Source organism: Mauremys reevesii, linkage group 2, assembly GCF_016161935.1.
Source record: "Mauremys reevesii isolate NIE-2019 linkage group 2, ASM1616193v1, whole genome shotgun sequence".
NCBI classification, from domain to species: domain Eukaryota; kingdom Metazoa; phylum Chordata; order Testudines; family Geoemydidae; genus Mauremys; species Mauremys reevesii.
The window spans coordinates 250,050,330-250,169,224 of NC_052624.1; the positions used below are offsets into that span (position 1 = coordinate 250,050,330).

The window sequence follows — 118,895 nt, forward strand, 5'->3', positions numbered from 1 at the left end:
TCATATTTCAGTTGCAATTGAATACAGGTCATCAGAAGACACACACTGTGCTCTCTCATGGAGAATTTGCTTTTATTTCCTCTTGCTCTCTTAATCTAGGAAGGTACTAAAGATCATTTGGATGGAATGTATCTTTCTGGTGTTTGTGTATGGAGAAACTTAACACTTCCTTCCTTCCCATCTCCTTTCTCATGCCTTCTCCTTTTCTATTGCCTGTGGAAAGACCATCGGAGGGTGGTACTATGACATAACAAGTAGCTCCTACTCTTTTTCCCACTTCTTTTCTCCTTCCCTATCTCTTTCCCTACCCCAGTATTAATTGTCATTTTGAGTGTTATGATGATTAAATATTTAGATAGAGCTGCAAATCTAAAGAGTGTTTGATAAGCATAGGTTAGATATGGTCTGACACCTGTTAAACAAGATAACCACAATAAGAGATATAGGACAGGAAGAGAAGGTAGTGGAGAGGTTATTGGGGAGAAGGTGATAGGAGGAATACCTGAAGGAAGTAGGTCTTAAGAAGGGGTTTGAAGGGGGAAAGACAGGATGCCCAGCAGACAAGTGATAGGAGGCTGCTCCAGCCAGAGGGGCAGCATGATATAAGGCACAAATCCAAGAGGCAAAGGGAGGAGTAAAGCAGGAGGACTTGGGAGGAAAATAGAACTTGAGTCAGGGGGAGTAGGAGGATGTGTAATAAAAATGTAGGTGGAGGTGTGATTAAACTGCTTCAAAGGTGAGTAGGCTGAGGTAACACCTCCTCTCCCCATCATCATCCCTTCCGACATCCCCCTCCACCACCGTTGCCTTAGGAAGAGCCATTCTTGAGTGGTGGATTTGTAATAACCCCCCACCCCTTGTCTTTCTTTTCTATCCTTCCTCTTATCTTCTTCTTCCAGAAGTTAAAAAAAATTGGTATCTGGACAGCTACAGGAAAAGGTGATTCAAAATACCCCACTCTCATCCAGATCAGATTAGAACTGTAAAAGTAGTTCACTGCACATAGAAACCAGTCTACAGAATACACTGACTTGTGTGTGAGCATGTCTCCCTCTAGTGGCTAGCCTCAGTGAAGATAAGAGTTGGTTCTTGGGTTATTCTGTTAGCTCAAATGAAATCTGGTTGTACTTTTGGTGTTAAAGCAAGTTTGATCCTGCTGGAGATCATGGTATACATATGTAGACTGCCAAAATTCATAATACCTGTAGGAGAGGATTTTCAAAAGCATTAAGTGACTGAGGAACACAAGTCTCATTGAAACAAGTGAATATTTATGGGTATGATATTATACAGGTAAAGAACACTTACCTTACAGAAACTGTGGTTCTTTGAGCTGTATTGTCCATATGGATTCCATGTGCCCCATACCTATGAGATTGGATTCTCTTAGCCAACAATGTCCACTACACCACTGTAGGCTACACCTACACTCTAAATGTCATCAGATCCCCCTCCCATCCCAGGGCATAAAAAGCACAGCGGGCCCAACTGTTCCTCTGTTAAGAACATAAGAACAGCCATACTGGATCAGATCAAAGGTCCATCTAGTCCAGTATCCTGTCTTCCAACAGTCGCCAATGCCAGGAATGAATAGAACAGGTAATCATCAAGTGATCCATCCCCTGTCACCCATTCCCAGTTTCTGGCAAACAGAGGCTAGGGACACCATTCCCGCCCATCCTGGCTAATAGCCATTGGTGGATTTATCCTCCATGAATTTATCTAGTTCTTTTTTTAACCCTTTTATAGTCTTGGCCAGGTGGTTTAGGACTCTAGTAGCAGGGAAAGAAGGACGACAATACATCTCGAAGAACCACTGTTACTGTAAGGTAAGTAACTGTTCTTTCTTCTTTGAGTGACTGCCCACATGTATTCCACACTGGAAACTAGCCATCAGGAATTCAGAAAATGTTTGAATGTCTCTGAATTTGCATTTTTCACTGAAAAAGAATTTTAGTCAAAAAATTTCACCTCACTCTACCCTATGTTCTTGAGGAAGTTTCTCAATAAACTGCAATACCCTGTTCCATTTAAGGTAATCATACTTTGACAAGAGCACCTGGTAATTTGCAATGTGCATCTGCAAACTTGATAAATAATTTTTCTTGCCAAATAAATCTAAGTTTTTGGATCCTGGTCTCTTTGAGTCATTTTTGGGGGTGCATGCTGTCTGGACCTTTCATACATTGCCACCACTTCCAGAGACCCAGGAAAAGGGTGCTGGTAAAAATATTCAAACCCATTTGAAGGGATTGAAACCACCAACCTTGCCTTTTTAGACATAGGTGCTACTGATGCTGGTGTCTGCCATAACATTTTTATTGGTTCCAACAGTCCTTCATTTATTGGCACAGCAAGATTTCCAGGCATGGAGGAGTGCAGAATGTCCAGTAGCTTGTACAATCTCCACAGGGATTTCTATTGTGTCTGCCATGTGACCCAGACATTCCTGAATTGTTTTGAACTCCTTTGGCTGAGTGGAAATGGAGGGCACTACTACCTTTTCTGGTGAGGCAGAAGAGATCACCACTGGGACTGAGTGCTCTTTTGTCTGCAAGTATTCTTCCTCACATTCCTGTTCTTCCTGGCATATAGTGTGAGTCTATGCTTGATATCTCTCTTCAGCAAATCAACAACGTTTTATGGGGAGGGAGATTAACTCTGGGGCAGTAGTAGAAAGGTAGGTTTCCTCTCCTGTTTCATACCCCAAGGGGATTAGTGGGGTCAAGATTGCTGAGGTAAGAGACTGGGGGCCAGTGCGGTGGATACCAAGGTGATTGTTCTCCCTGAGATCCCATAGGTCTCTGCCTACAGTGACAATAGCTAGATTCCCTTTCAGACCAATACGGGTCATATGAATGAAAATAAGGTGAGGGAGTGCGGACTCCTCCCTATTGTGCTCTGAAGGTGAGGAAGAAAATGAGTATTTCTCCTCTAATAGTGGGGTTACCTTAATATCTGGAATTCTAGGGTGAATTTGAGTGTCCCATACCAGTATAACTGAAGAGCTGACTGGTACCATAACAGTATTGGTAGTCAGTACCAAAGTAAAGGGTATTCTTAACAGCTGAAGATAGTAGTGATTCAGGCTGTGCTATCATCATAAGATTGCTTGGTACCAAAAATAACTTAGGTGCTGAGAAAGTTGGTGCTGGGAGCAGCTGCACAGCAAATGTTGGCACTGGAGTCATGGGCATGTGGGTCACAGGCACCAATGTCAGTACTGATAGGTTGGTACCAGATGAAGTGCAAACTGCTGCCTGGGTGTCAGAGGGACCAATTCTGAGCCATGAACTGCCCTCTGACTGAGTAGTCTGGGACCTATGACTCCTTTTACTAGGGCTGAGGGAGGGTGATCTTGGTCTTTGCTCGCTATGGGAAAGATATTCCTTCCTACCCCTTTCAGACCACTGGGTGGAGGAGAATTTAGCTGCTCTGCCAGTCTCAGTGGATGATGCTTTTGATGTCTTAGAAGAGCGTGCCTGGGAGCTCAGAACTGAGCTGCAGTTCACAGGAACATTAACTTAGAACTTACAGAATGTTCGGGGCCAGTAGACTGTTTTGTCTCCAGTTCTGAGGAACCTCTCATTAAGCACACCAAGAGAAAAAGAAATTAAACAGACCTTTCTCTCCTTCTGTGTTCTCTTGGAGAAGAAGTGACAGATTGAGCATTATGAGGGATATGTTCCTCCTCAAGATAAAAAGACATTTCAAGTGCCTGTCATTAAGCAGACTAGCTGCAACACAAAAGGGGCAAGTTTTGAACTCCTGGGACCTTGTTTCAGCCATAGCAACTAAATCCCAGGACTTAGGACATCTCTAATACTAATACAAGTGAGATATACAAACACACACATATATACAGACAACAAGTGTGACAAGAAGGGAAAAAAACCTACATTGACTATACTATACTATCCCTCCACTATACTAACTCTACTAATATTGCTAACTGTATATGTACAAAATTAGTAAAATCATACAGTGCACAGAGAAGCAGACACTGCAGGGGTTCTGTCTCACAGCCACAGATGGTAAGAAGAAACTGAAGGATGGTTGGGCCCACTCTGCCCTGTATAACCTTGGGTGGGGGAGGCACACAAGGGCATCCATGGCACAGGCACTACCTCTACAGACACTGCTGGCCACAAAAATCAGATAATCCAGAGGATAGCTATGCACCAGAAGTGGAATACATGTGGACAGTCATTCAAATAACTGAACTACAAGAATATCAAGGGGTTCTGGTGACCTTAAAACTAGAAGAGTGAAGTTTGTGTAGTTTGCAATGGCATAATAAATGTGTGTACCGCCATAACCACATATTTCTTGTGTTGTTTTACAAATCTGAAAGAAATTACAAGTTTGTGTGACGAGTCATAAAGACAAATGCACAAAAGGCCCAGACCTGCAATCATTCTGTGCATGGAACTCTCATCAAAGTCAGTGAGAGTTTTGCCTATGGACAGAAGGGATCTGGTTTTAAAAAGCTGTACTATTAGTAAAGGAGGTACAAGGGAACATGAAAAAGAGCTTTAATGAGTTCATAAAAAGCAAAAGGATAGCAAAGAAAGTGCAAGTTACGGTACCTACTTAACAGAGAAAGAGAACCAATATCCAAAAACAAAGGGAAGGCTAAGATACATAACTATTTTGCTTTAGTCTTGATTAAAAAGGATAATGTAGTTTTAACAAAATATCTAATCCAGTAAAAACTAATAAAGAAAGAGAGGGGTCTCAAAACAGATTCAGGATGAAATAATTTCAATAACAGTTCAAGAATTCTTAGCTAACTGGAATAGCAGAATGAGTATCAGAAGCACAGGCCATTATGGTTAAGAACTCCTGGATGAAGTCTTTCAGAGTAGCAGCCGTGTTAGTCTGTATCCGCAAAAAAAAAAAAAAAACAGGAGTACTTGTGGCACCTTAAAGACTAACAAATTTATTTTAGCATGAGCTTTTGTGAGCTAAAGCTCACTTCTTCGGATGCATAGAATGGAACACACAGACAGGAGATATTTATACATACAGAGAACATGAAAAGGTGGAAGTATGCATACCAACAGGCAGAGTCTAATCAATTGAGATGAGCTATCGTTAGCAGGAGGAAAAAAAACTTTTTGAAGTGATAATTAAGATGGCCCATAGAAGGTGTGAGGAGAACTTAACATAGGGAAATAGATTCAATTGGATGAAGTCTGTTGTGATAAGTGGGCCTATAAATTTACTCTAATTGTGAGCCCAACTATAACTAGTATGTAAAGGTTCCAAAAATGTTACAATAAACTGTAATAACAAATGTTGATTGGAAAGGGTACGAAAATGAGACAGACTGAATTAGCTTAAACAAAAAGAGTTGCCAGCACGGTTCAAGGACTCTGTTAAAATCATGCTTGGTAAAAATAGGGTGTGGAATCAGAAATTAATGAACCAAAATTGGTATGTTGGATAATAGGCCTAAATGGTGGACAAAATAAGGGGGGAATGGGCTATTCCACCTATCACTCCTTTTTTGGATCCTTAAAGAAAGAGACTTGTAGGGAAAATAGAAAAGAACAGATGGAGACTACAGAAATAAGCTTCACCTTTATGGCTACCACCTCCACAATCTCCTGGAACCCTGTGCCTTTGGCCTGGTCTACACTACACGTTTATACCGAATTTAGCAGTGCTAAACTGAATTAACCCTGCACCCATCCACACAACGAAGCCCTTTATTTCGATATAAAGGGCTCTTAGTATCGATATCTGTACTCCTCCCCGACGAGGGGAGTAGCACTCAAATCAGTATTGCCATTTTGGATTAGGGTTAGTGTGGCCGCAATTCGACGGTATTGGCCTCCGGGAGCTATCCCACAGTGCACCATTGTGACCGCTCTGGACAGCAATCTGGAGTCAGATGCACTGGCCAGGTAGACAGGAAAAGCCCCGCAAACTTTTGAATTTCATTTCCTGTTTGCCCAGCGTGGAGCGCTGATCAGCACGGACTGTACGGGAGATACTGGATCTGATCGCTTTATGGGGAGACAAATCTGTTCTATCAGAGCTCCGTTCCAGAAGACGAAATACCAAAGCATTTGAAAAAATCTCCAGACAGAGGCCACAGCAGGGATTCAACACAGTGCTGCGTGACAAGTGTAACGGAAAGCCAAAGAATCAAATGGACGCTCATGGAGGGAAGGAGGGGGGACTGAGGACTCCAGCTATCCCACAGTCCCCACAGCCTCTGAAAAGCATTTGCATTCTTGGCTGAGCTCCCAATGCCTGAAGGGTCAAAGCATTGTCCCGGGTGGTTCAGGGTATATGTCGTCATTTTACCCCCCACGCTCCCCCGTGAAAGAAAAGGGAAACAAATCGTTTCTCGCCTTTTTTCAATGTCACTGTATGTCTACTGCATGCTGCTGGTAGACGTGCTGCGGCGCTGAACAGCAGCATCCCCTCCACTTCCTTTCCTGATGGCAGATGGTACAAAAGGCTTGGAAACCATCCTCATCATCCCATGAGTGCTCCTGGCTGGCCTCAGTGAGGTTGGCCAGGGGCGCCTGGGCAAAAATGGGAATGACTCCCGGTCATTCCCGGCAGACGGTGCAAAAGGATTGAAAACCATCCTCATAGTAGCAACTGGAGGCTGAGCTCCTCACCCCCACTCCCTTTCATGTCTAATGAAGATTCTGTACTGCCTGGACTATCATAGCAGCAGGAGGCTGTCTCCCCCTCATTTTATCTCACTAAAAAGTCAGTGTTTCTTATTCCTGCATTCTTTATTACTTCATCACACAAATGGGGGGATAACTGTCACGGTAGCCCAAGAGGGGTGTGGGAGGAGGGAAGCAACGGGTGGGGTTGTTGCAGGGGCACCCCCTAGAATGGCATGCAGCTCATCATTTCTGCAGGATATTTGGGGCTCTGACCCGGAGCGGCTATGCTCTCTGGTTCTCTAGTAGACTTGCCCCATATTCTAGGCAGGACTGACTCTATTTTTAGACAAAACATAAAGACGGGAATGACCTGGGGAGTCATTCCCATTTTTGTCCAGGTGCCCCTGGCCAACCTCAGCGAGGCCAGCCAGGAGCACCCATGACAGCAGTAGACAGTACAAAAGGATTGATAACCGTCATTGCCAATTTCCAATTGCAGACAGTGATATAGGGCTGGTAACTGTCTCTGCTACCTTGCAAAGGCAAATGAATGCTGCTGTGTAGCACTGCAGTACCGCATCTGTCAGCAGCATCCAGTACACATACGGTGACGGTGACAGTGACAGAAGGCTAAACAAGCTCCATGGTTGCCATGCTATGGCGTCTGCCAGGGCAATCCAGGGAAAAAGGGCGCGAAATGATTGTCTGCCGTTGCTTTCACGGAGGAAGGATTGAGTGATGACATTTACCCAGAATCACCCGCGACACTGTTTTGGCCCCATCATGCATTGGGATCTCAACCCAGAATTCCAATGGGTGGGGGAGACTGCGGGAACTATGGGATAGCTATGGGATAGCTACCCACAGTGCCACACTCCGGAAATCGATGCTAGCCTCGGTACATGGACACACACCGACGAATTAATGTGCTTAGTGTGGCCGCGTGCACTCGACTTTATACAATCTGTTTTAAAAAACCGGTTTCTGTATGTAACCCTTCTGCCGGGCCGAAACGATAGCAGCAAGGGCCGGGTTCAATACATAGGGGTCCCTTCCCCACAACATAATGCAAAACCAGCTCGAGCCCCCACCCAGTGACCTGGGAAAATCTTACACTCACCCCTGGGCACCTCGAAGAGGCAATACTTCCCCTCTCGCAAGCACAGAGTCTTGGTGTAGCAGAAAAGGTTTAATTATATGACAAACAACAAGCATTAAACTGGGAAAATACCTCAGCTAGAGTTCATAGGTCAAACCGTGAGCAAAGACCCACTCCAGCAAATTGGGCCATGTCCTTCTCTCGGGGCCCTTGAGTCCAGCAACCCCCAAATCACCCACAGTCCCAAAAGTCCCACAATCCAAAAGTCTCTGTCCCGGGTCAGTGCAGCCCCAGAGCTCAAGAGTCTCTCTGCAGAGGTCCCTCTCCCCAGCCTGGGTAGAAAAGGGGCACCTTACGTGGTTTCGGGGCCAACTGCCCTGCCTCTTCGTGGGGTTCTGCTTCCGCTAGTCATCTCCGCAAACAGCTCAGCTCCGCTTGCTCTGTGGGCTGCTCCGCTCTGCCAGCTGCTCTGGTCCACCAGCTGTCCTGTGAGCCACTCCAGCCGTCCTCACGAGCTGCTTGGCTCCACTCTGCTCTGCCAGCTGCTCTGCTCCATGGTATGGCTTCAGGCTCCCCCACTCATTAGCACAGTACTCAGTGCTCTCAGCTCAGCAAGTCCAGCTCTTCAGTGATTCCAGCTCTTAGTAGGGGAGCCCCAGTACCAGTGAATTCAGCTCAATAACCTGCATTTAGACTCTTAAGGGAATCAAAAATTAACTCTGACATTCCACAGTGGAGAGAGGCACACGTGGAACTGGTGCTTCTGGCTCACACAAAGAGCCTGCACCACCAAGTACAGATCTCTGTCCCCAGCCTCTCTCTTTCAAATGGGTTTTGGAACCCATGTGCCCCATCTAGCAAGCGCTATCCAACTGACAATGAAACCCCCCATCACAAGACAATTTTGTAGTTCCCCATTTACCCAATCAGGGTGACAACATTTCATTCCTTCTGCCCCAATAACAACGAAATTGGGGCTCCCACAGCTGCGAAAATAACCATCCCATGCTGCTTTGCAGTACGCTAAGTGGGGTGGGAGTGCCCATGCAAATAACCGAAATACCAATGGAACACTTTCCGCACTCCCCATAATTTACCACCAGATGTCAGGGTGGGGCTCATCCTGACTCTGCTTACATGTAAAATCAGAATAATCCCGTAGTGTAGACATACCCTTTGTCATCCTAATCCTGAGAGATGTTCTGATCAGACCAGACCAGAGGGAGAGACCCAGAAAACATCGCCACCTCTACTGACCTGAATGCCAAATGCCACCTGGGATAAAATGGGATTTAACAACAGCTCCAGCCATAGGCACCAACTCTGTGGGTGCTCCGGGGCTGGACCTCCCATGGAAGAAAATTGGTGGGTGCTCTGCACCCACTGGCAGCTCCCCTCCCTCCCCAGCTCACCTCTGCCTCTACTCCACCTCTGTCTCCTCCCCTGAGCGTGCCATGTCCCCGCTTCTCCCCGTAGCTCCCAGTGCTTCCTGCCACAAAACAGCTGTTTCACAGCGGCAAGCGCCGGAGGGAAGTGGGAGGAGGGGGAACGCGGTGCGCTCAGGGGAGAGGTGGGGCCGGGACGGGGATTTGGGGATGGAGTCCAATAGGGGCAGGGAGTGGGTGGAGTTGGGGCGGGGACTTTGGGGAAGGGGTTGGAATGGGGGCAGGGCAGAGGTGGGAGGGGGCAGGGCAGGGGTGGAGTCAGAGCAAGGGGGGCCGAGCACCCACCAGTGGTGGGAAAAGTTGGCACCAGTGACTCCAGCCCATCTCAACTAACTTCTCTTTTCCTCAGAAAAACTCTCTCCAGCTAAAGGAAAAAAAGAATGAAAGAACAGATGGAGGCTACTGGTGTGAGCTTCACCATCATGGCTGCCACCCCCACCACTTCCTCAGACTGTGGGGCTTTGTCATCCTGACCCTGGGAGATGCACTGACTGGGCCAGAGAGAGGGATCCAACTGACATCACAGACTATCGGGGGGGTTCCTTCTAAAACTCTCTCCAGCTAACGGGAAAGGGAACAAAAGTTGTTGTTAAAATGAAAACCTTACTTAATACTTTACATTTCAAATGCTTTAACTGTTGTTTCTTCTCTGTATCTTTAATAAAATGTTTAAAGGATTTTAATGGTGTGTTTGTCATGGTACTAAGCAGGCTGAGGGCTCTGTATACCAAACCCCAGACCTTGTTTAACACTGTTTAATGTTGGACAGTGACTGGGCTATGTTAACACCTTTAGCTCATATATTACATCTAAATCAATACAACAGGTCCCAAATGAATGAAAAGGACAAACACAATGCTTATTTTTAGATGGGGGAAAAAGGTTAATTAATGGAATTATAAAAGTATAAATTACGTTTTAATATCTAGAAAATTGGTAGAAATAATAAAGAAGTTAATTTGTAACCACCTAGAGGGAGATAAAGTCATACACATAGTGTTAGGCAATAATGATTTATCAAAAACAAATCATAACTATAAATTTATCTCTTTGATATAACAACAAGCTTACAGGGAAGAATAAACAGTTATTTCTCAATAGGATATATGTCAGCTATAATAAGCCTTGTGATATCATTTCATAAAAAATTCTTACGGGGAAACTGGAAAAATGTGTATTAGATGAAACTCTAATCATACTGATACACAAATTATTTTAAAAATCAAACTCACTGAACACTGAAAGCTTGATTATGTTCCCAGTTATACCTATTGGTTTTACACCAGTGTAAATCGACTGACTTTAATGGATTTAATCCTGACTTATCCCAATATAAGAACAGAATTGGGCCTAAAGAATATGCAATAAGATACAGTAGGAGTAAGTTCTGGGTCCAATTATATTAAATATTGTATTGGTATCTTAAGAGAGTTGAATAGTATTGTAATCAACTTCACAGATGAACTTTGAAAGGAATCACTAATACTTTGGTGCAAAGGATGAAACCTCAGTGAGATCTTGGTGGTTTGGAGAAATGAGTTAAAAATAATAAAATGAAATTCTGTGGAGACAAATATGAAGTGTAGAAAGGAGTTACCAAATTTACAAAGGTAAATCAGTACAACACAAAAAGACCATGAGTCAGCAATGAAATAATTACAGCAAGGTGTGTGTAGATAGATAGATGATTCTTTTAACAGAAATATTGACTTTCTTGTCAGTGGTCAAGCTGCAGTTGGAGTATCATTGATTTCAATGGGAACTGAGGTCACTCAGCACCTTACAGGATTGGGTGCACAATAGAGAGATAATGAACTATGATGTAGTCTTACTTTCTGCACTCTTGCTGTCAGAGTTGAGATATGTTGGTGGGACAGTGTACAGAAGCTTGCACTGTTACTGCCTGTGATGAACCTATCTTGTGTGTTAACAGAGGACTTTAGTCCCTAGGACTGGCTAGCACCTTTCACAATCACTAAGTGGGCATGGTCCCAGACACTTACTTTTTTGAATTTTTGTTGTTGTTGTTAACATGTTTAATACCAACCCCCGCCCTTGGAATTCCTCAATCTCTGATAAAGGTGGGGTGGAGTAGAGTGTTGATACATCCAGTATTTGCAACATAGGAGTGTCAATAGAGCCCCACTGGAGTTCATAAACATCTAGTTAAGATTTTGTTTTAGAGTAAGGAGAAGTGGGAGATGAACACATTAGTTTCCCAAATTCTAACCCAATTTTAACCCCATCTAATAAGATAACATTAAAGGGACACACCATCTTGATATCTAATCTGTTTTTTAAAAAATGAACTAAGAAAATAGTTTCAGGTACTACACATGCTCCTAGGTCCCCCTCCTACTTTTTTTTCTTTACAACTACATTTTCCTATCTTAAAAAAATGTTTTTCTCTGCCCTGTTGCTATGTGGAAGACCCAAATAAACAATAGGCAAAATTACTGTATGCAAAATACTGAAATGTATACACTGAAAAAAACATTTCCCCCTAATCTCCTTCAGTTATGGTAACTTTGTGCATTGCTTATAAATTAACAGGAGTACGTAAATATAGAGATTTTTTAATATTAATAAGCCATTTTCTCCAAATTTAGCAAATATCAGAGCATTAAGCTGCTACAGTATAAAATGTTTTTAATATTAAATTAATTTGCCAGTCGTAATGCAAGTAAGGAAAATAATTACAAGTACTAAACAGTTTTCTTTCTTTCACAAATCTTTGGTGTCCCCTAGTGGTAAAACCTTCTAAACACACTCTCTGCTGCTCAATAGGCAACATCTAATTAATTTCAAATTAAGGGCAAAGTTCGGGAAGAAAACACCTTTTGAAACATCACAATGTGAGGATATCTAAATGATTAACTGAGCAATCTTCTGTGACCTGTGTCCTTCCTTTCCTCCTTTCCCTGTTGTATGGTATAGCCTCAATTATCTGTTACATCCATCAGACCGTAAACTCTTCAGCATAGAGACCTGTCTTCTGTGTGAAATTACTAGCACACTTGTGAATGCTATCTAATAACTAAAGTAATTAATCTAGTCCTTATTCATACAAACTTCATAATTTAATCAATACACCTCTATTCTAATCCAGTCTATCCAGAAAAAAAATGAGATAAAGAGGATGGGTAAATATTTTCAAAAGTGCCTAAATTATTTAGGAGACTAAGTCTCATTGAAAGTCAGACTTAAGGACTTATTTTTAAAGGTATTTAGCCACCTAGACATGCAAAATCTGGCCATTAGGCTCCTAATTCACTTTTGAGAATGGAACTTACACTCCTAGCTACTTAGGCACTTTTGAAAAAAATACCCATAATTTTAAGTTGGAAGAACTATTAAATTAAGTAGAAGTTTTTCAGTGAAATGCAACCTCAAAAAGGAGAGGTCTTAAACTAACAGGTATAACAGATTAAAAGATGATTCTTCTTCTGTACTGCATTTTTTGAAAATATTCTTCCAGTTCACGTAATGACTGATCCAATCCCACTAAAATTAATGGAAAGATTCTCCTTGATTACAATGGGTATTGGATTCAGCCCTCAAAACAAATTGCTTATTTTGGGAGATTAGTGACAAATATAAGTGTGGTCTTGTAGTTAAGACACTGAACTGTGGCTCAGAAGATCCAATTTCAATTCCCTTTTCTGCCATAGACTCCATGTGACCTATAGCCCTAGTTTCTCATCTGTAAAATGAGGATATTGCTACTTTCCCACCCTTTGTCTTTCTCAATAAGTTAGACTGTAAACTAGTTGGGAAGGGGTGTTCTATCTCTTTACTATGTGTACATCCAACACATAGAACAATGTGGCCCTGATCCCAGTTGAGGCCTCTAGGATCTACCCCAACATAAATAATAATAAGAGATGGTGTTGCAAGCCTCTAAGGAGAGTTAATACAATGAGATTTAAGGAAATGCACTAAAGTGTTATAATCTGCATTTTATAAATGAAAATTTAGTTCAGTGCATATTTCTATGGTGAATGTTCCGACTAACCAGGCTGTGAAATACAGTTAGTACTTTCTCATTCTCTGAAGTTAGAATGTGAATGTTACACACTGCTTTTTTTTCTTTTTAAATACATTCTATTCTATATAGATATTATTATATCACAGTCGTGACCATCCTATCTGAATGCCTTCCAATAGTGCATTAAGCAACATACCCACACATCTGTCACTTGTTGCTTGTTCTCTCATCCTCTTCCCAGGAGAGACTAACATCAGAGGGCCTGGAAAACTCATTGCATTTCATAGTATTTGCAAAGTTAAAGGAAAATACATTCTGTGATAGCTTCATTGATGTGCTTTAGGTACAAGGTTGCATTTTGCCTTTTATATTGAGTACCAGCCAGTATGGTGACACTACACACGGATGGGCAACAGAATTCGGTTTCCAGGCAGCCATGGTAAGCCTTTTGGTATTCAGGTTTGGCTTCTTACACCTTCATAACATGTGGGAATGTTTTCAAAACTGCAACGCCCTCCTTTCCCAGAGCAAGCAATGGGTTGGGTTTCACATTTAAAAGGAGGGGCTGCGGTTTTCGGGTGGCTGTGCAGCAGACACCTATCCCCACCCCACCGTAAGGCTATTCTCTGGGATGATCCCTTTTAGCCAAGCACAAACAGCCCAGCATGAACGGGTTCCTTTTACTTTTCCCTTGCAAAAATTCCCCTATTTCAACCAGGTGACCATGAATGATATCACTCTACTGAGGCTAACACAGAAAGATATAGACCAAATGTTGCTTGAATGCGACCGAAACCCAGGACCATTCGCCAGGGCTGGCTCCATGGTTTTTGCCACCCCAAGCAGCAAAAGGAAAAAAAAAGCCGCGATCACAATCTGCAGATCTACTGCCATCGCTTCAGTCTTTGGCAGCAATTCGGCAGCTGGTCCTTCGCTCCGAGAGGGAGTGAGGGACCCAACGCCAAATTGCCACCGAAGACCCGGACGTGCTGCCCCTCACCATTGGCTGCTCCAAGCAGCTGCTTGCTGGGCTGGTGCCTGGAGCCGGCCCTGCCATTTGCTGCCATGCTGTGTGCTACAATGATTCCAGAATACTTGCTACTGGCTTGGCGTGGTAAAATATCCTACTGTGGAGGACAAAATAAGACAGCCCTCCCCAGAAACCTTCTGCAAAGGCTTTCAAAGTACCTCCAGGAGAGCTTCATGGAGATGTTCCTGGAGGATTCCCACTCCATCCCCAGACATGTGAACAGACTTTTCCAGTAGCTGTATTGGCCACGAATGCATCCCAATTCTTCAGGGCAAATCAAACATTAAACACTATTGCGTTTAAACCCTGTTCTGTAGTTACAAATGTGTACTCACCAGAGGTGCCTTCTCCGGCTTCAGGGTCAGGGATCCTGCCTTGGGAGGGTATTGGCTCCAGGGTGATGAAAAGGTCCTGGCTGCCGGGGAGAATGGATTCACCTCTTGCCTGCTATGCATTCTCCTCCTCCTCCTCTTCCTCATCCACAAAATCCTCCTCCTTGTTGCATGAGACTCCCCCCTTGCAGGTGTCCATGAACAGTGGTGGGATAGTGGTAGGTCCCCCGCTAGAATGCCATGCAGCTGATCATAGAAGCGGCATGTATGGGGCTCTGACCCAGAGCGACCGTTTGCCTCCTTTGTCTTTTGGTAGGCTTGCCAGAGCTCCTTAACTTTCATGCGGCACTGCTGTGTGTCCTTGTTGTAGCCTCTATCCACCATGCCCTGTGCAATTTTGGCATATATATTAGCATTTTTTCTTTTTGATCAGAGTTCGGCCTTCACAGATGCTTCTCCTCATACAGAAATCAGATCCAGTGCTTCCCTTTCAGTCCACGCTAGAGCTCGTTTGCAATTCTGGGGGAACTGCATGGTCACCTGTGCTGCTGAGTTCGCCACGCTGACCAAACAAGAAATGAAATTCAAAAGTTACCAGGTCTTTTCCTGTGTACCTGGCTAGTATATCGGAGTTGAAAGTGCTGTCCAGAATGGTCACAATGGAGCACTCTGGGATAGCTCCCGGAGGCCAATACCATCGATTTGAGTCCGCATGACCCCAAATTCGACCCAGCAAGGTTGATTTTAGCACTACTCCCCTCGTCAGGGAGGAGTACAGGAGTTGATTTTAAGAGCCCTTTAGGTCGACGGAACAGGGTTGGTTGTGTGGACGCAGTCATTTTTAAATCAACTTAATGTGGCTAAATTCAACCTAACCCCATAGTGTAGACTAGGCCTTTGAGTTCCAGTATGTAGTGAAGTATGTGGTGGATCTCCAGCTATTTAATTACACCCATTTCAGTCTTTCTGAACAGGCTAATTTGTCATGTTGGAACCATGTAGGAGCCATGCTTTGAGGTGAAGTTTCTCCGGATCTGGGTGGAGAGTACAGTCTTTGTTCTGTGAGAAGAGATCCCTCGCAAGGGGAGCGCTCATGGAGCACACACTGCTAAGCGCATCAGGGAACCAAGTCTGTCTGGGCCACGTTGGAACAATCAGTATGATATGGGCCCTGTCGGCCTGTATCTTGTGAATGACTCATGGGATTAGAGGTATTGGTGGGAATGCATACATGAGTGCTGTGTCCCACGTGATGAGGAAGGCATCCTCTAGGGACTGGGGTGCTAGTCCTGTCCTGGAGCAAAAAGGTGGGCACTTGTGGTTCATTGCTGACACAAACAGGTCTACAGATGGAAAGTCCCATTTCTGGAATATCGATTGGCGGACACTGTCGTGTATTTCCCATTTGTGTTCCTGGGAGAAATGTCTGCTTAGTATGTCTGCTGTCATATTCTGGAACCCCAGGAGGTAAAATGCTGAGATGGTTATGTTGTGTTGAATGCACCAGTTCCACAATTTCATGGCCTCGGTGCAGAGTGAATGGGAGCAAGCTCCTCCTTGACAATTGAAATAGAATATGCATGCTATGTTGTTGGTCAGTATGCATATTAATTCGTTCCGCATGATCAGGAGGAAGTGCCTGCGCACATTGTATACCGCTCAGAGCTCCAGGAGATTGATGTAGAGCTGAGTTTCTGTCGCTGACCACTTGTCTTTTATGGTGTGCTGGTCCAAGTGAGTGCCCCAGCCTATCAACGACATGTTGGTCATGATTATTAGCGATGGTGGATCCTGTTAGAAAGGGGTCCCTATGCAGATGTTTTCCGGTTTCGTCCACCACTGTAGTGATGCAATGACCTTTGGAGGTAATATCACTCTTTTGTTTAAACTGTGTTTGCTGGGAGTGTACGTTGTGCTCACCCAGCCCTGTAGGCAACACGTATGCAGGCTCACGTGTCTCATGACGAACGTCATAGCCGCCATATGACTTAATAATTATAGGCAGGTTCTGGCAGATGTTTGAGGACTGCTGGTGACCATCAAGATGAGGTTGATTATTGTTTTGAACCTGTGACCAGGCAACAGTGCTCTGGCGTGTGTGGAATCGAGGTAAGCCCCAATTAATTCCAGTTGTTGCACTGGGGTCAGTGCAAATTGCTGTATGTATATTTGCAATCCCAGCACGAAGGTGGTCTGCACCATGTTTGTCGCTTCTTCCTGTGTTGTACTTTCAGCAGACAGTCATCCAGATACAGGAAGATCATCACTCCCTTTCTTCGTAAGTGGGCCACCTTTACTGTGAGGGTTTAGGAAAAAATTCGATGGGCAGTGGAAAGGCCAAAAGGTAGTACTCTTTACTGATAATGATTGAGGCCCACCGTGAATCTTAGAAATCATCTGGAAGCCGGGTGTATGATCATATGAAAATAAGCATCTTGGAGGTCAAGGGCTGAAAACCAGTCCCCCTTGTCTAGTGCTGGAATAATTGTGGCCAGTGTGACCATTTTGAATCTGTGATTCCACACAACTCTGTTGAGCTTCTGAAGAGTCTCCCATCCACCGTTTTTCTTTTTAGTGAGAAAACAATAGGAATAAAAACCTTTCCCCTTGTATTGAGTTGGAACTTGCTCCATGGCACCCAATTGTAGAAGATGATTCACTTCCAGTTATAAAAGGTGCTTGTGAGAAGGGTCCCTGAACGGGGACGGGAAAGGGGGTAGAATAGGGGGAAGGAAGAGGAAAGGGATGGCATAACCCAATCTTATAATCTCCAGTACCCATTGGTCCATTGTTATTGCCACCCAGGCATGATAGAATGGGCACAGGCTGTGGCCAAAATGTGGGGGAAGTCGTTCAGACCCTCGACCAAGACTTGAAAACTGTGGCTTGGTGGTAGATGCTTGTGAAGACGAGGACTGAGTTTGAGGAGCCCTACATCTCTGTGAGCGTTGCTTATTTCTGTTCCGGTCAAAGTGCCGCTGTTGAGGGCAGTGGAAAGAGGTGTCTCTGCCTTTTTGGTATGGTTGGTATCGATGTCGTTTGTTTGGTGGTGTATATATGTTTTAAGTGCACAGAGTGGCCCGAGAGTCCTTCATCAAGTGAAGAATGTTGTCTGTTTTTGTGGAGAAAGGTTTCTCCCAGTCAAAAGCGTTTGGTCCTGCTTGTTGGGTTTGGTCCTGCTTTGAGCAGGGGGTTGGACTAGATGACCTCCTAAGGTCCCTTCCAACCCTGAGATTCTATGATTCTATGATTCTATGAAAAGGTAGATCCTCCACCTTAAGTTGGAGCTCCTTTGGGATACCGGACGACTGCAACCATGAGGCCCTGCACATTACAACAGCTGTGGCCATCACTTTCGCAGCAGTGTCCGCTACATCCATTGAGGCCTGTAGGGTTATATGGGCAATTAATTGTCCCTCTGTCATGATGGCATTTAATTGGGGACATTTTTCCTCAGGTAAGGCCTCAAGGAATTCTTGCAGCTTATTGTAGTTATCGAAATTGTACTTGGCTAGAAGGGCTGAGCAATTGGCTATCCGGAATTGGAGTGTAACTGATGAGTATACCTTTCTACCGAAAAAGTCTAATGGTTTGTGTTCTTTGTCTTGTGGACTGGAATTCAGGTTGTTTGCTGAGATGATTGGCAGCTTCCACAACTAGGGAATTGGGTTGTGGATGAGAGAAGAGAAAGTCCATCCCCTTAGCTGGGACGAAATACTTTCTGTCAGCTCATTTGCTGGTAGGTAGTATCATGGCGGGAGTCTGCCAAATATTCTATGCCGGTTCCATTATGGCATTGTTTATGGGTAATGCAATCTTGGATGAAGTGGTTGTGCTGGTTTTCTTGCACCTCTTCTAGGGGAATGTCTTGGCTGGAGGCTACTCTTTTTAAAAGTTCCTGAAATTGTTTCAGGTCATCCACTGTGGTTGGAGGAGGTGGTATGACTGCCTTGTCAGGGGAGGAAGATTAGTTGTGGGCCAGTGAAATGGCTTCATGGTCTGTGTCATCTTCATCCTCATCTGTGATGCCCTCAGGTGCCTTCGAGGTATCCCTGCTTGGGGATGGAGGAGGAGAGCAAATTTCTCCTCAGGCTGGAGTTGAGGCACTAATGTAGTGGGCCCTATATACCGCACAGGGATGCCAAGAGGGCCATTGCATAGGAAAGGGCATCAGTGGACAAATCCAAGGTTGTCCGTACCATTGTTGCATCTTGCAAGACTGGTGAGACTTGGTCTTAACAGCATCCCATGGTGGTCTACGCTCCGTGGGTGAGGAGTGTTAGGAGGAGAAATGACTCCCCTGTACATCCTCTTCTTCATCACTGGATATGGGTTGGGGAGCAGGTGAAGCTGGTAGCTGCTCTGCTATTTGAGCCGGAGGTACCTTGGTGCTGAGCAGAGGTGACTGTGGCACAGAAGAGATTGCTATGTCCTTGTGCTGAAGAAACTGTTGCGGAGCCGTCTGTTTCTGTGCCAGCTGTTGAAGATAAGGACATTGCAGAGACCATTTTGCGGGTAGCCTTGGTTGAAACAGTCAGTGCCATTCTTGGTCTGTCCATTGGTGGTGACAACTGAGTTGGTGCAGGTACTGGAGGCATTGCCAGTGGTATCAGTCTCGGTGCCGCCTCCTGCACTGGGGGGGGGGGTGTCATGGAGGAGGAGCGCCTCGACTCCGTGTCGGTGAGGTAGGGCTTGGCAGAGGTCCACAGAGGGATGGTACCAGAGGTTCCTGGAGCCTCAAAGATGCTCATTCCAGTCGAGCTTGGCATCTTGCAGGGGATCTCTTCTTTTTCTGAGTGTCCCTATAAGGAGAGGTTGTGGCTCATTCCTGGAAGTTTTGGAAGATGGAGCACTCCCATTAGCAGCCGTTTTACTTGGGGAAGCAGCTGCTGGTGTTGGTTTTGGTCCCTGAGGGGTAGGCTGAAGGGACTTCTCCACTAAAATCATCTTGAGGCAGACATCTCTGTAACATCATGCCCTAGTTTTCAGGTTACAACAGTGGGCACATTTTTGAGAGATATGAGTCTCCCCTAAGCAACGGACACATGACGAGTGGCCATCAGAGACTGGCATTGCCTCATGGCAAGAGTCACAGCATTTAAACTCGGGCAAGCCGGGCATCACAGCTGATAAAAGTTTCCCAAATAAAGAGGGGAAAATTGCGGGGGGAGGGGAAAGTATGTCTAACTAACTAACTAACTGAGACTTACTAAACTATAACTAATCTAATAATTTCTCTATAGAAAAAACAAAGAGGCAGCACTGCCATTGAGCTCTGTCTGCAGCCAAGGATGGTTGAAAAAGAACTGAAGGGTTGGTTTGCACGTGCGCTACCGACCGGTGCCAACGGCACTGTGAGACGACTACTGTGCACATGCACCCCAACCGAGCACTGCTAATGAAAATCTCCGATCTGCAGTGCAGGGACACACCGACACCAAAAATTAAGCACCCAAAGGGACACTACTCAAATAAAAACTAAAAAGTTTTGGGCTCCAAAAGAAATCTTGGGCAAGTGATCTTGGAGAAGGCAGATGTATTTGAGAGTGGCAGCCATTAACGCCCAGGATTTGTAAGATACCCTATAAAGTCATGATGGACTCAGCCCAAATCCAGTCAGGATGCTTGCTAGAGGCAGGAAGGCAGAAGCACATTTCTATTTAGGTACTTTCCAACACAGTACTTCGAGGGCTGAAATTTGTCATCAATATCCTAATCAAGGATGGTTCAGAAAGGGAAAGCAGGAAACAAATACATTTCCTATTGCTCTGTATTCAGAGCAAGTGCAGCTGTGCTACACACAAAGAGCAGAGATCTTGTTATTGATTCATACAGAGAAGAATTGAACTGCAATTGCTGATTTTTTACAGTTTTGCCTTCTTCATTATGCATGTTGTTTCTATGAAAACAGAAATGAAAAGGAAGGGAGTTAGGCTGCTGAAACAATCACCATGGTTTTTCAGGTAGAAAACAAATCTGTGTGAATGACTAATAAATGGACTATGACAAAAGATTGATCTAGATACTTACAAGTCCCTCCTGATGGATGCTGGTGAGGTGTTTAAGTAAATCAAACTTAAAGACAGAATAAATTTTGATGCTATTACTGTTTTCAGATATTTGGAGTTACAAATATGAGTTAATGAAAAGTTTATATGCTAGAGACAAATCAGAAAATTTATTACACAGATTTCTGTGATCTCTTCTGGTCCTGTCAGTGAAAAAAGAATAATCAGAGACACTGAAGCCATTTCATTTTCCCTCATCTAAGTCACTTGAGGCTTACAACTGGGCTTCACAAGAAGAATGCCAAAGCATTGGGAAAAAAATTATGAAGTATGCTTGATATCACACAAAAGGTACATGACTCAAAAGTAGAAATACATGGAGAATACTTAGTTTTGGCGAAAGAGTAAGAGAAAAATCATTAAATAGCCAAAATAAATAACATAGAAATGTTTCATAAATTATGAAGCATTTTAATGATTTTTCCTTCTTTTTCAAGCTGTAGTTTTCCTTATGAAAGGGATAGACCTCATACAGCCTTTTCATGGTTCATCTATTCTTAAGTGTTCTTATGTATTCAAGTGGTCTCCTTTATCTAAATGAGTCCATCTTCATCTCTCGCCCTATATTAAGTGCTATTAGGTATTTTCCTTAAGCAGGGAGCTGAAAGATTACTTAGTAGCAACCATGGCTCTTAAGAGTAAATTGTCTATGTAGCTTGCTTCTTCAAGGGGCATCCACATTCCAGAAGCAGCCTATCTATACTGAGAACTACTGTTTAAATTGTCAATACATAAGCTGTTCATTGAATCAGCAAGGGCTGGGGCTATAACATGGTGCATCAAGGTCCTGATCTAACTCCCATTAAAGTCAATGGAAAGACTCCCATTGATTATAAGGGAATTGTATTGAGCCCCAAATGCACACTTTTCAGGAGACTTCACAACACACACTTTTAAAAAAAAAAAAGGTGAAATGCAATGTAGGACCCAGTGTGTTACCCTGAAAATTAGATTTTGAGACACTGCTATAACCACCTGCCTATCTCCCCCTCAGTCTGTTCTTCCCAAGGTATAAATTCCTGGGGTTAAGGAAACACTAAAGGACATGGATATAACCCCCCACCCCAATAAAGTAATTGATGCAGGCAGCATTCTTTCCAAAACAAAAGTATTTTTATTAATGTAAGTAATAATCCCTACTACAATATGATCTAAAAATCCTAAAAAAGGCACAAAATCCTGGACACCAATCCCTTATTCCAAGTTAAAGAACATTCAAATTACAATAGCATATAATTCAAATGATTCTAAGTGAAGTGATTTGTTACAAGTGTCCAGTTTACAACAAATTGCTGACAGCAATTCTTAAATATACTTTAAGTTTTACATAAATAAAATACAATTAACACACACATTCCAAGCATACACATATTAAATACTATGCTAAACTATACTATTCTAAACATTATATCAAAATCTGGCAAGCTGACTTTATAAATCCATTGGTATTCCTTTAAAATTACTGTGGCTGCTTTTAAAATCCTTAATCATTGTCTTTGTTCAGCTCTTGGTCAGTCAGCTTTGCTCTGCCCGTTTTCTTCTCTCTTTCTCTGCAGCAGCTTTTCTGACTTCTTTACAGCAGCTCTCTTTTTTCTGGCTTCCAGTTCCCCATCATCTTCCTATCAAATTCTTTCTCTTTCTCCAGTCCAGACCTTCTTCTCTCCCCATTAACTGACTGCTATGCTTTGTGTCTGGCCTTTTACACTTTAAGGACTTCCTTAAATACCCTTAAGCAATTACTCCATTCGCACAGTACCAACCATTACCTCAGAATTATGATTGACAGCTCTGACCTTTAAAACAAGTTGTGACCAGTATGAGTGGGCTATGACCAGCTAGCTGATAAATTAACTGACCTCTCTGTCACTCCTTACTCAATAGCCATGCTTAATAGCCACCCAAGCTCAGTAGTCACCAATCTTGCACATGCTCACTGTTGTCATTTACCTCAGAGTTGTGATTCTGCCCATCCACGTACACACATACCTGGCTCTTTGCCAGGGCACCATTTTAGAAATCCTAGGTTTTCACTAAGCAGGCCAGGGTCCGCAGCATCCATTTCAGGGTGGAGCGATTTTTGCTTATTCAGAATAGAGATCAGAAATACAAAGTAGAGACTGGAGAATTTCCCTAGGAATAAGTGGACTGAATGGTATGATAACATGATGCTTGATTCTGCGTTGCAGTTACTACTATGCCCCTGTATCATATTTGCTTGTAGGGCAAACATTGCTGATATTACTATTTGCTGCATTCATTTTAGAGTAATGAAGGAATTTGGATGAATAAAACTGGTAATTGTGTAGAGATGGGCTTTCCAACTGGGATCTTCTCTGAAACCTAGTAATGGTACCAGCACACTATAGTAACCTAATGTTAAACAGCAACTATTAACATTAAACATTTTTAAATCTGCAGGACCAGATAACACCCAAGAGTATTAAACTAACTTACTATTAATGTTGATTTTTAAACAAATCCTGGAACACTGGGGAACTTCCCGAGGACTGGGGGGAAATCTAATGTTGTGCCAATTTTTAATAAAGAGAAAACTGGATGACCCAGGTAACTGTAGTCTGACATTGATTCTGAGCAAAATCATGGAAAGGCTGATATGGGATGCAATCAGTCGAGAATTAGGGGATGGTGGCATAATTAATACCAATCAACAAGGTTTTATGGAAGATAGGTCTTGTCAAAAAATGTCTTTTCTTTTTTTTTATGAGATCATAAGTTTGGTTAATAAAGGAAACTGTTCACATAACATACTTAGACTTCTTAAGACATTTGACTTAGTCACAAATGACATTGAAAAAAAATTAAGATTATACAATGTAGCCCATATTAAATAGATTAAGAACTAGTTAACTGATAGATTGTAAAAACTGTAAATGTGAAATTCACATCTAAAGGGGGTGTTTTCTAGTGGGGTCCCACAGGGATTGTTCTTGACCCAATTCTATTAAATATTTTTATCAATTGTCTGGAAGAAAATATAAAATTATTAGTAAAATTTGCAGATGACACAAAAATGGTGGAATTTTAAATGATGGGAACAAGTGAGTATTACAGACCAAGCTGGGTCACTTGGTAAAATAGGTTTTTTTTCAGCAACATGCATTTTAATACAGCCAAATGTAAAGTCATACATTTATGAACAGAGAACGTAGATCACACAGGATGGGGGACTGCATCCTGGAATGTAGCAACACTGAAGACAAGTTAGGAGTCATGTTGTACCTAAGCAATGAGTGCAATGCCATAGCTAAGAGGGCAAATGAGATCCTGGGATGTAGAAGCAGGGAAATATCAAGTAAGAATAGGGAGATGTTATTACACGCCATATATGACATTAGTGTGACCATTACTGGAATATTGTGACTCAGTTCTGGTACCCACACTTCAAAAACGAAAGTTGAAAGACTGAAAAGGATTCAGAGAAGAGCTACAAGAGTGATTCAAGGTCTGGAAAGCAAGTTTTATAGCAAGAGACTCAAGCTCAATCCATTTAGTTTATCCAAGAGAAGGTTAAGAGGTGACTTGCTTGATCACAGTCTGCAGTTACCTACATTGAAAGACATTTCTGATAGATGTGACAGATATTGCAACAGCACACAGTATTGTGGGGACCATATTGTTTTAAGTTTATGAATGGTTTCTGTGTGTCACTGTGAGCCAGGGATTGTGTGCAGCTCCAGTGGGACAGGGTTATCACTGCTTCTCCAGGAAATAAGAAGAGTGAGTGTGGGGGTGATTAAGATGAAGAATGCAGGCTGTGAACACCTCTAGTGAGGTACCATGCCCTGAGGAGGTTTGCACAGAGTGGTTCAAACTGGGTTTTCCAGAGACTGACAGAGAAAGGGCTTTTGGTATAAAAAGGCTGAGTTTAAACTGGGCACAGGGCCTTCTTTTGATTCAGCAAATGAACAGCAACTTTTACCCAATAGGGGGCCCTCAGACCCTTGCAGAAGGATTTTGGTCTACTAGGGCCCTATAAAACTGATGGGTGAGCTCTAGTAAGCTTTTAATGTGTGTACAGGAACTTTAATTGGTTTTATAAGTTATCTCTGCAATACTGTTACCACAAGAATAAATGTAATTTTTTGTTTAGAAAAATGTAGAAATGTAGAGCTGAAAGGGACCTCAAGGAGTCATCAAGTTAAGTCCCCTACAATGAGGAAAGACAAAGTCAACCTAGATCATTGACAGGTGTTTGTCCAACCTGTTCTTAAAAGCCTCTAATGGAGATTCCACAACCTCCCTTGGAAATCTATTCCAAAACATTACCTCTCGAATTAGAAAGTTTTTCCTATTATTTAACCCAGGGTTTTGCAAACAGGGATTGCCGATTGTGTAGGGAAAGCCTCTGGCAGGCCGGGCCAGTATATTTACCTGCCCTGGCTGCAGGTCTGGCCAATCTCGGCTCCCACAGGCCGCGGATCTCTGCTCCGGGCCAATGGGAGCTGCTGGAAGCAGCGGCCAGTAAGTCCCTTGGCCAACGCCGCTTCCAGCAGCTCCCATTGGCCCAGAGCAGCGATCTGCAGCCAGTGGGAGCCACGATCGGCCAGACCTGCGGCCGGGGCAGGTAAACACACTGGCCCGACCCACCAGGGGCTTTCCCTACACAAGCAGCGACCCCTGTTTGAGAAACCCTGATCTAACTTATACGTAAGTTGCTGCAGATTGAGCCCATTACTTCTTGTTCTATCTCCAGTGGACATGGTGAACAATTGATCCCTGTCCTCTTCATAAGAGCCCTTAATGTATTTGAAGACTGGTATCAAGTCCCCCTCAGTCTTGTTTGCTCAAAGCTAAACATGACCAATATTTTAATTTTTCCTAAGCCTTGTATCATTTTTGTTGCTCTCCTCTGGACTCTCTCCAATTTATCCACATCTTTCCTAAAGTGTGGCACCCAGAATTGGATACACACTTTACTCCGGGTGAGGTTTCACCATGGCAGAGTAAAGTGGAAAAACTGTCTCATGTGTCTTATGTACAAAACTCTTGTTAATATGCCCCAGAGGTATATTAGCTTTTTTCACAACTGCATCAGAATGGACTCATTCAATTTGTGATTGACCATAACCCCCACATTCTTTTCAGCAGTAATGCCACTTCGCCAGTTATTCTCCGTTGTGTAGTTGTGCATTTGATTTTTCCTTTTATGTGAAGTACTTTGCACTCACCATTATTGAATTTCATCTTGTTAAATTCAGACCAATTCTCCAATTTGTCAAGATCATTTTGAATTCTAAGCTTGTCCTCCAAAGTGCTTGCAACCCCTCCCAGCTTAGTATATTCTGCAAATTGGATAAGCATACTCTCTTCACTTAATTATCTAAGTCATTAATGAAAATATTGACTAGTATCAGACCCAGGACCAACCCCTGCAGGACCTCATTAGATACGCCCTCCCACTTTGACAGCAAACCATTGATAACCACTCTTTGAGTTCAGTCTTTCAACTAGTTTTGCACTCGTCTGATTGTAATTTCATCTAGGCCACATTTCCCTAGTTTGCTTATGAGACTGTCACATGGGATTGTGTCAAAAGCCTTACTAAAATCAAGATATAGCACATCTACCCCTTCCCACTGATCCACTAGGTCAGTAACCCAGTCAAAGGAGGAAATTAGGTTGATTTAGCATGATTCGTTCTTGATGAATAGATGGCAGCTATTCCTTATAACCCTATTCTCGTGTAGATCCTTACAAATTGATTATTTCTTTTTTCCAGCATCTTTCCAGGTATTGAAGTTAGAGAATTATAAACAAAATCAATTTATGTCCGTTTTGTACCCTTTAATTATTTAAAAAAAAAAAAAAAAAAAAAAGGAGAGAGGCAAATATAGTACCATTCTCCAGTCCTCTGGGACCCTATCCAACCTCCATGAGTTCTCAGAGATAATTGCTAACGGTTCTGAGATTGCCTCAACTAGTTCTTTAAGCACCCTAGGATGAATTTAAATCAGGCCCTGCCAACCTGAATACACCTAACTTATCTAAATATTCTTTAGCCTGTTTTTTTTCCTGTTTTGGCTTGCATTCCTTCCTTCTTGTGGTTAATATTAATTGTGATGAGTTTCTGGTCACCATTAACCTTTTTAGTGAAGACTGAAGCAAAATAGGCACTAAGTACCTCAGCCTTGTTGATGTCATCAATTATTAGCTTTCCTTCCCCACTAAGTAGAGGACCTATGCTTTCCTTTGTCTGTCTCTTGCTCCCAGTGTATTTAAAGAAGACTGGTTAGTAACTGGTATACACTGTTGCAACCCTTAGAGCAGGGGTAGGCAACCTATGGCATGGGTGCCGAAGGCGGCATGCAAGCTGATTTTCAGTGGCACTCACACTGCCTGGGTCCTGGCCACCAGTCCGGGGGGGCTCTGCATTTTAATTTAATTTTACATGAAGCTTCTTAAACATTTTAAAAGCCTTATTTACTTTACATACAATAATAGTTTAGTTATATATTATAGACTTATAGAAAGAGACCTTCTAAAAACGTTACAATGTATTACTGGCACGCAAAACCTTAAATTAGAGTGAATAAATGAAGATTCAGCACACCACTTCTGAAAGGGTGCCGATCCCTGCCCTAGAGAAAAGTTAACCACAGGTGCTGGTTCCCAGTCAGACCTGCTGGGGAAATCACAGTGAGGTGCAGAAGTGGGACTGCAAGAACTGCAAGCCTAAATGCCCAGTCTTGAGGGAGAGAGATGCAAGTCTCTGTCCAACAGAGATGACAGCTAGGAGCCTGAAACCTTAAGTGGGTGCCCTTGAGGAAGACTAGAGGCAAGAGATGGGCAAGGTACAGCTAATCCTGAAACTGTGACAGATGGCTCATTAGCAGAAAAAGGCATAAAGTCCAATGTATGGAAGCTGATTTTAGACAAATTCAGACTAGAAATAAGGTGCATATTTTTAAAACAACAACAGTAATTACCCTCCATAACAACTACATAGGTGGATGTGGTCAATTCTCCATCACCAGAAATCTTTAAATCCAGACTAGATATCTTTCTAAAAAAAAAGATATGCTATAGCTCAACCAGGAATTATGGGCTTGATGCAGAAGTTACTGGGTGAGGTTCTTCAGCCTGTGTAATACAGGAGATAAAACTAAATCATCATAATGGTCCCATCTAGCTTTTAAAAAAAATAATTAAATAGTCTATCTTAGCAGCATTGTCTATTGACTAGGTGGTAGTATTTCCTCTGAGTCAGTGCTTATCTAATGCTTCATCGCAGCATGTTTTTAAAAACTGTAGTTTTAAAAGTGTCTCATAACAAAACCTATAGAAAAGAAAGTTTTAATGATTCATTCTCTTTAATTTGCCATTGAGACAAGAATCACAACTTTAAATTTTCAAGTGATGTAAAATAGATATTTTAGAAGACTATATTGAAAGTACTTTATTGAAAAATTAAGATGTTGGAAGTGTCTGGCTACATGACGGGTAAAACAAGACATTAAAAGTTTAAAATTTTTTTCACTTTTTTCAAAAAAAACTTACCAAAATACACTAAGTTAATTTAAGATATGTACATGAGAAATCATCAGCTTAATTATTGGGCAAAATGACAATATTACTTTCAAAATATGCATAATTAATAAAAAAATATAGACAAGATCAAAAATTGAGAGAGAGCAGGGAAACCTATGTTCCTGATAAATTTAGAGTCGTTTTAAATTTCTCTTGCTTTGGGCACTTCCTGGAAGAGCATCTTTTTTATGTCGCTGCTTTGCAGATGAACTACTGCATTCTTTTGATCCGTGGAAGGTGCACAAACACAAAATACAAAAGTCAAATGCACAGGCTTCTCGGCTACATAGTCCCCTTTTCTTTAAGGGCTGATACTTAGCTGGGCACTGACATCTTGGACAAGGTTTTAAAGCTTCATCAATAAAAAGGGTTTTGGCAATCTGTGTCAAGAGGGGAGAAAACAACATTTAATGCCTGCAGTTCTTGACTGTACATCTTAAGAAGTCTAAGATTCGTCTTAAGAAATCTTTATTTTCAATGCTAACACCTGGCTACATTGCTTACCTTAAGGTACTCTTCCTGTTTACTAGTTGACTGGGGAACAGAGCTGCATCCTGTAGGTGTTAAAAGCTCATTGCAAGAAGGTGGTGTTTGTGACACAACAGTTTTAGCTTGAGCTTGAACAGGTCTTAGAGCAGATCTACTTAGAATATTAAGTCTTGTGGCAGCATCTTCAACATGCAAGAGACATCCCTGTTACAGATGATGATTATAAGAAGAGAAATCAGCTTAAATGAGTATCAAGATAACCAGGGCTTTGTTTAATATAGCTTTGTTTGTTTTTGTTTAAGAACTATTTTTATTTTTCACAATAAAGAGGTACAAAATGTGTAAATTTCTTCAAGTACAAGTTTAGTATTTAATGGACAGGTGGACAAAACAGGAGGAAATATTGTGGTCTATAAATATCAGTTCAGGGTGACCAAATAGATTCTCCTTTACCACTTAGAAGACCTCATCTCTCCCTGCAACTCTCTCTGATATCTTTCCTACTTCAGAAATCTGAATAGGAAACACTTACAACTGCTTATAGGATAGTCACTTCACATCAGGTCACTTCAAGGAATCCCTACCCTAGAGGTAAGTTAAGCCACAAAGAAAAAAAACAAATCAAACAATTGGGAAGGAGTCACAATTTTAGTCCTACTGGACCTGCAAGCTGGGATTAAAATGGAATAAGAAAAAAAGGAGGTGTTGAAATGGGGCATATGAGAGATTAAGAGGAAGGGACAAGATTTTAAACCCAAAACCTGGTTCGCTTTAAATTTGTTATAATTTGAGAAAAATCCTATTGATTCCAAGCACTACATGTTTTAAACATTCTCCTTGAAGCGTGGCTAGAGTAAAAAGACTAAAAATGACATTTTTTACTCAGAATAGGTCTCTGCGTGTATTCTGAGTCATACCTACTGGGTAAAGATTTTACAACTCTCATAGTCAGCTGGGAGATTTCTGCAGTTTGCTAGGATCTTTACATTCTTCCCCTCTCCCCAAATCTTTCCAACACGCCCTATATTTAGAAAAATACTCCCTTTGGGAGATACATTACCCCAGCTTCCGCCTTCAGCTGTTTTATGTACAGCTTTCTCCTGAGATATGCATTTTTGTCTTGTATAACAATTTCACGCCAGTTCTTGCTTACTTTCCAAATACTGAAACAAAACAAAAAAATATCATCCACCTTTTAAATCTTGCTTAAGTTTTTACAAGTGGTATAGTTTAAGATCCTAATACTAAAAATTAACTCCTTTGATTTTATCATGACTTAAAATGAATCAATCATTTTGCAGAATGTTGCAATATACTGTAACAAACTCCACTTTACAGACTTGACTTGAAACATAACATTGCCTCACATATTCTTCTCCATCACCATGTGGAATTAAATACAGGAGATGGGGTAAGGGAGGGCTCATCTCCTGAGACAGAACACAAGGTAAAAAATCATTGACTGCTTTGCATGAGGTAGGAGAGTGAGGCGGATTGAGAGCTGAGGGGAAAAGGGTTAGAGAAGAACTAGGGGGCTGGATCAGAGCTGCTGAGCGTGGTGGGGGGAGGGCTGGAGGTGACCAAGGTGGGAGGATTGCATCAGGCCTGGGGGAGCTATGGCTGGACTGAAGGAGGTAGAAGCTGAGGGAGAAGCTAGGTATCTGGATAGGCAGGGAGCTGAAGAGGAGCTAGGTGACAGGGTGAGGGGGCTAGATTGAGGCTGGGGCGGGGGAAGGACTGAAGGGAGGCGAATTTTGGAACTGGGAAGGGGGCCCCTAACCTATTATAACACTAGAAGTCTCTGGGGTCTTGTTATGCTACTGATATTTCTTACTAAACTAATATTTTAGACTTACAACAAACTATTGCACCATCATAAACTGATGCGCTGGGAAATGAGCTGAGCTTAACATTTATTAATATTTTCACTGATTACCAAAAAAAATGGGAATCAATACCCTAAGTCTTTATTATTAGATAGAACTTAATTACAAGTGACATTTTTCATCTCTTTGTTACTTCAAACACATCAGTAATAAATTAATGTTATTTTTGTTACATGGGAGTAATACTGTTCAGGCCACTGTTCCAGCTCCCCAACTCATTAGCAGGGGAAAAAAACTTATTTTCAAAATTTTGAAAAAAAGAGTATATAGTTGTATTTCTTACCTGCATAGGCTTTCCACAGTCAAAGCACCTAAAACTATAGCAAGAATATGCTTTAAATCTCTGTATTTTAATTCTGTTAAAATATCTAATTTTTCAAGGCCCATTTTCTTGCCTATGAGTCCAGCAAGAATATATTCTAATACAGACATTTCAGCTCTTTCAGTGTTCTCCAAGAGTCCATTTCGCTCTGGTATTTTTCTTTTGCTTCGCATGAAGATTTCATGGACTACTTGTAAAGCAGGTGTTCTTGATAAATCCCCAAGATTTAGAATCAAATCTCCACTATTCTCCTCATTAAAAACCAATCCACTGTCTTCACTGGCAGGGTCTCTTGCTACTTTTAATTTATATTCTGAATTAATTAGCTTAGCATCATAGTCTTCCTCTGTCTCTGACTGTGAACCCCGTTCCCGAAGGGTGGATAACCTCCTCACTCGGTCTAGTTTTCTTAACTTTCTTTTAGCATCCAGAAGTTTGGAAACTTCCTTCTGTTTTTGAAGGAGTTCTTGGAAAGATCCTTCATGATCTGAAGAGGAATCTTCTGATTTATCTAAGCCAAGGGAATTAAACCCACTGTCTTCAGGCACCGAAAGGTCCAAGTCACTTACCACATGAGTAGGGGGAGTATTTGTGTCAAGTAAATCAAAGTTAAAATCTGCTATTAGGTTGCTGACTGGAGTCAGAAATTTATCCTCATTTGTCTCAGACAACATACAACACATAGGGGTTCTAAGCAATTCCAGGTAGGTGCTTTCATCATTAATGCTTGTAAGGGCACTATCACTGAACTCATTAGGAGTCTTGTCAATAATAGTATCCTTAGAATTATTATGGTGAATTGGAGATAAACATTCAGGTTCTGACAACAAATTGTTTTTACATTTGGAATCATCTACTGTAGAAGTCCTTTGCTGTGAAAAGGCAAGCCTCAATTTTTGGCAAGCAGGACTAAACTCCTCAGTTTTTAAAGTGCTAGTAGCTAAAGGTTTATATGTGTTATCTCTTGGAGAATATGAAGAACTTTTTGAAAGTCTTTCTTCAAAACTGAGAACATGAGATAATGTTTTTCTCCTACTGCAATCCGAAGAATTGGCTTGTCTTTCAAAGCATCCTACAGTGCCTCCCAAAGCAGTTTTAGACAGAAGCAGTCTCCTACGCAGTGATGAGTCTTTTTTACTTACTTTAGGAGTTTCAAAAAAATCTGTAGCTACATTTGCCTCTTTTCTTTCAGATAAGGAGATAGAATTCTTTCCATTTTCGATGGGAGACAACACTGGAATTACTAAATTAGGGTGTGAATGTTCAGAATACTCATGCAGTAATGATAGATGTCTTGCACTCAGTTCATCTTTATGTTCTGCATCAGTATGATCAAAGCTAGGGTCTTTTAATGATACATTATATCCACTATCATGAAATATGGAGGTGGAACAAGAGTCTTTAAAGCTGGAGTATTTCACATTGTTGCTGGGAGAAGTCAACCTGCCTCTTTTAAGAATAGACAGCACTGAGCGACTTTCTGACATCTTTCACTTGGAATTTCTCTGATTCTGTAAAAAGTGAAGACAGCATTTTATCTCTAGAATGAGCCATAAAGAACTTATTTTAAATACAGTTACCAATGGATATCAAATTATATCTAAGATGATTTCTTTTCATTTAAATATTTTCACCATCAAAATAGTAACCATAGTGAAAAATATTTTTATTGCATCTCTGTGGAAAGAGCACTCACACTCTAGCATGATGGATGCACTATTGATATTTTAAAAAAGATAAATAGATAGTAAATATTTTACTGATGTAAAATAATGGGGATGAACATCTTAAAAAACATGGCATAAGAGAAACAAAGTAAGTGAAAAAACACATCTGATCAGATAGCTGATCTACCAATCATCATCCATGGAGAATGGGTTCAGTCTGATCATAGACAATGGGCAAAATTTTGGCCCCATTGAGGTGAATAGCAAAACTCCTACTGACTTCAATAGGGTCAGAATTTCACCCTTCATGTACATAGAGTCCCTCTACTTTCTGCCAGTTCAGTTCCTCAGAGCCAACAGGGGATTGAAACTCATGAATTAATCTATTTTATTAGTGCTGATGGAAAGATGGGGGAAAAAGAAAAACTGCCACAAAAGCTTTTGGTTTGTTTAAAGAAAGAGGGAGCCCTGGTGGCTGATAATCCTAACTAATTGTCTAGAGTGTCAGCAAGCTTTCATAAATTTATTCAGATCCTTCAGTCCTTCAACACTGGAAACAGTTGAGTTCCAGTTACACAAAAGGGACAGTCTAGTGTTGGTCACTACACTGCTTCAAGACATTTTCTTTACAACTTTGAACAGAAATCACCAAGAATTTCTGCTCAGTCTCTTGGTGATCTGGGGTAATTAGCTCCTACCTTGTGGTTATACAATTTATGGGCACTGGAGAACTAATTAGCCTTCTCCCCATGTATGTGGGAAGAAAAAGATACTCTGCCCTATGGTAATAAGCTTTTTGCACAGTCAGAAAGGACACATTCTTTTCAAGGGAACAACAGAAGCTCTTAGGTACTTATGTGATTTCTCTCTGAAGGATGTGATTACCTGAGGCATTGATTGCTATTTCTATAACGATATAAAAAAGTATTCCCTCTCCTTCCCAGGTCAGACTGGCAAGGACATAGACCAGGTTACTATTTTGCAAGCCCAGGACACAGCTGACATGGTTACATTATTCAAAATATTCTTATAAGGACAAAGATCTCATGAGCCACCAAAGCTAGCAAAAAGTTACACATCTTTTAATTCCAAGCTTTGTGTTGGTGTATAATAGTTTCTAACTCTAGTAAATTGGGAAATATACCTAGAGATTGTCACTGGTCTCTCATACCAGACAAAAATATATCTTCATGGGCCATTTACCAGAGTGGGATGTCTTCAGTGTACCAAGAACCCTGAGCCAATTGGGCCTCCCACTACTAGAAAAAAAAGTAGTTGTGCCACCCTGTTATGCAGAATTATCCTTTGATGGATTTGGGGCATTGAATTACCCAATATCCCAAAGATGAAAGGTTATTTTTTGTGTTTTTTTTTTAAATTCCATTTGCTAGTGGTGGATGTGTAAAGGGGAGAGTTTTATTTTGTAGTAACAAGGCCACAGCACACAGCGTTTGGGGAACTAACGCTTAGGTAAAGGGCAAGGATAAGGCAGACACAGAGTACTGGCTGGTGATGAGGCAAAAGACTGAACAGTAACATGGAAGATAGGGTTTTGCCAGTAGGATAATAAATGCTTGTAAGTGTAGGTTAGGGTAAAGAGGAGATGATATATGACCAGGCTTGTATTGGGACCAACAGAGGCGGAGGACCACATGCAAGAGGTCCAAACACCTCCAGAGTAAGCGGATCAGAACAGGACACAGGGATTCGGTAGACCTAGATGAACATTTTGGGAGTGCTCAGAGCAGAGCCCCTACAGACTACACAACAGAAACATGCTGAGGGAAGCAATATGAATCAGCCAGATGCATTGAAAGGCACTCTGCCTGCAAAAAGATGCAGAAAACCTTCTAGAAGGGAAGGAATCAAAGCTGTTTTAGACTTAATTGCTAAATAGTTTTAAATAGCTTTTAAAATAGCCATTCAAGGCTCCAATATTGCAAAAACATAGATACTGTACATACTTACCTTTAAACACATTTATAGTTCCATTGCATTTAATGAGACTATGCATGCACTCAAAGTGAAGCATGTGCATAAGTGTTTGCAGGATCTGGGCCTTGCTTTCCAATACAGTCAAAATACAGCGGGAAAGGTGGAGGGGTGGGTGGGGAGGACAATATTTACTGTTAGCTCTAACATTACAAATAACTGAAAGCAGAGGATATCAAAAGCTGTAATTAGGATGCTATACTTTTAAAAGAAGTAAAAGTTGATCATTTCTCTTTGTCTCAAAAGGAACAGAAGGTATAAAAAGGGCGGGGGGAAGAACTCATGTAACACTGTTACAGAGATCTGAACTGGCAGAGAGATAAGGCAAAAATTATTTTTGCCACATTAAAATAATATCCCAAAGCACTACAAACTTAACCAAAAAAATGTGGGGGGTGGGAGGAAAAGGGGGGGCCAAGAGAAGAGCACTTCTGAGCTTCTTATACACTTTCTTGGATTGACAACACTATATATTCTTAAAATTGTAGGAGAGAAACACTGCAATAGAGCAGACAAACAGAACATGATCCATAATCATTCTTGGTAACACTTCCTAACCCGCACCCCAATCTTGCAAACCTTTATGCACATATTTGATTTTTATTTCAGTGGGAATACTTACAGTAGTAAAGTTCAGCTTGTGCATAAGATTTTGCAGGATTGAGGGCATAATGTTGCAAATCCAACATTAAAAGGGGAAAAAAACTTTTCAAAACGTACTAATATACATTTATGCATCAAATTCATACAAAGCAAGTCTCATTTCATTTGAGGATTGATATCTCCCACTGGAGTGAAATATTTTTTCTTTGTAATTCAGTGAGACAGTTAAAACCTCCCTTAGTAAAACTTCCCTTTTTCAAAATTTTCTTTATTCAAGTTGTTCTAGATTTGGTGTTTTCATAAGAGAGTTTTCTCTTTTAACAAAAGGAAACATGGTTAAATCCAATAATTTACTAGCCTAATGATACTTAGATGGTACATTTCACTTTTCAACCATAGATCTCAGAGTACTTTTTAAAAGGAAGTGTCATTATCCCCATTTCACATGTGAGAAAACTGAGGCATGGTGAACCAGTGGCAGATTAGCCACTGGGCCAACAGGGCTGTGCCCATTGGTCCCAGCGTATTGGGGGGGGGGGCTGGCCAATTGGGGCCCCATGCCCCAACCCACTCAGCACTCCTGCAGGGAAGCTGGGTCAGGGCACTGAGATTTACCCTGCTTCAAGCACCTTCCTGCTGGGGCGGGGAGCAAGCCCCCATGCCCTGACCCCACTCCCTGGCAGGAGCACCAGTGGCTCTCAAACACAGTGGCTCTCAAATGGTGGTTAATGGACCACCAATAAGCCACAGAGTGCTTCCTGACAGTCTACAGAAAGAAATATTTAGAGAACCAAGATATGGGAGGATTAGGATGTCTAGAGAGGAGGTGTTCCATGTGAAGATCCCTCTTATGAAGTGGCTCAAGGATGTAATGATTACTGGGAAACAAAAGAGCATAGTGGCTATAACAAAGAACTACCAGTCAGAGGACTGGGTTCTGAACTGCCACAAGCTTCTTTTAGATTAGTAATATAAAAGGTGTACATTACCGGCATCACCAAACTTATTTCTGTCCTCCTTTCTCAGTGCACCTGCTATTTTCAACAAAGGGATGGAGAAGCATTCTTGGTACAGAGATGAATAGTCTTTTCCAGTATTTAAATTGTCTAGTCTCTGCAGCAAACAAACTTTACCTGAAGATGCTCCTACATTCATCAAGCTGTGCAAGTATCCCAATCTAATGGACCCCAAATGAGTCATTACAACCCAACAATATTAATTACTCTGGAGGATGCTGTAGCTAATCCCCCCTGCACAATGGGTATGCTACTTACCCAGCTTTGGGAAGCAATTTGAGATCCTGGGCTGACGAAGTACTGTCTGATGCGAACAGCGTTCCAGAATAAGGCAAAGGCAGGAGCAAAAACAAATCAATGCATTCCAAAGGCATTAGGCAGCTCAGAGGCAAAATATGTTCAAGTCACAAAACAATTTAACCAATTAGTCTATGTATTTATTAGCTGTAACCTCCGCAGTTAGTGCCCGTAACAGCAGCAACAAGGCTAATTGACTAGACCAACCACCCAAGGAATAACACCTGTAGGACACTCAGTCACCTTGAATGATGGGCCCCAGGAAGGCAGGAGCTTCACCCCCGTATCCTTCTCCGGCAACTCAGTGGGCAAAGGGAAATTTCTGCCCCACAATCATGGGGCTTCTCCGAGGGGGTCAATGGGGCTGAGCGATAGGGACTGAAGTTAACAACATGCTGCAAGCGGGACTGGGAGCAGTGAGGGGCACCGACCCTGCGGTCCCCGCGGGGCGCTGCTCTCTGCTTCTTCCCGAGGCAGCGCCGAGCCTCTCTGGCCCCCAGCCCCACCGCGTTGCCCTGGTGAGGAGCCGCCGCCTCTAGCCAGCACTAGTTCCCCGCATGCGGCTGCTGTTGGTTTCCCTCGCTTGGATTTGAACTGCCCGCCCTTATCAACCGATGTAGCTTTCCCTCCTCCCCCTCAGTGCTGCCTGCTGGCACGGGGGCCAGAGCAAAGAAGGGCCCAGGAGCAAACCCAGTAAAGGGGGCGTGGGGGAGGGAGACTACCTCTGTAATTCCCCTCCACCCCCCAGTAGTCAGTCAGGAAATATACAGTGCGTGTGACGGGGGCATCTGAGGGAGCTCTGTTGCACAGACCGACCCCCATTCTCCCCACCCTCAATACTTCCAGGGCTGTGTCCATCCCCACTGCACCTTCGGAGGCTTTTTGCCTCCTCGTTCCCTCCCCTCGGCTAGGCTCGTTTTCCTACTTCTTCCCACTTGTGTAGGGCTGCTGCTTCTCTTTCCCGCACTTTTATATGGCTATGTCTCTCCCTTCTCCCCCCCCCCCCCCGCACCTCTAGTCACCCCAAGGGGGTACTGCTTCTAGACAGCCTGTCTGAGGTGACGAGGCTTCACCCTAGTGTGAAACCTTTAGGAGCCTAGCTTCGAGCATGGCCAAACAAAATGTTTTTAAAGGAGCTAAACCCTGTCTGCACGACCAATATAGCTATACTATAGAAATTAACTTGAGTTGGATGATTGCCAATTAACTCAAATTAGCCTACACATTTGTAACTGATAGTCCCGCAACAAACATTTGTAGAGTATCCAGACTAGAACTGAACATGACATATCAGGGTGATTTAGACTAACAACATATTCACCTCAAAACAAAAAATATCTCATAAAAGGGAGGAAATAATCAGCTTTCGGGGGAAAAAAGCAACAGTTTTTTTTAACTTTTATATGCTGAATATTTAAAATAAATTAAGCAGTGAGCATGTTTAACCTTACTCTTCACACACCCCTCCCACCTTCTTCTTTTACAGATCCAAACCACGTGTTTTTGGCACTTAAACTACACCAAAGGGAATGTCCCAGATAATTACACGTCAGGGGGCTTTTTCAAACCCCAAGTTCTCTCAAGGGAACAAGTTAGATAATTAATCAATTTATTGCTTAATTTATTAAACCTCATTTTCAATCAAATTATATGGTTAAAGTGACTTTTCTTAAGGTTGGATTATGAATAAATTACCTTGACAATATGAATGGACCCTGAAGGAGCAATACTGGTGGGGGACAATTTATGAGTTTGTAAAAAACTCTAGTTTAATGCACTTAAAGTGTACTGGAAAGAAATAATGACTGAGTTAATTGGAAGAGGCTGAATGGACACTGCTGATACTGGTTAAGGACACTTACAGAGATTGGCTGGGTAAATCACCACTTTTTATTGTTAGTGTGTGACTGCAAGAGTGCACTTTAAATTTTTTTCCTCTATCAAAAATTTTGGATTATTTTAAGATTTGAAGTTTTGGTGGGGAGAGAATTTTGGTGCTATGGTAAAAATAAATATTATACTAATAATGGAAAAGTTGTTATACATGTGAGTTGTGTGATTCTTAGCTCTGTTTTTACAGTACATTTCTTACTCCTTTAACAATATTTTTAAGATTAATTCAAATGTAGAAAACATTTTAAAAATTTTGATAATTTAATCAGACAAAACTAAATTTCTTTCAGCATTTGGGAATGCTGGTAGAATTCTTAATGGCAGTGCTGAATGTACACTGAATGTTCTACAATATTTATTTAGTATTTTGTAGGGGAAATTTTAATTATTGTGGCATTGAGATACCATGGCTAAACCTATATAATGACCATCATATACACAAGATTTAGCCTAAAATTTGTGTTGAGCTTGTGAATAAGAGAGCAGTTGGCATTTTTTTTCACATTTTAGTTTGTGACTGCTGATGTATGCACTGAAACTTTTGAAAACGGATTTGGTAACAAAATCCTATTCTATTACATTGAAAATATATTTGTATTTTAGCTTGAAAGTTTGTCTTAATTAATGTGGGAGAATATGGTAAGACCCACACAATATATATCTATATTTTCATTTACCTTGATCTTTCTCTCTGGAGCTTAAGTGATATATTTCTGAATATAAAAAGGAGCTTCAGGCAAAGTCCAGCCCTCCTTGAGTTAAAATTTTGCAGTCATGTGATCATGTCTGAGTCACATGTTTGCTTTCCACAAGCTATATAGACCAGCTCAGGTACAGTCAAATATATTCTACTGAGGCCAGTAGACTTCAAATTCATTGTAACTTCTTTGCATTTGCTTATGAAATCCATGTAGTTATTTATATGCAAGTTTATATTTCATTTTTTCCAAAATGAAAAATGGTGATACCTCAGCATCAGTTGCCTCAATTTCCCTCCGTGTTATGTGCTCAGTAAGCCAGATTCACTCCTGGTGTGGATCGAAGGGTGATGGTGGCTTGTGTTCCCCATTGCAGGGGACTGGCCTAGCCCCCTTGCACAGGTTAGGGCAGCCCTTAATTTGCATCCCTGCTGCAATAGCCCTTATGAGCTGTTGTGCAGTATTGCATATTACTCAAAGCATTGGTTTGCCCTTGCCATGGCAAGCCTATCTCCACCAGTCCCTGAAGTATCCTTCAGAATGATCACTGCACTGGGGAGCTCCTGCAAGAGAAAGGTGACACTGCTATGCCATCTCTGTGACTTCTTGAAAGGTCCCTTAGTTCTAGGGTGGTGGTGGGAAATTCATGGCTGCAGTACACCTGATATTCCCTACAATATTCTTTTTCTTGTTCAGGAGACTGATAGTATAATTGCACTAGCATATTTGTATTCTTATGGTTTGTGATTTTCATCCACACAGATTCATCTTTATTCTCCTCTCCACTCAGAAATTTTATCTGATTACATTCTGAGGAATCTATAAACTTAAATGCACATATGTATCATGATCATAAAACAAAACGTGATTGTAATGCATATGTATAAATCAAGAGAGTTGAGAGGGTTGCTGTCAAATCCTTAACTTTGCTTTTCCTACTTTTATATAATTAAAATCACAACCTTGGTTTAATGCATAGTTATATTTGCATTTAACCGTGGAAGCTTTGTCAAATTCTCTGTTACATCACCTCAAGCAGATTGTTATAATAGTTTTGGAGTTGTAGATAGTACAGAATTGTCAACATTCAAAACACATTAATCAGGCCACCAAAATCACAAGTGACTTAAAAATCAGGGGATTTAAAATGTTATAATAAATGTGAGGCTCTTTTTATTTGCTTTCTGGTTTCTGAGCCTTTAGGGTGTACTTGCTTCCTATTTTCAAACTTTTCTCCACAACCATGAATACTAAAAAGCTACTTACCAAAGTCAATTAATTAATAATAATAAAGCTGAGATTCTCATGAAATCTCTTGATTTCAGCAGCTGAGCCGTAGAGAAAATCATCAAATATCACAAGACTATTGATAAAAGCATGAGAGTCGGCAACACGTATTGGTATTTGCTGACCCTTTTGCTTCGTGAAGGAGCTACGCGAGGAGTCACTATAAAGGTGAAGGGGGTTGAGAGACAGGAACAACCTACGGGAGAGGAGCTGCTCAGGAGCAGTCACACCCCCAGGGGCAGGAGGAGCTAGGGCGAGACGAGAGAGTGTAGTGGGGCTGATAGATTGCAGGGCACAGCACCAGGTAGGAAGCGGTCTTCGGATGGGGATACAGACAGCCCCTGCACCAGGGGGCTGCGGCTAGAATAACGCCGCCCCGCAGCAGCTGGAGCAATAGCGCCTCCCCCATGACCACCCGAGCTCGACTCCTCCTCGTCCTACGTCAGGGCAGCTTGGGGTGGAGCTGGCCCCGATTGCTGCGTCTGCGCGTTTCGGGAGGAGGCCTCGCGACTCGTGTGTCCTCGCAGGGGTCTGTCGCGTACCCAGTCTGGGCCCGAGCGGAGCGCAGCCCGCACCGGACAGGTACGGAGCAGTTTGGGTGTCTCTTCTCCTCCCCCATCCCCGTTTCCTCCTCGAAGCCGGGCTCCTCCCGAATCCCCCCATCCCGTCCCCTGTGGCCCTGCTGCTATCTAGGTCTCGCCGGCTACTGTCCCCGTCTTCCCCAGCGGCGGTGCTCTAACCCCCCCCTTCCCTCCCCGTGCCGGGGTTGGGGGGCGCCCCTCCTCGCGAGTGAGGCTAGAGGTGTCTCTGTGCGTGCGGCAGGGGCGAGCGGCGGCATCCTGCCCCCACCCGCTCTGGTGGGCACAGTCTGCGCGTTTATTCAGCAACGCATTGATTGTCCCCTGTGCCGCGCTCCTGCCGCCGGGAGAGGGTGCGGAGCAGAGACCCACGCCCCAGGGGCAGACGCTGTTCTGCTGGCAGGCCGGGTTCTGAACACGTGGTGAAGCTGCTGGGGTTCCTCAGCTCTGCACGGGGAGGGTGCTCCGCAGAGGAGCGTGGTGGAAGTGATGCAGGGTCCCGGGTCTGGCCCTGTGAAGACACAGGCCACCCAACCGTAGGCACATAGGATCTGCACAGGGGTCAAGCCAATTTGTGATACAGTACTTTCACCGGAGTCTCACCCATGCGGCAAGCATAACACAATCGTGCCACCATGCTGTGTGTATGAGCTTATCACCTTGGCTAACTACGTTCATATCAGTGTATTCTTGGGCAGCTACTGACGGGGGTGGCTTGCCTACAGAACATACATTGACAAGATGCTGCTATAACGTTTAACAGTCTGTAACCGATTAGTGAAATGTCTGACTTTAAACTTGGTTTGTATCCACACAGTGTGGTTAATGTTTGGTAAATAATGGCAGCTCTTGCTAGTGTGTTCAGTTGGCACATGGCTGTCTACCATTACTAAGTATGTTATTTTGCTGTAGGGATAGGATCTCTTGTGTAACTGAGTTAATTGGTCCTCTTTCCAGATCTTAGTAACCATGGTTATAGACACAACTGTGTTTAGACCCAATGATGCAACTAATTGTTACAAACTCTGTTAAAAATCTGTGGAGTAGATAGGACCTAGATCCTCTGTGCAAAAATATCTTATTCTGGCATTGTGAGGGCAGACTTTGTCAAAAATGAGTTCAACCTGATTCAGTATAATTAGGTGTTAATGATTATTTAACAGTTCCTGTTAACTATTGATTGGTTTGGCAGTCAGATCCAGTTACCCTAGGATTGGGAGGCAAAGTACTACTACTTTTCTGCCTGATTCTCACCCCTGGTTTCTGTCCAGCATGTCCATCAAAGGTAGTGCAGGATTAGTCAGTGTTTTAAGTGGGTGGAATGGTATGGTTGGGTTTATCCTGTATATACAAGTAGTGATGTTGTCCATTCCCAAAATGACAATGTTAGTGTATTGAGACTTGAGTGATATATAGTTGATTATATTTTTATAGTTGTAGCAAAATCTTTGATTAGTGGGAGAGACTAATGCTCCCCAAGCTTTATCCAAAGAAGGATATCTAGCATATTGAATGACGATGGGGCTGGTGTTAGGGCTGTCTTCAGAGGTCTTTGTCTCCCTCTCTAATCAAGAGCATGGATTTTTATTTTTTTTTTTATTGACAGAATATGGATTCCCAAAAGGAAGTTCAGCCTCCAAAGCAACAGCCAATGATTTACATTTGTGGAGGTAGGTTTTATTCTTAACATTTAATAATATTTGCTGATCCCCAGCTTGGTCCTGCTAACTCTTGTATAACATTGTTGCAAGTCTTTGCTTTAGAGGCTATTTTCTGGAGGTGTTCCCGAAAGATGAGTGTATTGGTCAGGAATGACATTGAGGTATATTGGCTTTGGTTCATAATGCAAGTTTCACAACCAGACTTGACAGTGATTCAGTTGTCAAGGTGGAAAAAAGTAGAGACTAATGATTTTGGTCTCAGCTGCCACTTTTGAAAGGACTCCTCCATGATCTTCTAGTCAGATGTAAGGGTCACTTCAGGTTCTTTAAAGTTATGGGTTTTAGTTGGAAGTGCACTGCCCTGATGCTACAAACATCGGCCTTGACCCTAGTGTATCTAGTTGCAGAGTACTGTGCATTGATGTGGACAAGAAGCTGCCATACCCCATTGGTGGGTAGGCAGTTGAATCAGACCATGCGAATCATCATGGGGACTTTAAAATCAATGCTTCTACCATAGCTTTCTGTATTAGCAAACATTGAACCTCTAGCTATCCATCAAGATATAGCTTGACAATCAGAACATAAACGTGCTGAAGACTACCCAGAACTTCCCATCTGGCAGGCTATGGACAGCATCCCCCAACGATGCCTGAAATTGTGAAAACTGTGGACCACACATGTCTCTGGATCTGGCCAGGGAATGGCAAAGTATCTGGACCTCATCTACAGTTCCAAACAAGCACATTATCACTGACCCAATAAGCCACTGTCCCCGCCTGCAGACTGGACCATGCTGAATCTCATCTGAACAAAAATCAGACATCCCTTCCTGTGACTGTGGTGAGAACATGCAAACCATTGAACACATCGTAACACAGCGCACCAAATATGGATTCAAAGGTGAATTTGATATCCACAACTTCAGAGAGAGAGCCTTGAAATAGCTTGTGGATCTACAACGGCATCTGTAGAATGCTGCTATGTAGATGCCGTGTGTGTGGGAGAGAAATAATATCTGCTGAACCTAACATCACTATTAGTAGTAAGTTGTGGTATTTGCTCAGGGTGGCATGCCATCTAACTGCAAATGGTGCAGAATAATTATACTAATATGATGGATTTTTGCTTCATGGAGTGATGATAATGTGGAAATAGCTCTTTAGAACTTCTGTCATTGGGCACAGGTCACACATTGCCATTCTTTCCAAGTACCTTTATAATCTGTTCTGTTTGTAATGTGGTGCAATGTTTATAGAGTAAATAAGAATAAAACTACCATCACATCTCAGAGAAAAGCCCATGTGGTCACTTACTTTTAGCCAAAATTGTTATGGCAGGGTTCAAATGCAATAACTTGTAAAGGGATTACAATACTGTTAGTCTTCTGGGGGCATTTTTTTTGAAATACTGTACCTTCCATTTCAAGCAATCAAAGGCAAAATAATTTTGTCCTTCAGAAATATCTTTGATCCAAGGAGAAGCCATCCCTGCCGATGGTTTAGCACAAGGGTGGGCAAACTCTTTGGCCCAAGGGCCACATCTGGATATGGAAATTGCACGGCGGGCCATGAATGTTCACTAAATTGAGGTTGGGGTGCAGGAGGAAATGAGGGCTCTGGCTGGAGGTGTGGGCTCTGGGATGGGGCTGGGGATGAGGGGTTTTGGGTGCAGGAAGGTGCTCCGGACAGGGACTGAGGGGTTCGGAGGATGAGAGGGGGAATCAGGGCTGGGGCAGAAGGTTGGGGCATGGGAGGGGGTCAGGAGTGCAGGCTCCGGGTGGCACTTGCCTCAAGCAGCTCCTGGAAGCAGCAGCGTGTCCCTTCTTTGGCTCCTACGTGGAGACACAGCCAGGCAGTTCTGCACGCTTCCTTGTCCGCAGGTGCCGCCCCAGCAGCTCCCATTGGCTGCAGTTCCCAGTCAATGGGAGCTGCTGGGGCGGCGCCTGTGGATGGGGCAGCGCACAGAACCTCCTGGCTGCCCCTAAACATAGGAGTCGGAGCGGGGACATGCCGCTGCTTCTGGTAGCTGTGGCATGTACGCTCGGAGTGGCACCCAACCATGGGCGGCAGGTTATATACATTTGTGGTGCTTGAGCACCAGGAATATTCAGGGCTGGGTGCCCTGCTCCAGCAATATTTGGAGCCGGGTCTCTGCCCCGGCCCTGCCTGGATCGGGCCCCGGTCCCCGCGGGTCTCCTCCCCGTGTCCCTGCCTGGAGCAGGTCCCAGCCCCAGCCAGAACCCTCATCCCCCTCACACCTTAATCTCTGCCCCAGCCCTGAGCCCCCCTGCAGCATGAACCCCTCATCCCCAGCCCCAACCGTCATCCCCCTGCACCCTGATCCTCTGCCTCAGCCCTGAGCCCTCCGCATCATGAACCCTCATCCTCAGCCCCACAGCCCTCACCCCAACCCTACCAAAATTTCTACAAGCTTGCCACCCATGCACCCAACCCCGCTCCCTGGCTGGAGTGCAGGAGCAGGGCAAGCCCCAGACCCTGCTCCCCAGCGGGAGATCAAGGGCCAGATTAAATCGGTTGGCTGGCCGGCCAGACGTGGCCCGGGGGCCATAGTTTGCCCACCCCTGGTTTAGCAGCAACCAGAGAGAGGGGTTGTACTCCACAAAACATAATCTTTCTTAGTGCCTCCAACCTTTTAGAGCGAGTAATGGTTGTTAGCACCACAGGCCCTGCTGCACAGACAGTCACTTTGGTCAGCTATATAATATTTTTGGATTGCACTATGTTAATACCACTCAGCTGCTAGTATAGTATGGGCAATTATTTGTGAGCACATTTTTGTAATATGTCCATAGATTTATTCTAGGTAATTTGAATACCACATACTTTATCATCACTAAAGGTAATAGAACGAACATTGTAACTTTACAGGTTAGCTAAAAGTGTTTACCCTGAAGAGAAATCAAGTACTTGATTTTAGCAGTAATATTAATTCACTAAAGTTGTTTTGTTTGCCACAAATGCAAATCTTTAATTTTGTTACCTTTTCCAAAAGTAAATTATAACATCTTGCATTTTGTATTTCTCGTTATAGTGGTCTAATAAGATTTTTTTTTTCTCCCCAGAATGTCACACAGAAAATGAAATAAAAGCAAGAGATCCTATCAGGTGTCGAGAATGTGGGTACAGAATAATGTACAAGAAAAGAACAAAAAGATGTATCCTTTCGCACATGCCTATTAAATTGTTTGAGTGGGCAGAGGAAGACAGTGGCTATAAATAAAATAAAAAATTGGGATAGTACTGAAGAATTGGTCCAGTATCAAAAAAGTCTTACAACCTAGTACTTATGCGAGGAAGAACATATAACATCTTAATTATTTTCAGTGATGATCTTGTTAATTAAAGCACAATACAATAAACTTATTGTATTATTACTTATTCACATAATATAAGAACTAGGGGTCACCAAATGAAATTAATAGGCAGCAGGTTTAAAACAAATAAAAGAAAGTTCTTCTTCACGCAGCGCACAGTCAACTTGTGGAACTCCTTACCTGAGGAGGTTGTGAAGGCTAGGACTATAACAATGTTTAAAAGGGGACTGGATAAATTCATGGTGGCTAAGTCCATAAATGGCTATTAGCCAGGATGGGTAAGAATGGTGTCCCTAGCCTCTGTTCGTCAGAGGATGGAGATGGATGGCAGGAGAGAGATCATTTGATCATTGCCTGTTAGGTTCACTCCCTCAGGGGCACCTGGCATTGGCCACTGTCGGTAGACAGATACTGGGCTAGATGGACCTTTGGTCTGACCCGGTACGGCCTTTCTTATGTTCTTATGTTATGTAACTTTTGTAGTCTTATATTGCGGTGCAAACAGGTAAAAAGTACACTGGATAGAAGATACTATCATGCATGCAAAATATATTCCATTTTTCAAAAGCATACAAACAAATGCTAACTATGGCGATAACTGGAAAAATGAGCCTCGATGCATTTTGCATGACTGATTTGTGATTTGTATTTTTTTAAATTTTGTTTTCCCCTGTCATTTTCTTTAACTCTAACTATTACAGTGGTTGTCTTTGATGCTCGGTAATGGGAATTCAAGATGTAGCTGTTTTGGCCTGGTTCGTTTTAGTATACTGATAACTTTGGTTTGTATACACATCTGTTGTGGAGAAATATATACTTTTCATTCTGATATCAGTTGTAAATTATTCAAGTAGTTAAATAAAGTTTTTAATATCAAATATTCAGTTTCACTTTTGAATTCAGTGGAGTTATGCTTGCTTACACCAGAGCTAAACTTGGCCCAATATGTCCAAGTTCCCTGATTTTTCTATTCCCATCTCAGAACCTCACTAAGACACCATTCCCGTAGAGACTTTAAACATGTTTAACTTTATATACTGAGTAGTCCCATAAACTTCAGAGAGATTACTTGCTGCATAAAGTCAAACGTGCATAAATCTTTGTAGGCTTGAGGGCTAAATCTAGGCAAAACGGCTGTAGAACAACAAATAGTGTCAATGTATGATGTATTCTTTATAGGCTGCTGATTAATTGCAATTAACTCAAAAATTAATCACATTGTTAAACAATAAAATACCAATTGAAAATGTAGAAAAAATCAAACAATATTTAATAAATTTCAAATATATTGCTTTCTATTACAACATAGAATACAAAGTGTGTACAGTGCTCACTTTATATTATTTTGATTACAGATATTTGCACTATAAAATGATAAAAGAAATTGTATTTTTTCAATTTGTCTCATACTAGTACTGTAGTGCAATCTCTATCATGAAAATGCAATTTACAAATGTAGATTTTTTTTTTTGTTACATAACTGCACTCAAAAACAAAACAATGTAAAACTTTAGAGTCTACAAATCCACTCAGTCGTACTTCTTGTTGAGCCATTGCTAAGACAAACAAGTTTGTTTACATTTACAGGAGATAATGCTGATCACTTCTTAATTAAAATGTCACCTGAAAGTGAGAACAGGCATTCGCATGGCAGTGTTGTAAATGGCGTCACAAGATATTTACGTGCCAGATGCACTAAAGAGTCATACGCCTCTTCATGCTTCAACCAGCATTCCAGAGGACATGCTTCCATGCTGATGATGCTCGTTAAAAAAATAATTTAAATTGATACATTTGAAAATGTAGAAAACATCCAAAAATATTTAATAAATTTCAGTTGGTATTGTATTGTTTAACAGTGCAATTAATTTTCTTAATCATGCAATTAATTGTGATTTTTTTTTTTAATCGCTTGACAGCCCTAGTTCTTTATCATCTGAAGACATCACTTCTCTGGGGAGAAGAAAAAAACTTACTAATTAAGTACCCAGTGCTCAAGAAATTCAGAGTTGAGTTTGAATAATCTGAGAATTAGTTGGGCACTTAAGTCCTAATTTTAGGCTCCACTATGATCCACAAAACTTCCCTCACAGCCTGTAGATACCTAAACTGACTTGGGGCTTGGCTACACTTACAAATTCGCAGCGCTGCAGCAGGGTGTGAAAACACACCCTCTGCAGCGCTGCAAATTGCGGCGCTACAAAGCGCCAGTGTAGTCAAAGCCCCAGCGCTGGGAGTGGCGCTCCCAGCGCTGTCCGTTATTCCCCACAGGGAGGTGGAGTACGGACAGCGCTGGGAGAGTTTTCTCCCAGCGCTGGCGCTTTGACTACACTTAGCGCTTCAAAGCGCTGCCGCGGCAGCGCTTTGAAGTTTAAGTGTAGCCATAGCCTTGTGTCTGATTTCAGGACAAAAGTTCCCTTTGTGTCTAAGTTTCTGCCTCTGGGCATGTGCATTTCAGGCTCAATCTAGGGAACTGGGTGCCTAGCTCCCACGTAAGAACATAAAACCAACCATACTTGGTCAGACCAAAATTCCATCTAGCCCAGTGTTCTATAGCTGAGTGTTTACAGCACTGCCTTTGTGGGGTATGGGAGACTCTTGTTCAAATTCTTTCTTACAGAGAGTGTGGAATTGAACCTTGGTCTCCTACATCCCAGGTGAGTGCTCTAACCACTGGGCTTAAAACTATAAGGTAGTTAACACTTAACTCATTGAGCTTTTTTGTGTGGAATGAGGCAGGCACCTAATTCATTTTCACAAGAAATACCTTAGGCCTCTATGTGGCCTGACTGCAGCGAGAGAGAGGGGCGGGGCCTGCCTATGACCCCAGGCTTAGATGCGTATCTCCATGAAAGGGGCAGCGCTTATAACAGCTAGTATTATAAGGAGAGAGCAATTGGACACAGGTACCAGGAATTGGGGAATTGCATTCTAAAGCAATTATCTTCCCCATTCATTGTATAGGGAGCCGAAGCACCTAACTCAGACTTTGTGAATGCTAGTGTTCCTATGATTTTCTAGGCACCAAAGTTAGGTATTAGGTGTTGTGACACTGAGCATCATAAGTCTCTTTGTGGATTTGTGCCAATGTCCTTAACTGTTTCATTTTCTTTCTTTTAAAAACTTGAATTTTGTAAATGATGCATTTTCACTAATCAACTTTTGGTTTTTTTAAGGGAAACAATATTTCTAGGAGCTCTTGTGCAGCTTCCTAATGGTATTTTATTTTCCACTTTTGTTGTTTTTGCTAAATAAAGATACCCTTTAATTTTTTTTTAATGGGACAGTATATTTCATCACCTTGCTAAATTAAGGGAGTGAGAATTGCTGCCCCACTCTGCTCCTTCAGGGCTGGCATTCTGTCCCCTGCTCAGTTTCTTTCAAAATACACCTGCCAAAATTCATTCCATTGAGAAGGACAGGCTCGAGTAATGATGGCTGCTGTGGAGGTTTGCTTTTTCTCCTTAAACACCAGGCTTTTCCCTGACTTTGACTGGGAGATCCTGGGCTAGGATGCCCAGAACATGCAGCTGATGCCCCGACATCCGTGCATCAGTTCCCTCACTTTTCTCCCAGGCTCGAGGGGAGGACAGGGCACCCTGCTCAGCCCCGCCTCAGCGGCAGGCTCTGGCTACCCATGTAAAGCAGGCCGAGGCACGCCTCGCCTCGCCCCGCTGCTCGCAGCAGAGGGAGCTGGGCAAGTTGCCGCGATTCCAGCAGCGCCTGGCTGCGGGGAGACAGGCAGACACCCGGCCCAGCCCCTAGCTCTGGGGGCGGGGGGCGCGCGCAGCCCCGCGACTCCAACGGTCGCGCTGCCGGGCCGACCCCGTGCGCATGTGCCGAGTGGGCGGGGGAGGGTCCTGCGCCCGGTTGCCCTCTCCGGACGCAGGTCGAGAGCGAAGTTGCCGACTGTCCTGCGGAGTAGTGGGGGCACCTGGGCAGGTGGGTCGGCCTGGGCTGCCGCCCCGCTCCTTCAGGGCTGGTGTCCCGTCCCCAGCGCGACTCCTGAGCCCCCCGCCCGCCGTTCTCCGCTGGAGCCGGGCCTGGGGTGCATGCGGGCGGCTGTGGTGCGTGGGGTGCACGGGCCTGGAGAGTGGGGTGTGCGTGTGGAGGGGGCAGGGAGGCTGTGATGGGAGGGGGTGCGCTGGAGCTGCGGGCCCGCGGCCCAAAGCCCTCGCCTCGGGGGGGGGGGCGTGCTTCCCGCACAGCGTGTAGCCCCCTCCCGAGGGGATGGATCCGCGTGGCAGCTAGTGCCCTGCTGGCTGTTTCGCTGTGTGTGAAAGGGGGGCAGGGCAGCGTGACTCCTGGTGCTTCCCGATCCTCTGTGGAAGGGGCCAAGCTGCAGAGTTTATGTATTATCTCCCCTGCCACGACCTGGCTGGGTGGTGAGGTTTGGTCCTTACGCCGTGCTACTGGACTCGCCAGAAGCCATGCTGTACATAGAAACAGTTGCTAGGCTAGGGCGGGCTTTGCAGGTCTATAGTCTCCTGCTACGGAGAGAATTTTGCTGGGATTATTCCCTTTGTTGTGAGAGTTGCAAAGATTACCAGAAACACACGTTTGAGCTCAATTCTGCTGATGTTACATGATAACACTCCTACTGACTGGCATTGCACCTGTGCTACTTAAGGGGAAGAATGTGGCTCTTTGTCTTTATTATAATAAAAGATAGAACTATGAAAAGTCTGATTGTAAAAACACAAGAAGGTTGCACAAATACATAGGTGTGAGAAGAATGAATTTTGAATATTCAACCTGTATGTATCACCCAGTGCAAAAGAAGAGTAAACATTATTTGTGTTACTGGAGTGCTTAGGAGCCTGTCATGGACCAGGACTCCATTGTGCTGGGTGCTGTACAAAAGATCAGAAAGAATCCCTGCCCTAAAGAGTTTACAGTCTAAATAAGATAAGAAACAACAGATGGATACAGACAGATAGATGGGGAGTACCAGGAAACCATGAGACAATATTGGTCATGATAGGTGGTGGTATTAGTGCACAGTGGTCTAACCATTGTCAACAGTTTTGAAGGCATCATGGCAAGGGAGAGGTTTAAGATAGGATTTGAAAGAGGATAATGAGAGTTGGTGAGGGGAGTGCTGGATATGCCTCTTTTGTATTGTACAAACTTAATTTGTTTGGTGAGTCTTAAGCTGCCACTGGGAATTTCCACATTTTATAATTTAGATGTTTCCTATTAAAATAGCATGCCATTTGGATTTTTTTTAAAGATCACAAGAAATATGGCTGAAGTACAGCAATATTGACTCAAATTAACATTTGTAGACATTTTCACATCTATCAGCAGCAACTCCATTTAAAAATGCATGGCAGTCCCTCAAAACTCCTCCAAGTTATTCTCGTCTATGCCTGTGGAACGTAAATTAGTTACCTCAACTTGCTAGTAGTTTTAAGATTATTTTTCTTCAATACATTTCCTTTTCTTTATGAGGGACAAAATAAATTAGCAATATTCATTTAACAGGTATATTACCTTGCATGAGAGGAACAGAAGCCAAAAGGTTTTCCAAAGGAGAAACTTGAATATGTAGTCTATGACGTTTCTAATTTTGCTTACATTATTATAATTATTATTTCTGCGATGCTATATGCGTTTGTGGCACCTTGTGGTCACAATAGAAGAGAATGGTTTTTTGCCTCAAAGAGTTTACAATCTGTCATATCAGTCCTGCAAGCTGATAGATCCTTGTGCCCACCCAGACCCTCAGTGAAGTTAGTTGGGCTCTGGACAGGTGGAGTAGTTTGCAAGACCAGAGCCTCAAATTGGCAACTCCTTCATCATGCCAATGGGACTATATGCATGAGTAAGGATTAAGTGTGAATTAAGGGCTGGACTATTTCTTAAAATCAGATTTGCCTCAAAATATATCTGAGTACCACTTCAGGCAGCAGAATAATTAGTTTTATCTTAAAAAAATTTTAAGGAATGAGTGACCAGCCAGTTTCATCTTTGTGGGATCAGGGAACAACAAAGACATATCAAATTCCTATTAATCATCTGGACTACAAATTCATTGAAAAGTGCTCAGATGTTAAACACCTGGAAAAAATTCTCAGGATATTGAGGTAAACATTTAAAATTCTATCTTCATTATTATTTACATTACTGCTTTTTTAATTTTGTTTTTGGTTAATAGTTTATCTATTTGTAAGATTCTGAGGATTTGGCCCAAGAGTACTGGGCTCAGTACTTGACTTATCTTAAAAGTGTTGGTGACTTAACATAAGTTAAATCTCTAAATTAAAATAAAAAAGGAAACTAATCTTGTGAAAGGTTCCTTATTGACAGCACTGAAAATAGAAGTGCTATGTTAAATCCACAGAACAGGTACAGCTTGAGTAGCAGCAGTGGCAGAGTCTTCTAATTGTTCCACCACTGTACCTCATTTGTGGCAAGGATGGAGTTGTGAGGGGGTGTGTTTATTTCAGACACTGTGCTGATTTAATCCTTGCAATTTTTGGTGAGAATATCAAGAATATTTGTATGTACAGTGTTCTTGTAGCCGTGTTGGTCCTCTAAGAATATTTACAGTTAGTACTAATTGCAGTGTTTTTTGTCATGTGAACATTTGCCCATTAGACACTGGACCAAGGCCACCAACTCAATTTACAGTTGTCATCAAACTTCTGTAAGATGGTAATAACAACTTCTAATCAAAGAAAAAAAGTCTTCTGTAGTCAGTACTGTATCATTCATATATATAATATATATGAGAAGAATGCAATATTGTTTATTTGTTTTGCTTAGTTTTTAAATGATGTGACATCGTTTTACCTTTAAGGTCTGGTGAGGAAGGATATTACCCCGATCTTACATTATTCTGTGAAAAACGCATTGAATGTTTAGCTCCAGGGAGCAGAGCCCTGCGAAAAGATAAACCTCCAGCCTCTGCATCTGACTTTACAATTGAAGAATGGGAAAAAATTAATGATGAAATGAAGGTAAAGTATAATTTTAATTTAATATGGTACGGCAATGTAAATATATTAAAGTAATTAATTAGTGATCAGATTTTTTGGTAGTAAACCTGTTTAGAATTTGATTGTCTCTGTTGTTCTCAGACTGGTTACTGATTACATATCAGTAATTCAGCAATTTGCAGTTGCTAATAGTTCACATGGCCTTGCACATTAGGACCTGTTTCATTAAGTGTGGAAATATTGACCAGAACTCTCTTAGTTATCCTTTTTATTTGAATAGGACCCCTGAATCTTTAACTTCCATCTAACAGCCACAACAAATAATGACACATGTATACACCACCTTTGATTCAGAAGAATCACAAAGTATTTACAAACTATATTCAGGGAAATGCATCACTCTTAACTGAAAAAATGTAGCATCTGATTATGTTGGGGCACATCAACACTGCATCACATGTTAGGACAGGAATTGAAGAATTTCATATCTAGCTGAAAATGTAGAGGGAACTTAGGTGGAAGAGCCTTTAGCGTTAATGTTTCATCTTAAGGACATCAGTTCTAATAGTTTGGCATCTCAGCAGTCACAACTGGATGCAAGGCCAAGTCCTAATGTGAAATATGAACCTGTGATTTTCTGGACTGGAGTTGAGTATGCTACTGAGTCATACTGGCGTTGATCCTGAGAGGTATCAAGCACTTGTGGAATTTTTTGAATTTAATAATATGACCCCTTTGAGCTCTCCTATTTTTGGTTAGAGATTTAATGAAATTTTGAGGTTTAACATGTGAGAGATGGTTTGGAAAGGGATTCCTTACAATAATGATGTATGGGTTGATATTTTGTGTTGTTACTGGATTTTTTTTATCACAAGTCATGTATATATTAGTCTAATGTGTCCTAATCACATTTACACTGTTTCTGGTTTTGATTAATTATTGCCATTTTCCCCAAAGAGGATCCGCTAAACTCTTGTCAAAAACATTTTTTTTAAAAATGATTTGTTCCTTCCACTACTCTCCCAAATCCCAGCTTATGATGACTATCATAGCAACAGAGAAGTGCTAGACATGACTCCAACTGGAATTCATCGATATCATTCTTTGAGTTGGGTATATACAGGGCAATATATTATATTAGATCATCAGGAGGTCTGCATTTACTATTTTGAGGTGCAGTGATATCTGTTTCTTTTCAGAGCTGGGTGACAGAAATGAAGGAAGATGATTATAAAATACAATTTCCTGTAACAGAAACACTTCATGAGAGACTAGACAATTTGCCAGCAGTTCGTGGTTCAAATAGCTGCCTTCATGGTGGCCAGGTAGCTCTTTTCTTAAAAATATGTGTAACAAATGCATTTTAATTTTTTATTTCTGAGATATGTATGCCTTTATACATAAATAATGTGTTAATTGATCCTTTCTTGACTGTTTATTGTAACCAGCGGAGTATCAGTGAGCTTAATACGGATCCCTAGAAAGCATAGGTGTAGTTTGACTTCTATGTATGGGGAGGCAGAGCCCTGCCATGCAGGTCAGCTCTGCATGGCAGGGCCCAGGGAGGGAGCACCACCTTCATGCCCTGACTCACCTCAGCAGGCCATGCAGCCTGTCTGGGTTGGGGGATGACCAAAAATTATAATGCAAAGGGGGGGAGGGAGGGGTCAGCTCATAAACTTTGAAAACTGCTCAGGGTGCAGGGAGGGATGTAGCTAGGAGCTGTTCCTCTGTGCCCCACTAGGGGGCCCTAGCTAGCGTGGTGGGACTTGGGAAGGTAGCAGTGCCAAATGGAAGGCAGAAATCTGCCACCCTCCCGCCCACCCCAGTGTTGCCCGAGGTTGCAGTTTCGGGAGGCAATGCCCATGCTTGAAAGTGACCAAAATTAAAACAAACTATCTCTTTAATACAGTACTCTACCTCTTCACTTTGTATACCCTGAGTTATTTCCAGTGCCTTGTTAGAGACCATCACCGTCCTAATATAATTATAAGACATATTTAATAAATCTTCACAAAACATACACAATAAGTAATATTTTAAATATTTCCCTACAAAGTGCAATACTGTAGAATGGATTGAGAGAAAAATATAAGTTGCCAATGAGATGTTTGAATCCTGGGGTGGTGTTATAAATGATCCTATCTAATTCCCATCCAGCATGCAGATTTTTGGAGCACTGATAGACCCAACTGACTCTAAACTCTTATATGTTAACAGTATTTAAATTTCTGATTTGTGTCTTTTATATAAAAGTGTTCTTTAAGTGATTGCTAGATTGATTAATTGTCTGAGAATGCATCTGCATTAGCAAATTAGTTAATAATTACATGTAAATAAATACATACAGATCACATATACTTTTAAATGTCAGTTCATTTAATGGAAACTTTTCATGGAAATGAACCAATTTTGAGGCAATTTTAGTAGGAAAGATTTTTTAGGTTGAGGGTGGAATTTCTGATCAAAATGAGAGACAGACTGACAAAGTGACTAACGAGTAGCCCAGTGGTTATGGTATGTACCTGGGACATGGGAAAGCCAGGTTTAAGTCTCTGCTCTGTCTAGTTCCAGGCCAGGTCTCTCTCTCTTTTGTTGTGAAAAACTTTGAAAGGTCTCAGATTTGTCCCAAAGCAGAAAGGGGAAATTTCTGAAATTTCAAAAATGTTCATGGGAAAGGAAAACTGTTTCCTGCCCAGTTCAAGTAGGGTATGTACAGGACAGTGATTCTGAATTGTTTCCCCTATGTTCAGTGTAATTACGAGAAGAAAATTAATGTGAAGGTAGGTTTTGGGGTATCAGCAGCTGAGGTGTCCCTGTTATTTTGTTTCTATTGAGGCAGCAATTCTGGATGTGAGAACTAGGTTCCCAAGAGCATGAGGGCCTGGCTGTTGAGGGCTCTTAGGTTTTTGGGGTTGGATCACTGGTTCATTCCACAAGAGGGCAAACCCTGTTTCCACCTTCTCATGTTAGAACAATATGGGGATAAGTGCACAAGTGAAACCTCACTGAGTTTTCTTCCTTTGGGTTTCACCGTGTGATTTGGGGTGCTTTGTCCTTAAGTTTTAAGTTTAAGACTTCCAGGTTGATGATTGATACATGAGTGAGTGTATAGTGTTGGAATCATGTGTATCAAACACCTCACTGATTTCCCTTAAAACAAAAGTCAAAACTAGGAAAGTCTTGAAAACTAGTGAAGTTTTGAAAACAGCTATATGCTGGAGACCAATCATGAATAGTGTTGACCCCAGATGAGAATAACTATGGGACCAAAAAGCGAAACTGACAGTCAGGGAATTTGTTAAACAATGAATTCTCAGTCTCTTTCTTTTCCTTTTAGAACAAAGAAAATAAACAAAGAAAGAAGAAAAATATTCCACGAGATTACAGGGAATGGGACAAGTATGTTAAATCGTCTTCTTTTAATTTTGTATTGAACTTCTTTGTTTTTGCAATAGAACTGTACTAGGTACTAATTTAGATTTTTTTAAAAAGAGAAACCTGTTTCATGCACCTAATAATATATTGCATGAAATTATAAGAATACAGGTGAGACATGTTTTTATTTAATACACTTCTACCCTGATATAATGCTGTCCTCGGGAGCCAAAAAATCTTACTGCATTATAGGTGAAACCACGTTATATTGAACTTGCTTTGATCTGTCGGAGTGTGCAGCCCCACCCCCTTGGAGCTCTGCTTTACCCCATTATATCCGAATTCGTGTTATATCGAGTCGTGTTATATCGAGGTAGAGGTGTATAAACATTCCCTTTACATATAAACAGTGTAGCATGGAGCCAGTACTTGAGAACAAAAAGTGAAGCTGCAAAGTCTTATTTGTTCAGGCTAGATATGTAGACCAGAAAGTAAACAGACAACATAAATAATAAGTAATTTAATTTTTCAAATTTCATTTTTAATCATCAAGACTTTAAAGTCTAAGGAAATATTAATAAAACAAGTAAGGACATTTAACGTGATTTTTTTTAACCCTAACTTTAAAAACAAAACAGGCGATACTTATTTTATGTTCCTCAATGTAGTATTTGTGTGCGTTAAGTCCTATTTCTGCATTAGGACACCAAGCAGGGGGATTTCCTGCTCCTGCACTGAGCTCCATTAACCTCATAGACTTGGACTTGGTGCAGGCACAACAGTTTGCCCTCAAACTGTCAGTTGCAGGAGCAGGGCCTTAACGGTATCTGACCATTGTATAAGGCTCTAATCTTACAAAATGTACTTATGTGCATAATGTTTACAAAAACAGGGCCTTAGTGTTTACAAGTGGTCTAGAAAATATATTGCCAAAAGATAATTTTGACAAAATTCACTCTTGTCATGTGCCCTCTAATGGGTGGCAAAATGATTTGTCAATCAATTTAAGTTTCAAATAACCTGTGACAGAATAACCTGCGTAAGAATAAATGGAGCAGGTGATTTTTGTTTTCCTTGTTCACCTACACACTAGAAAGGAGCTGCTATATTTATTGTTGTGAAAAATACAAGATGTATTATAATACTTTAGTGTAATATCTCTTATATTTATGGCAGTTTTACTTATCTGTTCTGTCTTCCAATCCTTGAATTTAATTGGGTCTACAGAAAATAATTAAATTTATTGCTGGTTGGAAATTTTTAAACAAAAATTTTTTTTCTCAAAAAAATGCCAGTTCGTAGAAATAAAAAATGTTCATGGAAAGAGACAGTTTTGATGAATTTCTCATTCTGAAAACATTTGAAAAATAATAGATTCAAATGGTCAAAATCTCATTTTGACATTTTCTAAATTAAAAAGTTCCATTTTTCAGTTTGAAAGGACTTTTCACTTTGAAATTTAAGTGAATTTAAGGTAAAACTCTTTTAAAAGGTCAATGTCAAAATGAAACATTTTGATTGACCTGATTTGAATTTTCTAAATGTTTGGTTCAAAAAAATTGTCAAGATTGACTTGATTTGGGTCAGGAATAAGTTTTGAAATCTTGAAAATTCTTGCAAGGTGGAAAAATTTGTTTCCCGTCCAGTTATAATTAGAATGGTCTTCATTGTTTGTAGGTAGTGGATGACTTGGTTCTGACACAGAACCATCTGCCTTTTCTTCCCAAGTTAGTCTCTTAGTTTCATTCGAGCCAGGACATTTACTTACCGGTCTTCTTTCTGAAGCCACATAAGTCAGAGGAGGAGGAGTGTAGGCTACACGCCCTAGACGTCACGAGGGCTCTGGCCTTTTACATTACGGAATGGCTTGGTCCCGTCAAGTTGACATAGTTATTCGTCTCTGTGGCCAACAGCATGAAAGGTTGCCTTGTATCCTCTTGAAGAATTTCTTCTTGGATCACTGCCTGCATTCGCTTCTGCTATGACCAAGTGAAGGTGCCACTCCCAGCGATCATTACCGCTCACTCTACAAGGGTGCAGGCCTCTTTGGCAGCCTTTCTGGCTTATGTGCCTATCCAGAACATCTGTAAAATGGCCACTTATTTGTCTGGCCGTACCTTTCCGTCCCACTATGCACTGACCCAGCAGGCCCAGGACGATGCTGGCTTTGGTAGGGCAGTACTGCAAGCTGCTAAGCTGTGAACTCCGAGCCCACCTCTGTGGATTCTGCTTGTGAGTCACCTACAATGAAATCAACATGAGCAAGCACTCGAATTAAAAATGGTTACCTACCTTTTCATAACTGTTTTTCTTCAAGATGTGTTGCTCATGTCTATAACATTTCCCGCCCTCCTACCCCTCTGTCGGAGTTGCCGGCAAGAAGGAACTGAGAGGGTGCAGGGCCAGCGGTGCCTAATATGCTGCCACATGGGAGCGCCATTCCAGAGGACACCACAGCTGGCTATACGGATACTACTAAGGCAGAAATCGCCAACAACATGGGCGTGTGCACACCTAAAATGGAATGGACATGAACAACACATCTTGAAGAACAACAGTTACAAAAAGGTAGGTTTTTTCCCTTTGGTCTTCCACTTACAATATTTAATCACTTTGTCTGTTCCTGAGAAGTGAAAAGTACCTGCAACTCCAGTTGTCTTCAGTGGGAGTTAAAAGTGCTCAGTATCTTTTAGGGTTGGCCCTTTAAAACACTGTTTCTTGAATTTTGCCTGATTCTTAGAATGCTGTACTGGGTTTGAAGTGGACAGCATGGAAGAAAACACACACAAAGGAAATATAAATTGTTTAAAAAATTGTGTGTTTTCCCTGAATAATTTTGGATTGTTGAACAGATTGACAGAATCTTTGTACCTAATTTAGTTTATATCTGAAATATAGTATGTTGTTCTGTGGGTAAAGAAATCTTGTTTTGCTGCATTTTACTGTGTGTATGTAATTTATTTTTTTTTACTTTAAGGTTTGATGTGGAAAAGGAGTGTTCAAAAGTTGATGAGGTCTATGAAGAAAATAATTCAAAAGCATGCTTCAATATTAGTTCAAATTTACCTGTAATTGAAAAGAAAATAGACACAACAGGTAAATGATGACTTAGTATCAAAATTGTCTTTTCTTTGATTAGATATAGAATTAACATTGGTCAGTAGAATGTTCATGCAAATTGAAGAAACATTATAGAGGAAAAATGTGCTTTTGCTATATATCTCTTCCTCACAGAAAATAAAAATAAACCATGTTCTTAGTAAGTCATCCCAGAAAATGGCCATTTTGCAGAAATTGTGATACGCCTTCTAATAATGCTTATTAAAAAAGATTTGCTTTAAATATAAGCATGAAATTGGGGCTGGAGATGCTGAAGATAAATACGTCATCAAGATTGTTTTGTCCCATTTGTAAACAAAACATAAAGCGTATCAGGGCATAATTATGATATTCTCGTAGAGTTTAGAATCACTTTCCTCTTACTGTTTATAAAAAAACAAATCAGTGGAAGCTTGAAACAGATTTTTATTTTTCTTCTATAATGCTGATACTACTTGGTTGTTATAGCATTGCTCATGCATATTGGTATGCTGTGTGTGTAGTTTAAAGGTATTTAAGGGTGCTTTCAAAGAGTATTGAAACCACAGTTGTCTTTAAATTATCTGAATAAAAATAATTGGGGACAGTACATACATGCTGGCTTATTGCCTACCATGCAATAATGAGAAAATCTAGTTCTGCTTACTGTCTATTAATGGTTGCAAGTTAATCTGAAGCTTAAGACTTGCTTGGATCAACCCTGAATTGGTCTGCTGAGAACTTTATTCACCTTCTTAACCATCCAGCTTCCTTCCTCTGATGACTTGGCTTCCCATCACCTTTCAACATGTTGACCCATTTCCTCAGATGGCCAGATAATAGAAGCTTGTCCTAGCAAAGTGGAAAACAGGTTTTAGCCCAAACAAATGATCCTTCTGGAGTGTTAATGGTAGTTATTCCAAACATGCTAGCTTTTACTACAAATGCAGAAGGATCAATTATTCATCTGAAAACATTTTTCTACATAGTTCTTATCAAAGTGAAAGCACATAGTCTTCTCTACCAAAAGAGAATTTGAAATAGAAATAGCTTAAAGATCAGTTTAATGTTTTGTATACATTATACTGTGTGTTTAATAATTCATAATGGAAGAAAATTGCAAAGATACTAAGCCCATTGTTTCCTGCTTGTTGTATATAATGTATATACAGAGAGAAGTTGTTATAGGGCATCCCAGTGCTCACTTTATTTACTTATTTAAACTCTAAGATTTTATTGGTGGCATGGAGGATGGCAAAGGTCTTAAGTCTTAAGCCAAGAGGCACAGATTTTTCAAGTATTTCCTTTCTAATGCATACTCAATTTTGTCTGCCCTTGGACTCTGTTCATCCTAGAAACTTTCAGTACAATTTTTCCACTGAAAAGAGTCTTGAAAAATGTGTTAAAGTCACTTGAACGTTGCTGAATACAAAATATCCATATACAATCTTTTATCCTAAAATATAAACATACTGATAAAGTTTCCTTTTTTTGTTTCACTTTAGGAGTTTTCACACTTTTTTAAATAACATGGATCATGTCTTAATAGAGAGGTTGTCTTGTAGTCTACTCTCTATAACTTTTAAAACCAATGTACACAATATAATTAAATTAAAATACTTCTATGTTAAAATGTCATATTTTGCATCTGTTAACTTTTAGATATAAAAACAGCTAACTATTATGTTCTAGGTATGACTAAGAAAGAGAGAAATTTTATTGCTAGTCGTGAAAAAGAAAAAGGTAATGAAGCCTTTGCCATTGGGGATTATAAAGAAGCAGTGACATATTACACTCGGTGAGTTAATGTCATGTGAACCATTATTTAAAACTTGTAATTATTAATTAATAATATGTATATGTTAATCTAGTTCAGGGTCTTTCTTGTTGAAGCAACATAATGATCAACTTTCTAAAATGGCAAAAGATTTTACATTGGGGTATCTCAAGATTCTGCATGTTGATTAATGATGTATAAGCAACGAGGAAAAATGGGTGAAGAGTGAGGTGGCAAAATTTGCAGATGACACAAAACTATTTAGGTTATTTAAGACTAGAGGAGACTCTAGAGGGACCTCACAAAAGTACCGTGTATACTCGTTCATTAGCCTGTTCGTTTATAAGCCACCCCCCCAAGATGGTTAGGTAAAAATAGCAAAAACTTTATGATCCTTTCATAAGCCGACCCTATATTTCAGGGGTTGGCAAACTTTGGCTCCTGGCCCGTTATGGTAAGCTGCTGGCGGGTCGGGACTTCTTGTTTACTTGGAGCATCTGCAGGCATGGAGCCCCTCAGCTACCAGTGTCCATGGTTTGCCGTTCCCAGCCAATGGGATATTTAAAACAAGTAACTTAGAACAATATGAGACTTTAAAAAGTCTTAAAATCCTTCAAAGTCTGAATCAGTCTCTGATTCACGAAACAGTTCATTAAACTCGGCTTCAGTCACAGCTGCACCTGCATTGTCATTGTAGATGTCGGCAATGTCGTCTTCAGACTCAGATTCCTTCTCATCATCAGCCTCTGTTGTGTCATCAAATATGGCATCTTCTGACCCGTCGAGTACATTGCTGATACAGCTTTTCCTAAATGATTTTTCTATCATTTCCGAGGGAATAGACACCTACGCGTTCTTGATCCACTGGGCGACCAGATTGATTTCGGGCTTCATAAGATTCCCGCCTTTTGTCAACTTCACTATGCCTGAGCACATCCATTCAGACCACATTTTGTGTAGCCTGTCTTTAAAGGGTTTGTTCAGGCAGACCTCAAGCCGTTGTAGCCTCCAGGTACTACAGCTGAAGCAGTTTTCATATTTTTGGCCACGTTTTTCACCTCATCAGTCTTGTGTGCCCTAAACATGTCTCAAACGAGCATAGCAGGTTTCTTGAAAAGTGCTCCTGGTCTCTTATTCCACACTTTTTCCAGCCATTCATTAGTCCCACTTTCATCCATCTGTCCCTTTTCGTGTGCACGTACGATGACACCAGCAGGAAATTCCATGTTTTTAGACAAGGTTTTTTTTTTAAAAATAACAGGAGGGAGCTTTGATCCATTTTCCAAACACGATAAAACCACTGTAAAATGGATTTTTTCATGGCCAGTGGTTTTAATTAAAACTGTTTTTGAACCAACACCGGTTGCCGTTCTGTTGCTTGGGAGATCGAATGTCATTGATGTTTTGTCCATATTTCCTATTTGTGACAGTTCAAATGCATATTCCTTTCGATATTTTATGATAAACCTTTGGAAAGATTAGATTTTTTTCTTCCAGATATCTTGGCAGCTTTTGCGCTATCTTTGTTCGCTGACGAAGACAGAGACCATGACGGTTCATGAAGCGAGTACACCAACCCGCTGATGCGACTAGTATTGATGGCTTTACTGACTTGTATTTGTTGTCTTTCGACATTTGCAGAGCACGCAGACAAATTCCAGTTCTAGTGACAATGTACCCATTTTGTTGACGTTCAACAACCCAATTATTGAGATCTTTCTCTAGCTCACGAAATGAAGTGCACCTCGTTGGACATTTTGTCTTGCTTCTTGGCATGTCTTTTAGTGTTTTATTTTTTCGCCATTCTCTTACTTGCTTCTCATTGATACAGAATTCATGAGCAGCGGCACAATTATTGTTTGCTTCTGCATATTCAACAACTTTAAGTTTGAACGCTGCATGATAAGCAGACTTTTCTTTTGATTTCATTGTTCATTTTAAATACTAGTATGAAAATAGATTATTATTATTGTAGTTATAGATTTTGTAGGACTTTATATAGAAATGTCACCTGCTTTATCACTGTCAAATTATTATTGTTCTTTGTTTATTTCAAAGCAGCCCTGTAGATTGGCATGTCTGTGGGGATAACAGGCTATTTCAATTTTATTAGAGATTCCATCGATTCTGCATGTTATATTTTCATATTGGCTCGAGACTTATGAGGTCCATTGGTAGAAATGCATTAAGAGATCAAATTACACAGTGGTGGATTGACACCAGTGCTATAATACTATCATTCATTGTATTTTTCTGATTGGTTTGTAAAGCATAGCATTTTGTAAAATGCATTGGTCAAATGTCATGCAGATCTGCAGCACTGCTCTTTTTAGTATTCCTTTCAAGCCAATCTAGTCCACTAAACAAAGCCTTTGCAACTTTAAAAGGCTGCAGTATTGACATCAGAAAATGGGTCAGCAAACTTTGACTCCCAGCCTGTCAGGGTAAGCTGCTGGAGGGACATTTTGTTTACTCGGAGAATCTGCAGGCATGGAGCTCCTCGGCTCCCTGAGGCCGTGGTTCGCCATTCCCAGCCAATAGGAGCTGCGGGAAGTGGCGCATCACTTCTCTCGGCTCCCATTAGCTGGGAACAGCGAACCACGTCCACAGGGAGCCGAGGAGCTCTATGCCTGCAAACGCTCCAGGTAAACAAAATAACAATGTATTAGATATTCAATTCAATGATTGCATAGAGTTTAAAATCATCAAATTTTGGTGTAGACCCGTTTATAAGCCAACCCCTGCTCTTTGATATGTCACTTTTTTACCAAAAATATTCGGCTTACGAACAGGTTTATACAGTAGATGAGCTGCATAGTGCCAAATGAAAGTCATTGTTGATAAATGCAACATATTATGTATTGGTAGGAATAATTTCAAGTAGTAATACACACTGTTGGGTTCTAATGTAAGTATTAACTACTTAGGAAAATGACGGCGCATTATTGTGGACAGCTTCATTAGATCATCCTCTAAGTCAGGGGTCTCAAACTCAAATGACCATGAGGACCACATGAGGACTAGTACATTGGTCTGAGGGCCGCATTACTGACACCTCCCCGCTGCCGCCCTCGGCCCTGCCCCCCACTCCACCCCTTCCATGAGGCCCCGCCTCTTCCCACCCCTTCCCTGCCCCCATTCCAACCCCTTCCCTGAAATCTCCACCCCAACTCCGCCTCCTCCCTGCCCCCAGGGGGTGCAGGAGGGGTGTGGGGTGCGGCAGGGGATCAGGGCAGTGGATTGGGATGTGGGATGCAGGAGGGGTGAGGGGTGTGGCAGGGGGCTCAGGGCAGTGGGTTGGGGTGCAGGAGGGGTGCGGCAGGAGGTTCAGGGCAGGGGGTCAGGTGCAAGGTGTGGCAGGCGGCTCAGGGAAGGGGGTTGGGGTGCAGGAGGGGTGCGGTGCAGCAGGGGGTCAGGGTGCAGGGTACGGCAGGGGGTCGGGGTGTAGCAGGGGGCTCAGGGCAGTGGGTTGGGGTGCAGGAGGGGTGTGGCAGGGGGTCGGGGTGCAGGGTGCGGCAAGGGGCTTAGGGCAGGGGGTTCGACTGCAGGAGGAGTTTGGGGGACGCGCACTGGGGGCAGGGAAGGCTGCCTGCCTGCCCTGCCCCTGCGCCGCTCCGGGAAGCAGCTGGAACGTGGGGGAGCAAGGGCACAGGGATGTGTGTGGCTGTTGCTTCAGGTACCGCCCCCAGCATCTTCCATTGGCCAGGAACGGGGAACCGCGGCCAATGGGAGCTGCTGGGGGCGGTGCCTGAAGCAACATCAACACACACCCCTGCGCCTCTCCTCCCCCAGGTTCTGTCCGCTTCCCGGAGCGGCGCGGGGGTAGGGCAGGCAGGCAGGGATCTTGCTCTGCCCCCGGTGCACGTCGGGCTGGAGCCGCTCTAGGTAAACGCTGGCAGAGGGTGGGGGGGGCCATGAGGAGCTCGCGGGCCACAGAAAATAACCTCGTGGACTGCATGTTTGAGACCCCTGCTCTAAGTGATCTGTACTGGTCAAGAATGCAAAAATATTAAGATTGGGATACAAAATAATGCTGGGTTTCCACAGGATCTCTTCCTCCTTAAGAGCACAGGGTAGACTATGCTCTGAAAATGAATCCTGTTGTGTAGTTGTGAATGTGAATGAAGTTGTTGTTGTTTGTGGGCCTCCTGCCTCATTTGTTACAAAAGTTGGAAGATGTGTGGCGGGGAACTGCAGGAAGATAAAGTGTAGTCTTGTGGTTAAGACAGTTGAATGGTACTCTGAAGTTGGATTCTCTCCTTGCCTCTGCCACAAATTTCATGTGTGATGTTGAGCAAGTCTGTAAACCAAAATTTTCACAGGTGGCCACTGTGTGTTCCTCATTTTGTGGTTATGCAACTTGCAACACCTAGTCTGATTTGTGGAAGTGCTGAGCACTCACTGCTGCAACTGAAGTCAGTGGGAATTCTGCTCTGAACATATAATTGCTTACCATTTATTAGCACATTTAAAAAAAAGTCAGGCCCTAGGCTTCTTAAATTGGACATCAAAAATTTTGGACATTTTGGTCTTAGTTTCTGTACCTCAGTTCCCTATGTGTAAAATTTGGATAATAATACTACCTCCTCTCACAAGGGCATTGTGAGGATAAATCCGTTAATGTATGTAAAGCAGTAAGATGCTATGATCTCACAGAAAAGCCTATGAGGAAATTAATTCTGTATTCAGTGTAGAATGGTGTGCAATAAATAAAGTGTGGGGCTACACATGAAGTGATGAGTATAAAAATAAATATTGACTAGACACCCATTCGGTGAGCATCATTCATCCTTTGCACTGAATGAGGCAAAAATAGTATGTGATCACATAATTAAAGTAGTTATCATAATGCGTATACAGGCAACCTTAATTCTGGTGTTTTCTGCCTTTTGAGTGCTTGACTTTGGAACCTTAATGTTATTTTACTGTAGTTTTTTGGGGTATAATATGGATATCAAGAACATCCACAGTTGCATTATGTAAGATATTTATTTGTTTGTTTATTAGAAGGAACATAAGCTCTCATTCTTCAGGGCCTGAGCTAACCGCTAATTTGCAGGGTTAGAAGAAACTTCCACACATTTGACCACAATGGTTTGTTTAGTTTTTATTTTTTTCCACCTTCATCTGAAACATCTTTCATTGGTCAAAGACAAGATACTGATTGGACTACTGGTCTGATCCAATATGGCAATTATTATTTACTTAAGTTTATAAATTCATAAAATTTGAATAAAATGTGTTTTAGAGTGAATTGATAGCAATTTTAAGTGACTACAATCCTATCTAGTGTACAGTCATATAGAATAAGGTCATTATAACCTGATTATTCTATACTGCATGTCCATCTTTTTTCCTCCTATATACCATCTACCCAGCCCTACCACTCCAAATTGAAAATAAAAAGTAGGTTTTGTTTTAGTCACCATCATTTACAAGAAAGATTTAATAAGAGATGAGGAGCCTCAAAGTTCTCTAAATTGTTTTAAGAGATGCATCACTTTTGTACAGAGCATGCTCTGGTGCAGTTCTATGTTGCCATGATTTTAAAATAAATTGATCTTGCATACTGTTTCACAGTCCTCTAGTTGAAATTGCATTGCTTAGTGATTTAAATTTTATTATAGCTCTTTATAATTTAAAACTGACTTTAATTAAGTTTTTGTATACTTTTGTTTTCTTTCTAGCATACAGCTCACTTTGTCCTGTCTTTTGCAGGAGCATATCAGTATTGCCCACTGTGGCAGCATATAATAACAGAGCTCAAGCAGAAATCAAACTTCAAAACTGGCATAATGCTTTTCAGGATTGTGAGAAAGTGTTAGATTTGGAGCCTGGCAACCTAAAAGGTGAGATGTAAACTTGCATTTCTCAGAATTTTATTTCTAGAGAAAAGTCTTTTTTCAGGGTGCAGGGCTGGAGGGGAAACACAGGCCTGGTTTATCATCCATTGAAATCAGTGGGAGATCTTTCCTTTGACTTCAGTTGTCAGACCTCAGATGTGGGGAAAACTAGTCCCAGATTAGCTCTGCCTATGCTACTTTAAATGGCAGTTTGGGGATTTGTGCAGTTTTGTCCTGCCTATCTTTGATCCAAGATTCTAAGATTGGACTGAAGTGACAATAGGATGATGGTGTGTGGTCAGATCATGATTTCAAAATGATGATTGTTAGCCACATCGTATTGGTGACATGCACTGTCTCCTAATATTCACAGAAAAGCACCTTTTAACAGGCTTAACAACTGCATTAAAACAGCAGTGAAAGGTGCTCGGTGCATGCTTTCTTACTAAGGTAAGTATTTGTAAATAGCTAACTTAACTTATATGGAGAGAGTGGGACAAATTGGAAAATTATTAAGAGGAATGATAGTTCATGTATCACCATATAAATGTAGGGTATGTCACATCAAATTATGTGATTACAAAAAATCGGTAACTTAATACATAGCCGTTATGAAGTGGATGCAAGGCTTTATGAAATGTAATGCAGAGTTGTTTTGTACTTCACATTGTACTTTCTCTGATTAAATGTGAATTAATTGTAGTCTGCAGTATAATTTAGAACAATACAATATAAATAGTATGTTCTTTGTTAATTTGTAGCTCTTATGCGCCGTGCCACTGTACACAAACATCTACAGAATTACCAGGCAGCTATAGAGGATTTGGCCAAAGTATTACATGTTGAACCAGAAAATGCCATAGCTAAGGTAAAGACAAGTAACTGTGTATTTCGAGAATGAAGGTGTGTTTATAGAACAAGATGCATGTGGCTTGTATTATGTGTTTGATGTAAGATAAAAGTGATATACTATAGTATAATAATGGATGTATATCTAGTCACTTTTTATTCAGGCAAATATCACTGAAAAGTTCTGTTTCGCTTACTGACTTCACTTTACTGAATGAATTTACTTTATGTTGAAGTCTGGGCTTCTACTTTTTTATAATGGCAAATTTGAGATATGAACCATAAAAGATTCTATCTTAAAATACTTGTTAAAATATTAATATATAATACGTATTTTATGAGACTATTTTAAAAAAAAGGACCTAAACAATATAATCCTATTTGTGACTACAGATGAGATGGTAATTATAATAAAAATGTATGACTGATTTATGTGCCTATTCTTAAAGTTCAGTGGGTCTCAAACTTTTTTTTTCCGCGAACCACTTGAAAATTGCTGAGCGTCTTGGCGGACCACTTAATGATCTTTCCAAATGTTGTTTGTACCATTAGCTAACTATTGTAAAGTGCTTTGGATAAAGGTGCTATATAAAAAAAACCCTTAATAATAATTAATGGGTTTTTTTTGCTCTACAAATAAAAGCACACAAGTCGCATTTTAATATCAGTAGTCTTATCTTTCTAATGCAATGGATGTGCCATCTCTCCCCCGCCGCGGTAGCCCCTGAGCTGGGGCTGGGAAGAAGGGGGGTCTCTCCTCGGCAGCTGCAGCCCTGGAGCTGGGGAAAGTTGCCTCTTTTTCTCTGGCCACTGCAGCCCTTCACATCCCAAATTCCCCCCACCCCCTCTTCTCTCCCCACTGCCCCCTCCCACTTACCCCCTAATCCCCCCAAGGTCACCACCTCACATGTGCGTCTTCATTCTAGTAGAGCCACGCCTGCAGAGCACCACTAATTAGGTGGGTGGCCCCTCATTCTCTCATGTGTGGCCGCCCAGGTGTGGACCTCAGAGGGAACTGTCCGAGGACCACCTGAATGGAGCGTGGTCCACAGACCACAGTTTGAGAACCTCTGATATAGTCAGTTGTAGAGGAGGCATTGCTGAATCATTTCTGAGAGTTCTTTCCAAAAACTAAAGCTTCTTCTTCGAGTGATTGCTCCTATGCATTCCAGTTAGGTGTGTGCGCGCCGCGCGTGCACGGCTCTTCGGAAGACTTTTACCCTAGCAACTCCGGCGGGCCGGCTGGGTGCCCCCTGGAGTGGCGCCGCTATAGCGCAGGATATATACCCCAGCCGGCCCGTCCGCTCCTCAGTTCCTTCTTTCCGCCCGTGACGGCCGTTAGAACAGTGGAGCGCAGCTTAGCTGACCTCCACCTCCCTAGCTACTCGTAGTTTCTCTCGTTTAGTGTATAGTTTATAGTTGTAGTTAACTTTATTTGTTTGTAGTATAGGATTTATTTTCAGGGGTTCGGGGTTTATCCCCTTCCCCTCACCCGGTGCCGGGTCCGATGCCCGGTCCACAGGGTTTTACAATGCTCGGCCGGCCACAAGCCATTGCCGACAAGAGATCCTCTCCTAAGTGCCTCGAGGATTCTCAACTGACAGATAAGTGCCGCATTCGCGGGGCCTTTGATCCTAGAACAAAGGAGAGCGGGACTTTCGTCTCAAACAGCTCCTGAGGGAGGCAGCTCTTGCTCCTCCGCTCTCGGCGCCGAGCGCTGGTTAGTCTTCAAGGAGCGCTCCCTCGGCACCGGTTCCCTGGTGCCGCCAAGGCCTCCCGGCACTGGCCCTCGCTGACTCCGACGTCCACTCGGCTTGGTTCCCTCTCCTGGAGGCTGAAGAGGCACAATATACTTGCTGCGTCCGAGCCGTCTGCTCCGCAGCCGAGCGCTATGCTCAGTCGGATCGCCCGGCACCGATGTCTGCCGCGGCACCGACAATATCCGCACCATTAACTCCGGCCAGGCAAGAGCCGTCGAGTCCGGTGCCGGAAAGCTCCCCGGTACGGACCGTGGTCGAGCTCGCTATGACGCTGCGTCCGAGCCGTCTGCTCCGCAGCCGAGCGCTATGCACAGTCGGATCGCCCGGCACCGAGGTCGGCCGCGGCACCAACAATATCCGCACCATTAACTCCGGCCAGGCAAGACCCGTCGAGTCCGGTGCTGGAAAGCTCCCCGGTACGGACCGTGGTCGAGCTCGCTAAGACGCTGCGTCCGAGCCGCCTGCTCCGCAGCCGAGCGCTACGCTCAGTCGGTTCGCCGGCACCGATGTCTGCCGCGGCACCGACAATATCCGCGCCGTTAACTCCGGCCAGGCAAGAGCCGTCGAGTCCGGTGCTGGAGAGCTCCCCGGTACGGACCGTGGTCGAGCTCGTTATGAAGCTGCGTCAGCGCCGCCTGCTCCGCAGCCGAGCGCTATGCTCGGTCGGATCGCCCGGCACCAATGTCTGCCGCGGCACCGACAGTATCCACACCGTTAACTCCGGCCAGGCAAGAGCTGTTGAGTCCGGTGCTGGAAAGCTCCCCGGTACGAACCGTGGTCGAGCTCGCTTTTCAGCAGCGTCCGAGCAGCCCGCTCCGCAGCCCGAGCGCTCTACTACGTCGGGCTGCCCGGCACCGGTGACTGCTACGGCACCGACAGTATCAGCACCGTACACTACGGCCTCGCGAGAGCCGTCGAGTCCAACACCTGAATGCTCCCCGGCGCGAGCTGTGGTCGAGCTCACTATTCCCTCCACGCTGGGAACATTTCCACAGCGAGGGAGTTGATGGCAAGGGCAGAGCCTACGCTGCTTAACCCCCGACCTCGCCGGTGCGGGTTATATGGTCTTTTGGCGAGCCTGTCTTGCCCACGCCACCCTGCGTCGGCACCGCAGAGCGGCACCGTCCCCGATCGCGGTCCCGCAGACGTTCTCGGTCCCGATGCCGCTCGTGGTCTCGGCACCGTTCTCCATTGCGGTACCTTTAGTACTCGCGGCACCGGCCAGCGTCACGTTCGCTGGCCCGGTACATTCGGCACCGATCCCGCTCCCGGCACCGCCCCAGGCACCGAGACTCCCGTACCCACTCCTGAACGTCGAGCCTCGCGCTCTCGGTCGACCGCCCAGCACAGCTCCGGTGGCAGGTCTCGTTCTCGGTACCAGTATGTCTCCCGGTACCGATCCCCGGTGCCGAGTCGAGCGACGTCAGTTAGAGAAGGAGACTCTACCAAAGGCTCTTCAGCTCCTTCAGGGCCACCCAGTCACGCATCAGTGTTGCCACGTGCAGACACTTCATATGCGCAGTACTCTCTTTTCCGATGTGCCCTCCAGAGTCTTCCAGGAGACCTATCAGAGGTCCTTCTAGTCACCATGGGCTTACTGCCACGCCAGAGGCATGCCGGTGCTCCCATCTCGCTCCGTTCCGTCGGAGCTCTGGGTGTCAGAGGCGGCAATTAGCCGTTCCCCTGCGACCAGTACGGAGCAAGCCCTGGTTCAGCCACCGGGCTCCCAGATCCCACGGGATCAAGAGGTCGTCCAGGAGTGCGAGCCCACACAGGACCCGCTTGTCCCTGGCCTCTCTTCTTCCTCCTCCCCGCTGAGACGGGGGCAGGAACATACTCCTCGGGCCCTCCTCTGATCGGAATGCAAGTGCATAGCATCATCCAGGGGGTCCGAGTACCTAGGTACATCTACCCCCCCCCCCGCTCCCTTGTCGTCCAGTCCCTCAATGGGATGGAACGCCATGGCCAGCAGGCACCAGCTCCTAAATCCTAGGGGGCTAGGCGACTGGTCTTACCGGGCCGTACGATGTACTCGGCGGGGGCCCTGCCACTTTGTGTAGCAAACTAGCAAGCCCTGCTTAGCCGCTACTACGGGTGGCGGTGGGCAACTTTACAGAGTCGGTTCTTCAGAACTCACGTCAAGAGTTCGATGCCCTCCTGGATCAAAGGAAGAAGCTGGATAGAGCTTCCCTCCAGGCCTAGTTGGAGGCAGCTGACTTCGCTGCCACGACCCTGGCCTCGGGTGTGGCCACGAGGCGCATTTCCTGGCTCTGGTTATCGAGCCTTCCCTCGCAGCTGCTGTCCACTATACAGGACTTGCCCTGCACTGGCAAAGGCCTGTTCTCTGAGAAAGCTGGCCCTAGGCTGCAAAGCCTGAAGGGCAGCAGGGTCACTTTCCGCTCTCTATTAGCATGCACACGCCGGTGCTTAGCGCCGACCTTTCCGTCCCCAGCCTCACCGCTCTTACCCTGCGCCTAGACAAAGACAAGACTTGGCCAGCAGGCGTCACTTATGCGGTCGTGGGCGTCAATCAGGCCCTCAAGGTTAAGGTCCTTCTAACCATCCTCGTCCCTCTTAGGGACCCCTCTCATGAACGATTCCTCTTGCAACAGGTGCGGACGCTCCTCTTCATCGGAGCTATACAGGAGGTGCCTAGGGACGAAACCTAATCCTCTAGGCGAAGGGAGGTCTCAGACATATCCTAGACCTGCGGGTCCTCAACAAGTTCACGCTGCGGATAGGTTCCGCATGGTTCCCAGGGGGACCGTCATCCCACCCTTGGATCCCGGAGACTGTATGCCGCCCTCGATATGACGGGCGCGTATTTTCAGGTCCCCATTTCTCTTCCACATTGGCTCGTTCGAGGGACCTCCAGCCCAAGTACCAGTCCTGTGGGCATCGACACGGACCTATTCCAGTGTCTAGGCCTGATCATCAATGGTAAAATCCACTCTGGTTCCCACACAGGGAATAGAATTCATTGGAGCCACCCTGGACTCCAATCTCACCAGAGCCTGCTTACCTCAGCCTTGGTTTCATGCGGTGGTAACAATTGTACAAGGTCTACGGACCTTCCCGACAACTTTGGCTCGCCCAGGCCTAGGTTTCCTGAGTCACATGGCTATCTGCGCGTTTGTTTCCAAACATGCCAGGCTTCGCCTCTGTCCACTCCAATCGTGGCTGACCTTGGTGTACCACCCAGGCAGAGATACCACCCTGGTCGTCTCGTTCCCCCTGAGCATCCTAGGCTCCCTCGACCGAGAGTCAGTGCCCTCCCTGGTGTATCCAGGGATGCTGTTCCATTCACCCCTTGGGGTCCCTCATGACGGACACCCCATCTCTCGGCTGCGTGCTCACCTGGGTCAGCTTAGCACTCACGGCCTTTGGTCGGCCCAAGAGCTGGCCTTACGCATCAGTGTCCGAGAGCTGGGAGCAGTCTGCCTTGTATGCCAGGCTTTTCAGCTGGCGGATCGCCCCAGCAGATCCTTCTGGTCTCACAAGTGGTCGTTCCCTCCGGACGGTATCCATTCCGTTTTTCGGAAGTGGGTCTTTCCCCGCATAGCCCTCTTCGCTCCCGCGAGAGCGAAAACGGAGGGAAGTCCTCCTCATTCCAAGACCTCTCCCCGGGCTCCGTCTTGGAGAGGTTTCTGATGCCGTGGATGAGCCATCGGCTGTCCAATTTCCACCGTTCCCGCTGGCTTGCAGGGCCCTGCTAAAACTCCGCAGGGGCAGAGCGCACCTGATCATGATCGCTCCAGCGTATCCCAGGCAGCACTGGTACACCAGGTCGCTACCCCTGTCGATAGCCAACCCTATTTCCCTACCTCTTGGCCCAGACCCCATTTCGCGGGATCGCAGCAAGCTTCACCACCCAGATTGGTAATCCCTGCACCTCACAGCAGGGCTGCTGTGTGGCTAAACCGATCCGAATTACATTGTTCTGCCTCGGCTCTAGAGGATTCTCCTGGGTGATAGGAGATCCTCCACTCGGTTAACATATCTGGCAGCGTGGAAGCGTTTCTCCTGCTGCTACGAAACGCACAATGTTTCTCCCGCCGAAGTCCCGATCCAGTCCGTCTTGGACTACCTCTGGTCTCAAACAGCAGCACATGGCGCGGCCCTCATTAAGGGCGCTCTTGGCAGCCATCTCTCCCTTCCACCCAGCGGGGAGTGGCCGCTCCGTATTCTTACGCCTTGTGGTTTCTAGATTCCTCAAGGACTTGGAGCGTTATACCCCGCCACAACCTGGGTCTTCAACCTGGTTCTCGCCAGTTTTATGATTGCCCATTCGGGACACTGACGACATGCTCGCTGGCATACCTGTCCTGGAAGGCAGTCTTCTTTGTAGCCTTTCCATCGGCCAGACGAGTCTCCGAGCTTCAGGCGCTCGCGATGGACCCACGGTATACTGTCTCTCTCAAGGACAAGTGCAGTTGTGACCGTGTCTGGCCTTCCTCCCTAAAGGTGGTGTCAGCCTCTCATATCATCCAGGATAGCTTCCTTCCGGTCTTCTTTCCGAAGCCACACTCATCGCAAGGAGAGCAACAATTGCCCTCCCTAGACGTCCGTAGGGCGTCCGCAATCTATATCGAGCGGACAAAGCCCTTGCGTAACGCCCCCGAATCTTCATCGTACTGGCATACCAGACGAGGGACATACCTGTCTCCTCCTAGAGGATTTCATCTTCGATGACTGGTGCATCTGCGCCTCCTGTGTTTAGCCCATGTTCCATGGAGTCACCTTACTGCACATTCCACCAGGGCTCAGGCTTCCCTGCTGCCTTCTTGGCCCACATACCCTTTCAGGGGATGTGTCGTGCAGCTAGTACACACCTTTGCCTCATTGGCCCAAGTGTCCAGAGATGATGCAGCCTTTCGCACAGAAGTTTGCATTCTGCAGCATCTAACTCCGACCCCACCGCCTACATAAGGCTTGGGAATCACCTAACTGGAATGCATAGGAGCAATCACTCGAAGAAGAAAAGACGGTTACTCACCGTAGTAACTGTTGTTCTTCGAGATGTGTTGCTCCTATCCATTCCAGACCCGCCCTCCTTCCCCACTGTCGGAGTAGCCGGCAAGAAGGAACTGAGGAGCGGACGGGCCGGCTGGGGTATATATCCTGCACTATAGTGGCGCCACTCCAGGGGGCGCCCAGCCGGCCCGCCGGAGTTGCTAGGGTAAAAGTCTTCCGAAGAGCCGTGCACGCGCGGCGCGCACACACCTAACTGGAATGGATAGGAGCAACACATCTCGAAGAACAACAGTTACTACGGTGAGTAACCGTCTTTTGTTATCCTGTCTCCTTACCATTATTGATATTTACATTTTATTAGGTATTATCAATAACAATAAAAATTAAACCTCAGTAATTCACACTTTACTGTTCTGCTTTCTCTGTATTTCACACACACAATGGCAATCTTCCTCCTCTTCTCAGCAAAGATTTGGTAGAAACAACTGTGGCTAGATCTGATGTTACTAAGATTTCATATCTCCTTGTTTAATTTTACTTATTAATTTCCCAAAATAAGGAGTTTCCAGTTATTTTTATAAGCTTTAATGTTCTGATGATCATTGACTTTCATGGGTGTGGAGTGCACCAGGCTACTTTGCAGACTCACAGGATCAGGCCCTAAATCCATGCACAGTATGAAAACATAAAACTTACAGATTAAATTCATAACAGTTAACCACCCTTGTCTCCAAAGTCCCGAAGAATGGAATGTCCTTGCCAGTATGCCCTTAAAGTCAACAAACAAAGGGTTTTGTTGGACCAAGGTAGGAAGTTTGCTCAAGAACTGAAGTTCCTTCACTGTCAAGGCCCAGCCTGCAGCCTTCTTGTGTATACCAGGAGGCTGTTGGCTTGAGTGCTGTGACTTAACCATCAGTGCAAATTAGCAAGGTTCTGTTGTGCCTCAATCTCATTACAGTAACTTCTCGCTTAATGTTGTAGTTATGTTCTTGAAAAGTGTGACTAAGCAAAATGGTGTTAAGTGAATCCAGTTTTCCCATAAGAATTAATGTAAATGGGGGGGTTAGGTTCCAGGGAAATTTTTTTCATCGCCTGCTAGTACGGTACTTTGTCCACTACTTGCAGGATTCTCTGGAAGAGCAGCCAGTCATAGCTAGCGGGTGGGGGCTTGGAACCAGGGTGGGCCGGCAGCCCCTCATCAGCTGTCCTCCACCCCCGTGCCTCCCACCCACTGATGGGCCCCGCGGAGCAGTGCCTCCCCCCTCCCCGTGCCTCCTGAACACGGCGAAATAGCTGTTTCACCACGTTCAGGATGGGGGAGGAGCTGATCTGCAGGGGCCGCCAGCAGGAGACACTGGGGCTTTGTGTGGAGGGGAGCTAATAGAGGGGCTGCCAGCCCACCCTAGTTCCAACTCAAAACAATGTTATAAGCAAACATTGTACAATTTTAAAGGAGTATGTTCCCTAATAGATCAGCGACGTAACAACGTTAACTGGGACGATGTTAAGTGAGGAGTTACTATCACAAATCTCCACAGTAATACAGTAATGTTTTCTTAGGATTAAATAGGAATGTGGCAAATGATAGAAAATGCAAAAAGTTTGTCAGAAAATTGCTATATTTTATTTTTGTTTGTTTGGTAATGGTGACATCAAGTCGTCATTTAGATATCAGGTAAATCACAAGTTCATCATCTCAAATAAAGTTGTTACTTTGCTTAACAGCACCATTTAAACATCAGAAGTTAAGCGAGCATTAAGTATAAAAGTATAAAATATTGCACTCATTTCTTTAGCAGAATGAGGTGTTTTATTTTTTCTTTTGAAAACACACTGTCTCTTCTTATTCTTTAGTAGAGACTTCGTGTAGAGAGAGTGTGAGTAGTCAAAAATGTGTATAATTCACAAAGGGGCATTCTCCTCTGGTAATCTCAGAATGTGTATGGTAGGTTGAAGAAAATCTATACTCAGGATAGCTCTACTCAAATGCAGCATTTGCTCTGCAGAGAAGTCTTGCTTTAGCAAGTTTTACAATTGGGTTAAGTGGCTTGCCTCAGAGTATGCAATTAGTGACTCAGTTGATAATAGGAACAAAGTTCTTCTTGAATTCTAATAATTAGCTGTAACCTCTAGGACATATGTCAAATCTGGCCTTTTAGAAGCTTTTTACAAACAGAAATTAGCAGCTTTAGAAGTCCTCTGGTATTTTTCATGTGGTTATGATAATGAAATAAATAGGAGAATTGTAGCTCTTGTAAGACCAGCATAACTTTTCATCAATCAGCAGTGTGCTTCTATTAGACTCTGCAAGAAATTAACATTTCCTAGCTGTTAGTTTAACTATTTGAAAAGAAAACAAAAGTCCCTAGCAGACATTGGGCTCTCTTTACTGTGGATTTTGATTAAACTATTTTTAGACCTTTCCTAAAGTTCTGGTGTAGTAATCCATTGTCTTTAGTCTTTAAATCTAGTTCCATTGTCAGTGTTGCACTGTCTACACACAGAGTAGACACAATCTATGTTCCAAATAATTTATTAACAAATGGTACCTATTGGTTTGCATAATATGTATATGCAGTAGGCATTGGATATAGCATTGGAATGGAGCTAGAAACAGTTTAGTCCTAATCCCAGTTCTGAAACTGACTCACTATATAGTCTTGAAGTCATTTAACTTATCTCTATTTTCTTATTTTAAGGTAATACTGAGTAATTATTTCAGAGGTGTGTTGTAGGCATTATTTAGACAACGGAAAGTGCTTTGCAAAGGTAAAGCACTATCTAAATGCTAATTTTTAAAAGACTTTTAAAATTGCTATTATTGCTATACTACAGAAAAATCTGTCAGATATTGAGCAGAAGATGAAAGATTTAGAGCCTGTAGCTGAGACTCACACCAAAGGAAAAAGAATAGTTATTCAAGATGTCGAGGAGTCGGACGGTGATGAAGAAAGAGGAGGAAATGGAGAAGAACATGAAAGTGGCAGTGAAGATAAAAGTAATATGTTTGTCTATGTAATTGTTACCTGAGATACTGATCTTGGCAATTTGAAGGTTTTAAGTAGTGTGAATGTCCAACTCTCACTGTATCTTTAGCCTGGGTTTTTTCCCCTAACTTTGCAGTGGCACTCAAGGCCACAGAACCAACTTTTTAATTTATTTTTCCCACTCTTTTGAGGATTGTTATTCCATTTACTTCCAGTATGGCTTTCCATTACCCTGGACTACTGGGTCCTTGATAACTGAGAAGGACACAGCCCTCCAGTTAAATGTTATGGTGCACCTCCATACCCTCCCCTTTTAGGCCTTTATGCCATGTCTGAATTCTCTCTCTGCCCAATCTGAGTCTTTTTTAGAGATCTTTCTCGCAAGTATTTTACTATGAGAACTTGTTGCTTTCCTGTTAGAGACTAGAATAATAGACAGAGTTAAAAGGGTTCAATGGTAATGTCTTGTAGCAGGTCATTTAGCCCTCATTTACTCACTTTGGTACCCAGTACATTTTTTTTTGTCTCCCCCATTCCAATGCATTTGTTCATCTCATCCACCTATTGTATCTTGTCTTTTTTAGATTATAAACTGGCACAGGGACTGTGATTTATTATTTGTTTGTACCTTGCCTAGCACAGTGGGGTCCAACTTGGTTATGGCATTTAAGCACTACTACCATATAAATGGACAGGAGATATTTATACATACAGAGAACATGAAAATGTGTTTTTCATGTTCTCTGTATGTATAAATATCTCCTGTTTGTGTGTTCCATTCTATGCATCCGAAGAAGTGAGCTGTAGCTCACGAAAGCTCATGCTAAAATAAATTTGTTAGTCTTTAAGGTGCCACAAGTACTCCTGTTCTTTTTATGGATACAGATTAACACGGCTGCTACTCTGAAACCTACCATATAAATGTTAATAATAGCTCTTCCTTAGTGCAGTTTAGGAGGAAAGACTGCAATTGTTTCCATTCCCATGGCTAGTACACAGGCTGTCATTTGTGTAGGATTATATTTCTCAAGATGACCCCAAATGCTACAATCTTTCCTAAGAACTGACTCTGTCTCTCTTTTATATCAATTGTTATTTTCAGACTGTGGAAGACAATATTCTGAGGATGAAGAGCACAGAGTGGATGCGGTAATATATTTTATTGGACCAGCTTCTGTTGATGAGAGAGATAAGCTCACCAACAGAAGTTGGTCAAGTAAAAGATATTACTTCATCCACCTAGTCTCTCTAATATCTTGGAACCAACATGGTTAAACAACACTGCATACAATTGATATGAAGTATCTGCTATTCTAGCTCATCTGTTATTCCTGCTTTTGCTTTGCATGTGGCACCTTGGGTGTTCACCAAGCTCTTGAAGGTTGGTATCTTGGTTCCTGTCTCCTCTGTCAGGTGTTGTATGACAATGGTAAAGAATCTCAGAAAGAGTCACTTTCTTCTGATGCTGACAAGAAATTTCATTAGAACAAGGAAAAAAGAATTATCCCAAAGCTACTCTGTCTCTCTTTCTGCTTTACTGTAGATCTTCTGCATAGAATCTTCCCAATTCCCTACTGCCTGGATTCCTGCAGCAGATTTAAGAATTGGTATTTTCCTCTCTTCTTATTAGAGAGTACATAGAATGCTCTAGGTCTGGGCTGATGGCAAATAAAATGATCTCTTCTATATCTTGATTACTCAAGTCCTGTCTGGTTTGATTTAGGTAATTAAAAAAAATTAAGTCAACTTGGGCATTATAGATTATGTATTTTTATATAATCTTCTGAAATATTGACTAGTTTGCACATTTGCACAATTGGGAATCAATACTTAAAGATATGAGGGCATGAAAAATTCTTGTGGGATTGTTGGGCACCTCTGCATGTCAGTTAAGATAAAAGGAAAACCCAGCATCTAGGCTGATGGTACCCAAGGCATAAAAAATGATTAGAGGGTACAGTTGCCTTATTGATATTTTCAAGGGTCAAAATTTCTGTTACATAAGAACAGCCATACTAGGTCAGACCAAAAGTCTGTCTAGCCCAGTATCCTGTCTTCCAACAGTGGCCAATGCCAGATGCCCCAGAGAGAATAAACAGAACAGAACATTTGGTGACCCCTAGTTCTTGTTTTATGAGAAGGAGTAAATAACACTTCCTTATTTACTTTCTCCACACCAGTCATGATTTTATAGACGTCATATCCCCCCTTAGTCGTCTCTTTTCAAAGCTGAAAAGTCTCAGTCTTATTAATTGCTCCTCATATGGAAACCGTTCATACTCCTAATCATTTTTGTTGCCCTTTTCTGAACTTTTTCCAATTCCAGTTTTTGAGATGGGGCAATCACATCTGCATGCAGTATTCAAGATGTGGGCGTACCATGGATTTATATACAGGCAATATGATATTTTCCATTTTATTATCTATCCCTTTCTTAATGATTCCCAACATTGTTTGATTTTTTGACTGCCGCTGCACATTGAGTGGATCTTTTCAGAGAACTATCCATAATGACTCCAAGATCTTTCTTGAGTGGTAACAGATAATTTAGCCCCAATCATTTTATATGTATATTTGGGATTATGTTTTCCAGTGTACACTACTTTGCATTTATCAACACTGAATTTCATCTGCCATTTTGTTGACCAGTCTCCCAGTTTTGTTAGATCCTTTTGGCATCCGAAGAAGTGGGTATTCACCCACGAAAGCTCATGCTGCAAAACGTCTGTTAGTCTATAAGGTGCCACAGGATTCTTTGCTGCTTCCTTAGATCCTTTTGTAGCTCTTTGCAGTCTGCCTGGGACTTAACTATGTTGAGTAGTTTTGTATCATCTGCAAATTTTGCCACTTCACTATTTACCCCTTTTTCCTTTCCATTTCTGAATATGTTGAATAGGACTGGTCCCCGTACAGATCCCTGGAGGACACCACTATTTACCTCTGTCCATTCTGAAAACTGACCATTTAGTCTTACCTTTTGTTTCCTATCTTTTAGCTAAATACCAATCCATGAGGGGACTTTCCCTCTTATCCCATGACAAATTACTTTGCTTAAGAACCTTTGGTGAATGACCTTGTCAAAGGCTTTCTGAAAATCTAAGTACACTATATCCACTGGATTCCCCCTTGTCCACATGCTTGTTGACCCCCTCAAAGAATTCTAGTAGATTGATGAGGCACGATTTCCCTTTACAAAAACCATGTTGACTCTTCCCAAACAAATGATGTTCAGCTATGTGTCTGACAGTTTTGTTCTTTACTATAGTTTCAACCAGTTTGCCTGGTATTGAAGTCAGGCTTACTGGCCTGTAATTGCCAGGATCACTTCTGGAGCCCTTTTTAAAAATTGGCATCACATTAGCTATCCTCCAGTCATTTGGTACAGAAGCTGATTTAAATGATAGTTTACAGACTACAGTTAATAGTTCTGAAATTTCATATCTGAGTTCCTTCAGAACTCTTGGGTCAATACCATCTGGTCCTGATGACTTATTACTCTTTAGTTTATCAATGTGTTCCAAAACCTTTTCTAATGAATAAAATTAAATACCTACATACTATGGTGATAGGCCATTCTGCTAGATGAAGAATTTGTCTAAGGTTACATCTGATACAATGATTTTGTGTTTTTTCTTATCTTCTGGACATTGTTTAAAGCTAATTTTAGGGTTAATTTTCATTATTGTCTGTCTTTAATCTGAACTCATATAAGGCTATGCTTTGTCCTTATGTTTACCTTTCATATGAAACCTTTTTATTGAGCTATATTGATATATTACAAGAAGATGGATTAAAAATGTCTTCTTTCCATGTTATTTATGGGGACTTCGGATGGTTACCTAGGGAGGTGATAGAATCTCCATCCTGAGAGATTTTTAAGGCCCAGCTTGACAAAGCCTTGGCTGGGATGATTTAGTTGGTGTTGGTCCTGCTTTGAGCAAGGGATTGGACTCGATGACCTCCTGAGGTGTCTTCCAACCCTAATATTCTATAATATTCTAGAGTTGTCAATTGCAGTTAACTCACGCGATTAACTCAAAAAAATTAATTGCGATTAAAAAAAATTAATCGCAATTCATTGCAGTTTTAATCCCACTGTTAAACAATAATAGGATACCAGTTGAAATGCATTAAATATTTTGGATGTTTTTCTACATTTTCAAATATATTGATTTCAGTTACAACACAGAATACAAAGTGTACAGTGCTCATCTTATATTTTTATTACATATATTTGCACTGTAAAATGATAAACAAAAGAAATAGTATTTTTCAGTTAATCTCATATAAGGACTGTAGAGCAATCTCTTTATTGTGCAAGGGAAACTTACAAATGTAGATTTTTTTTTGTTTGTTACAACACTGCACTCAAAAACAAACCAATGTAAAACTTTAGAGCCTATGATTCCACACAGTCCTACTTCTTGTTCACCCAATTGCTAAGACAGATAAGTTTGTTTACATTTACAGGAGATAATGCTGCCTGCTTCTTATTTACAATGTCACCTGAAAGTGAGAACAGGTGTTTGCATGGTATTATTGTAGCTCATGTTGCAAGGTATTTACATGCCAGATACGCTAAATATTCATATGCCTCTTCGTGCTTTGGCCATGATTCCAGAGGACATGCTTCCACGCTGATGACGCTTGTTAAAAAAAAATAATGCATTCATTAAATTAGTGACTGAACTCTTTGGGGGAGAATTGTATGTCTCCTGCTCTCTGTTTTACCCGCATTCTGCCATATATTTCATGTTATAGCAGTCTCAGTTGATGACTCAGCACATGTTTGAATTTAAGAACACTTTCACAGCAGATTTGACAAAACGCTAAGAAGGTGCCAATGTGAGATTTCTAAAGATAGCTACAGCACCAGACCCAAGGTTTAAGACTCTGAAGTGCCTTCCAAAATCTGAGAGGGAGGAGATGTGGAACATGCTTTCAGAAGTCTTAAAAGAGCAACACTCCGATGTGGAAACTACAGAATCCGAACCACCAAAAAAGCAAATCAGCCTTTTGCTGATGGCATCCGACTCAGATGATGAAAATGAACATGCATTGGGGGATCATTATTGAGCAGACACCATCATCAGCATGAATGCATGTCCTCTGGAATGGTGGTTGAAGAATAAAGGGGCATATGATTCTTTAGTGCATCTGGCATGTAAATATCTTGCAACACCAGCTACAACAGTGCCATGCGAACACCTGTTCTCACTTTCAGGTGACATTGTAAAGAAGGAGTGGGCAGCATTATCTCCTGCAAATATAAAAAAATTGTTTGTCTGAGCTGTTGGCTGAACAAGAAGTAGGACTGAGTGGACTTGTAGGCTCTAAAGTTTTACATTGGTTTGTTTTTGAGTGCAGTTATTTTTTGTACATAATTCTACAACTGTAAGTTCAAATTCCATGTTAAAGAAATTGCACTAAAGTACTTGTATTAGGTGAATTGAAAAATACTATTTTTTTTGTTTTTTATAGTGCAAATATTTGTAATCTAAAATAAATATAGAGTGAGCACTGTACACTATATTTTGTGTTGTAATTGAAATCAATATATTTGAAAATGTAGAAAACATGCAAAATATTTAAATGGTATTCTATTAACAACAGTGCAATTAATCGTGATTAATTTTTTTAATCACTTGATAGCTCTAATTTTTCATGAACTATCAGTAAAACAATTTAATTTTGTGCTGATGTATTAATTCTAACATGACAAGTAATTGTGATTTGCTGATTTGAAAAACTGTAAATCTGCATTTTCATGTAAATTAAAGTATCAACTTTTTATTTAACATTCAGTATTTAAGTGGTTAAATTCAAGGTAAATTCTGTACCATTCCATTATGTAAGAAAAGGGGGGCTGTAAGTTCTTCAGCAAGGAGAAAACAGATTTGACAAAGTATTACATTCTTACTATGTATTGCAAACTGTTTATTACTAGAAATTAATCTGTATTCTGAGAGTGTTTTCTGTGACAAATCAATTTTTATAAATGAAGACTCTCTTGAAGTATTTTATGCTGTGGACTTTGGCATGCACCCCTCCTGTGCCTTTAGAATAGTTCCTTCCAATGATGCAAACTCTGACTGGACTGATTAACTTCCTTGTAGAAACTGGTGTACTACTCGGAGGCAAGATTGCAACTAAAAGTGAAATGGGGAATGTGCAAAAAAAGTTTTCCAGCAAAGGAGATGGCTGTAAGTCAGAGACGCAGAAGCAGAGTGAATACACTGAGAGTAGAGTAAAAAAAGACATATCAGAGAAAAAGACAATTGAACATTTACCAGACCATGAAGGTGAAGTTAATGGTTATTTAAATGGTAAAAAAAAGAATGAAAGCAATGATGTAAAGAAGGAGACCTCCGGTTCACATGGGACAGAATCTTCATCCGCTGAGAAAAGCATTTCTAATTTGCTTCCTCCTACTGCAGCAAGACTGAAAAGTGAAGGAAATGAGTTCTTTAAGAATGGACAGTTTGGAGAAGCTGTGCTGAGGTACTCGGAGGCCATTGAAAATGTCATCAATTTAGGTGAGTTGTGATACCTTATGAAAAGGGTAGAATCGCTGCTATTGTTAAAAGAACCAGAGTTTAACCATCATAGCCTATCCACAGATTTCTGACAAACTGACAGGCTGTAAATTCCTCTGTGATAAATAATAAAGTCAATTTACAAAATGAGTCACAAAAGGTACAATAGAGTGAAATGAATAGAAAGATTGATAATTCTTCGTGACAGTGATGTTTGCATATGTTTACGTACTAGAATAATTATATGTATTGTAGGTGACATACTGAATAAACAAAAGCTGCTTGAAGCTTTGCATCATCAGCAAACTGCAGCAGTGCACTGTAACTCAGAACATACTATAGTCTTTTTTTAATTGTAATTCAATGATATTTAAATAATGAACTTTCATTGTACTTGCATATAATTTTAGGAGTGCAAAGTCGAGATGATCTAAGTATCTTGTATTCAAATAGAGCAGCATGTTACCTTAAAGAAGGCAACTGCAGTGACTGCATTCAAGATTGTAACAGGTAAACAGCACTCTTTCTTGTAGGGAAACAACATTCCTATTGATGATTAAACATTTTAAATCAGTTTCTCATTATTAAAATACTATTTTAACTGAGTCATTCTAAGGAAGGGCTAGTTTCTTGTCATACTGACAGGAATCTTTATCTGTTAAAATATGTTATGAATCACTCACTACTAGGGGAGAGGTAATTTTAAGAATATTGTATAAATTGATGTGTAAAGACAATTAAATCTTCCCAAATGTACATAGAAATGCATGGAAGACTTAAATGAACAAAATGTTAACGTTAAATGAAAACAGGCTCTTTTTACTGAATAGTTTGTGAATGCTCCATAGTTATTTATATGTAGTCTCTTTTCACCCTAGGACTGACAGCCTTGTTTGAAACCATTTTAAAGCATGTTTACAGTAGAAATTGTTTTGCATGTACACTCAACATATTCCCAATCTGTGTTACAATTGTGTTCAGAAACTGAGCTAGAATTCTGCTGTCTACTTATGGTGCATTGTTTTACGGCACCATTGGCTGAAAGTCAGGTACCCTCAATCTCCCCCTCCAAAAAAAATACATTTAACCACATAACATTTCTGTTGAATTTCATAAGCAGTGATTAATGAGTGTAAGGCCAAACAAATTTCCTCTTTTGTAATGCAGAGCTGTAACGTTCTGGAGTGCAATCCAGACCTGTGGAGAGCGTGGAGTTGCCTTGCCAGGAGGCTCCAGGATCCAAAGCATTGGACCAGGGCTGCCCAATATGTTGACATGAGTGCATGCTTGTTGCTGACAGTGGGTGTCCCAGGCAGAGAGTCATAGTAACAAGGCATTGTGAGGCATGGGGTTACAGGATGAGAGGTGACAGAACTCTTCACTGGTCTGGATTGCACCTCAGAATGTGACATATACACAACTAGAGTATAAAAATATTAATAACTGGATATAATATAGATTTAGCTTTTCATTTTTATTAATTAAGCTGCTTACATATTGAATATAGTCTACCATCTGCTTTAGGAGTTTTCTTAGAATGAGCGGTTTTTTTCATACACTTTCTAATACTCTGCATAATTTAAACTTTGTTGTAATTAGTGAAGATATAAGATAGTTGAAAAAGACAGACATTTACTGACCAAATAAAGTTACAAAATTATAGCAGTAAATTGCTTGTTCTGTTTCTTTGAATATAACTCTGCCATTGAAAACTATACTGTGAACCTGTGTTTTGTATTCTATCTAAGTGGAAACCTATATCATCATCATCATCAGTATAATATTAATTTATGGTACTACCCATAATATGCTATACACTTTCTATATAGACAGAGAGGTATGGTTCCTGCCACAATGAGCAGAGACAACAAATAGACAGAAGTTAGGAAGAATGGGAAATAGAAACAATATTAAAAAAATATATCAACTGGATTTGCTGTAGGCAGCACAACAGAAATGGGTAAGATTTAATAATGATTTATGATTGACTTCAGCAAGGCTATGGATGGCACAGTGCTTGTATTCTTGATGTAAAAAAGACCACCCCAAAAATGTTTTACACATTTGTCTTCTAATATTTGTTTCTTGAGAGGCTTCCAGGAATCCTCTTAGCTCCTCTTCCCCATAAGGGCCCTGATTTGGAGTAATTTACCCTTCGTCTGTGGAAGTCAGGATGTAGTTCCCTTATACTAGCTTCCACTTCCTCATATTACTGCTATGGCATAACCTGTCACCTGACTAACATTACCCTCGAGCTAGACCCTGAAAATGCATGCTGGCTAGCTTCATCTCCCAGATGCTGGTAGTCCCCAAGAAATGCACCCCTTCCATCTGACTTTGTATCCACCCTTTAGATTACACCAAATTCTTAGGTGTTATGAACCTGAAAATTAGTTAGTGTTCTCAAGGTTAAAAAAGTTAAAAGCAGTAGTTGAGCCTTAGTAGTACTATGGAGTGATGCATAATTGCTATTCTAAACAGTACTTAGCAGTAGAAGAGATCTTGGAAGCTTTTAAACATAACTGTCTTCATTATTTAGATAGGATATGTACTCCTGTGTATATATAACAGCTAGCTGCCTAGAATCCTCTAAATCGCAATACTCCTATTGTTCCTTTAACAAAAGACACTTTTTAAATAATAATGCTTTTGTGGGCATTTTGTGCTTTTGTGAGCCCATCATGTCACTGGAGCAGTCCATGTAGTTTAGAAGTAATACTCATTGTGCTGCACTAGAGGCTGAGCTTGCTGCCTGACCGCATCAGCAGCAGTTTTATCTGGGAGACATCCTGCCAAAACAGTCAGTTTTTTCCTTGTATGCTAACCTCAGTTGTTCACAGCCAACAGGCAGTTGTGTACTGCTTGTACTATTGCTAAATATTTTCCTCATGTTTTACAACTACTGAGGAACTGAAAGCTATTAAAGGAACAAGCAGACAGAACAAGCATAAATTCATAAGATCCACACAGATCTAGGCACCACTTAAACAGAATAATCATCCCATTAACATTAAGCAGAATAACCACATTAAGATTCTATTAAGTATGGCGGGCCTTAAATGTGTTCACTGTGAAGGAAGTAGGTTATCAGACTGAGTTAACAAATCTAAATTGAATACATTATAATAAAATATGCTAGCACGTACATGGCTGCAATCCCATTTTGGGTTTTTTTAGTTGCTAATAAACCACTCCAGATCTGCTTTCCTATTTTGTCAAGATAACCCCAAAATGAAATAATGGACATACTATGTATAGTTCTTTATATAATTGGATAGCTTCATTAGGTTTACCTGACAATTCTGTTTTCAGCCCTGCACTGCTTGTCATCTTTTTTCTTTTGTATTCTCAAGAGCTCTGGAACTTCATCCATTTGCCCTTAAACCTCTTCTGCGACGGGCAATGGCATACGAGTCCATGGAGCGATATCGGCAGGCGTATGTTGATTATAAAATGGTTCTACAGATAGACAGTGGGATCCAGGCAGCAAATGACAGTGTTAATAGGTAACCTCAATTTGTGGTTTTTGTGTTCTTATAAGATGCTGAATGGAAAAATAGGATTTTATATTTTATTTTATTTGTTTTCCTTTATCCTCTCCCTCTCCTCTATGTGCCTCAGAGTTAGAAGTATATACAGAAACACTAGTTGTTTGTTCTTAATTATGTTCTCAGTAACATCATTTCCCATTGGTTGTATTCACTCTACAATTAAACCATGAATATAAACTTGAAGGGTGGGCTTTTCTTTTGCTTTCAGCACCTGTGAATGTACCATCTTTTTTCCACTACTGTTCTGTCATTTGTCCGTTACCCACGCTGTATTGTTTTTCCTCTCTTGTTCTGTGCTTTCCCCATTTCTTTTTAATTCCTTCTGTGTTTTGGTCAGTGTGAGGGCAGCAGCAGAATGAAACTTGTAGGACTCCTGATCCCTGAAGTGCCAGGCTAATATTTGACATCTAGCCTGCACAGATATCAACATTCTATTAAGTTTCACTGTGCTACCACTTGTCTACAGTAGCTTATTAGTGGCTTGTGCCGCTTCCCTGAGACTATCTTAAAAATTTGATCTTAATCCATGTCAGCAAAATTTCATGTTTTGTGCTGGATATTTCACCCTTTTCTACGTGATTTAAATTTTATAACCTAAGGCAGAAATCTCCTGCAAGTTCTGCATGGCAGATATCAACTCCCAATATTCTCCTCTCTCTACTCTGCTGACCTCAGTGAGAGATGCATGTATATGTGGAGAGCAAAATGTTAAAGCTGAGATCTTCCCTGTGGCTCAGTGAGAATTTTGCCCTTAATACTTGGGTTTACAAAACTTTATTCTTGTATTAGATGACAAAATGCTATCTTGGGCTGGAGTAGAACAATAATTTCACATGATAGTCTTGACAGAAAGATCTCTAAGTTAGTGGTCTGCTAAACTCTTTCGTTTCAGTGTCTGCATTGGTCATCCGTTTAACACTGAAGCATACAAGAGAGAATCTCAATCTCTTGCCATACAACTTAAGTGCCCCTTACATTCAAGACCAAATTCATAAATACTAAAATGTTTAGCATGTTCTACATGTGGCTGCCAGCAGTAAAAGCGAGATGGAACTCTGGGGAGCTGTATTTGTGTTTGGGTAACAATATTTTTTCCAGAGTATAAGATTTGTACCTCATACACCTCATGAGTGTAGCATCACTTTTGAAAAAAAAAATAGTTATTGATATTCGAATACTGGACAGATTAAATATGGGAGTTACTGAGAGGGTATATACTTGGAACCTCAGTGATTTTAGAGTCTTTTTTTTTTTAAACTACAACTATGTTTAAAGGGCTTTACTTTTTTGTGTGAGGCTTCAGTTTGCTCCCCTTCTTAACTTTTGGGTTTGTTACCAGGTGAGATAATACTAGCGATAGTCACTGTCTACACAGTGTATAGTTTAAGAAATATAATTTTTCTAATCTTTTTAATAGTTTCAAACCCCCATCATTCTTGCTGCCAACTGCAGATCATTAATTTCTGTAATTATATTTATAGCAACTGTATAGAATTGTGCTTGATACTTCAAACATTGTCATACTTACATTTCTTTTAACTTATAGTAATTCTGTGAATCACAGAACTGTATTTGCTTTTTTTCTACTTTAAATATTGTGTATGAGAACAGAGAAGCCAGTATGCATTGAGCAATAGCCCACATATATTCAACCTTCAATATTAGAACCTGTTTTATAAAGGAGGGACGGACGGAGCATTGAGGTTATTTCCTATGCTTCTTGAAAAGTGAACGGTAACTTTAACTTCTATCTGTAGGTGTATGTACACCAGAAGGGATCTTAGGTTAACATTTTCTATAAAGGATGTTATCTTTAACTGTAGAGTAAACTTGCCAGTACATCAGTGTCTACATCTGGTACTACATGAGTTCCTGGTGTGGTGAAATTACGGATGTCAAACAATTGGTGTGCATGGTTTTACCTCCTGTATCACTATCTTTTATTTATAAACAGGTACTTTAGAAATTTCCCGATTGACGTTCATGTAACTTACGTAGGGTTTAAGCTTTCTATTTTTTTTTCCTTAACATTTTTCCTTTTTTTCCTTTCTAGGCCTTCCTTATGCTTTTAGCTTCACTACTCATTACTCTTTCCTCCCTAGCAACCCATCATCTTATTTCAGGTGCTTGTTCCTTCTCCTCCTTTGCTGGTAATTCATTTTGGGCTTTCAGATTTTGTTTTTAGAGTATTGCCCTCTTGCGCAAGTTTAAATACAATTTATTTTAAAATTTTTATCATTTCTAAATTCAATTTAAATAGCTGATCAAATAAAGAAAATACACCTCTACCCCGATATAACGCGACCCGATAGAACACGAATTTGGATATAACACGGTAAAGCAGTGCTCTGGGGGGGCGGGACTGCACACTCCAGCGGATCAAAGCAAGTTCGATATAATGCGGTTTCACCTATAATGCAGTAGGATATTTTGGCTCCTGAGGACAGCGTTATATTGAGGTAGAGGTGTACTCAGTTTCAGTGAAAAAGAGAAACAGTTTTAAAAGAAACAGTTTAAGAAGTGAATTGCAAAGGAAAAAAGGTGGCATTTCTACCGTTCCTGTTCCTTTTTGATGTAAAGGGATAACCTCAAAAATGTCATTTAAAAAGTATTTTTCTACATGTCTTTTATATTAGGAATATCAGGTCCTGGCTTCCTGTTTTTATTGGAGAACTTTTTAAGATCCTCAGGGGGATCTGATTGGTGATATCACAGGAAGCTGACTAATCTGCTGTTCTTTCACCCCTAGGTGAAGGGGAATCTTATTCAGGCTGTCTTCTGAGGCTGGCCTAAATAACCAGGTCCTCCAAAAATCTTACAAGCAAAAATGGAGCTCAGGTCCTGAGGTTCCTATTAAGTCATGTAAAAGACAAGCAGAATTGTTAAAATAAAACTTTGAGATTGTCTGTGTACATCATAAAGAAAGCATTGAAGGGTGTGAGCAATTTATTTATTTTTGCTTTGCAGTTCCACCATTAATAAGAGAGTTCGTCATGTTGGTTAGAATATGTTGAATTACTTTTTTTTGTGGTGTCCTGATACGTTATCCTGCAGGAGTGGTAGCAAGCACTGTTATTTGAGGGACCTTGCTTATAGAAACTGTTCCCTGTAATGTTGTTCCAGAACCTAGGTTTGGCAAGCTTCTTTTCAGTGAGGCTTTTCATCAGTGCCATTTTACCACTGACTGCATACCATCAGGTTTCCATGGCTAGTTTTTTTTTTTTTTTTCTGTTGGATTGACTGATATTTCTACTGTTCCTTTTTAATTATTGTGAGGCATCTATAGGCCATGGCAATGGGAACTGTGTATATGCACTTCTGTTCACTAAATGGACTTCTCGTTCTAATTGACTCTAATTCCAATATGTTTCCTGTAATTCCAGTTATTAAAAGCTGCAGAGTTCTTCTGGTGAAATTTGTTACAAACTTTTGTATGAAAAGTATACTGTATACACATGGCTCTATCAAATTCATGGTTCATTTTCATAAATTTCACAGTCAATGCATTTTAAAAATCATGAATTTCAGAGTTGCAGATATTAAAATTTTAAATTTCACAGGGTTGTAACCAAGCATGAATATGTATTTTTAAAATGGTAAAATATAAATATGTAAAGCCTTTAAGTAAGTGTTTCCCAAATTGGGGGTCCTGACCCAAAAGAGGGTTGGAAGGCTATTGTAGGGGCAACGTGGCATTGCCACCTTTCTGTACTGCCTTCAGAGCTGGGTGGCTGGAGAGCGATGGCGTCTAGCCAGACACCCAGCTCTGAAGGCAGCTGTGCCGCCAGCACAGAGGTAAGGGTGGCATGGTATGGTATTGCCATTCTTACTTCTGTGCAGAAGTAAGGGTGGCAATACCGCTATCCCCCACATTAGTCTTGCCACCCCCCTTTTGGGTAAGGACCCCCAGTTTGAGAAACACTGCTTATAGCATAGTGTAAAAGTACACAAAAGACCAGATTTTATGCATGGTCCATGTCACATTTTTCATGTCCGTGAATTTGGTCTCTATTCGCTGGCCAGTATGAATGAGCTTGCATATACATACCAGATGTATTCATCATAAGATCCTTTAATACTCTCTCAGGTGTGGCTGAGGTTTGTTTAAATAAGGTATTTCACACACATTGCCACATAGTGGGTGAACAATATAATACAGAAGAGTGTTCTGTTACATTTCCCCCTACCATTCCTACCATATACAATATTTACACTATTAGGCTATCTTTGAAGTTCAGTATGTATCAGTCTGTTGCATGTCTCTGAATCATACTGGTTTCTAATTACATGACCCAAACATCTAAGAGCTTGATCATCTGGCTGTCCATTAGTTGCAATGACTGGCTGTGGGTTGATTTGGAATCCTTGAGTCGTTGTCATCTTTTTCTGTTCTCTATTCTCTTCATGGGCCACCTTGAAGAAGAATTTCTGGACAGAAGCACCATGAAACCAATGATATATCTGAGATATTTTCATCTTCTGGACAGATGACCTAGACTCCCTCATAGATGTCCACCACAACTTCAACCACTCCCACCCATCGATTATACTTTTTCTAAAATATTCCCACATTAGCATCAAATTCCTGGAAACCATGATGACCTTCAGCAGTGGAACCTTACAGACAACTATATAGAAGAAACCCATGGATGGCTACAACTACCTTCACAGATCCAGTAAATTCCCCAAACACACCAAGAAATCTTATCTACAGCCAGGCACTCAGATACTGCAGAATATGCTCTGAGGAAAGTCCAGGATACAAACCTCAATGCACTTAAAACTGCCTTCACCAAACAAAGTGGATCGCATCATGGAATGGGCCCCCAAATACTTGAGAGAACCTGCTTCAATATAGAAATAAAACCCCCTCCAGCCACACACCTCTAGTTGTCACTTATTGCCCCACATTGACGATACACCATATGGTTCCAAACAGTTATACTCCATACTTGATGGGGTCCACATCCAAAAGGAAATCTTTCCTGAACTCCTTCTGGCCTTCAAATAACCCCTCCAAACTCTCCAAGCTCAGCATCAGGAGCAAGCTCCCCACAGATCAGGAAACACCAACTCAGCCCTACCAGAACAACGGATGCAAAACCTGTAGACATATCTTCACTGCTCAATGATCAGCATCTCCCACAAAACACCTTTCGAGATCCATGGGTCCTTACCCATCTATCACAACATATGACATACCTCATCCAGTTCACTGAATGCTCCAATAACCACTATGTGGGTGAAACAAGACTGTCACTAGGCTCTCAAATGAACTCTCACAGAAAAATGATAACAGACAAGAACATCATATCACCTGTGGGTGAACGCTTTTCGCAAAACAATCACTCAATTGCTGACCTCTCAGGCCTTACCCTCAAAGGAAATCTGCACAACGCCTTCCCAAGATGAGCCTGGGAGCATAAATTCATAACTTTTGCTAGATATTAAAACTCGGACTGAGTAAAGTCACTGGATTTGTGGCTTATTACAACAATCTATAACCCACTAAAGCCCCCAGCTTCCCTCCTACCCCATGACTGGAGAGGTGTTAATGAGTCAGTTCACCTTGAATGGTCCCTTGAAATATATGTTAACAATGTGTTCCACCTTGTATTGAGCTGTGACACTGAGTACGTTTCTCAGTTCTGAAGAAGAGTGTTTTTTTGTTTGTTTTTGTTTTAAATGGAGATATCCTATCTCCTAGAACGGACCTTGAAAGGTCATCAAGTCCAGCCCCCTGCCTCCACTAGCAGGACCAAGTACTGATGTTTGCCCCAGATTCCCTAAGTGGCCCCCCTCAAGGATTGAGCTCACAACCCTGGGTTTAGCAGGCCAATGCTCAAACCACTGAGCTATCCCTCCCCCCTCTGTGGAATCGCAAAAGCTTGTCTCTCTCACCAAGGGTACGTCCATACTACCCACCCAGGTCGGTGGGTAGCGATCGACTTCTCGGAGTTCGATATATCGCGTCTCATCTAGACGCGATATATCGAACTCCGAACGCGCTCCCGTCGACTCCGGAACTCCACCACCGCGAACGGCGGTGGTGGAGTCGACAGGGGAGCCGCGGACTTCGATCCCGCGCCGTGAGGACGGGTAAGTACTTCGAACTAAGGTACTTCGAGTTCAGCTACGCTATTCGCGTAGCTGAACTTACGTACCTTAGTTCGAACCCCTCCCCCCCCAGTGTAGACCAGGCCCATGAGAAGATAGTCCAATAAAAGATATTGACTCATTTACCTTGTTTCTCTGATATCCTGGGACCAACACAGGTGCAACAGCACTGCATACAGCCTCTTAGAGTTTTTTTGTAGACCTTTGAGGGTCTTGTGGGAGTGAGGAGACTGGGATTGGGCCCTAACTGTTCATCTTCTGTAGTTATACTATAATATTAAAAAGCCTTTCAGTTGATAAATACTGTACTGTAAACATTTAAAGACTAAAATCAAGGGCAGGAAATGTGAATCTGGATTATTTTCTTCCATTCCAGCCTCATTTTTAATGTTGCATCCAACATTGTTGAATCCTTTTCAGATGTATATCAATTGTTTCTTTTAATGAAAAAGGATTTTTCATATATAATATTAATATATTTTTGCATCAGTGGTGGGAGTAATACAGCTGCATATTGCAAGATTATGAAGTAAAATTTGAACATAGTATAATTTACTGGACAGTGCAGAATTTTCCTTCAAGAATTGGTTCCTAGGCTCTTCCTGATCTTTTTTCTCAATGTAGAAAATTTTCTAATCAGTTTTCATTAATATTTAATGTTTTCGTTTAAAAAGATACTATAAAATGTACAGCAGTGTTGTCAAGTTTTTTATAGGTTAGTTTTCTTTATTTAGGTCTTAATCTAGAACCCATTGTGGTCAATCCAGTGACTCCCATTGACTTTAATGGGTTTATTTTGGGCCTTCTATGGTTTGGAATAATCTAGTTGTCTACAATTTGTGAGTAATGAAAGTACACTTTCATAAGAAAAGGGTCAAGTTGAGACTATTTTAAATGTATTTTCTGTACATTTTTAAATGGGGATAATGAATTCATGCTTAGAGACTTACAGTGCAAGAAGTTCTTAAAATACTTTGAGTTGCAGTAATATTGCAGAAAGTAGTTGTATGTATTTAATGTGGTATCAACAGCTGTAAAAAGTACATTTTGTGTCTGAAACTCGTGTATATAATATTGTCACAAGCAATACCTTTTAACTTCACATCTGAGATAAATTAGCAAAAAAAAATTGTTTTCTTTTCAGTTTTAGTTTATACAGTAAGCAGGACTCAAGGCTCAATCCTGCAAGAGGCTGAGAACTCTCAGTACCCACTTGCTGAGGCTCTGAGCCAGCTAAACACTTAATCACATGCTTAAATGCTTTACTGGCCAGGCCTAAGTGAGTTTCTCCTTTGCTGAAAAGACCCGTATAAATACCAACAAAGAGCATAAAAACTCTAAGGGGGGAAAAAACCCCTAAGGGTCTTTTTTTTAAAAATTCAGGACAATACTACTTAAACTGGGCACTATGGGCAAGTCTACACTAGAAGCGCTATATCGGTGCAGTTGCGCCCCTGTAGCGCATCTAGCGAAGGTGTTCTATGCCAAAGGGAGAGAGCTCTCCCATCCGCATAATAAATCCACCGCCACGAGAGGCATAGCACTGTCCACACTGGCACTTAGGTCGGTGTAACTTATTCACATCCCTGACCGACGAAAGTTATACCGAAGTACGTGGTAGTGTAGACCTGGCCTATTAGAAGAATTGAAGGACAGTGATATTTTTAAAATTGAAGTAAAGCTGTAAAAAGGAAAAAAATATGAAAAATCATTTGTATGCTTTTGTCTTCAGAATAACAAGAACTTTAATAGATCAAGATGGTCCAAGTTGGAGAGAGAAGCTACCACCAATTCCAGTTGTTCCTGTTTCTGCTCAATTACACAAATGGGATGGAGGAAGCCTTACTTCAGAGACTAAGCGAAAGAAGATTGCAGACTTCAGTGGAGATAGACAATCAGAGATGAACAGTATGTATAGCATATGCAAATATGTAGAGGTAGAAAAATGGAAATATAGTTTAACAAAAGTTAAACATTCCATTGCTTTTCAGAATATTATCTGAAGAGGCAATATCCTTAAATAATATGAACAGCAAATTTTTCTGAAAGGAAAAGTTGTATAATGGTCGAGATTGGATTTAATAACCTGTATAGATCCATAATATTGTGCTGCTTTGCCACCCCATGGATGAGTTTTCAATGTACATTTCCTCGAATATATATATATATATAATGTTGGTAAGAATATTGATCAGCAATATGTTGATACCCATTGGAACTATCGAGTGGGTCTTTCCTATTTACTTAACCTTAATTACATCATTTATTTTGAAAGTAGAGTCATGCTCTACATCATGATAGAATGTTGCTGTGACTACCGCATAGCCTCTCTCCACCAATAATGTTACCTCTTAGCTCAAGAATGATTTAATTGGGGTTGGTCCTGCTTTGAGCAGGGAGTTGGACTAGATGACCTCCTGAGGTCTCTTCCAACCCTAATCTTCTATGATTCTATGATAAGTATACAAAGTTGGTGAACCTGTAAGAATGGCAAATGTATGTTTCTAAAGCATACTGTCTTTAGGGAACTCAGGGCTTATCTGCACAGCCCCGTAGTTGAGACTACAGGGGTGTGAATTGTGGTGGGTGCTAAGTGCTGCGCTGTGTGGATGCTGCAGGTGGAAACTAAAAGGTACCTAGTTTCTATTAGCACAGCCCTCTTCAAATGGGATAATGTTAATGTGAACTAGGTACTTTTCAGTTTTCACTAGCAACATCCACACAGGATAGTTATACAGTGCATTCTTCAGTTCACATCCCCCATAGTCTGAACTACATGGCCATGTAGACATAGTCTCAGTTACAGGAAATATTTTTTCTCTCCTAATCTCCAGGGCATTAGATGATCTAACCATAATTCATTACTGGAAAAAGGCATGTCCTAAATCAGCCTCCACTCCTGAAGAACTAAAGAATTAATGATGTTACTGCTGTCTGAAAGATAATCTAAAGAATTACTCTTCACCTTTTGTATACCAACTGGGAAACAAACAAACACACCACGTATTTATAGTTATAACAGATCTATGTACAAGATGAATTAACTGAGCAAAAAATAAGGGGTGGAGGCAGATATGTTGGTAATATTAGGTAATATTGAAAATTGATATTAGTATTAGTATTATTTGTTTGTTGAATCCAACAATGTGCATTAGAATTTTGCCTGAGAGAAGGAAACTTGACTCAAAGAATAAGACCAGTCAGTAGTAATTTACAGTAATTTGGATTTTATAGGGAAAGGGTAGTATTGCATACTCAACCACAGTTTGACTATGAAAAATTATTTTCCATGGAGGGGACTGTAGTGAAACGAGACTCACAGGCGCAGCGCCTCCTGCTGGTTATCCTGGGAATTAGCTGTCCAGCATATGGAGCGCCTCCTACTGTCCGGTGTCTCACCTGCCTCAGGCCCTTGTGTCCCTCCCGGACCCCAGTGCCCTTTACCTTGGTGTTCTGCCCCAGCAGTACCCCATCATGCTCTAGGTCTCCCCTCCCAGGGGAACCTCCAACCCTCTCACCCACCATGCCTCAGTGGCTACGGCCAGTCACCATCTAGCCCCTGTTCACTGGGGCAGACTGCAGTCTGTCATGACCACTCATCATTGGCAAGGAGATTGGACCAGCTGCCTCTGCCTATCTCTGGGCTGCTGCCTCTGCAATCCCTGGACCTGTTTTGGCCCTTTAAGCAAGGCCTGCAGCATGGGGATTTACCAGGCCGGAGCTCCCCAGCTCCTCCTGCCTTTCCTCAGCCCTGCTCCATTCTCTGTAGCCTGAGGTCCCAGGGAGCCAGGTCCTTCTCCCTCCAAGGCTGGAGAGAGATTGACTCAGCTCCTGGCTCACAGCCTTTTTATAGGGCCAGCTGTGGCTGCCTTTCCAATCAGCCTACCCTATTGGCTCCCTGGGGCAGCCCTTTCCCAGGGCTGTTTTAACCTCTTCAGGGCCAGAGCAGGGTGACTGCCCTACTACACCCTCCCCCCCTTCCCCTCCCCAATCCCACACCTGGGGGAAGGGGGGGTCCTTGATCCTGTGCAACCCGGAGATGTCCCGCCAGTTGCACTCACCACTCCTCATTGTCCTTCAGTTTTAGGGCCAGATCTTCTTTTTCCCGGTGGGCTTTTTGTAGCTCCGCCTCCGCCATCCAGTGGGCCTGCTCTGCAGCCTCCAGCCACAGACGCAGGCCAGAATCCCCCGGGCCCTCTTACCTTCAGGGTCTGGGTTCCTACTGTGACCTGCTCCACAACAATCTGGGTCCCGGCCTCTTGGTGTGAACAGGCTAGGAGGGGCCCATTTGACTCTGCTATGCCAGGAGGCAATGTGGATGTGGGACTCTTGTATTTCCAGTTCACTCCATCTCAAGGCCTCTCACCTTCTGGGTGTTCAAAACAATCTTGCAGACTGATTAACCAGATCTTTCACCAGTCACCACTAATGGTGTATCTGTGCAGACAAGGCCAGATTCATTTTCAAGTTGGGGGAGACTCTCCATACAGACCTGTTTACAACAACAGTCAACAGAAAGTGTCATCAGTTTTGCCCTTGAGCAGGTCACAGTCTAAGGTCTCAGATGGATGCTTCCCTGTTGCCCTGAACAGACAAGCTCCTGCACTCCGTTCCTCCAGTTCCAATTCTGTCTAGAGTGTTGATGAAAATCAAGCAGGACCACGCTCGAGTCATACTCCTAGTTCCAGTGTGGCCTTGGCAACATTGGTTTTCTACATTACTGACCATGTCTCCCAGAGCTCCTTTGCCACTACCACTGGACACAGACCTGAATTCTCAGGATCCTAAGGAGGAGGTTTGTTCAAAGGTGGTTCAGGATGTATTTTTAAACAGTAGAAAGCCTTCTACTGGGTTTACTTACCTGGAAAAGTGGAAAAGATTCTCCATTTGGTCATACCAAAAAGGCATTTCCCTGGTCTGGACTCCAATCCATCATGTGCTGGACTATTTTTGTTATATCTGTAACAAGGTCTTGCCATTAGTTCCATCAAGGTCCATCTAGCAGCTATCTTGGCTTTCTACCCACCAGTTGATAATCACTCATTTTTCTCCAGTCCTGTGACAGAAGAAATAAAAAATTCTGTGTACAACATTTTAAAATTCTGCTAATTTCATTTGTCAAAATAACACTATATAATCATGCCAGTTTCAATTATTTGGGTAATTTATTTCAAAATATCTGTCAGCAGCTATGTGTGTAACAATACAGACAACAAAAAAATTCCCCCAGGAGTAGAGAACTAAAGAAACCCCTATGACACCACAGTTCCTGTTTCTCTTCCCATCTCTCCCTCAGAGCCCAGCTGTGGGGCCAGACACCTGTACCTCCTCCCCCAACAGCCCAGTCACAGGGCCCCCTGGCCTGGACACTCACACACACCCCCCACCCAGGGTTCCAGAGTGAGAAACAGCCTAATCATAGATTATTAGGGTTGGAAGAGACTTCAGGAGATCATCTAGTCCAACCCCCTGCTCAAAGCAGGACCAATCCCCAAATGGTCCCCTCAAGGATTGAACTCACAACCCTAGGTTTAGCAGGCCAATGCTCAAACCACTGAGCTATCCCTCCTCACCTTATGCTGGGTCCCAGGCTTGTATGGAGTTTCCTGCACATGCTTCCTTCTTTCAGGGTGTGCTGGGAACTGCAGCTGCCAGGAACCCTCAAGCTCCTCCTCCCCCTCCCCCTGGCAGTGTCTGTTTGCAAGCTGGGGAGCTGGACTCTTCCGGGTCCAGTGGCCCCTAGTGGCAGCCCGCAGCTCTGCATTGCCAGTTCTGCAGGGAAAAAGGAACTTCTTCGTAGAACATTAATTCTGCACAAATTCTGCATTGCACAGTGGCGCAGATTTCACCCACAAGTAATATCTGCAAAGGGGCTGGTTGGTCATCAGTGCATGCCTTTGCTTCACATTATGTCATCTCTCAGCAGTCAAGAGATGATGCCAGATTTGGATATGTGGTCCTCCAATCATTATTCAGGGAGACTCCAATCCCCCAGCTCCAGATCGAACTGCTTGAAAGTCACCTGAAATTGAAAGGATATGTGCAATCACTTGAAGAGAAAAAATGATTACTAACCTGTTGTTAGCAATAACTGTTTTCCTTCGAGATGTGTTGCATATATCCATTCCACAACCTACCCTCCTTCCGCTCTCTATTGGAGTCTTTTGGTAAAAAGCAACAGAGGGGAGTTGGGGGCAACTCTGCCCCCTTTTTTGGTATGGTGATATGAGGCAGGTGAGGGTGCATATGCTGCCCCAAAGAGTACCACTGAGGGAAAAATCTCCAATAACTGTGCACTGGGTGGGCACGCACCTGAAGTGGAATGGACATGGGCAATGCATCCTGAAGAACAACAGTTACAGAACACGTTCGTAACATACATACATTTATTTATTTATTTACTTATAAAGGGATTAAATTAAGTCTGCATAATCACTTCCTCTGGTGAAGGGTAACCGAGAAGGTGATAGTCTTCTCTTAGGATATGTCTACACAGCAAAAACTGAATGGGCAAATCTGTCTGAGGTAGCTTGAATGCACTTAGCGCAGGCAATAGCAGTGAACACAGTGCAACGTAGGCTTCAATGCAGGGTAGTACAAGCCTTGCATAGACTCTGAATATCGACTCACTAGCCTATTCTGAAGCCCATGCTGTGCTGTCTTCATTGGTATTGTTACACACACGCTAGCTGGCTCAAGTAGGCTAATCCCTGAACACAGGGCTACTGAACAGTACTTCTTTCAGATACAAAATCTGTGGTCACGTGGCACTCTTAGCAACAGCTGGAAGAATTAGTCCTAGTGTCCTGGCCACATTCTGACTCAGGTTATTTACATGCTGCCTGTCTAATTCCCCTCTGATTTCAACTGGATAAGTTACTCTTTATTTTCCCCTAAGTACATTATTGTGTAGTGTTTCTAGTGCAGAATGGCTGCCACGTTTTACCCCTAACCCTTATTCAGTTTCATTATTGGCTAAAATGATCCTCGTGTATACAGTCTGTTAAGCATGTGGGTCTCTTTATATTTGGTTCACTGACTTTAAGAAATTATACACGTTTAAGCCTAACAGGATTTTTAATAGCAGTAAATTTAGATTTTCGTTGCTGCACACTAAGGGCTATGATGTTATTCTTGTTTATTATTTGTGGGGACTGGTGGCCCACTGTGTTGTGCATTTTACAAGCACATAATAAGAGAGAGGTCTTGCCTAGAACATCTTGCCGCCTAATTCAGGACAAAATGCAACAAGAGGATGAAACAGAAAGGAGGGAATGTGGGAGGGAGGCAAGTGTAACCAAGGTGGATTGATTATAATCATAGTCATTTAAATCATTGATTTTAATCATGATTTAAATCAATTTTAATTTTGTTTCGCATTTGTACTTTGCAGTTATTTTCCTAAAGGAAAGTTGATTCTTTTTGGTTGGTAACCATTAAAACATGTTGATTTGCAACTAAATATAGCCTTTATGCTAAATTTGGTGCTTCTTTTTGCTAACCAGGGAGATACACTACATCTATATACACATCTATATACAAGACATTATATAGTTTAATTTACATGTATTCAGATTCTTAGTTTTTGGATTTTTTTTATTATGTTAAGAAACACATCATTCAACGTTTTCTATTTACTATATGATTATTTTTTTACTTGTGATGACTATTGCTGTGAAAAGCTGGTTTAGCACTTCAACAAACTCAGGTTCCAGTGACTTTCACCAGTTTAGTGGTTTGACTTTCTTTAAAACTTGGCACTTGGCTCTGCCCTTTCTCCCAATGTATAGCAGCACATTCGGAGAGCATACACTGTGCCAGATTTATACATGGTACAATTTGTTTCCTCCTTGGAGCAGTGGGGAGACGAGGAGAGAGATTATGACTCAAGGAATCAATATCGTGACCCTCCAGCTACTCCAGGGGCAGTGTATTGTTGCTTAATCTGGGTGGGTTATTAATCTACCCTTAATGAACGGATGGTTTTTTAAATAACATTTTAGTCCTTTTGTTACCAAGGTGAAAAAACTGAAGAGAATTTCAGGACCCTTAAAAATGAAGGAAATGAATTTGTAAAGAAGGGTAAATACAAAGAAGCTCTAATGAAATACAACGAATGCATGAAGTTAAATTCCAAGGAATGTGCTATCTACACTAACAGGTAAAGAGCTGAAATCTCTGCCACAGTTTGTAAGTACACTAAATAAGAATATATGATGATGATTTTCTTTTGTGTCTGCAGATACTAATTTTGTGCCACCTGAATCACCTTTTTATATAAACAGAGAATTAGATTTTTCCCATGATTGAGTTGTGGTTCAAATAACTATTGTTTTTATTTTATATCTTCTCTCTCCTTCTTCAAGTGGTTCTGCATATTCCCACTTATGGGTACTGGGCTGTCTTGTGGTAGAACCTTCTTCTGGCAGTGTCAGCTACAGCACTCTCAGTTCTCCAACTGGTTTTTGAATGTTATAATTCTTGATGTCAAATCAGGCACAAATCAGACCTCAAGAATTATAACCTTCAAAAACCAATCGGAAAACACTTCAACCTCCCTGGACACTCAGTTACAGACATAAAAGTCACAATTCTCCAACAAAAAAAATTCAAAAACAGACTCTAATGAGAAACTGCAGAACTGGAATTAATTTGCAAATTTGACACCATTAAATTAGGCTTGAATAAAGACTGGGAGTGGATGCCATTTCCCCATGCTAATTTTTCCCCTGCTGTTACTCACACCTTCTTGTCAACTGTTTGAAATGGGCCATCCTGATTATCACTACAAAAGTTTTTTTCTCCTGCTGATAATAGCCCACTTTAATTGATTAGTCTCATTAGAGTTGGTATCAAACACCTATTTTTTCATGTTCTCTGTGTGTATATATATCTTCCTACTGTATTTTCCACTGCATGCATCTGATTAAATGGGTTTTAGCCCACGAAAGCTTATGCCCAAATAAATTTGTTAGTCTCTAAGGTGCCACAAGTACTCCTTGTTCTTTTTGCTGATACAGACTAACACGGCTACCACTCTGAAACCTGAGATTCAAGAGGTACACTTCTTGCCTAACTGTCTTCCTGGCACCTGATGAGAGGAGTGGGGTCTCAAATGCCTGAGAAGAGGACATTCACCTTCTGGATGTTTTGATTTCTCAGGCCTTCACTCCCAGAGCTTGCAAGGACAGGGTGACTCATTTGCAGTTCTTCCATCTCAAGATAGCTCTCCTGGCTAGACCCTTTGGATCCAATCAGTTCTCAGATCTTGGATCTAAGAGGCCAGTCTCAGCTCCTGGGGCTTCCAGTGGTTCTCAGTGACTGAATGGTTCCAACAAGCTGCAACCCCTGATTATGTTCCTTCAGCTCCCCAAGTCAAGCCCCCAAAGCTATGCATGTCCAAATCGAGGGCCATGCAGTCAATTCTAAATAACCCTGTTCTGGAAGAGAAGTTGAGACAGTTTTGCCACCCTCACTAGTGCCAACCCTCATGCTTGCAGATACTGACCCTGGCTGAACTCCTGAGGTTGCAGGACCAGTGTCAGTTCCAACTTCCACTTCCAGATCCAGGAGGATGGAATGAACTGGTGACAGAATGAGGGCCAACAGCTCCTTCAGTTCCATCTGTCCTGGCATTGAAGAAAAAGCAGCATAGGGACATAACTGTCTGGTAGCAATGCCAGTTCCTATGCTTCAGAACTTTTGGATCTGTCTGATTCTGAAAGACCTCTACAGTTATGAAGCAAAGAACCATTCCATCCCCAGCTTCAATAGCAAGGAAGATGGATTAGCATATAATGTTGGATCTGATGTCCACTTCTTCAGATACATTGTTGTCCCTAAGTCAGTTCCAGCTACATCCTTGGTCCTAGGGAGCTCTTTCACCTTGGCAGCCCAAGTTCACCTTCTGGCTCTGGTATATTCATTGGTTCCAAATATGAGGTTTCCAAAAGGAGGCATGTTTCCCCGGTTTCAAGATCATCATCCTTGTCTCCTGTTAGCAAGAATTGGTCAGAAAGCGCTTCTGGTTCTTCCCTGGAACACCTTATGCTTCTTCCTCCTATGGCCCTACAGGATCCCCACAAAGAGATGTAAAAGCAGCAAAGAATCCTGTGGCAGAGATGGATCTTCATATTTCCCTGTGGATCCGCTGTTATCCCTGTTTCATTCTACCTCTGATCCAGACCTGGATCTTTACCAAGAGGAAATTAGAGGAAGAATGCAGACACCTGTGGCTCGATTTGTATCACCCTATGATCTGCAACCCCAAAATCAGTTGCGGGGGAGATTGGCAGTCCTGGGGGTTACTTCAGGAATTTTTCAGTTACCCTCCACATGGAGGAGAGGAAATGTTTCTTCTGAAAAGGATATGGCAGTTCTGAGATCCTCAGATCTGGCAACATTACAGATGGTTGTGCCAGAAATGCTTTCTGAGGAGGAAGATGAGGAGGTAGCTTTCCCTTTGAGCAGGAGCATTTGGAAATGGATTATGTTTATCCCAGATGAACATGTGGGAGTGGCTACTTGCCTTCTGAGGATGCTGTGCAGTTCCACAATTTGGTGGATCATATAGTGTCCTTTTTAAATCTTCCTGCAGTGCCTGTGGAAGAGACTTTTCACCCAGTGTTTGATATGCTTGGTGCCATTTTGAAGAGTAGGATATCCCTACGTATTTTGGATGGTTAGAAACAGCAGTGCAGCAGCATTAATTTTTAAAGAATTGCTTAAACCTGCTGTAATCCCATCAACTCTCACAAATTAAGAAGGATTTGACTGGGTCAGTACTTGGATGTGAGACATCCAAGTAATACCTGGCTGCAAAGTGCTGCCAAAAGTAGTGGTAGTGATTTACTAGGTGGCACTTTTTTTTCCATAGCCACTATTGAACTAATGCCCCATTACAGTATTAGGGTGTATTATGCTGACATAGGCCTTAATACTGCAAACATTTACCCATGTGTTTAATTTAACTGTAAAAGTCTCATGGAGTTTTGTCTGAGAAAAGATTGCAGGAATTGGCCATTTGGAAATATTATAAATCCAATGCTGTAATAACTTGTACTACACCTCTACCCTGATATAACACGACCCGATATAACACGACTTCGGCTATAACACGGTAAAGCAGCGCTCCGGGGGGGTGGGGCTGCACACTCCAGTGTATCAAAGCAAGTTGGATATAATGTGGTTTCACCTATAACGCGGTAAGATTTTTTGGCTCCCGAGGACAGCGTTATATTGGGGTAAAGGTGTATAAATATTTTTTAAGAACTCCAAAGTTTAAAAAAATCAATTGATGCTGAATTCTAACAAGCAACATAGTTAACCTTTGAGAGTCAAAAACTGTTGGCACTGCAATATGTTACAATTCCCTTAAACTGAACTGTATTTTATTGTATTTTGTTAGGGCTCTCTGTTACTTAAAATTGTATCAATATGAAGAGGCTAAACAGGATTGTGATCATGTTCTTCAGGTAGAAGACTCTAATGTCAAAGCTTTTTATAGAAGAGCTCTGGCATACAAAGGACTACAGGTAAGAAAAAAGAACAAGGCAGGTATTCATAAATATTTTTAAATTTGCAGCTCTCTTGTTCAAATGCACTCACATAGTTACAGTGGATATGGAAATACACGGGAGGTGTGGAATGTTGGTTATTTATTAATGTTGGTAAAGCACTTGACAAAAGTAAAGCACTGTACAAATATTTTGAAGCCATAAGAAATATTTGAATAATGCTTTCATGTAATTTATTCATGCATGCAGTAATGTCAGAGAGTAACTCAGAGTTTTGGTTAACTGGAATTGAATTAAATAAGATTCTATTGCTTTTTTAAATTTTTCTCTGATACTCGTACAATCTCCTTCCCCTGCTGAGGTCTCTCAATGTTGAGCATTGCTGAGCATGCAGGTAAGGAATGTCTTGAAACCAAGTAATGCAGCAGACTGAATGTACACTTTTTTCCCTTCAGTTGCCTTCATACTCTACTATGAGTTCCAAATGTAGGCTTTAGTAAGCATGATGACAAAATCAGATTCCTTTACTTATTAAAAAAAACTGCAAAATTACAGCAGCAAAAAAAAAAAAAAAAAAAAAAGGAAAATTTCACCTCTCTGCAAAACCAGTGGGAAGACAAAGTATTGCTTTGTGTTAAATGTTTTCCTTAGCCCTATTAAGTATCCTGTAATTGATCAGCTTCAATTGACCTCTTTGTGTCATTGTAGTCCATAGAAATTAATATAGGTGACAGTGAAACCTGAGAGTGATTTAACCAGCCAAACAGGTAGTCAGAGATCAGTGATGCATTTATTCTTCCTAAAATAATAATATAGGAAGAAATACAAGAATCTAAGAAACTTCCCCGTTTTTTGTGTACTCTAGAAAAATGTTTGCAATTTTATTGAAGACGTAAGCAGAAATACACTTTACATAGTGTATTTATAGTGTGTGTATATGACAGGTCTCACAACATGGGTGGACCTAGCACATATACATTTCCTAAAATCATCTATCAGTGGGTCACCGCTGTCAGGTCAGACAGTGAGAAAACAGGGCAGACACACCCAGACTGGAAAAGCAGTATCATTTAATAATGCATTCACTAATGGGGGTGGATTTTCTGAGCAAATTTATTCACAAATTGGATATTTACAGAGATCATCTGTAAATATTTAGCTGCATAACAATAGTTTAAAAGAACAGAGAACCCATTCTTAGCTTTTTTTTCCCTTTAGTAATATTATACATGTTTAAATCTAATTTTAGATTTATTCTGCTCATTTGTTGTCAGTATCCCAGCATTTTTCTGAATAATTGTCAATAGGAGTGTAGCAGTTAGCTAATTCTCCTACTGTGGCATCTGGAATTGTTTTATGAAAACAATTTACTTTTCCTCTTTGCCTTTCAGAATTACCAAGCCAGTGTTGATGATCTCAGCAAAGTACTTATAATAGATCCAAATGTGGCTGAAGCAAAGAGGGAGCTACAAGAGATTACCCAGTTGCTTAACCTTAAAAATGATGTTGGAGCCAGTAGCCAGCAAAAGCAAAGGAAGAAAATCAAAATACAAGAGGTATTTCCCTTCTTTTGCAAAGCAGGCTGTATTGAAGTCACACACTTAAGATTAAAATAGGGCTTTTGTTCTGTAATGTTGACAGATATTTTGAACTAATACGTCTTACATATAGTGTGTTTATTCATGTGCTTGCTAATTTAAAAAACATGCCAATTTACTCCTATCTTTAATGTTGTGTTTATTTGGTGCCAATCAGACTCTTATAATTAAGCCTGTAATGCTTCGGGCTACATCCAAAATTCCAGCAGAAATAAACTGACTGTAATGCCTAAACAAGAAACATTCAGATGTTAAAGTTGAGGACATGTTCTTTTAAAAAAAAACAACGAAACAAACAAACAAACAAAAACTGTTCAAAATATCGGTCATATCTGATAATGCAACATTTCAAGTCTCTTTCAAACGTTTTTGGGGAACCAGCAAGAGGCTGTGCTGTCCAGGAGTCCCCTGTGGCTGTGTGTGCTGTCAGAGACTATACCTTCAGTTAGGCTTGGCGGAAGAATGGAATACTGAGTATGCATTGGAGAAGTAGAGTGGGGGTGAAAAATCTACAAAATCATCAGAGAATGCTGTTTTCCCCTTGATTCTTTTACTACAATAACTAAGTGATGTAATATTACTAGGTTAAAACAACTGCACTCAGATAATACTGAGTCACTGTTGTTAAATACTGAATCATTTGATGGTGGTATTTCTCTGTGACTAAACGTTTGTGGTCCTGTAAGAATGGGTGTCTTTCTTCATTGTTTTATTACAAGAAATATTGCAACTGATCTATATAGTGTGAGATTAGAATTTGGGTCTCTCATTTTAAAACTGTTGTATAACTTTTATTAAAATTGTGCAAATGGTCCCATGCAGGAATCCCATCAAAGTCAAAGGGATTTGGGGAACTTCATGTAACTGGCATAATCTAGAAGTTGGCTTTTTCATTTTAACCAAAATGTACTATATATGAGCTCAAGAAACCTCTCCTAATAGTAAGAAGTAGAGAACACAATCAGATTATTGAAGAGAGAAAAGAACAACAGACTAGGCACAAAGACGTTATAACATACCCTAAAACTTTTTCAAAAAGTTTTATTATAAATTTCAAGAGATGCTGACACCTGAATTTTCATTGTGTTAACCCAATTTCATGACTCTTCATGTTTTGAAAAACAGCCTATTTGTAGTAGATATTTACTATGACTAAAATACAGTATGACTATTCTTGATCTATAATTCATGTAGCTAGTATGTATATTTGAAATTATGATGTTATTGGTCCTGTGTTTAGTTTTCTGCCAAAAACTTTCAGCTCTCTCCTTAAGAAGAGGGTGCAAAATACTGAAGACAAGTGTAAAATATGCATTGCTAACTAAGAAAAACAACCTTTTAACCTGCATGAATATTAGGGTACCATTTCTGTAAAGGGCAAAGTGGGACATAGAAAGGAGACTAGTCATCGTGTTCCAAAAAGTCTTCCCACAAGATGAGGCATGTGGTAAACTCTAATTTAGTGGTATCAGTGCTGGACATACTGTCATCTGGTTTATGAAACTTGAGATATTATATATGTCAAAATTAAAATTATTTGTTGTTTTCCTGTGAAGGTGAATGAGGGTAATGAAGAGGAGAGACAGACCAGTACCTCAGAGAATGCTGTGCTTAATTACCAAGTTGCCAAAGGAGGAGCTGAAAACAGTCTGCCATTGAAAATCTCTGAAAAACTACTCATTTCAGAACCATCTAATGCCTATGAGTTTGGTCAGATTATAAATGCGGTGAATGCCAAGAAGGATGAAGCTGCCTGTGGAGATCTTTTAACCATTATTGATCCAAAAAAATTGCCAATGCTGCTAAGTAACAAACTAGAAGGGGATACCATTCTGATCTTTATGCAGGCACTGGAATGTCATCTACTTGAGAAAGACCCTGGTCTTGTGTATCAGCACCTTCTTTATCTGAGTAAAGTTGAGAGGTTTAAGGTAAGAGCATATCTTCAATGCAATTTATCTCTGTGAAAATGTTAAACTCAAAATGTAAAAAACTCAATACAATATAAAGCTTATTAGATTTAGGACTTAACAGAAAAATAGACTTATACCTACATGCACTAACTATAAAAAATATATTTTTTTCAGGTAGTGCTGACACTTCTTAGCAAGAATGAAAAAGAGCAGGTTCAGCAGTTGTTTGATTCTCTTTCAAAAAAGCAAAGTCACCAATTTTCTTTAGAAGACCTGGAGAGCCTTAAAAGGGTTTATGAACTTTAAACAGAATTTTAACTTTTGCATGTATATAGTTGATGTTGGTAGGCTGGGTGTATGAACTATGCAGACTTGCATGGGATAAAGTCAGTCTTTTACCTGGATTGTTGAAGCTGCTGTATTTTTTTTTTTATTTTTTTTTTACAATATGTGCACATTTAAAATCTGCTGCTCTTTTATCTTGTAACTATAGAACTTTTTAACCTATAGCATACTAATGCACATGTTTGTATTTAATAACATAGGTCATATTATTTGATGATATATTGATCAAATTAGAATATATACACACACACATATATATATCTATATCTATATCGTGCACTCCAGCAGGGTCAATGTGGGCCAGTTAATGTGCAGCACGCTAGTGTGCCCTAGAATTCACACTCCTCTAGTGCGGACTAACGCATCGTATAGACAAGCCCTGCGTTTATAAAAAATACTTTGTGTTAATTTTTTTCTGATGTTAAATAACTGCTTAATGTCATCTTTCTTGGAATGTACAAAAATCATATTTTTATACTGTTTGTGCAATACAGGTTAACAACAGGTGAATCAAAATAGATAGTTTGTGATGGAACTCTTTGAAGCAATATAATTGTTAAATTGTGAAGTTTTTGAAATGGAAAAGAGGAGAGTAATTTATTGTTATACATGTGGAAATTTTTTGTGGCAGGATTGCTGATGCTTTTGTACTGTTTTTGAAAGCGGTACTTATTGGTAGTGACAAATTTTCATTGATAGACCCTCTCTTGTATTCTATTATTGAAATACTATATGCTATCATAATGTTTTATTCTGTTGTAATTAATTTTTGCTTAATTTATCCTAAGAAAAAGTGGCCGCAATTAGAAATAAAGATATTTGACTCTTCTGAAACTCCTATAAAAACTGTTTAAAGCACCAGTTACTCTTCTGGTCAGTCATGGTTGAGAAGACAGACACAAAAATAGTAGTTTCACAAACTCAATTTAAGTTAACAGTTCTGCTTTATTTTGAGTTGTGCTATACCAACATGTTCATATTTGAAAGCAGAGGAAGCTTTCTTTTTCAAAAAAAAGTGTTTTTTCCCCTTTTACTCAGTTTCTTTGTTTAACTTAACCACACTCCATCCCCAGTGTACATTAAACCTGTAGGTGCTTTATGAAAATGAGAGAGATTGGGAATGTTATTTTCATGTAAATTTGTCTCAGGCATATATTAGTACAAAATATATTTTTCTCTAAAGGTATAGAGAAGCAGCAGCACCAGAGCCAGCAAACGGAGTGGGAAACAGGGGAGTTTAAGTGGGAGTTCTGTTGGAAGAAAAGGGAGGAAGGAAGTCCCTGTTCCTTAGGGGCAGTGTGTGTGTGTCTGTTTTTTCTGTTTTGTGGTTTTGTTTTTTTCCTGTTCAGTTTGCAGAGGCTAGTAGGGGTCAGTGTTCTGTGAGAGAAGCTGAACCCTGATTAAGGGAAGGGGCTTCCCTGGTTAGGGGTCCTATGAAGGCTGCCATACAGTCAGTCAGCAGCACAGGAGCCAGCAAACAGAGCTGTAAACAGGGGAGGTTAGGGGAAGGAGTGTGTGGTGGTCTGGTTTTGTTTTGGTGTGGGTGTGGTTTTTTGGTTGTTTTTTGTTTTGTTTTTTTCTTCTTCCTTGGCAGATGTGTAGGTGGGAAGGCTGAGACAGGTAGAGAGGCAGCAGTGGCAGTGACCCAAGGAATGGAAGAGATAATGAAGATGACCGGATGTGGAAGCTGCAGGATGTACATGATCCTGGAACAGGTATCTGAAAAGAACCTTGTTTATATGAAGTACCGCCTGATAGAGACGATGGAAGAGAAGGTCTAAGGTTTAGAGATGCAGGTAGAAACTATGGTTGAGTTTTGAAGGGGATTTGAGCAGATGATGGAGGAAAGGCGATAGGAGGCTGAAGGAAAAATCAAGACTCACAGATGCAAGCTGGACTGAAGAGCTTTGAGAAGGAGACTGCTGGGTGAGGAAAGTGCCCAGTGGAAGCATGTGACTATGAGAACCAGGCATAGGAAAAGACCACTAGTGAAAGAGAAATAGAGCTCAGGAAACAGGTTTGTTGAGTTGGAAAATGAAGAAGGGGCACAGCAGGCTGTAACTGAAGGAGGGAGGGCAAGGAAGAAGAGTGACTAGTCCTATAAGAAAAGGAAAAGAGCCAGTGGAGATACCTGGAGTTCAGAGCTCCAGGAGGATACAGGATGACTTGCAGAAGATTGCAAGGGAGAATAAGGGACAAGAGGACTTGTAGCCAGAAAGAATAGGAGGAAGGCTGGAGAATCACACTATCACTAGGAAAAGGAAGGACTGCATGGCTGGTGACTTCTTACTAAGAAGAACAGACAGGCCTGGCATTAGAGCTGATCCAGAGAACAGAATGATGCACTGTCTGCCAGGAGCTATGATGCGGGATGTGGACCTGATGATGAAGAGGATCCTAATGGCATCAGCTAAGAATTCACTGATTATCCTTCATGTGGGAACAAATGATACAGCTAGATTCTCGCTGGAATGTATCAAGGGAGACTATGCCAGGCTGCAGAAGACACTTAAGGAAATTGAGGTTCAGGTGATCTTCAGTGGGATTCTACCTGTCTCTAGAGAAGGAGAATGAAGGTGAGACAAGATTATGATGATCAACAGATGGCTCAGGCAGTAGTTCTGTAAGAAGTGCTTTGGGATGTTTGACCACTGGGAGGCATCCATGAACAGAGGACTCTTCTTATGGGATGGGCTCCACCTGAGTAGGGAGGGAAATAGACTTCTGGGTTGGAGGTTGACACAACTGATGCTCATGCAATCGCCACACCTGATTCTAACATTGAGCGGGAGGAAAATCAAGAAAGGATACAGCAGTGGATAGGAGAATGGATGTTAAGAGGAAAGATAGTGCTGATACCAGTGAAGCTAACAGGTAGGTGAAACTGGCAGTAGAATACCTTTACCAAGTTCAGTGAGGAATGTGGATGAAACCAGACAAAAACAGCTAAGATGTTTGTACACCAACGCAAGAACCTGGGGTAACAAAATGGATGAGCTAGAATTACTGGTGCAGGAAGTGAAACCTGATATTATAGGGATAACAGAAATATGATGGATAGTAGTCATGAGTGGAGTACAGGTATTGAAGGTTTGTGCTGTTCAGGAAAGACAAATATAAAGGTAAAAGTAGAGCAGCATTGTATATTAATGATGAGGTAGGCTGTAAAGAAATTAGAAGTGATGGAATGGATAAGACAGCGTCTGTTAGGGCTAAAATCACTTTGGGGAAGAAAGCTACTAGAAGTTCCCCTAATATATTGCTTGGGGTGTGTTTATAGACCACCCAATCTGATTTGCATATGGATAGAGACCTCTTTAATGTTTTTAATGAAATAAATACTTCTGGGACTTGTGTGATTATGGGAGACTTTAACCTGCCAGATATAGATTGGAGGACAAGTGGTATTAATAACAGTAGAGCCCAGATTTTCCTGGATGTGGTATCTGACAGATTTCTTCACCAAATAGTTGCTGAACCAATAAGAGGTGATGCCATTTTAGATTTGCTATTGGTGAGTGGTGAGGACCTCACAGAAGAACTGGTTGTAGGGGATAACCGTGGTTCATGTGATCATGGATTAACTCAGTTTAAACTAAATGGAAGGATAAACAAAAATATTGTAAATTTCCAACCAGGGTTCTTGATTTCAAAAGGGCCAACTTTAAAAAATTAAGGAAATTAGTTAGGGAAGTGGACTGGATCAAAGAACTCAAGGATCTGAATGTAGAGGAGGCTTGGAATTACTTTTACGTCAAAGGCTCAGAAAGTATCTGAAGCCTGCATCCCAACCAAGGGGAAAAAAAATCATAGGGAAGGGTTGCAGACCAAGCTGGATGAGAGAGCATCTCAAACAAGTGATTAAGAGAAAGCGGAAAGCCTACAAGAAAAGGAAGATGGGATGGATCAGCAAGGAAAGCTACCTCTTGAAGGTCAGAAAGTGTAGGGATAAAGTGAGAACTGCCAGAAGCCAAGCAGAGTTGTACCTTGCAAAGGAAATTAAAACCAATAGTAGAAGATTCTTTTAGCCATATAAAGAAAACAATAAAAGAAGTGGGACCCCTAAGCAATGAAGATGGGGTGAAGATTAAATATAATCTAGGCATGGCTCAACATATAAATACTTTGCCTCAGTTTTTAATAAGGCTAATAGAGAGCTTAAGGATAGTGGCAGAGTGGCTAATGGGAACGAGGATATGGAAGTAGAAATTACCACATCCAAGGTGGAAGTCAAACTCAAACAGTTTAATGGGACCAAATTTGTGGATCTGGATAATCTCCATCCAAGAACATTAAAGGAACTGGCACATGAAATTGCAAACCCAATAGCAAGGATTTTTAATGAATCTGTAAACTTGGGGGGTCATACCTTCTAACTTGAGAATTGCTAATATAGTTCCTATTTTTAAGAAATGGGGGAGAAAGTGATCCGGGAAACTACAGGCCTGTTAGTTTGTCCTCAGTTGTATGCAAGGTCCTCAGTATGTACACTCGGCTGCAGACACCAGTTTCGGTGCCACAGTGCAGTGGTGGGCACTGCTCAGGAGTCACCTATAATGGAGCACCCACAGAGACACTACTCAAAGAAAAAGGCAAAGTTACTGTGTGCAGTAATGATGGTTCTTCGAGATGTGTCCCCCTATAGGTGCTCCATGACACACCCTCCCCCCTCTACTTCAGAGTTCTTGTCATTTACTCTGTGGTAGAAAAGGAACTGAGGAGGTTCATCACTTACACATGCTGGCTAGCCTTGTGGCAGGTGAGGAGCAGCGCATATGCAGGCTGAACGGACACTGCTACCAAAGTTCTCTGATCAGCAGTGCAGGGCTGCAGACACACCTACAGTGGAGCACCCATAGGGGGACACATCTCAAAGAACCAATGTTACTGCACAAGGTGAGTAACTTTGTCGTCTTTCCACAAATCCTGGAAAACAGCTCTCCCATTATTTTATTCTAACCTTTGGAAGTGTGTGGCATAAATGGGTATTCCTAGAGCTCTAAAGATATGTACTCTGTGTACTTGAGATATGTTTATTGTACCCTGTTCTTTTCATTCTATCCAAAATGCTAATGCCTTAGGACTTCAAAGATGCTGTAGACAAGATGTAAAAATCCTGCACCAGTTGACATGCTAGGCATCTTGGAAACTATTCATAGAAGTCCCTAGAGGCAGTGGAGGGAGAATGTATGAACCTCATCAGAGGAAGATTTGCAAAGTAAGATTCCATTCCTTTACAGAGGTATCCTTTGGTAGTAAGGTGCTACTAGGTTGATTCCCACATAACTTCCTTGTTTATAAAGCTCTTGCTTTAAATGGGACAAATTTCCATTCCTGCCTATTATTCTACGATAATTATTCAACTCTGCTCATTCCGCCCGCGGCCCCCACTCCCACTGCTGTGACTCGCTGCTCACTATTTCCAGTGAGTAATGAATGAGGAGAGAAACTGTGCAACAGAATGAGAAATTACTTACTTGATAATTTTCTTTCTGTTAACAGCTTCTCTCCTCATTCAGCTCACTCTGGTAGTCTGATAAATGACTATGGCTGTAAGAAACTCAAGGACCATGATTTTGTTGCTTGAACCGCAATTTTTAGCGCAGACTGCAACTTTTTATAGCTGCCACAATTTCAACACAGCCAGCCCCTGGATGCTGCTGCCAGTAGCATGGACCAACTTCTCCTCGGCTGGCTCTGTACACCTGTGCTCCCCCACAACAAGGAGAACATGTACGCCTGAGGGAATTCTGTGCCAAAAAAATAAAATTTCTGTGCACAATATTTTAAAATTCTGCATATTTTATTTGTCAAATAAATGTGGAGCCTCCAGCTTGGCAGTGAGGAGCAGAGGCCACTGGCTGCATGGAGGTGGGAGATCACCCAGGACTTCTCCCCTCCAGGACACTGACTTGGCAGTGAAGATGCACCCAACCCTGACACAGCACAAGTGCACCAAGATAGCAAGTGAGAGGGATAGTCTCTCACCCACTCCCAGCCCTGGCCCCTAATACAGGTTTGGGGCAGGCAGGCTCAACCCAGCAGGATCCAAGTGTGGAGGAGCTTAATGTGGGAGGATTCAGGTGTGGGGTGAGAGGGTTTTGTGTGTGGTAATCTGGGTGTGGGTGCCTCGATTTGGATGGACAGGGGCTCGTTGGGGGGGGGGGGGAAGGTTCTGGGTGCAGGAGGAATGGGACTCCAGGGGGTCCAGGTGAAGATGGTTAGGGCTCAGTGGGGTTCTGGGTGTGGGAGGTTCAGCAAGGGGTCCAAGTGCTGAGGGAGTGGGAATCAGTGAGGGTGCAGGGGCGTTGGGGCTCATTGGAGTGTGAGGGGCTTAGTGGGAGTGGTCGGAGTGCAGGGGGGAGGGGCTCAGCAGGGGTGGAGCTCATCGGAGAGTCATTGCAGGGGGACACTGGATGAAGTGAATGAAGCTCAGTGGGGTGGGGGTTCAGGTGCGGGGGGCTCAGAGGGGGGTTCTGGGTGCAGGGGGATGAAGCTCAGTGGCGTGGTCTCGGGGGGGAGGGGTTCAGATGCATGGGGGTTGGGCGGACAGGGAGCAGCTTCCTGTACAGCGGCTGAGAAGTGATGGGGGGCAGGAAATGGGAGGTTTTGGAGGGTGAGATTCTACTCTTACTTATTTCTAATCCCAAAGAAGAGAGACATTGATGCCCATTCCTGGATCTTCAATGTCGCAATGAGTTCATCCGTTGTTTCAAGTTCAGGATGATGGCTCTGACCTCTATAACCTTCCTCATTAGATCCTCAAGACTTGTTTGCAGCTTTAGAAGTTCAGGACATCTATTTCCATAGCCCCCTGTCCATACACCCAACTATGACACATGACTAGAAAGGGTTAAGCATCCTGCAGGATAAATGACTCAAATTCAACCCTTAAGCATTATCTACCTATGTCTTTGTGGTTTTGTGTATTTACATATATATTGACAGAGATCAACAGTCCCTCTCCTGTATTCTTTTAATTCAGAGATCACAAGACCATCTTTGAAATGTATAGCAAATCATCTGTGAATGGTGGAAAAACAGGCAATTGCCTTATGTGGATCTGATGCTCAGGAAATGTATCAGAGGGGTAGCCATGTTAGTCTGTAACTACAAAAACGAGGAGTCCGGTGGCACTTTAAAGACTAACGGACTCCTTGTTCCTTAGGAAGTGGGTCCACTTCAAAGTTCCCATTAGTGGCTATTGTTCGCCGAGGGACTCCAAAACTGTATATTAAAAATGGTTGGGTCCTGATCCTGTCATCTCAGAGCTGCTTGAGGTTTCATGCAGGGGAAGCCTAAGCCACAAGGACTGAGATCCCAGTTCTAACTGGCCCACCCTGACTACAAACATTGGGCTATAACCTATGGACTAAATTCTAAAAGAACTCTTTGCAACTACAAAACTCACCATCTCCAGTATGAATCTGAATCTCAAGAATTGTACTCATGTCTGTGTGTATATTGAACTTTTAACCAATGCTCTCTTTTCTTTTTTAATAAATTCTAGTTTAGTTCATAAGAATTGGCTGTAAGTGTGTATTTGGGTAAGATATGGAAAAGTCATTAACCTGGGCGGTAATGTGTCCAATCCTTTGGGATTGGTACAATTTTTTTATATGATTAAAAAGATTTTCAGTAATCCTCATCATATTTGACTTGGGTGTCTGATTGGTGGCCTAAGGCAGGGTTACTTTAAGAGAACTGTGTTGTTGGCTTTTGGATAACCAGTAAGGTATTACAGAAGCTGGTTTGTGCTGGCTTGGTAAATCTAAGTATTGGAATATCCATGAGCTTTGAGGATTGTCTGCCCCATTCTTTGCAGTTCACCCTAATTGAATGACCTTAGTTGGTTCCACTTGTGATTCCGGTCACACCAGCATATAGAAATACCTCTGCTTCCTGGTAGGGAATATTCACTACATTATAGGGTCCTGCCTTTTGGTCTGTAGCACTGACAGGTTTTCACTAAGTGTCTTGCTATGGGCACCTGACTTGAGATGACAAGGTATCCAGGTCTACTTGTATCATGATGATTGGTTCATCTGAGGGGAATCACCACAGCAGGTGAGCAGCTTGATCCATGTAATCTAAAGGCTCTTTGCTACTCTGGACCTCCAAATAATCAAAATCAGAGTAAAATCCATCTTTGTTCCAAGTCAAAGCACAGAGTTCAAAGGATCTGGGTTAGAGTCAATATCAATGAAGACTTATCTCCCACCAGAAATATTCCACACCAGAGTGGACCTTGTCCACCAGATGCAGACTCACCCAAAGGCATTAATAAGTGTGCGCCTCCCACTTCTGGGTCATGTGAGGCAGTTTTCCAGTCTTCAACTGCTTCATGCAAGAGTGGTTGAAATCAGTGCATCTTCCAAGCAAACATTACATGGACATATAGGTGAAAGTCCCATGAGAGATCCTCTTCCTGTTAAATTGGTGGAAAGGCCCTCTATAGGTTTGTAAGGTTTCCTTCTCTTTATCTCTGCTTGCCAAGCCTCTGATGACAGATGTGTCCATTCAAGGATGGAAAGCTCATTTAGAGGTGTGTACAGACTCAGGGCATATGGCCTGCACATACATATTCTGGAATTCAGAGCCATCCACCTGGCATACAAAGTGTTCCTTCCCTCACTTCAGGGATATACAGTCCTAATGCTGACAGTGCATGGCTGTGGTAGTGTCTGTCTCAAGGGCCATGGGGACCAAGGTCATCTCCACTCTGTCTAGAGTCCATTTGGCTTTGAACTTGGTGTATTCCTCATCAGATTACTCCAATGGTTCTATATCTTCTGCATCTTCAGAATTCCCCACCAGATCCAGGTGCCTTCATCTTCTGTTGTACTCTGGTATTGATGTACACCTTTCCCAGCCTGGGCCAGACAATCTGGTATCCTGGTCTGATCAACACATCAGTACAGCCCTCAATCACATTCTCACAGAATCGTGGCTGGATCCAGCACAGTTATATTAATGGCTGCTGGTTAGCTTATACAGAAAGCACCTGCTCAGCTATACTTCAGACAATCCTAGTCCACAGCAAAAAAACCCACCGTAGACTGACTTACAAAGCACAGTGGGATGGTTTTGAAAATGCTATTCTGATCTATTGGCTAATCCTAAAACAAATGAGGATTTTTCATCAACTCCATATGGGTACACTTAGCAGCAATTTCCACATATCATCCTCTTCACAGCCATATGTATTTTCTCACCTTACTATTGCTAGGGTTCTCAAGAGTCTCATACACATTTTTCTCAGTTCAGGAACCCCCCCCCCCCCCTTTGGAACCTCAATATAGGGTTGACAGGCTCAATGGCCACCTCCCCCAGGGACTCTTAGGAACCAGTCCAGGAAAACAGTCTTTCTACTAGCCATAACTTCAGTTTCGAGAGTTGAGTAAATTCAGGACCTGATCTATGTTACACAGTGCTACATAAAGATAAAGTGACTCTTAGACCTCTTGCCAATTTTCTACCCAAGCCTGTTTCAAAACTGCATTTGAATCAACTTATTCAACTCCCAGGTTTCAGCCTCAAGCCCTATTCAAATTAAAGGGAAGCTAAACTTGATGTGATAAGGGTACTGTATTATCTTGATAGGACAAGGCCTTTCAGGAGCTCTCCTGGATTGTTTGTGACCTTTACACACCGGGTTAAGGGTCAGGCGCTGTCTTCTCCAAGACTGTGTAAATAGGTAGCTAACTATATGATCCTGCCATCAGTTAATCAGGTTAGCTCCATTGATGCACATTAGAGCTCCACATGGGCTCAGCCAGCGTCAACTGCTTCCTTAAGACTCATCCCTATTTCAGAAATTGGCAGGGCACCACCTATGTAATGATCAATCCCTAT

At 41.9% G+C, this 118,895-nt stretch overlaps 3 protein-coding genes across 13 annotated transcripts; 2 read left to right on the plus strand and 1 right to left on the minus strand.

Annotated features, from left to right (window-relative positions):
- Positions 1–28,041: 28,041 nt before the first annotated feature.
- FBXO43 (F-box protein 43) lies at positions 28,042–39,052 on the minus strand. Of its 6 annotated transcripts, none has more exons than XM_039521445.1 (6): positions 38,991–39,052; positions 36,382–36,427; positions 30,807–32,356; positions 29,698–29,800; positions 28,653–28,841; positions 28,042–28,528 (listed from the first exon to the last, which is right to left on the minus strand). In XM_039521445.1, exons 3-6 carry the CDS (start codon positions 32,330–32,332, stop codon positions 28,280–28,282), a joined length of 2,067 nt encoding a protein of 688 aa, XP_039377379.1. In that variant the 5' UTR covers positions 32,333–32,356; positions 36,382–36,427; positions 38,991–39,052; the 3' UTR covers positions 28,042–28,279. The 6 variants fall into 6 exon arrangements, with proteins under 6 accessions (XP_039377379.1, XP_039377378.1, XP_039377380.1 ...); XM_039521444.1 differs by lacking the exon at positions 38,991–39,052 and adding an exon at positions 37,433–37,511; XM_039521446.1 differs by lacking the exon at positions 38,991–39,052 and adding an exon at positions 37,290–37,352 and having other exon boundaries at positions 36,382–36,423.
- Positions 38,125–46,754, plus strand: POLR2K (RNA polymerase II, I and III subunit K). 5 transcript variants are annotated; one of them, XM_039521451.1, is made up of 4 exons: positions 38,125–38,295; positions 42,483–42,546; positions 45,623–45,715; positions 46,576–46,754. In XM_039521451.1, exons 2-4 carry the CDS (start codon positions 42,486–42,488, stop codon positions 46,596–46,598), a joined length of 177 nt encoding a protein of 58 aa, XP_039377385.1. In that variant the 5' UTR covers positions 38,125–38,295; positions 42,483–42,485; the 3' UTR covers positions 46,599–46,754. The 5 variants fall into 5 exon arrangements, with proteins under 5 accessions (XP_039377385.1, XP_039377383.1, XP_039377384.1 ...); XM_039521449.1 differs by lacking the exon at positions 38,125–38,295 and adding an exon at positions 40,361–40,466; XM_039521450.1 differs by lacking the exon at positions 38,125–38,295 and adding an exon at positions 40,485–40,880.
- A 2,907-nt stretch (positions 46,755–49,661) lies between these two features.
- Positions 49,662–109,886, plus strand: SPAG1 (sperm associated antigen 1). 2 transcript variants are annotated; one of them, XM_039526474.1, is made up of 20 exons: positions 49,756–49,842; positions 49,877–49,941; positions 51,822–51,963; positions 52,680–52,839; positions 54,018–54,143; positions 56,159–56,220; positions 59,174–59,292; positions 60,967–61,072; positions 66,770–66,900; positions 67,656–67,762; positions 77,313–77,475; positions 83,581–84,000; positions 84,411–84,510; positions 87,354–87,506; positions 95,401–95,576; positions 101,688–101,829; positions 105,076–105,202; positions 106,576–106,740; positions 108,339–108,713; positions 108,870–109,886. In XM_039526474.1, the coding sequence occupies exons 3-20, from the start codon at positions 51,824–51,826 to the stop codon at positions 108,999–109,001; spliced, it is 2,904 nt and encodes a 967-aa protein (XP_039382408.1). In that variant the 5' UTR covers positions 49,756–49,842; positions 49,877–49,941; positions 51,822–51,823; the 3' UTR covers positions 109,002–109,886. The 2 variants fall into 2 exon arrangements, with proteins under 2 accessions (XP_039382407.1, XP_039382408.1); XM_039526473.1 differs by lacking the exon at positions 49,877–49,941 and having other exon boundaries at positions 49,662–49,816.
- Positions 109,887–118,895: the final 9,009 nt, after the last annotated feature.

Coding starts and splice junctions, on each gene's coding strand:
- SPAG1 (XM_039526473.1), top strand. CDS start 51,824: ATGAGTGACCAGCCAGTTTCATCTTTGTGGGATCAGGGAACAACAAAG. Junction 84,001..84,410: donor TGAAAATGTCATCAATTTAG/GTGAGTTGTGAT, acceptor ATATAATTTTAG/GAGTGCAAAGTCGAGATGAT. Junction 106,741..108,338: donor AGAAAATCAAAATACAAGAG/GTATTTCCCTTC, acceptor TTTCCTGTGAAG/GTGAATGAGGGTAATGAAGA.
- POLR2K (XM_039521449.1), top strand. CDS start 40,389: ATGAGAGTCGGCAACACGTATTGGTATTTGCTGACCCTTTTGCTTCGT. Junction 42,547..45,622: donor AATGATTTACATTTGTGGAG/GTAGGTTTTATT, acceptor TTTTCTCCCCAG/AATGTCACACAGAAAATGAA. Junction 45,716..46,575: donor CAAGAAAAGAACAAAAAGAT/GTATCCTTTCGC, acceptor TAACTATTACAG/TGGTTGTCTTTGATGCTCGG.
- FBXO43 (XM_039521445.1), bottom strand. CDS start 32,332: ATGTCAGAAAGTCGCTCAGTGCTGTCTATTCTTAAAAGAGGCAGGTTG. Junction 29,801..30,806: donor ACTGTGGAAAGCCTATGCAG/GTAAGAAATACA, acceptor GTTTTGTTTCAG/TATTTGGAAAGTAAGCAAGA. Junction 28,529..28,652: donor AACAGGAAGAGTACCTTAAG/GTAAGCAATGTA, acceptor CTCTTGACACAG/ATTGCCAAAACCCTTTTTAT.